Here is a 144179-nt window from a genome sequence, read left to right as displayed (position 1 = left end):
TTTTAAAAACAAGACAGTCATCCAGGTCCCAGTAAAAATGATTTGATGTACTCTTCTGTTGTATAAAGAGGATGCGTAGAGGCAGATTTTCTTCATTTTTTCATATACGTTATTTAATCCTTCTTCACAAAAAAACCTCAGTAATTCAGAACATCCTTCAGAATCTCTCACTGATGAAAATAAGAAGTGTGTTTCCTTGTGTGATAGTGTAGTGCCTAGCATTATAGTTAGACCACTATAATGAATAGACCTAATGTTTGCTTTATGTTAACAGGTATTAATTTTTTACCAATGCACCAGTATGTCTGTGGGTATGTATTTGCCAGTTTCTAAGCTATAGGTTGAATTTTTTTCCCCCCTTCTTTCTGTTTCATTTGTTTGGTCTCGGTTTTGATCTAAGATGCATTCTGGGTAGTGGAAATATTTTCATGTACTGTAACAAATAGCCTCACAAATATCTTCCAAATTAGTATCTTCTTTTTCACTAACCTGAGAAAACAGAGAAAACTTTAACAGGTCTGCCATTAGTAGATACACTTTAATATCCTGATATTTTGCAATACATATCATGTGGTACTATTTTCATAAAAGACTAAGCACTACAGTCTGCTAGACATTCAGGTGAGCTACTACAGAGCACAGAAATACACTTGCTGCTGTTTTACTGATCTTGTAACATTTTCCAGTTCCATTATATCTGTAACTGTGATATATATCTGTATAATGTCTTTCAATGTTCTTTATTTGATCATTTAGATCTATTTTTTTCTTCCTTTCTTTTTTTTCTTTTTTCCTAATCAAAAAAAAATCTCAAAGTACGTTTGATAATTTGATACTCTAGAATGCAGGTTAGCACCTACAAGCTGTAAAAGCATTATAAAATGAAAAATTGAGTGGAAAAAAAAAAACAAACAGCAGGTCAATTCAAGTCGTGTTGAAAACTTTACCAATGGCACTCTCAAATATAGTGATAACTTCAGAAGCTGATATAGAGACATTTATGTTATTGCTAATATAAATGCATAATTATTTGAATTAAACTAACTTTGGACTTGGATCTAACTTTACAATAGATCCTTCTTCACTTAGAGAGTTAGACCAGATGACCTCCAAATATCTCTTTCAATCTAAATTATTTTGTAATTCTATTCAACTTAGTCAGTGATGTGTTAGTCTTATTGTTCTTCCTCTTCCTTCTCTTCCTATTGTTCTTTCTCTTTTCTTGTAGTTATCTTGTTTTGTTGTTGTTGTTGTTGTTGTTGTTGTTGTGTGTGTGTGTGTGTAATCTCACAGTCTCTAAAACAAAGTAAGTGGAACTTGCTATCTTTGTTTTCCAAAGAAATTGAGACTTTAGAAAAAAAAGATACATGTTATGTGTCTTAACAAAAAAAAACCAAAGGACCAAAATTAGTTATTATGTTACAGTGAATTTAATGATTTAACACGCCACTTCTAGTGCAGAAGTACAGTAGCTTGCATAATTTAGCCATAATGATGATAAGCCTTAATTAAAACAGCCAGGTTGGAAAGGACTTTGAAACACTCTTGGATACTTCTGGATTGAAACTGAGTTGCACACAGTCAAAGTAATTCTGCCCTGTGTACTTCTAGTCTCATAGTGTTATGTACATGTTGGTGTTTATGAAAAAATAGTAGAACTTTGCTGAGATCATAATTCAATTTATCTAAGAAGAAAGTAATAATTTATGTTCATTACTTAGTTTGAATGATATACACATTGTAAAAAAAAATATGGAAAATATATTGGGAAGATAAATATTTACCTGTTGAAGGAGTCAGATACTTCACTGCAAAAGTACCATATTGAGAGTGGGTTGTAATGAAGATGCACAAGAGATGAGTTACAGTACATAAGAAGTTCTAAAGACAGGTTATGTGGGTCATGTAAATTAGCATAATAACACTGAAGTCCACAAGGTTATATGAGTTAATAGCAGCTTAGAATTATGAAGTTATAGCAATAGACAATAGGAGTGAAACATGCTTAAGTTTATCATTACAACAGCATTGTCAGTAGGCTAATGAAAAAGATTACTTGGTTAGTATCTAAGCAACTATTATTCTTTTTTTGTATTCGTATCTGCAAACAACTAGCAAAAGGTTGCCTAGTTTTTTATTAACTCAATTAAACAGATTTCTGGTCCAGATGCACCTCAGAATACTTGTTTTACACTATAATTCTTTCAATTGTAACTATTCTACAAGAAAAAAGTATTTTAGCATATAAATGTATGATATAATAAAATTCTCAATATGTTTCTAGATGACAGTTTATTTTTTCTTTACCCCGCCCACCCTTTCAGCTTTGATACATACTATTATTTAGAAATCCAAGAAAATATCCTTGTTGAACACATGGATATGAATATTTAAGAGAAACTTAAAGAAAGAAGAAGACTTATGGTTCAATTAGTGGAAATATTTCATTTGTTCCATGCTGCCTTTCTGTTCTCTACATTATTTTCCTTCTTTTCTACTTGTGCTTTAGCTATTATCCTATTTCCAATGTAATTTATTTTCTCTTATTCTGTATTGTATGTGTTATCACTGCTTAAAATGTATCTACTTCAATGTTTTAGTTCAGATCAGAATTGTTCTTGTGGAATATATGTCCTGATAACTTCACTTAGCTCTCTTTGGTTTATAGTTTGGTAGCTTAGAGTAGTCTTGGAGAGCACAAAGTGAATTTTTTTCAGATGGAACTGAATTGAAAAATATATTGCAGTAGTTCATAGGCATTTAGTTAATGAGATCAGACTAAAGTCTATCTAACTAAATGAGATCTGACTGAAGTCTGATCAGTCTAACACCCAAAATGTGTGTGATGTGGCCTAAACATCATCAGCAGTATCTGCTCCAATTTGGCCACACTTTTACTGAAGTAGACTTAGCCTTCCTTAGTCTCTTGAGAATTAATGTTATTCAGTAAAAAATGTCCTTCCCACTCCCTCTAAGTTTTGTCAGTTAAACCATGATTATAAGAATGGAGGAAGACTGAGGAATTGAAGGGGTATGATAAAAAGTAAAGTCCTGGGTTCTGCCCAGGTAGACATTTCCTTTTAAGGCTGTTATTTGTATTCAAGTTTCTACTAAATTAGATTCATATTTCTCAATGCTGCCTGCTCTAGAAGAGAGATTATGTGCTCTTGCTTTTATCCGAGTGCAACACGTGTTGTCTTGGGGTTTTTTTGTTTCTCTTTTTGGCTTTCTTATGTGCTGTTATGGATGATATTGCTTCAGCTTTTGGTCAACCCAAGCTCCTACAAAATGAAACTGGATCTTTTATAAAGCTGGTGACATATGCATGTGTATGCTTTTAGAAAAACTCTACATGGGGAAATCCAAGCATGTCTATGGAAAAAATGTTGAGGTGGCCAGCTTTAGGGTGACAGGAGTCTTAAATAATGGAAAGTGTTAGAAAAATTGTAAGACCTATTTATTCCAAAATAAAATATAATTATAGGATGTTAAATTTGAAATAAGTTATTAATTTGCCTATTCTTACAGAATTAGAGAGCATAAACTGAAAACTTCCTACCTGCTGCCCACTCAGTAGAAGAGGTGTTTTGTATTCATTTCAGCTCCAGCTCTGAGAGTAATGTTGATGTATGTGTCTTGATTTGTCATAGAACAAACATAAATTTATGGACAATTAAATCAAATTTATAATGCAGTTTCACTTTGTCTGTAGCATCCAAATATTATTATGAATTGATTTTTATATTTACTATACTAACCATACTGTAATGAATTATGTGCTGATTATTAGTTGTAATTCACACTATTTATCAAACAATAATATTTTAGCTTTCCTTCTTCCTCTATTGACTGTGCAAATTCATGCTTAGTGGCTATTAGATCTTTTTCTAGAAATACATTCATCTTCATCTAATTTCTTGCCTACTGAGTGACTGAGAACCTTTCTCTAATCCCAGTTCACAGAATCACAGAATCACAGAATGTTAGGGATTAGAAAAGACCTCAAAAGATCATCTAGTCCAATCTCCCTGCTGGAGCAGGAACGCCTAGGTGAGGTTACACAGGAAGGTGTCCAGGTGGGTTTTGAATGTCTCCAGAGTAAGAGATTCCACAACCTCCCTGGGCAGCCTGTTCCAGTGCTCTGTTACCCTCACTGAGAAGAAGTTTCTTCTCAAATTTAAGTGGAACCTCTTGTGTTCCAGTTTGAACCCATTACCCCTTGTCCTACCACTGGTGGTCACCGAGAAGAGCCTGGCTCCATCCTCATAACACTCACCCTTTATATATCTGTAAACATTAATGAGGTCACCCCTCAGTCTCCTCCAAGCTAAAGAGACCCAGCTCCCTCAGCCTTTCTTCATAAGGGAGATGCTCCACTCATCTTCCTTGCCCTGCGCTGGACTCTCTCCAGCAGTTCCCTGTCCTTCCTGAACTGAGGGACCCAGAAATGGACACAATATTCCAGGTGTGGTCTCACCAGGGCAGAATAGAGGGGGAGGAGAACCTCTCTCGACCTACTAACCACCCCACTTCTAATACACCTCAGGATGCCATTGGCCTTCCTGGCCACAAGGGCACAGTGCTGGCTCATGGTCATCCTGCTGTCCACCAGGCACCCCAGGTCCCTTTCCACTACACTGCTCTCTAATAGGTCATTCCCCAAAACTGTACTGGAGCCTGGGCTTGTTCCTACCCAGATGCAAGACCCTTGTTATATTTCATTATATTTCTTTATTTTGGTTAATTATAAGCAATGCCCACCTGAAAGGTTACAGGGATAAATAGCAAAGTGGAAGACAACAATGATACTGGCTTGTCAGATGGAGCAGGAATATCCAGGCAGCTCCACCTGTGGAGAGGGTGCCTCCACTGTTTTCCTGATAAAGCTATGCTAGACCCTAGGGCAGCTTTAGGATACAATCAGCAGCCAGTGGCCAAAAACAAGGCTTGGTCTGATGGAACAGTCAGCAAGCAAAGTCACATGTCATTTGACTCCTTTGGATGAACAGCCTTGAGGGATTGAAATCAGCCTGTCTGGAAGCAGCAGCTTGCTCTGTCTGAGGTTATAATTTCAGGTAAAATTATGATTTTTCTTCATTTGAAATACATTTGGTTGCATTTCTTCTATTTGAACTATGCACAAATCTGTTGTAACAGAGTAACATTCCAATATGTGGAAAGACCCTGGAGGAATTATGTGTGGAAACTGAACTGAAGATCACTGATCATGAAACGTAAGTTTTTTTATGGTGCAACCACTGTTCAGGTCCAAGTAGCATGTTTGCTGTTACCATCATATGCAGAGGCTATCTGCTAGTGGGAGACGACAAAGTTTCATGTTGTTTTGTGGAGCACACAGTTGCCCTTAAGCATATGGTCTTCGGTCAGTGTTCAAGGATCTCTGCTTGACAGATAATTAGAAACATTGTGATGAAGCCTCTGCTCTTTAGGCAAAACTATCATAAAAGTGGTGAATTAACTCCAGCAGCAAAATATCTGGGGAAAGATATATTCTGAAACAGTTTACTCTGCATTACAGTGAGTGTTAAAAGTGAAGTAATATATTCTTTGCTAAGGAAGACCATAATGCTACCATTTGTCATGGCATATACAAGGAGAAATATGTGTCTCTCCTTTGAAAAATAACAGTTCTCCACTTATTGAGATAATAATGTTTGGGGAAATTTGGTATCAGCAGTGCCAAGTAGCCAAAGATATGTCAAGTTTGTTTGTGATGCATGGTTTGTATAATAATTGCTGTCATTGACAGGATTGACTTCACATTCTTAAATCTTAGGCATATATATTTCTTTCTCTTCTTAAAAAGGGAATAAGAGAGAGTAAAATCCTGATTTTTTTAATGTGAATGACTGCTCTTCTCATCAATATTGTAATCTTGCTCTAATGCTCTGTGTGCACCACTGATAACTGAAGTTACTGATGTTTTCTAATGAAAAGTGTGGTCTTCACTCTCTTACACTGTCATAAAAAAGGAAGGAAATGTTGCAGCAGTATCTAATAATAAGAATTATCTCCTCTTTGCTGCAGAAGATAAATTTGGAATTTGTCAAACATTTACCTTTCTGCAGATGTACTTCTTCAGTTTCAGCTTGAATTTGTTTCTTAAATAGATGAAATAATACTCAGATGAAATTCTGAACACACTACTTGCAATTAGCTAGCCTCAGTCGTTTCTCTGGTTACAGTCTAGACCACCTTTTGTCTGAGCATGTTCCACTGTAAATGAAGCATCTATCTGCACATGATGGTTACACCAAGGCTTGTATATGAGGAACTTGGGTGTCTCTGGGTCATTGGTAACATTCCTCCCCCATAGTGCTTGAATGCAAAGAAGAGGGGAAACCATTTTCATAAAAATTGTGGTTAGAAAAAGTGAAACCTTAAAAGATGGATGTGGGATTGGATAGCAGGAGAGAAACCTTAATAGAATAATCTGAAAGTGAACAGAAAATTATGAGGAAGGGAGAATCTGCCCTTGCAGCTTTTAATAAGCTTATCCTCACTCAGTAAAGGATAGTTAACTGCTGAGCAATAGGAAGAACAGTAACTGTCAGTGACTTTGATGCTATGCTAATAAATACAAAGGAAAAGACCATAAGAAAACTGGCAAGTGTTTACTGTGCCTTGAATAAATAAGCCCTAGCCTATTTTTTTAAATAGCTGCTTATTAAGTGAATTTTGCCCATTTTATGACTTAAGTCAATTGGGATTCCTCCTGGCAAGGAGAGAAGAAATAGCACATTTAATTATGTAGTTTAAGGAGTAGGTCTTGTCTCCTTCACATTGGCATATTTTAAGTGCTAGATATGAAATGTTGCCTCAGCTCCTTCAGAGAAGAGTTAAAAAACCTGAGACTCAGAAAAAGATAGGACAGGCATTATAATTTGAGTTCACAGTGAACACATTTTTTTCTATTATTACAGGGTGATTGTTTAGGAAACCTACAGTGCTAAAATGGACTTGTATGTTGCTCCCTTTTCTGTCATATTTAGTGAGAGGTCAACAATATTTGTCTTTATATAACATCCCAAATAAACATTGATGTCTCTCTATCAAAATGTTTTATATTGATTCCTAGTAGGATGTAAGTTTCACTTTAATTTTCATTAAATATTCACTGATTTCAGAAATTCCTAGTATGGCCCACCTTAAAGTGCAATTTCCTGACTGTTTGCTTGTGTAATCTGACTAAAAAGTAGTATAGTTAAACCACAGTTTAAAATCTTAAAATTCAGTTCCCTGACTCAAATGTTGTATAACTCTGCAAAGAAATGTAATGAGTATTGGTACTTTTTAAGACAGTCTCCCCTGGTTTCCAACCAGTAAGACATCCCAGATCTAGCTTTGGCCCTGCCATCCATGTCTTTCCCTCTCCGCAGCATAGCTCACAGAGACCACATTATCCTGTCAACAATGCTGGCCCTCAAAGGGAAAGGTAGCCCTTTAAACTCACTATTAAAGTGAAACTAAATCTTTCTTAATAATTGCATTTTTAAGAGTCTTTGTAAGCCTTACTAGTGGTTTCAACCTTCAAACCTTCTGCTGAAAGAGTATGCACATGGAGTACTCTACTCAGAGGATGCAGGCTCCTCTGTACAGTCAAAAATGTGCTGTGGGAACACCTATAGAAAAGAGATGGGCTGTGCACTCACAGCCAGTGAGTGACTTCAGTTTGACAAGAGGCTAAAAGTGAGAAGAATAGAGGCCTTGGAGGGAAGAGGGTCACAAGAAAACTCATGAATATTTAAGTGTCACCTTCTCCAAGGTTGAAAGTGGTACATCCCAATGAGCAGAAAATCAGGCAAAAATGCCAAAAGGCCTGCATGGGTGAACAAGGAACTCCTGACCAAACTCAAACATAAGAAGCAAATGTACAGAACACGGAAGCAGGGACAGATAACCTGGGAGAAATGAAGAAATACTGTCTAAACATGGATTCACCAGTGAATTGACCAACTTGATAAACTTCTTTGACAAAGTGACTGGCTGGTTAGAAGCAGGGAGAGCAGTGAATGTTTTCTATCTAGACTTCAGTATGGCTTTCAGTGCTGCCTCCATAAGGAGTTTCACAGAGAAGCTGATAAGTATAGGCTGAATGATCAGACTGTGAGTGGGATTGAAAACCGACAGAAGAGCAGGCCCTGAGAGGTTATGGTAACTAGAGTCTAGTTGGAGGCCAGTAATCAGTAGTGTACACCTGTCAATACTGGATCCAGTCCTATTTAAAATTTTCATTAATGATCTGGCTGATGTGGCAGAGTGTACTCTCAGCACCACCTGGATTTCTGTGTCCAGTTCTCAGCTCCCCAGCACAAGAGCTATATAAATGGAGTTACAGGAGAGAGTCCAGTGAACAAGATGATGAATGGACTGGAGCATCTGTCATATGAGAACAGGGACTCCAGCTTGGAGAAGAGAAGGCTCAGGGGGAATCTCATCAATGTACACAAATACCTGAAGGGAGGATGTAAATGAGACAGAGCCAGGCTCTTTTCAGTGTTGGCCAGTGACAGGGCCAGAGGCAAACGGCACAAACTGAAACACAGAAGATTCCACCTGAACATCAGGAAACATATTTTTACTGTGAGGTTGACTGAGTACTGGCAGAGGTTTCCCAGAGATGTTGTGTAGTCTGTTTGAACATGTGAGTTGGAACAGATGACCTCCAGAAATTCCTTGCAAAGTCATGTATTCTGTGAGTCTGATTCTGTGATTATGTTCCAGGAAATCTGATAAGACAGAAGACCAGCAACAAAGGAGTTTACAAGTGTAGCTAAAACCAAGAGATGCTTCTACCTGTCTAGGGCAATTCCATCTAACTCACCTTAACCACACATTATATTTCCCCACTCTAGTCCCCTCTTGTCTGCTTCTGTCAGATCACTGGGCACACTGGAGAGAACAGAAGAGGACAGCAGCGCAAGTAACTTAATGACTAGTAATCCTCCTGTATTGGTCCTTTTTCCTTCAGAGATGTTGAGGTTCATGGAACTAATTCAGTGCTTACAAATGTAGGATAAAATTTTGACTTTTGAGTTTGTTGTCTCTGGAAATAATCCAACATCTGTGATTCTTGACTACTTGATAAAACTAGCTAATAACTTTTTTTTTTCTCTTCAGTTGTAAATGTCAAAAGATTAAGTACTCGCTATCCTTGTTTATTTTTCTATCGTTTTGGGCATTTTCTCTGTTTATTATGTGTTTTAAAAATATTCTCTTTTAACTGTATTTGTTGCTCAGATAACACCTTTTCAGCCACTTACGTTTTCCTCTGGTACTTTACTCCTCCCTCACACTCTCTCAAGGATTTTCTCTCCATTTCAGAGTTTTGCTTCCACTAATTCATAATGTCATTATTGCATAAAATGCCAGGGTTGCCATGTTAAAATTACTTACACAAGCAATCTTTTAAAGGAAAATTATTGTGAGTTTCAGGAAATGAAGGTCAGACCCAGGCTAGGGACTTCTGTGAAGAACTAAGAGAAGGGTCAGGACAGGGGGTAGGGAGAAGGAGACTGAGTTATTAGACAAGAGCAAGCTGAATTCTAGCTATTCTTAAAAATCCACTCAACTACTAAAAATCAGTAACAGGAAATGAACTATTATGAGTTAGAAATACACAATGAACCAAGCACACAGAATGGAGTGACTTTGAAGTAATTGCTCAGCAACTCTCTCAGGGAGTGAATCTACTCTTCATTGTCAATGGACGGCCTGTGGAGGAAGATGCTGCCAGTGCCTCTGGTGCTTGAAGACGCCGCTTCACTGCCCTCTGGTCCCCCTCTTCTCAGACCTTATGGATGCTGCATATATGTCTTCTTGAAAGCTGGCCTCGAGTCTGGCTTTTGTAAATCTCTATCTACATCCTACTCTGTTGCTGCACTACAGGTGTTTAAAGGGTGGGTAAGAGCTTCTGGTGAACAGCTTTGACTGAGAGGCAATCAGCAGCATTGCCAAACCATGCAGGTGGTGCTGGGCTGAACCCATCACACTTATAAAGAGCTGCGCTTGGCAGGACCAGGTGCTGAGCTGGCGGGGATGCTGTGTCAGATTTAATTTACCAGATGATCTAGCTCGGCAAACATTCAGCATAGATGCTTTTTCTGCTTAATGTTAAAAAGCTAAGTAAACACAAGAGATCCTCGCTAGTGTTAAATAGCTGCTAAAAAATACAAGTTCCTGAAATATCCAAGTCTAGGGAAAATACTTTTACTCATGTATCTACCAATGTGTCTAATTTGTACATGATGTCAAACCACCTTCTTTCTGGATTACTCAGAATCTTGAAAATTTCTTAAATGTCTCTCTATATATAATCCCCCAACTCGATTTGTACACAGAAGTTTAAGTGTGAGCTTACAAGCCACGAGTTTGAAGCAAGATTTCTCCTATCTTTTTAAAAATAATTCTACCCAGCCACTAAAAACTGCTGAGAATCCTTCAATCTGTGCAGCTCTTTGTAGATTATTTTTTACAAAATAAAAATAAACCAGGATTAGAATATCATTCATTGGAAGGAAAAAAAAAAAAAAAAAAAAAAAAAGAGGGAGATTTATTGATTTATTTAAGATAAAAAATTAAACCTTATCTGTACTTGTAAAGCCGCACCAGCACACTGCAAATATTCTGTCACTCAGCAATATATAGCTTAAATTTATCCCAGTGTAAGTTTATGTGTGTTTATTGCATACATAATTTGAAACGTTTAGGTTTAATCTATAGCACCGTGGTATCAAAGACTTCTTCAGCTTAATGTTTTCCAGTAGATATTTGGTCTTACTGAAGAGCAAAAATCTGCTTCCAAGTGGCTTATAAGTAAATTTTGTTGAGAGGTTGTCTTATTTTTTTCATTTCTAAATATCTCTTCCCATGTCCTGTTATATTTTCAGTAACATATGCATTAATATGAGAGATGAGAATCAAGTAGTATTATTAGATAATACCAATGCTTTGAAAATAACTTTAGGATAGTAAAGAAGATACAAAATTCCAAGAGTTCTGTTTTTAAATAGTAAATCTTGACAGTATTCTCCTTAATTATATCTTCTGACTCTCCTCCATCATTTTTAAAGAGTGAAATTTAAATGCGAAGTACCTGGACTGTTAGTTATTATTGATTTGAGTTTTAGCAGCCAGATGTAGTTGTTGCATATGAAGAGTATTCCATTTATTATATCAGTTGAGGAAAAGGTCTGTTATAAATGTGTTGTGATGCAACATTCCATGATTATCAAATGGTTGCAAAGATGATATTTAAAGTATATCACAATGCTAGTAAAACACACAGACTCTGTGTTACAATCAAAATAACAATTCTTCCTGTACCTGGATACTGTAAAACTTTTAAAAGTCATAGCCCTTTAATACTTGAAGTGTTTTTTCAGCCATTCCAAACTCCTCTTAAATAATAATAATAGTGATAGTGATAGTACCACTACTACTACTAGTAATAGTAGTAGTAATAATAACCATATTTTTACACACTTTTTCATACTTTCTTAATACTTATTTAACACCTTGAAAAGGAAATTTAGAGTGATACAGTTTAATATTGCAAATATTTTACATTAATAAGTCATGGTTAGCTATCTGTCATTCTTCTATGGATGATTGGAAAATTTAATGTTGTGGTTATCAGAATAAATGATTGGATGACATTTCTTTCCAGTTTAATGTAACGCTTCATCATGAGGTGTTCGAGAATCAAGTTCTTGTATCATGCTGGCATTCACTAGAAGAAAACAGATTAAGAGTTAAATTGTTTTAAGCCTGGCTTCTTTGTTTTTGTAAAAGTAGGTTCTCAGTTCATTGTCCATTACATTAATCTAATTTTTGCCTTCAGCACAACATGTTTAGTCCTATTATCCACTACACATCCATTTAACAATTAAGATGCTCCCAGTCAGGTATAATTGGCAAAATTATTTCTGTTGCTGTAGTCCTCTTTATGTTTATGCTTCTGATGGTCTGTAATAAATAGCTGTTGAAATTTTAATAGTCAAGTTATTAGCTTTTTCTGTGCATATGAAATTATTAGCACAGTTTGTATTAAGAAAAAAAGCTAATCTTTAGACTCACTATTAGTTTCACCTGCAGCATTATCAAGTTAAACATAGCTATAAGGCATTAAAAATTTTCAAAAATCAAATTTACTTTGCATGTCCACATAATTTCACATCACGTTTAGACGTTTTTTTCATTGTTAGATAAGATGCCAAACTGTTGCAGATTCCTACTTTGTCAGGAGAATATCTGGATAACTATTTAGAATGACATTCTAAGTAATGACAGAAACTCTTAATGTAACCATCTTCCAATATACTGCTTTTGTGTGTGTTGTCTTCTTTCCTCTCTTTTATTGTTTTCTTTTGCTTTGGAAAAATCACTTGGGACAATCTCTGGTGAAACATAAGACTCACTACTTGCAAATGTCTAGCAATTGACCCTCAGTAGAAAAATTGATTTGTGTCATTACGAGAAATAAATCTGAACATATCCTGCATGAATTCCTTACCAGAATATGTTTTGGTCACTGATGGGTAGCTACCTTTCCTTTTTTAAGTAAGTAACTCTTATAGGCTCAGATTCACTAGATATGAGTCCCTTCCAAGATCCTGACATTGGACCTTGCAACAGTTTTACGTGCAAAATCAATCAGTTAAGTCTGTCACTTAATGAAAATATCATTATGCTGGAAATAATCACTGGTGGGAGATATTGGTGAGGAAGCTGGCAATAAGCTTCCTATTGTTTTCAAAGGACAGAGAATACTTATTTTCAAGAGTTTAAAATTCACTGTGAAAAAGCTAGGTATATATTTCTGCCTTTACACAAAATAATTCAAGAAAATACTACTGTACTTTACAAGTTCATGATGGAGTTATAAAACAGTGATTTCTGTCTCTCATCAACAGAATTTGATTTGATTATCTTTTAAAAGACAAAATAAGTGTAGGGGTATTTTTCAGTGGTCTGAAAACATAAAATCATAGAATCGTGTGGTTGAAAGAGACCCTAAAGATCATTGTGTCCAACCATAATCTAACTTTGGCATTAAGCCATGTCCCTAAGAATCTCATCTACACATCTTTTAAACACCTTCAGGGATGGTGACTCCACCACTTCCCTGGGCAGCCAGTTCCAATGCCTGACAATCCTTTCAGTAAATAAATTTTTCCTAATATCCAATCTAAATCTCCCCTGGCACAACTTGAGGTCATTTCATCTTGTCCTATCACTTGCTACTTGGAAAAACAGACCAACACCCTCTATGCTAAAACCTCCTCTCAGGTAGCTGTAGAGAGTGACAAGGTCTTCCCTGACCCTGCTTTTCTCCAGGCTAAACAGCCCCTTTCACCTCAGCTGCTCCTCCTAAGACTTGTGCTCCAGACCCCTCATGAGCTTCATTGCCCTCCTCTGCACTTTCTCCAGCACCTCAATGTCTTTCCTGTAGTATTCAAGGTGGGGCCTCATCAGTGCTGAGTGCAAGGGGATGATCACTTTTCTACTGCTGTTTTCCACACTATTTTTTATGCATGCCAGGATGCTGTTGGTGTTTTTGGACACCTGGGCACACTGCTGGCTCATGTTCAGCCAGCTGTTGATCAATATCCCCAGATCCCTCTCTGCCAGGCAGGTTTCCAGCCACTCTTCCCCGAGACTGCAGTGTTGCCTGGGGTTGTTGTGACCCAAGTGCAGGATCTGGCACTTGAGCTAGTTAAACCTCATACCATTGGCCTCAGCCCATGGATCCAGCCAGTCCAGATTCCCTCTGTAGAGCCTTTCTACCCTCAAAGAGATCAACACTCCCACTCGGTGTCATCTGCAGACTTACTCAGAGTGTACTCAATCCCCTCATCCAGATCATTGATAAAGAGTTTAAACAAAACTGGCCCCAATACTGAGCTGTGGGGAACATCACTTGTGATCAGCCATCAAGTGGATTTGACTCCATGCTACCTTTTAGCCAATACTGGCAACCTTACTGGCAACCTCTGGTATCAATACAGTCTGGGAGATGAAGGGACAGAGAGTAGCCCTGCAGGGAAGGACCTGGTGATAACAGACTGGACATGAGCCAGCAATATGCACTTTCAGCCCAGAAAGTCAACCTTATTCTCAACTGCATCAAAAGAAGCATAGCTAGCAGGTCGAGAGGTGATTCTGCCCCTCTATTCCATCCTGGTGAGACTCCACCAGGAGTACTATGTCCAGCTCTGGAGCCCTCAGCAAAGGAGAGACATGGACCTGTTTGGGCTGGTCCAGAGGAGGCCACAAAAATGATCAGACTTCTAGAACACCTATGCTATGAAAAAAAGATTAAAAGCCTGGAGAAGAGAAGGCTCCAGGGAGACCTTATTGTGTCCTTTCAGTACTTAAAAGAGGCCTATGAGGAAGATGGGGACAGACTTTTTAGCAGGGTCTGTTGTGATAGGACAAGGGGTAGTGGTTTTAAACTAAGGGAAGGGAGATTCAGGCTAGACATGAGGTTGCCCAGAGAGGTGGTAGATACCCTATCCCTGGAAACATTCAAGGCCAGGCTGGAAGGGGCTCTGAGCAACCTGATCTAATTGAACATGTCACTGCTCATGGCAGAAGGGTTGGACTAGATAACCTTTGAAGGTTCCTTCCAGCCCAAATGATTCTATGATTCTATGATTGCATAGAACTAGCATACATACATACATACGTACACACACTAGCATTTCAAGTGTAAAATGATATTCACCTTATGATATAATTAAGATGCAGAAGAAACACAGAAATATTAATACTGTAGCTCTGAAATCTTAAACTTTGCTCTCCTGAGTCTTGAAGCAAATATTTCATCAGATAATTATTCAGATTAAATCTTGAGGTAATTCAGTGAGTCAGCTGTAACGGCTGACAGCTTATTCTAACCACTAATTTCTTGCAACAGGCTTCGAGAATGAAGGTCATTTAGAAATGTGAGTTCTCAGTACAACCCTACATATAAAAGCAAAGCCAATCTAAGGATGCACTCTGATGGACCACTACATATCATTTATCTTTGTGAGTCTGAACTTGGCATACAATACAGTGACAATATTATAGCAGTATTTATTGTGAAAACTACTTAGAAAAAAGAAAAAAAAAAATCTCTCACCTCTTATTCAGGCCAGTGTCTTGTTGCTTTCCTTATAAATACTGTACTACTCTATAATTCCACTGCTTTCTTGTTGTTGTTTTTTTTTCATTTCTCAAGCATTCTCCTTTTACAACATACTATACAAAAATTGTAGCTTGTTAGAAGCAAGTTATGTGTGAATAATATGAGGTTTTTTAAAAAACACCTGTAAACTGAAGATCTTGCCTGTACTAGGTAAACACTTGCAAAAATTCTCTTTGAAATATTTTGTAGCATATAGTTCCCCCTTTATCACACAGCTTGAGCCTCTTCCCTAAGGAAACTGACTTCAATTGTCAATGTGCTGCAGATATTCTTACACGTGACTACGCATGCTTCATAGACGCTTATCTCAAGACACTGAATTCTTCAAAATGTGATCTAAAATGTCAGAGGGATAAATAATCACCTTAAGCAACACCTTGCCTTCAGATGAGGGAGTATTCAGTCATAATTTGTTTTCTGTTTATTAAGCTGTTTATATCCCCTGAAATATTCTCACATTTTTATATTAATAGTGTGTGTAACCGTGACAGCAAAGATGTTAGTTAAAAAAAAGATTAGGGACTTCTGTAGGAACCTAACAGACCGAAGTCTGTGATGCTTGGTAATTTGTTTATTACCACTACATGTTATTAAGGGCTGATGTGTTTTTTGTTAAACTGTACTGAAACTTATTCTTGTGTTTGTATTAGATCTCCACTGTAATAGGTTCAGACAATTTTATGAAGTAATGGAGAGGGGGGATAACTGACATTTATACAGTCCTAAAATTATGTTCGGCCCTTTGAAGGCAACCGTAAGGCTGATGTGGCCCCTGATGAAAACGGTTTGACAGCCTTGATGTAAGAGGAGAATGCCAAGATGTCCTGCAAGAGGCACATTATAGTCAGTAGGAAGCACTTTCATTACAAGCATCTGTAACTCTGGCATGTGTGCCTTCAGTGAACATTCAATCTGGAGAAAAAAAAAAAAAAAAAAAAAAAAATTATGGTTTTTTTCCTTTTAATCTATTTATTTATTTAATTAATTATTTTCTGTTTTGACATGACCCATACTTATCTGAGATTAAAAGTGTATGCCACTCCTAGGGGATAAGGGATTTCTACTTGAGCCAAAACTTGAGTCCTATAAATCAGTGCCCTAGTCGTTTATGTTTTACAGACAACACAAAATAGATTCAGCCTTTCCTGTTTACCAAATATAGAGCTGCTAAATACTTACAAAGAAAAGCAAGTTGTAATTAAGGCTATTTCCCCAAATCAGGCTTTTTTCAAGTCATGGATTTGTTTCATGTTATTGGAATTAGTTTTTGCATAGCTGCACTTGCAATTTCCTTTCTAATTAATTTCCATTTTTAAAAAGCAATCACTTATGCTAAGAGAGAAAATCCTTGTTTTTATAAAATCCTTCTGTCAGTAGAGGTGACTTCCTGAGTGTAATGTATAGAGTCATTTCACTGCCTTTAATAACTGTTCTCATGGGAAATAATTGCATTGACACAGGAAATCCAAATAAAGTCTCCTAACTGTTGAAAAAGAAAATAACAGACATACTAAGCATAGGATGCAGGCATAGAATAGCAAAAAAAAGCACTAACATAAGAAGTCTGGATTTTTTTCTCAGTCTGGGCACATTTCTCTCATTATCTTTTTTTTTTTCTGCTCACTTGTGTAAACTTTAAGTTCTTAGGATGATGTAATACTTATTACTCAGAGGATTGCCTACAACATTCTCAATGACAACCTTTGGATACTTCCAATTGCCTCTTTTTCCCCTTCTACGTTAATAATAAAAAAAATAAAAAAAAATAAAAAAAAAGTTTTAATAAATGCATTGTATAACTAAACGTTAATGTTTTCTATTTTAGAAAATATTTAATTTCTTTACTTTGTTGCATTGTATTCACCACCTGGTGATTTTGCATATATTCTAGCAAGGTATTGTATGTAGCATGTATAATTTTCTAAAATATTCTTTCTGAGGAAAATAATATATGGATTTTCTGATAGATTTTGGCAGTAGGAAAGCTTGCTCTCATCTTTATAAATCTGCACTCACCTTATAAGAGTGAACATCAGTCTAACCTAAAAGCAGAGTTACTACATGAAAACAAGATGCTAGTGTATAACATTGTATGAAGAGATAATTCTTTCGGAAAAAAACATACAAACAAACAAAGAAACGTAGTAATATGAGCGGCATTACAATTACTGGTTGTATCAGTATTTGAATTGCTATTCAAGAACAGACTTATTACAGTACCTTAATATCATCTCCAGTTTGGGGACCCTGATACAAGAAAATCATCTATAAACTGGAGTAAGATTAGCAGAGAGCCCCCACAATGGTGTGAGGCTGGAGCACTTGCCCAGTGGGGAGAAGCTGAGGGCTGGTTCACCCTGGATCAGGGGTGGCTTCAGGGGCACCCAACAGCAGCCCTCAAGTGCCTGCAGAGAAGTTATCAAGGGGAGGGAACCAGGCTCTTTACAGCTATGCCTAATGGGAGGAAGAGGGACAATGAGCATAAACTGAGACAAGAGATGTTCAGGCTGGATATAAGGAAAACCTTTTCCTCCCTGAGGACAGCACAACAGTGGGACAGGCTGTTCATCATTGGAGCACAAAAAATCCACCACTGGAATATTTTCAAGATCCAGTTGGACAAAGCCCTGAGAAGCCAGAGGTCTGATCCCAGATGTGGTCCTGCTGTAAAGCTGGAGGTTGGACTAGAGACCCCCTGAGTTCCCTTCTCACCAAAGTTATTGTAGAGCTCTACAACATATTCCACATATTCTACTTACTACTTACTGTCTAGCAGATAATTTTAAGCTTTGACATATACTGTCTGCCTCAAATTGCTCGATTTGTAGGACAGATACAAACTGTAATCTCCTCAACACAAATTAATTAGTGAAGATCTTTTTTTTTTTTTTTTTTTTTTTAAGGGAATGAGAAAATAATCATAACTAAATAAGATTCAAAACTGTAAATGTTAGGATATTTTTCAAATGGTCTTGAGACACAGGACCACTGTCCTGCAATTTCTGTACTCTAAGTTGACAAGTACATTGCAACTTACGCTATTTTGAAAGTATTAAAACAAAAAAATCAGATTTAACATTAAAGTTTTTAATGAGTATTTTACCCTGTGAGGTAGAAAAAACAACTTTAAAACAAATAATATAAAATGTGTACTTTAAACTTTTCCACATTCTTTTGCTTAGGTTTTTACATTTTGTAATGCATCCATTGATATTTCAATATCTTTATAAAAGATACTCTTTCATAAGAATAAAATTCACCCTAGACAAGCATGTAAAATTAATTATTCTTTATGAGTAAGAAAATGTTTTGAAAGCTTTGAATGCAAATTCCCTTTAGTCCTCTTACTTGTCACGAAAAAATATTTGGAATTGGTATAATGTCTATTTTTTGTAATATGACCAGTAAATTAACTCTTTGAACTTTCTAATACGGATAGTATTCATAAACTAAGCCAGCAAGTGTACTAAGAATTAGTACCAGCTTTATAAAGACAATTTGGTAGAAGGTATTACAGTAAGTGCAAACACGCAGAGTTCCTAGCTGAGAAATTTTGGCTTGTCAGAACAAATAAAACTGGATCAAGAAAGGGATGAGAACACTCTGGACATTCAGCTGTTCATTATAACTATTTGATAGATATCTCTTAGATATTGCATACGCAATATTTTAGTGTTACAATATTTCTGTTTTGAAACAGGAATGTTTATAAAGTTCCAGAAAAATATGAACACATTCTTCCAATGCTTTGTGACAGGCCTTTTCTGCCAGAAAAAGTAAGAATAAATAAGCAATGGGATATTAAACTTTTTGTGCTACCATCTCTGTTCCCATCTAGGCTAACTGCTGCCAGTGCTGTCCAAAATGGGCATGAAGGACTGTCCTATGGTTTCTTCCTTTTTGAAAAAATGATGTGTGTCTTATATTTCACCTCTGTCGTGTCTCAGCTTCAGCTCAGTCATCCTCTTGCACAACCATATCTAGCACCCTACTCGTGTTGTCTGTTCTCTTGAGTTTCTCAGTTGGTCAACATCATCTTCGAAGTGCAGGATTAAAACTAGGTGAGGCTCTTTAAATGAGTATTTGAAGGTCTGCTGTGAACAGAAGAGTCACTTATAAATTTTATAAATCATGCTTCTATAGATAAATAAATACACACATCTATGTAAATATATTTATATACATAAGTATCTCCAAGTATGTATTTTCTTTTTGCAGAAGCATGATGTTATCAGAGCAATTCAATTAATGAACTGTAAAATCTCTTTCATATGAAGTCTGTCTTCTGATTATGAGAAACTTAGCTTGTTTGACACATTTTTTTCTGTACTATAAATGGTCAGGAAGAAAACAGCCATGGTTTTTTACTTATCCCTTCTCCAGCAACAGGTTAAGTACTTGGAGTTCATTAGAATCTGAATTCAAATGTTTGAGATGTGTTTTTATTTGTACTTTAAAGCACAATAATTTAACCAACAAAGAGGGAAGACATTTAAAAGCAAACAAAAATAATATTTATCCAATTTCTTTTTGGTAGAGGTGTGATTCAACCTTTGATACACATTTTTTAACCTTTCTCAGTTTGTTGTATTCAAGTTTTGTTTTCCTTCTTGAATCTTGCATCTTTGAGACCTATGTATTCTTATCTCTGTAGGACAGTATATCCGACTGTTTAACTAAAATGAAAGCAAAGTATTTTATTCCCATCAAAAAAAAAGCCATATATCCCTTCAATTTCCTAAATCTGCAGTAACTTCCTTTTGTATTGTAATACTTCTCCCACAGCAAATAAGTTGCTTTCATATCAATAAAAGGAGGAAGAGAGATGAAATAAGGAAGCGAGAAAATAAAGTTGTAGTTGAATATGTAGGTGTATATGTTATATTTATATGCTGATATTAATTTATCATAAGATCTTTGCTGGTTTAGCACACTAAATTATCACTTGAAGTATATAACTTCATTTTTAGTTTCAAGAAATACCCACTGTGAGTAATATTCTATAATAAAAGTATCATTAATGTCAGACATTTCATTCTTATATTACAAGGGTGGTTGACGATTCAAAATATGACACTTCAATAGACTAAATTCCTACCTGTAGCTGTGCTTCAGGATTTCTGTATGATTATATGTAAGCATTGCAACCTACCATGACTTCATTTTTTTCTGCATACAGCAGGGCGTTTTCAAGTGGTAGGGATTAAATCAAATTGCCACAGCTATACTACTCACAAAAGTTGTAGGAACCTATAATCTTTCCAGTCTGTCATAAAAATGGATCCACCTGGAATTCTCTACAAAAACTACAGGGTTAAGAGATGCTTCAAAGTCTGGTAAATTACATGTTATCCCTGCACTTACTGGGTATCTGTCCGCTTTGGTTTAAGTGTATGTAAAGAAAAGGAAGCTACACAAAGAAATGAGCACTATCAAATAGAAAATTTGGAACCAGTCTCAGCCTCAGGCAAGAATATTGAATTTAGAACATGATAATTGCCTTTTTCCTATTGTTGTTTATGTAGATATATGAACTTAAATATTTATACACTTACCTATGTTTATGAACAGATAGAATGCATACTTAGAGTGCAGATATAATACATTTAGGAGTGATACCAGTGTTAATAATTGTGATCAAATAAATGTTTTTATGAAGATTATATTAGTGTTCAGAGAAATATTTTACAATTTTGACAGCTTTATTTTTAATTATTCCATGAATTGTCCTCCAATATTTTCTGTTACTAAATGTGTGACTTGCATATTCCTAGGTTTGGTTTGGTTTGGTTTGTTTTCCACTGACTTCACATTTCTGGACCCTGACTTTAATTTTTAACAAAAGTATGAATAGTTGTCAGAATGAATATTTCCAGGGGAAATGAGAAGCTGAAGAATTTTAGAAGAGGCTTTAAATTTTATCCTCCTCTTGTCAATAGAAGTCTTTCCAAGGTCTTCCCAGAAGAATTAGGCACTTTTATAAAGTATCAACTGGCTGAAGAATTTTAAACTTGTTCAAGATGTCAGGGAAACAAAACAAAACAAAACAAAACAAAACAAAACAAAACAAAACAAAACAAAACAAAACAAAACAAAACAAAACCACTATTTCAATATAGTGTTGGTAGACCAAATCTTAAAAGTAAACAAATTTCTTTCAACATTTACTTCATCATGCCATATCCTTGTCTGTGTGCTTTTGGAGAAATCCTATCTCTCCAGAATATTAATTGTTAAAATCTCATCCATAGGATGGGTAGAAATTACTTTTCCTGAGCTTGAATTTTTATATCATGAATCTCACAAATGTCTTGTCAAAAAAACCCCCTGTTTATAAGGGTACATAATTATCTGTTCCAGTTTAAGTGCTCATAAATGTTTCAGGAGTTTGTTTTCTTATTCTGAAAAAAAGAAGAAAATTAACCCATTTTCAGTCAAACCAGCACAAAAGTGCATGTGCAACTATACGCACAGATTACTGTTTGTCCAATGGCAAGTACATCAAACAACAACAAAGAATCCTCTGTGCCCCCTCCCCAAATCATTATGATCAAATGGGAAAAACCAGACGTAAAGTTTGGTTATCTCAAATCATATATTTTTCTGTGAATACACTAAGATAACCCTGTTTCTAAACATTGCATGTAAATATGAAAACTGAAGTATGTAATCTGTAATTTTGCTTTTAGTCATACCTGTGAACAAGACTTTATGACAGAAGTAGTCAAAAAAACCTGATAATCAATTTGCTATAAACATCTTTCACTAAAATAATTTTTAAATTCCTATGAACTAGACGGGAAAGACAGGCCTATGTCAACTTTCTCAGTTCTGAACTGAATTTGAATTACAACCTCTTTCATGTCCAGTCTCCATTGTCTTATTTTACTTCATCTAGTGTTCCAGTCCCAAACACTATTTAAAATTCTGTTTAAAAAAATAGTTAAAATTCCTAGATTTTTGAGTGTCTTTAGAAAATGTTGTTGATGTATTTCTGTATTACATTAGATAATATTAGTCATTGACAATGGGTGTATGGTTTTGCACTTCGATATACGAACCCACAGTTGTGAAAGAACTTCTCTAAAGCTATTTTATTTCCTGTTTCATTGTTGTATGTTTTAAAACAACTCTTTACTCAGATGACTTCTTTATGAGAATTCCACTGTTCCTAACAATGACATTTTCTCCTTCTTAACTTAAAGCCAGGTGTGCTCATAAAAATCTCTTTAAAAGTTACTGTTAGCTGCCAGCACCCATGAAACCACTCATAACCTTCACGAGAAAACTATTGCAATGCATTTCTCCTCTAATTTGAAGAAAAAAAGGGTTATGTATAATTCTCTTTGTTCTGCTTGTAACCTCAGAAAATATGCCATTCTGCGTGTGTGTTTCCTGTCACACTGAAGTACCTTGGGGCTAAATTCACCTACTGAGAGGGAGTTGCAGGCTGAAGACCTGCTTAGCTGCTCACACTGAATAGCCAGATTTGTAGTACACATGTAAGAGCTTTTCATCGGACAAATGTATGCAGAATCTTTGGCCAAGTTTTTAAACCAACACTATCAATTATTAAAAGCCTTAACTGATATGAAGATACTACATCTGTTTGACAGGAGAGAACAGGAGTAAGCAAGTTTTACATGCATGTACAATGGGCTGCAGGAAGGACTTTGCCAGTATTTCTTAGAACCTGAAGTGTTGTTCAGTTTGTACTTTACATCTTAACACTTCATCTGTCAAAGTCAATTAGAGGAGAGGTAATAATCCACACTGTTAATAGTCTTAAAAGCAATTACCTAAGGGAAGGCAAAGAAAGTTAAGCTTACCTTTTGAGACCAAAGAATTCCCAAAATCATCAGTTTATATTCTTTTATTTCTTCTCCTCCTTTATTTGGTTGTTCATATATTTGAAAAACTCAGATAATAGTTTTTACTAACTATCTTACATAATTTTATTTCCTTGTTTGGTGCTAATGTATAAGACAGCTATTTTTCCACTTAATTAAAGAAGCCATGCCTGATTAAGTCTGCTGGTGCCTGTATGCAGTGTGCAGGCTTTTAACAGGCTTAAGAATGCCTGCAGAGCCCAGAATTCTTCTGCACCTGGGTAACAAAACAGCAACCTAGTTTTCAAATTGTTCACTATAGATAAAAGTAAAAACCAAAAGGTTTTCAAGAAAATTGAAAACAGAAAAGAGATTAGGCTGTGAGTGCAACTGAGGTGATATGAAGTAACTACTCATAATTGTGGTGCCATTTTGCAAAATAAATAGTTCAAACACCAGTGGGTTTGTCTTTGAAAAATGTCAGTGACAGAAGGAAGAAAAAACAATCTGAGAATATCTTTGCCAAGTTAAAACTGTAATTAATGTTCTTCCATTTATATATATATATATATAAAGGGACTGTTCCTGAACAATTCCTTGCTTTATAAAGGTACATGCGCAGAGCATTTTTGTTTTGCCACCTAAACCTCAGCTGTTCTTTGGTGTTATCAGTTCTGTGCTTTTAAAATAATTTGCATATATGTACTGTCCTGATATTTTTCCTTAACTTGTGCTACTGCATCATCTCTATTGGATTAATGGAATCCTGTCTTCATTTTTGGGCTTTTTCTTTCACATTACATGAGAGTGTGAACTCATTTTATTTGTATATTTCAGTGAGTGTATCGTCTGCATTGTGTTTGGAATGAGTCTTAGAGAAAATTTAATTGCAAGTTAATATAATTTAACTTTGATTAAAAGTTTTCATTTGTGTGAAATGGCTTTGGTGATCTGTAGACTTAAATAGTTAATTTTTGTTTTTCTTCTTAACTTCTGTTAAGAGATAATTTATTAAATTATTTAATGTATATATACTAGCAAATTCTTTTTTTATTCTCACTGTTTTCTAGATGTATAGACATGAAACTTGTTAGTGCTCAGTCTTTACTGGTAACTTCTACTATTTTACTACCCCAGATAAACTACTTATTTGAATTAGCATTTGTTTCACATTGTTGTAATTAATGGTGGCATTTGACAATGTCTGTACTCCTACTGGTTTCTCTTATACAAACCAAACAAAACTAGAGAAAGCAAAAAGAACTGTGCTTACTACATACATCAATTGTTAACATCAAGAAGGCTTACAAGGCACGTTTTACAACTTCTAAGTTCTGTTTTGCCAAACACTTTCCACAGTGGAACTGACTATCATGTCAAATGTCATAAGAATTTCCACCAATGTTGCAGATTCTGCAAAAAAATTATTTTTATTAAAAACTGGTTAATTTAATTTATTTCAAACTGATTAATTGCTAGATATATCAACACACCAGTTAGATCTTTGCTGCTGATGCAGAGATTTAGTTGCACACTTCTTCTCAGTGATATAGTGATAAATAGAGTCATAGAATGATTGACAATTATAATTTTCTGTTAATTTGATTCTAGTGTATTTAGGGATTGTCATATGATAAGTATGATGAGGATAATAATTCAATTTATTCTTATATATATTGATCTGTTTCTAAGCTGAGAAGGTTTAAATTCTATTCTATTAAAGATCAGATAAGAAGATTTTAAGAGTTGTGTCTGTTTTGTGAGTAATATCTGTGGTTCATCAACTACTTTACTGAAGTACTTCTTGTTTTCTGCTAGGTAGAAACATGAGTATTCAATGGTCCTTTTTTGTGTACTTTTGCCTTTGGTAGATCCTTAAGTGTGTGTAATCAAGCACAGATGTACTGTCTCAAGCTTCTGAGAGTTGTGGTTTGGGTAACAATCCACACTTATTTCTAGAGCTGTTTACCTGCTGTGCAAATCAAAGAGTCATTTCAAAATAGTATTATTTACTTCTATTCAGTTACTAAATACAGTCCTTATTTAATATGTCTGCTTTGTTTTATAAATATTAGCTACAGAAAGCATGAATGAATAACTTTCTCAAGGAGCTAATGGATGTGCTTGTCTTTTTTGAACATCCGTTGACATAATACTCAGGAGCTTATAATTTGAACCCTAGTTGAAATAAAAAAAAACAACAAGTAAACAGAATTAACTATCTTCAAGATTTTTTTTTTTAGATACGCAAAGCTTTTAATGCATTCAGTCCATAAATATCAATTACTTGTTAAGCACATCTTATGACACACGTTTGAACATCAGCTGCTCTAATGCATTTTAGCTGGTGGATATTTTCCTTCCTCTTACCCACTGAAAGCTACAGTGCAGGTAGAGGGTCTCCTTGTTCTCTTCTTCATGCTCAGGTGCATACTCCCTCTTTCAAGGTGCTGCTGACATTGGTACGTTGTCACCTCAGTGCAGCAGAGAAACAGCACCCAGAAAGATTTTGTTGATGTTATACAGTTCTGGATTTGGGTGGAAACGGGGCATAGGTTGCACTCCAGTGTCCCCAGTATGAGAGGCAACTTTGGAAAAATATGCGTGTTCTGTTGACAGCTCTTCTTTGGTGGTATAAATTAACAGATGACTAATAAATCAGGTAGTTTCTGGCAGTTGAAATATTATATTAATATCAAGGAAAAACACAGCAACACTGAATTTCTAAACCAATGCCTTTCTGTTCATCCAAGGGTAAAGGATTTTTCTTCTACACCACTTTTACTGATGGTCTATTTTAGTTTCATGTTTCCTGCTCTTGAATGTCTGTGTTTCAAGAAGCAATTCTACAGAGACAGCTTATTTTTAATAGATAGTCTGGTGATGTTTCTGACTAAAGTACTGCTTCTAGAAATATCTTTTTGCTTACAGTTCAAGCAAAGCTGGTACACAATACCCTGACTTCATTCTAAATCTGATTTCACACTCTCCAGTTCCTATTCATTTTTTTTTCTTATTAACTTTAGATGAGATAGGAACACAAGCTTGAGGCACAGTATTTTCCACAAGATTTTTCCCTCTGGATGTAATTTACTAAGTTTAATAAAAGCTAAACATGAGAACAAATTATTTTTCTGGTTTTCTGCTATTGGGTCATCAGAAGTTTCTTGGAATTTGGCTTTTCCCCATTGTGTGCTTCAAATGTACTTTTTCAAAATTTCTGTGCTCTCTTCATGATGCAGTATGAGTCTGAACAGAATAGTGAAACAGTGGAGATGGACCTGAAAGCTTTCCCTGAGGGTTATCAACATCAGGTAAGAAGATTAAGTGTGTCCCAGTGCCACCAAGGAACAGCATAACACCTATTGTGCAGGAGGTTGATGCATGTTTATGGCACTTCACAGAGAGGGAAGAATTTTGCTGCTTTACACAGGATGCTGCGGGCAAATTGGCACACTGTGAATTTATCCTATGTGGTGATTAAGGCAGTTCTCTGTTATGTAGTATTGCTCTTCTCCAAAGGAGCACTCTCACAGGAACACATCGAGCAAATGTCACCAAGATCCTTTCATTTCTTGTTCTCTGTTCTCTTGTTCATACTGACTAATTTTTCCTAAGCTTCCTCTCAGTGACAGACTGAAAGTCTGATTGGAAAGATACTGCGTGCGGTTGTGCTTTGGAATAGTATAGTTCAAAGACCATCCTCTTAATCATTTTTTTTATCTTCAAAAGTGAATCTAGGCCATCTCAGACACACGTTGCAAAAAGTACAGTCATGCAAAATGTTTATGTGAAAATACAGAAGAAAAAAGTAAACATCAGTTAATATTATATGCAGCTTATTCTCAGGGTAATGGTCTCTATTTGTGTTAGTCTCACAGTGCCTGGCTATCTGGGTATCTATCTTTAAAAAAAAGAAAAAAAAATGCTGCCATACTCATGTCCACCTTTGTCAAGACCACCTTTTCTACTTTCCAGTAAGAACCTGAGACTCATAAGGATCCTCTTTGTAGTACTCAGGAATCTTTCTATTTCACAGCCTCAGGTGGTCTCAACACAATTGGCCCAAGTACATGATCATCAGAAAGGGTTTTGTTTGTTGTCACTTTGAAGGGTACTAGTGCTTCTTTTCTAACACGGACTATTTTGTGTCTGTCAATACCTTAACAAAATGCAGACTTTCTTTTGGAGGATTTTTGCACAAGTGCTGTGAGAACCTTCATAGGAGTCATTTGTTTATTTATGCTAAGCACTTAGTTTAATGGCATCCTCTATATTCAAATCTGATTAAAAGACTAGTTTTGCGTGTTCCTGTTTTCATTGAATATCTATTTAAATCTGCCTTTTGCTCTTATTTACATTTGTGTTATATTTACAGCATGTATTTTTGTGGCTATTAGCTGAACGCTTTTGTGCTGGCAACCAAGGACTAGTGGATTATGGGAACACAGGAGTGGAGAAAACATTTTGATGAAGCCTTTAACAACCAAATTGTACACATATTTCATAAACTGAACAAATTCCAAATTAAAAATGGGCGTTTTAGACTCACTTTTTCTGATGGAAAGCTGATGCAAAATCCCCCTTGTCTGTTTTTAAACCGAACCTACCCATGCTCCTTTGTGACAATCCTGTCTTCAAGTATAGTTAAGTGTTTCATGCTCTTGTTTCCTGTCTCTTGATCTTCTTCATATGGAATTATCATATCTCCTTTGCTAAACTCTTAGTTTATCACCATGTGACAAATGCAGTTGTGTTTGAGCTAGCCTAATGGCAGACACCTGTACTAATTACCTCTTTTAGAGGTAATTAGCCTGACCATGAGAGAGGTTAACACAACTCCTCAGCTTCCATTACTGCAGAAGTCCATACAGAATTATTTGTGAGCATATGGCACATCTTCCTGCTAGTTGGATATCCCTTCAGACTGTAGTTCCAGTCATTTTCAGCTGGCAGCATCTCTGATTCCTGACTGCAATCCTGTTGCTGACTGCTCGTTCCCTGCCTTGTGTCAGCAGAAGAGTTCATGTGGACATTTCTTACCCTCATATGTTCAATAGACTCATTAAGTCTTTTGCGTCATTAAAGGAAGTGAGAGGAAGTAAGAAGGGATCAGTGAGAAGGGTTTATTTGAACTCATTGCCAATTTATACCAGGTTAAATGGACTGTGAAGCTATGACAGTAAGACTGAAATAAACTGAGACAGCTAAGATGGTCTGATAGAAAACTGCTGCCTTTTTTTTTTTTATTTTTATTACAGCCATCCAGTTTAAATGCTCCAAAGCTTTAGGCTGCAGCAATCTTCTTTTCGTAACTCTGTAGAAAGAGACAGCTGATGCCAATACTCAGTTTTTTCATTGGACAATAGCAAGGCAAGGGTGGCTTATTGTAGCCTCCCAAACAGGAAATATGTGTTTGTTGTTATCCTTTGTTTTCTGCAGTTGGAAAGAAAAAAAAAAAAAAAAAGATTTTAAGGTAATTTAGATGTATCTGATTTTACCAGTTAAAAGTAAAAATGAATAGCACAGAACTTTGTCATCTTTAAGACAGTTTACTATACTATATTGGTAGGGATTACAGGCTCAGGTGAGCCTAAAATCAGCAAAAATAAATGTGGATCTGGAAAATAAGATTGAAACACTTATGTGGAAAGAAATTCTGGTTGATTTTATTTCACTAGCTAGATGTTTTTCTTTTTTATTTCTGCCTGCATTAAAATAAGTTGAAAAATGAGTGTATTCCAGTCTGAGCTGTGTAAATGCTGACTACAATGTATTGATTCTAATTTTTTGGGACCAGGTGTTCTAAACAGTAGTAAAATATATAATAAAGATTCAAAAGGGAAAAGGGTCAGGACACTACTGATCTGTCAGATCTGTTACACACTTTCTGCAAGAGACTATCACCATTTTTCATTTCCTTACCTTAGCTTCCTACCTGTTATATAACAATATTAGGGACTTCTTATTCCAGTTGCTCATTCAGGGTCGACTCTCTAAAGAACTGTAGTTCTAAAGTTTTGAGTATCACAACTCATGAAATATGAAAAATCATACTTAAGAAAACTTTGTGTGGAAATAGAATTGCTCATTCAATCCCTGCCTGTCTGTCCAACAGAGAAGTGAAAAGAACAATTCCTTATTGAATAATTAAGACACTCATTTTCACACTGTTTCTCGACAAGCAGGTCTGTGACATTTCATAGCTGTCTTGATTTGGTAAGGAAAAAAATACATAAGTTGTATAATACTGATTGAAGCTAAATTTACCATTACCATGAAGAGGCGGTTTGCTGAAGTCATTATCTGAACAACAGCTAAAGTAACGCTACTTCTTTCCTTCCTGTTAGAAAGAGGACTGAAAGACACAACTGAAAACCTTGTTAGTTTTGGTGGTGTTTTTTGTTGTTGCTGTTGTTGTTTTTGATTGTTGTTGTTGATGATGTTTTTGTTGCTGTGGGGTGGTTTTTTTTGGGGGGGGTCTGGGAGGGTGGGAGCTAACCTTATTATGAAATATTCCTTCTCAACTAAAAAACAAAACCAAAAGGATTTTATAGAGCATTTCTCTGCTCTTTTCCACAAGAAGAATTATGTACATTGGATGGGTTCATTTAAACTGCTTAGGAATGACAGTTTATTACTTTTACTGATTATCTGGATTGTTCTCTATTTTCTTTGTGTCCATTTGGCCTTCTTGTAAAATTTGGTATGCTGGTGTTGCTTTTTACATTCTTATTACTGCCTTGTTTGGTTTTGTTTGTTTGTTTGTTTCAGTGTAGCTGTTGTATTATAATAAAGCTCTGTCATAAACTAATGTATCTATTCATTAGAATATCATCTTGAGCAATTCGTTGTCTTTCTTATTAAACTACAAATTCGATTTGTACAGAATGGCAATACTAAAATTATCAAGACAAAGTATGTAGAGATTGAAAATGAAAAGTAATGATAATATAATAATAATATATTTGCTGACTTTATAGTCCTTCACAGTATGAAGACTCTTTTGAAATTATAGGAGAAATTACCTGTCTTTACAGAATAACTAGTAAAGGAGAAACTTCAGGATAGGTTTCCTAAATAGTTATGTGCCACAACTACTTATGTGTACTTAGTTCTGGTTTTACTTTCAAGATACAATGAAAATCATTGAGCCCTATTAAAAACAAGAAAAAAAATATCTAAACTGCCAGCTGAACTCTAGATACTGAAGTCTTGTCCTCACCCTGCAATGTGTGCTCACAGTACTGTGCCAGAATGTCTTCTCATGAAACTAGAATTACCCATTCAAGAAGAAATTCATGTCATTGTCTTTATGTTTTTGCTCAATTATTTGTTTGGAAGAGCTGATCTTCTCATCACTTGTGGCAACTTTCCTCTAAGAGAGTGGGACTCAAGTGCCATTGTGTTTAATCCCTCTAAAGTTATACTGCAAGTGGAGTTTCACTGTGAAATACAAAACATTGTCCATTCAAGAAAAGAATTAATTTTAATAATAGATACAGTTCTAATGTTCTCACTCACAAAAACTTACTGTGTGAAAAAGAAACAAAAATCACCAAATGAGAAGATAAGACCTGGTTAACTAGATAGCAATGGATAAAATCATGACTCTTTTCAAGCATATATTTCTTCAATGGCATGGACAATATCTCAGTTTATGAACTTGTCATGCCTGCATAAATTATATCAAGAAAACTGAAGGCAAAACAAATAAACATACATTTTTAAAGTGTGAAGGATAATAAATCATACCGAGTAATGTTTTGATACTATGTGATCTAGATTGCTTGTACGAGCAGATTTGAACAGCTGTTGGATCTAAAAACTAGTTTAAGTGATAAAACACATTCATGGTGATATGTGCAATTTCTAAAGAAAACTCTATCAGAACAGATCTCAGCTATTTTAATAGTACCACTTTGACATGGAGGATACTTGTACAGAACTGAGATTTCTGATAAATTTTATAGTTTTTCAAATGTAGCAGTCATCTAGAAGCATTTAGGGCCAAATTTTCAGATGCAAATTTCCCTTTGTGTGTAACAACTTGTGATACATAACAGCTTATTTTTGATCAGAATATCTCCTGATGTGTGACTGAGGTACAGTATGCATTTCCAGGTCATCTGAAATGAATAGGACTAGATTCTATTGTGTAATCAATTTTAGTCTCTTCATATTCTGTTTTATTCACCATCATTCCATAATTATATTCCCTATATTGATGGAAACTATATCAGTATAATGTGTTGTCATTTCAAAATGTGGGTATATTGTGAGATGGAGGTAGACAGTCAACACTACATGTTGACTGTGAAACAGAGTTAGAAGAAGCTTTTATCATTAACACAAATGAAATTATTTGGTTTGCCATAACGTGCCAAAAGTAGACTATTGTAATGATCAGAAACCATGAGTTGAGATGCAACATTAAGGCAAGTGACTTTAACGTATAATTGTGTGTGACTTTTTAGTTATAAAGATTTTTCCTGTTTTCTCTGTATCTTTTCAGTAAGGTACATTTTTTTCTAGCCTCTGTTGTTGACTTAATGCTGCATCTGTGATATATTTTGTTTGCTAGTTTTAAGAGCTAAAGTCCAGATTCTCCCTTATGACTATGGGTGTCTGGTAGCACTTTGAGATTTAGGAACTCTCACTGCTCAAGAAACTGATTTTGTCTCCGTAATATCACACAGTTTTTATAGGAACAACAATTCAAAACGTACTGATTTTTCATTATTAGTGGTATGCCACATTCAAGACCACTGGCTTTTTACAGTTTGATCTTCTTCTAATACAATGGGAAATAAGATGCACTTGTTTGTTGTGAGTTTTTGTTGTGTGTATGCATTGCTTTCGTTGTTGGTTGTGGTGTTATTTTGTTTGTTTGTTTGTTTTGTAATGACACTTGTTAGAATACCTCATTAACAATCTGTGTTCTCACCTGCCATAGTATGTTCTGTCTCAGAGCGTTAGAGAATTGAAGCTGGAAGGACTAAGGTAGGTGGTAGAAAGCAGAGTTAGAAGGCAGAGTTTCTGTGGGGTATAGAGAGAAACCTAGAATTTTGGACTTGAAAGAAGTCTGAAAAAAAATCTAATCATTTTTTTTTGCTCTGAAGCACAAAAATGTGCCTATAACTTCAATAGTAAGGGTTTCTCAGTGTAATGTATGACAATGTGTTTCTTTTCCAAAGATTAATTTTTTTTTTCCACACTGCTCTTATTTTTTTTTTTAAACTGCTCTTAATTTTAATCCAATGTAATCTCATTGGTCATTAAGGGCATGACAATACTTCTACTTTATTTTCTTTGTAGCAACTTTATTTGAAGATTGTTCTGTGTACAGCCTCTATTTTCTCTCTCATTTTCTCCTTCTAAAACAAATCAGATTTTTTTTGGTAATCTTTCTCACAAGGTCTCTTTCCAAAACTTCTTAGAATTGTATTCCTTACTCTTATTTCCAAACATATATATTCTTATTAAAATGTAATGCCTCAAACTGGACACAGATATTTGCTGAAAACTTGTGCTTCATGAGTAAAGTGAAACAATTATTCCCTATGTATTTTAATGACAATTCTGAAAATCAATATCAACCACTGTTTTGAAAAATCATTCTATTATATTAATAGTTGCCATTCAGTAGTGATTTCCTATTCTACATTTGTACATTAATTTTTCAACTTCCCCTGTTCCCAAGGGTTCAATTTTATATGCATATTATGGTCTTGCTTGTTAATTTCTTCTTTTCTGACCATCGTTACCTCAGATAGTGCAGAGCAGCATGAAAAACTGAAACAGGCAGGATTGACTTTAATTCAAGGTGAAGTCCTCATCAGAAGCCCTCCCCATCAGAATCCCATACACCTTGCTAAAATCTTCCTTTATCATTCTTTCCCAATAGCAAAATGCAACAGTGACATAATGCAGAGCTAATATGTTGAAAAACATTGCTCTGTGTATCATTTTTCCATAGCTTTCTGTTTGCTTGCTTGCTTTTATAATGAATGTTGAAATGCATTACTGTTTACCACCATTTTATGTCAAATCTTGGCTATCAAACATCCTGACTGCCTGACATATCTTACTGTATCAGTGATACATCCTAAAGAGAAAATGGTTTTCATTTTGTGAGAAAGAGGAAAAGCCAAAAAAAGTAAGAATGTGTTGCAGGTATCATCTAGAGAACATTTAAGCATTTTTCTTATGTCAGGCATGGCCTCTAAGGCCATTAAAAAGCAAAGCCAAAATGTCAATATATATGTATATATATGTAGAAAGGGCAAAAGTAATCACTACAAAAAACATAGTCAAATGAAAAGTGACCAAATGAACTTCACACAAGAGAGAGGACTAAAACCTTCTTAATAAATATTTGCTTGTCATAGTAATTACGTAATTTTTTTTAAAGGCTAGACCTAAATGTATCACTTGGCTGGACACCTAACAAAAAAAAAAAAAAAAAAAAAAAGCTTTGAATTTCTTTATTCAAATTCAAAACGAAAGTGTATATGAACTTACTAAAGTATTAATAATATCTATTTATTATGGTAATAAGTATTTTCTTCCTTATTGAAAAAATCACTTATATTTAAAGCCTTATTAGTAGGCCAATTATTGGTAATAAATTATAACATTTGAAATAAACAGCATCATAATACATTAATTCTTCTTAAACTTCAGCAGTCTTAGTTGTTCCCTTAATGTGATGCTTTCTAAACATTTAAATGTTATGAGACTAGTGTTTTTTAAGTGAATTGTAAAGTAAAAGGAACTGAAAAGCCATGTTTTATGATAATCTTATGTAATATTTTCTTTCTAATTGGACTTCTTTTTTAATTGCATATCATCAAAACACTTTCTGTGAGGTATAGGTAAGCTTTTGAACCAGCTGTTGCACTATTTTTGGTTTTACATCCTTCTCTTAGTTCCTGGTTTACAGGAATATAAAGGGGAGTGTTTTTTTCTTTGCATTAACCATGTATTTCTCTTCTGTGGAGAGTGGCCTTGAAAAGGGATGTCTTTTTCCCCAATGCATTACAGATTACAATATCAGGATTCTCTAAAAACCTCATATGGAGAACCATGTGAATGGTATTGACAGCCCTACTATGTTATTGGACTGCCAGCTGCTCTTCGTGCCTTTCTTGCTGTTATGCTGTTTTCCTCTCAGCAGGAAAGGACTTGAAGCAAGAAGCAAAGAAGTGTTTCAGCCATGTTTTTTGAATTCATTCTAATTGCTTCTTTTTTTTGTTCCTCATGTTAGATTTTTTTACTAGCTCACTTCTGGGAGAACACTATAATTAGTGGCAATGGTCATCTGACTTTGTTCATACTGCTGATATTATACTTTTTTAATACCTGCTATTAAGCCACACTCAGTGCAGTGTAGGAGGGTACAAATAGCCTTGATAAGATATTTGTGATTTTATTGACTTTAAATTTCTTTATGGGATATGTTTTGATTATTTTTTTTCATAGACAAATTCAGTTTATCTTTCCCCCTTTTTCTGTTGTGTGGGGGTTTTTTTGTGTTTGTTTGTTGGTTTGGTTTGGTTTGGTTTGGGTTTTGGTTTGGGTTTTTTTTCAGATAAATTTGAGCTTTCATGGCAAAAAAAAAAAAAAAAAAAAAAAAGTATCTGGCAACCAGTGATAGGACCCAAGGAAATGGCAGAAAAATGTGCAAGGGAAGGTTTAGTTTGGATATTAGGGAAAGGTTCTTCACCCAGAGGGTGGTGGAGCACTGGAACAGGCTCTTCAGGGAGATAGTCACAGCCCCAAGCCTGACAGTGTTCGAGATGCATTTGGACAACACCCTCAGACATATGGTGTGAACTTTGGAGTTGTCCTATGCAGGGACAAGAGTTGGACTTGGTCCTTGTGGGTCCCTTTCAACTCAGAACATTTTATGATACCATGAAACTGAAGCTTGAAAGTTGCAAAATTGGAGATTTCCAAACAACTGGTCATTCTTATGTAGAATTTCACATGAAATTTAACCTCTATTTTTTCCATAGCTTTAGTTATAAATCATGAGGTGTTCTTGTATGAAACAAATACAATTAAAAGGTCATATCATCACTATGTCACCAAAAAAGACTTTATCCATTATTAATTTATATTATCAGTTTACACCAGAAAGTAGATTTACAGTCACTAATAACACCATGACACACCAAGAGAGGAAAAGTTTGATCAGTATTATAAAAATTTCTAAAGCCACTTAATAGAAAAAAAAAAAATCTTTGTGGAAAGCAGATTCTGATATAAAATGCCTACTATAATCAGAAAAATACTAAGCATAGATATACATGAAGGCTAAAACCCCTTTGTTAGCTGTTTATAAGTGAATTCATTCCAACAATATATCTCTCTTCTTTAACATCCAGAAGCCCAGAATAGTTTGAAGGAAAGTGTGACAAGAAAGTAAGAACTTGCTCACCAGTTACAAAAACACTTTCTCATTTTGTCATCCTTCTCTTGACATCCAAGGAGTCCCCATCTGTTGTGATAATTTGAGTCAGCTGTGCAGGTCTGACTTACAAATTTGGGTATGCACTTTGGAATCTGAGAGAAAAGTTTTGGAGATGCCCATATAATGTCTCTTCTGGCACTTATTGCAAGGCTGAGTGCCAGATCTTTGTGCTACTGTGTGAGCTGGCTCAGGCCAAGAGGGAGATGGTGCCTTTGGTTCCAGAGAACATAGCATCATGTTGCTGCAAGAGCATGCAAGACATCTGCTTCAGCTGAGCCCCTTCTGCTCATGCGACATTTCTGAGCACACTTGAATCAGCATTATGAGATTTGTATTGGTAAAGAGCATTGTGTCATGTAGCAGTGGCTAAAATACAAGCTTGTTTTTTCCAGGACTCCTATAAGTCATTAGAAACCACAGAATGTGTAATGTTAGTGATGTGAAAATATTCTTATCTGTGTATTTCTGTTCAGCTGTAAACTATTTTTTTTCAGGAAACTCAGGGCAAGTGTTTATTAAATAGTCTGATAGTTTAAAATAACTATGTGTCTTTGCCAAATATTTTAGGCAGAGATTTCAGACAAATCATAAAACAGAGTAAAGCAAACCTCAATATACAGAATAGAGAAGGATAGATAAATGCCTTTAACTAAATTGTGTGTTTTCTATGTTGGTAAAACTGGTTGGTTTTGAGAAAACGTTTTAAAACTTGACTACCTTGTATTTTACCTATGATAGCTCTCTGTTTTTTTTGGTTTTTTTTTTCTTTCTTTAAAGCAGTGTGTATTTAATCCCCAATAGCTTTTTTTTTTTTTTTTTTTTTTTTCCCCTTAATCCCTAATGGCTACTCATATATTCCTGACTCATAATCATTGGCTTATCCTAGGATTTAAAATTATTGTAAACTGCAGTTAAATTATTTTATGCTTATGTGAAAAATGATTACCTTGAACACTTTGTGCTCTTTCTCTAACTTAAAAATTTTGAATCAGAAAAGATAAAATCTTTATCTCACATTCAATGTATAAATACTGAGGAGAAAACACTTAAGAAAAGTTGAAAAACTTTTTACTGTCCTTTTTAAGATAAATGGAAGCCACAACTGAAGGTTGTGAATACAGACCAAATTGTCTTTGAAGTTATTTCCCAAATTAGGCAACACAGGAAGCTAGAAGTACATCAGTTGAGCATACACTCCCAATGTGAGTGTAGTTCTGAGGATATAGCAATATGTGTTGAGGAAACAGGGCAAGACTTTTGAAGGTCAAATGGTGAAGGAGTGAGACAAGGTTTAAGCTAGTCCATGACCTGTCATTTCTTCTACCTGTTCTTTCAGTATTTATTATGTTGGGGGTGACAGTCAGTGCAGATCATCACTGGTGTATTTGTGTTTAAAGACCATAATACTAGTCACCATAGCCCTCAAGTTTATAGTATGAAGTACTCTATATCAATATATAATATTGTTTTTATATGAAACCTACTGTAATGTGATTATGTACAGGTACATTAATGTTATAAGGAATTAATATTATAATGAAAGTCCCACCAATAATTTATCATAGTGTTAAGGACATAAGAAGGAAAATAAATGTGGAAGATGTAAGGATATACTAGAAGGAAAAGAGAGAAAAGTTCAAAACTTAAGAACCTTGTGGACAAATATAGTCCACTGTAGCTGGTATAGGTTTCATTGCTTCTATATTTGACTGACGACTTTTTATCCTTCTTGACCTTTAGGTTTAAATGTTGTAAATAATATTTAGACTTCTATGCTAAGAAATACATTAACTTGAAAAATCAGCTCTTTCTCATCAGTATCTAGTAGATGGTTTAAATTTTGCTCCTGAACAGCAATTTGAGATGTCTGAAGTGCTTAACTTTTTTCTTTTTTTTTTTTTTTTCTAGTATTTCAAATTAAATTGATTTTAATATGGCATGGCTGGCTTCCTTTAGTAAATGGAAATGGATGACTGAGAGAGAAATATTTATCATCAGTTACAAAATCTGAGTGGTATAACCAGTAACCCACACAGCTAGTGAAGTCCCCAAAGTAGGAGAATATTATATTAAAATTGGCATTTGTCTGGACTGGATTTGTTCTACCCTTCACATTAAAAATACAAAAGCACAGATGAATCCAATGAATTAAAAATGAGCTGTTCATTTGGAGTCAGGATGCAGATCCAATAAGTAATAAATTTCAAGAATAATTAAATGAAATTTTGTTCCAGTTCAAAACCTTAAGAAAATATTTCATGTTTATGTTTATATGGCATCTTAACTCTACCTGCTGTCAGATTAATCCACAAAACAAATTTTCAGAGAGAAAACAAAAAACCTAGTTGGTTATAGAAATGCTTTTCATTTTTCTATTAATTTTTCCTACTTATTGTTTTATTTGTGTCAGTGGTATTACCATAGTGAATAATTTGTCCTCAGCAATGAAACCTTATGCATAAACAAAATCTGATTGTCAGCTACAGGAAAGAAAAACATCTTTCGATAGTTTAAGTATTTTTTCTAGATTTGGATTAAATCTTAGTCACAAATTTGGGAACTTATAAAATGGGAGTAATACCAATTTTGCCACAAAAAAGTAGCCCCACCTCCCAAAAAAAACAAAAGCAAAAAGCAACCAACACCGCTAACAACCACCTCCCAAAGAAACAGATCCTGTCTTGATTTCTGAGATTAAGACAGTGACAGTTCCATTTACTTCTTTCATTCTCTCTGGTCCTAAGAGACAAGAAATCAGTATGAAAATGTTAATTAGTGGGATGCAGTCAAAAGGTTTGCAGATTCAGCTTGCCAGTGCATAGGTGCTGAGGTGTATTCTTGAGCAAAAAATCTGCACAGCACTCGACACATCTGATCAATCCAGATCAAGTAGGAGCAAACTATGCCTTATAAATTAAGAGACAGCCTTATTAGTAACACTAAACCTAGCACTGAACAATCTACATAGTTTTGTCAGATGTTCTATTAATATTTCTGGGGCTTAAGCACAGGTAATTAAGATATAATGGAAAGATAGTACCATAGTAGAATATTCTAAGAATAAGAGCTATTGAAAATTAGATTGTAGTTGGAGTAATAGTATTTACAAATCCAAAACTGCTGACATTTGAGTACAAAGCTGGGCAAAGACTAAACTTCAATTTTTGTGTGGCTGAAATAAAAATTCAGGAACTATTTTTAAAACAAGAGGAATTCTATGGGTTTATTGGATTGCTCCTGTGCTTTCCACTTGAAACTAGAAAATAAACTTTCAAAAGCTGAATGTAATTTGAGATCAAATCTATACTATAAAGGGCATTTCAAACATAGCCCATCTTCTCTCCTTGAAATTGTATTATTTCAACACGTGATGCTTTCTCTGGAATGAAAGCAAAACTTAAACTTTCTAGTTATTTTATCTATATCTACTTTGTTTTTTTCTTAATGTATTTGTGTAAAGGTCAACTGCTTCATTAAAGGAGGCATGGAAGTAGGAAATGTGCCAGCATTACAGGTAAGATTTTGAAATCCTAAGCCAAGATAATAAAGTTAGGTAGCATCTATAAAGAGAAGGAAATACTTTGGAGTTTTGTCACTGAGTTTGACACTGATTTCCTGGTTTTGGAAGCTTTGTTTGTATATTAAAACTCAGATATTTTTGGCTGAGTATTTTCACTTAATATATTATGCAGAGTTTGATAAGATGGAAATAAGCAGTATTTAGAGATACTCTAATTATGTATTTGCCGGTTAACACCTGAGAAGAACTCTTCTTGTTTTTATTTTTAAATTTTGATGTTACATCTTGCACATTAAAATAAGTTCTTTTGAATTATGTTCCCTTTGACTTGGAAAAGTCAAAAGTTAAAGAGAGAAATACCCATTGATAAATTCTAACAGAATCAATTGCAAAGTTGAATTCAAGCAAACACAGAGACTGTGGAACAATAAACAATTTGTAGATATTTTATTGATTTGGAACCTTAATGTTGCAAGGGAAAAAACTGAAACTTACATTTTTGAGTTCTGTAGACAAAATCCTCCCAGGAATATCATAAAATATATGGCAGTGGAAGGAAGCAGACAAATAAATGAGGAACACAATAATTGCCTTTAGAATACTGAATGGGAAATGAAAGCTAGACTGAAACTAGTAACTCAAGGATCGGGAAGTATGGTGAATTCTTTGTCTCTGGAGATTTTTTTAATTAAGACTGATTTAAAAGATGTTATTATTCAAAAAAAAAAAGAAGCTATGCAATATTACTATGGTCTTCATAGCTGCATAAAGTCTAGATGATTATAATGGTCCCTCCTGGCTTTAAAATTTGTGCTTGTGAACAAAGAAAAGCATTTTCAAAGGTGCAAGACTCATTTATTGTCATTTATCTGTATAAAAAATGCCAAAGGGATTCATTGAGGCGAAGAATTTAGATTAAAATTAAAAAAAATAAAATGTAACATTTATATGAATCTCAGAAACATGAAGAATTACACTGAAAGTTACTAATAAGAAGGAAAGCCTTAGAAACACATTTACATCTTGAAAAGTAAGTCTTTGTGTTCAGGATATGAATAAATTTAGACAGCTAAAAATATATTCTTTGCCTTGAAGAGTAGCCATAGAACAGTGAATGGTGAGCACATATATATGCATCTATGTGCTCAGGGAAGAAGAGACAACAGTTCAAGGACATAGCAGAATTCTTAAAGATATTTCTTTTCAATTTTTTTAAATAAATGTAGAGCCAGACACTACGGATGACAAAATCCTAACTTTGATTAACCTTGAACCTTTTCCAGCTGATTCATATTTTCTTATTACAAAGTTTTTCCATTCATCAAATTACAAATGCAGCAACTGTTGCCTAACCCAAACTACTATTATTTTACTTAAACTTACTAGAGTCTAACAATAAATCAGTCTGATTTGTTGAAATATTAAATTAGCAAAAAACCACATTTATTCAGTAAAGTTTGTGAACCTCTTTAGCCCAGCTTACATGGCAACAAATTTAAAGTCCAGTCAAAACCAGAACAAGGAATGAAGAAGTTCATATTAAAAAATAAAATAGCACAAGTATATTACAGTCATTTATACTCTTGTTTCCAAAATAATCCCTAACAAATAAAAAAAAAAAAATTAAAATGTTACGTGTCAAAGCAATTCAGATATGTTTACTTTTTACTTGAAAGAGTGACGGCAATGAAAAACAAGTAACAAGTAGAAAGCTCTATGGTGTTGCTGCAGTAGTCTAAGTGAGCCAGAGCTTTGATATATGTCTACCTTGTTGAGGGCGAACTGTAAAAAAGAACAGTGACCTTTAGGAAATATGGAAGAAAAAGAAAAAGATTTCAAACCACATCTATTCCCTCCACAGTGTGCTCTCCCAGGGTGGGGTCCTTCCATCATTCTTGCTGTCATTCCATGAAGTTTTATTGGCCTTGTGGGTTACAATAAACTTTAAAAAGCCCTTCTGGAAACAGCCTCCTGACAAAAGTCACCCAGAGGTTTTGACAGTGTTGCTCTGGAAAGCAGGATGGGCAAAGCAGCAAGACAGCTCTTCTCTTGCCACTCTTTCAGGACCCAGCCTGCAGCAAAACATTGCAAACAGGGTGCACAAAACCAGACTGGTAAACATTTGTCTCTATCACACAGATCGCATGGAAGGAAAGCATTGATATTTCTTGTTTTCATTCCTCAGTTCCTTAATATTGACTGATCCAGCAGATCAATGTCTCTACTATCCTGCTCAGTTTGCAGCTAGATAGATCTACATTTAAAAGTAGTGTCCTTGTGGACTGAAACAACAAATTGATTTATCTGGATATTGACAGTTTACAATGCAGATAGAAACATTTTGAATGATGACTAAGTTTCTTCACACATGTGTATAAAATGTAGATGTAGGTGCCATTGTCTGACATCGTAGAGTGTAACATTAAAGAAAGCCAATATTGTTTTTGGTTGGCTGGGGTTTTTGTTTGTTTGTTTGATAGTTGTTTGTTTTTCCAGAGCTTAAAATAACTTGGACCAAACACTTTCTCCTATGTCTTTTATGACAAAACACTGTGGAAGTCATTGGCCTCTCTAGCACCATTACCACCATCTTTTCCTGTTTATGTTGTGGTAATAACTCTGTCTCAATAACAGTGACTGCCATAACTTCCCTTTGCCCTGCTCCACAACAGAAGGTTACCTGTACATAGCAGGAGTAGGAAACAACTGTGCTCTCAGTCTGAGAAAGCAGAAGACATGAGTGGTAAAACTAGAGTGTTTCTGCTAAAATCAGGCAGAGATGGGGAGCAGATTTGGGCTGGGCGTGACCAGAAGTAAGATTAAGAATCTTGGTCTGTGCCCCAGAGTTGACAGGCCACTTGGAGGTGAGGCTGGGATCCCCTCGATCTCTCCTCTGACTGCAAGGAATGAGTAAGAAATCATCAGTTCCAATGCCATGTGTTATACCATAGAGCTACTGAAATACTAAGGGAGATATCCCTTTCCTGCAGCAATTCTTTGTTCAGCCTCCCTGCACGAAAGTGTTTAACTGGATAAGGCATAACCTCTCATTCAGACTGAAAAAAATAACTAAAGATGGGTATTTCATGAATAAGTGAGGCAGTTGCTGGGCTCTTTGATGCCAAAACACTGCAAATATTGTGTATTGAGTCTGACATGGAAGATATGACACCATAAAGCATCACCTCGCAGCTTTTTTAAGTAGAGGATGACCAGGTTCATGATTCCTCCTAGGGCATAAGGACCTAGTTGCTTGTCAGGGATGACATCTTTTGCCTTCGGATACACTCAGAAGCTGACACCTAAAATTTCTCAGGCTTTTTGCAGTGATGTGAAGGAAAATGGAGTTTTCTTTCCTGGAAGAATTCAGAATTTTAAATTAAAACAAACAAACAAAAAAAAACCAACAACAAAAAACAACCAAGCAAAAATCAGGTACTTCAAGAATTATTGTAAATACAAAGATGAGATTAGTGTAAATAAGGTAATTATTTTATTATTTTTGATAAGCACAAATAAGTAAGATAGTGGTTAAAAGACAATACAAAAAAAAAAACAAAACCAAAGCCAGCAGTGTTTGCAATAAAACTTAGTTAATATATTGTGTTTTAACTATTAATTTCTTTGAACTTAATAAATGCCACTGTTTTAAAAATAAAGATGTGTATAAATTGTCACAATTTAAAATGGTTTAGTTCATTTTAGCCGAAAAAAAGGCTTGTTACATACTCTTTTCTTTTTTAGACTTAGATTCATTTTTATTTCAAAATTATTTGGGCAATAATGATGGAGCTACATTTTCACAAAGCAGGCAACACTTTGAAAAGGTTATTTTAGAGAACACCATAGTTATTGCTAAAAAATATGTGTGCTTATTAAAATTGTTCATGCTTCTTCTCAAAATTAGTAGCTCCATATAGACTGGCAAGAGTACAAGTAGCAAGCAGATTAACATTTCTGGGAACTGTTTGTATAAATGGATGGAAGGAGGCTGTGAAGGCAGTTGGGTAGAAGTCTATTAGCACTTTGGGCATTGAAAACACAAAAAATAATATTTAGATTTTGTTATCTGGATAGTAACTTGTTAAGTGTTTAAACACTAATTTGTCTGACATGTTTACATTTCATGATGATGTATGAATGTGACAGGCTTTTACAAGTTGTTTCTGAGTCTAAGCTGCTATGATTTAGGTAAGACACTTCTACTGTAGCTGTGATGGTGCAACAGTATAGAAGTTATAGAACAAGATGCTCCATCTGTGCTGTGGAAGAAGTCAGCTTCCGAATTTTCCCCAAAATGTCTAGCTTTTCACAATTTTGATCATCTTGTTTTTCAAAGATAATACTGTGAGTGTAAGAGAGATTATAAAAATCACAACAAGTTATATCAGGAATGGTTCTATAATAATAATAATATATAAAAAAAAAGAATATACTCTTTGCCCCTTGATTTCTACTTAATAATCCAGTGAACGTGGTGGTGGTTTATGAGCACTTCAGTTGCTTCTTATTTGATCACACTGTGAACCAGTTCAGGAGGCTAAACAGCAAAATCCAAAATGAAAAAGTGAATAATTTTCTGCTGTGACAGTTTCTTTAACAGCAATCAGATGTGTACCAGTGCAAGAGAGAGCATGAGACCATATCTTTTCCATAATAATTCTAATGTGACTGCTCAGTCAAACACAGTTGAAGCAACAAGCATTAAGTGGACCTTAAGTATTCTGATAGCCAAATGCCTAAAGAGTTTTTGAGCTAGGGTGATAGATGAGTTTTTAAAAAGGAACTGTTGCCCATTTAACATAAAGAAAAATATATATGTTGCCTATTTTATTTACCTATAGTTTAAATTACTGCACTGTTATTGGGTCAATATTAAACAAAGTATAATTCAGTATGGATTCCTAGTACAGTAAAAGAAAATCTAGTATAAGAATAAAAGAAATCTTCAGGACTGAAAGTCTAGGTGAAAAGTACAAAAATCAATATGGAAAACATGTTCAAATGTTAATTCAAAAAGTAATAATTGTGGTTTCACAGCAGTAACCATATGTCATGTTTACATTTTTTCTAAGTTGTTGTTTGTTTTACTTTTTGTTTTGTTTTGTTTTTTTCCCTTTCTCTGAGATCAAGTTAACCATTATTGGAAGAAGGCATGTTCAGGTTCTCTGTTTTACTTGGCTGATATTCTTTCATTACAGGAACTTTGAAATACATTTTAGATTAATGGCTTTTCTATGTGTCTGGATTTTAAAAGTGCAATTTAAAAAAATATTGTCAGAATAAGAAATCACTAATTTAACTGGTTGCTGAACTTATATTGGTATTATGTCTCATCATAAAACGAACTGGACATATAGAATTGTGTATTAGAGTCTACTACTTCTTCGTGATGCATTATGTCAAATGGAAGGACTCTGCCCTATATTAGATGAAATTGCATTGGTGTCTTGTCCTTGAACAATTCACTATTGAAGGCTCACTGGCTTTGATATACTTGGGCTGGTGGACTGATGATAGTCTGCTTCAGAATTCCCTGATTTTTATGTGTGGAATATAAGAGTAAATTAAACCTGTCCATAGGGTTATTCTTAAAACAAATAAATAAACAACAACAACAAAGATGCATTTTTTTTAAATAGCGTAACTAAATTTTAAGTTACCGCTACATATGACACTTCAGCATTGCAAAATAAATCTTGAAATACTGTCTGACAAGTTGTGCATATCTTTAAAAGGGATGAGGACTGAAAAGAAGTGGTTATTGCGCTTTAGATATTCAGATTTTTTAATAGTTGTATGCACTTTGCTTCCACATAAGAGAATGCCAACTGACATTCATTTTTGTTTCAATTTGATGGGGAGGGTAAAAGATCAGTTATACAATTCTAGGTTACTCATATTCTTGGCATACAGGCATACATTTAGGGATAATCAGAGGAAAAAAAAAAATCACAGTTTCCTACAATAAATACACTAATGGTATAGATTTCTCATCTGTCAGAGATGACAGTGATTAAGATCCCAAGTCATTTTAGCTAGAGTTTTTCTTCCTACTTACCATTCTCCCTGCCCTGACAAATAAATATACATATGAAAAGGCTGAAAATGTTATTGCATGAGTAATTATTTCTTATCAGGGCTACTTTTTCCTAGCAGATTTTTTTAATAGGAATTTTATAGTCAGTTTCTGACTTAGACATAGAAGTAACTTGCTTACAGTAACACCAAAACCTATTGGGATATCAAATGGAATGACAGAGAGGTGAGATAAAAGGTGACACAGCTGCATTAGTCCCTTTATACAAAATCTCATCTAACTTGTTCATGCTCAGCTGTGGAACGAGAAGCATAATTTTCATGGTTTGCAGCAACTGAAGGGTGAAATACATGTATTAAATTAGAGGCAGACCTGTACATTCAAGATTCCTACATTATTTCAAAAAATGCAAGAGAACTGTGTGAACTTTTTCATTCTTGCTTGTTAAATTCAGGAAACCCTCAATATCCAGGAATTTGAAACTGCACCAAGATACTGGAGGTTGTCAGGTGAAATGTTTTATATATGCCTACTTAATTCACTTCCACTATCTGGAAGCAGCAAAGGATTTCCATTTCTCAGCATGTTATCTGAGTCAATACAAGTTAATTGTATTGCCTTGTTACAGGTATCATAGGATGGTACCAAACAAATTATAAATAGCAAAACTGAGATATTTGTGTACTCCTCATCTCTATTTTCTTCCTGAACAGAATAATATAACCCAACCAGAACAAGAGTTTGCAGATCAGTAGCACATTGTGTAGCTGCCATGAGAAGAACCTTCCCTGGACAACAACAATATTTAACAGTCTTCTGCTGTGGCTTTCCTTTCGACATAGATTTACAGGGGTTTTTTTCTTTATCTCTTCACAGTATTTTTGAGAGACTCAGGTCCCTTTAATGTTTTAAAGTCATTTACTGTGCCTTCGTTCAGATATCACCAGTCATGTTGTTAAAGCACTTTCTTCAGTTTCAGGAGACTTTCTTTTCCTATAATTTATAAATGCAATATATCCCCACAAATTACGATCTTAGATGCTTTTAATGTTACTATTTCATTAAACTCCATTTTTGAAGCTGGGCAGATGCTAAGAAATAAATAGAAAGTGCCAAATTTCCTGTGACATCTCTAAGGCCTGCCAAGGCCATTTTAAAATCAAATGGAAGGACAGGTAAAGGTTTTTGCTGTTGTTGTTGTTTTTAATTTATTTTTCAGAAATACCACTTTTCTTCATCTTTCTTTCATGTATTCTTAATTCTCAACAGCATATACCAACCAAAGTTTTGAGTCATTTTTCTTTGGGTTTCTTTGTTTGGTTGATTGGTTTGTTGTGATTTTTTTGTTTGTTTTTGGCTTGGTTTGGTTTGGGATTTTTTGTTGGTTTTGTTTGTTTGTGTGTTTGTTTTTGTTTTGTTTTGTTTTTGTCATTGTTTTGTTTTGTTTATTTTTCCTCTCCACAGGACAATATTTAAATAGTTATCTTCAAAAGCTTTACACAAATAATTTTCTAGACATAAAGTTTGTATAATATTCTGGCTACCATTTATTAAATGTTCTGTCTGTCTTTCTGTCTATACAAACACATATGTAAACCTGTTATCAACACCTGTGAGTCCTACTTCATTCCAGTTTCTTTTTCAGTTACTCACATGAGTTCCAGCTAGGACAGGTATATGCCGTTCATCTGTTTTATGTTGCTTACTAAGGCATGCTTTTTGACTTTAATATTACTTCAGCTGCATATTTTAGTGCTTTACAGGATTTAATTCCACTGAAATAAAATAGAAGATTTTAGTCATTGCTCAGGTATGGATTTGCAATGTTCTTAACTGTGGTGCTGTTGTGAGCTGCACTTTTTATTTGAGGTTCTATTTTGACTTTTCTCCTTTTACTGCAAGCAAACTCTGAGTATAAAGGCAACCCACATAAAATCAAAGAATAAATATATTTAATTAAAGGTGGCATTGAAAGAAGATTATGTCAGTTCAGCAGAGTATTTAATATACTATACTTTGTACACAATGCTCCACACACACTATTAAAAGAAACAACCTTCCTTTTTCACTAGATGAGGTCTATTGTTCCTAGCTTTTAACAATTAAAATATTTTAACTAGAAAGATGATAAATAGATTATTTTCTGCTTAAATAATCATTTATAGGAATGACGGGGAAACCATATATACTGCCTGAACCGAGAATGATTTTACACACTAGAATTAATACTATGTTTGTAATTTAGGGTATATGTATTTTTGCTGCATAAAGCCATATTACTCAAACTTTTCTTATCCTAGATAAGGGCAAAATATTTGCACTTCACAGATTTAGAAGAATTTGCAAGTCCTATTAAAATAATCTTTTCTACATGACTTCTGGCAGAGGTTTCTGGGTTTAACTCAACTTGCTACTGGGACTGAAGATTCACATGATACATGGGGCAGCAAAAGAAAAAATATGGTTACCAATTTGCATCTAAAAATGTTTGGAAGTTTAAAGGGTCCTTAACTTCAATTTTTTTTTTTTTAATTGGTTCTATTTAAATATGTTACTATTTCTTTTTAAGTAAGGTAGAGAGAGAAAATAGAAAATGCAACATGCCTTACATCCTAAAGGCAAGCTGTCATGCAGAGCACTGTATCTTTCTCATTTTAAGACCTTTCACTAGAGTAGTATTAGTCTTAACAGGATTTTCCCTTCTATCTCATTAGAGACAGAGCAAACCTGCTGAGATGCAGAATTTCATATCTTATAATTCTCTCCTATAGGGAGGGAATGAAAAAGATCTCAGCAAAACTAAGATTCCCTGAAAATCAGTTATGTGAAACAGGTCTCCCTGCTGTTAACAGGCAGCCCTAGCAGCAATGCCATGTTTCTGTATTTGCTTTTCTTTAAATGAAAGACCTCTGGTATTCCCTAGGGAGGCAGCAGTTTTAGAAAGCTCCACCTACGCCAATGCTTCTCAGACTGCCCTGCTACCAAGGTAGAGCTATGATCTTCTCTGTCCGCATGTTTGCATTCCCTCTCCCTCCCCCTGTTTTAGTCTGTTCCTTCATTCATCTTTCTCAGGTATCTGAAGCTTAAGTCTATTCTTGGTGAACACATAGCACTTAACCCAATTAAAAATTAAATATGTTGACTCCAGTGTTTTCTTGGACATTTGCTAGACAGTACAACAATATTTGCTCATACTGAGAAACTGTCATTGATCTGTAAAATCTTCTGGGACCGAATGTGTGCCATAAAACTACAGGAAAAAAAAAATAAATTAAACTTCTGTGTGAGCTGCATATCCTGATCTGTTGTCCCAGGAAGTAGCTGAACTTCTTTTCTAGGGGTGACAGAGCAGATGGAGAACACTTTAATATGTGCATATACATGTATGTCTGAGTGTTTATATATGTATGTGCATGTATATGTATCAATATATGTAAAAGTAAATAGAAAATAAATGAAGATTGAAGAAAATATTAAAGTTTAGGGAAAAAAAAATAAAAAAGAAACTGTGTTTAGTTGAGCATGAAAAGACTGTTTCTTATTCCTTTGCATTCAAAGGACTCTATGTTTTTTTCCAGTCTTCCATTTTACATTAAAATGTTCATACTAGTACATGTCTGGGTGTTACTTCACGCTACAAGAATAGGGAGGTTGTTTTAGGGATCCTTGGTAGAATAAGGATTGGCCACAGGGTTGTAGCCTTGTTATTACATAAAAAATATATTAATTATAACAATATAATAACTATAATAATAATAATAGAATAATTATAATAATAATAAAATATAACAATAATAATTGTTATATACAATTCCTAGCAGTTAGCATAGCTTACTGTTACACAGAACTTTTAGCAATTATCATAGCTGTCAGTTAAACAGAATTTGTAGTAAATAGTGTCATTTTCTTATTAGCTAGGGTTTTTAGTTACCTAGACTTTTAGACACTTGGACCCTCTGCAGATTGGCTCAAATTCTTATTAATTGGCATGTGAAACAATAATCATAACCTAGACTCAAAATTTACCTAACAGAACTTGAGAACTCAGTCCTTGGAGACTTCCAGTGTGGTACCAGCCATCCAAGTGAACTTTGGGTATTAAGATTTGCTGGTGGGAAACCAGGAAATTTTCCTTGAACAAATGCATTTTACAATGTTGCCATGGAATTTTAGGAGTTCCTAATTGTAATGACTTCCAGCAGAATATCATGACCTCTTGGACCAAGCATGACTATAACACCTTAACGTTCTGTGGCCTATCTGTATGCAAACATCTCTGTTCTCATAAAAGTTACTGGTTTTGTGGTAGGTGCTAGTGGTGTTCAGTAAGTGGTAATATGGGAGGTGTTTCTGGATCACTTGACAATATATACACGTAATTTTTTGTTATGCTTCTTGGATGGTAAAGTGATAGTTGAAGTATTTGAATGCATGTCTTTTGTAGAGATGTTTCATAATGTGCCTTTTGTCTTTACATTATTTTTCTTGTGACAAATCAATGATGAAAATATAGAGATTGTTTCCAGAAAAATAAGTGTTTGTGCCAATGAATCATAGCAGCTTCAAACATATTTTGGGTTGTGTGCATGTTCTGAAATTGTTCCATTATCTATGTGTATTTTTCTCCCTGATACATTAGGGTGTGGGTTTGTTTGTTTGTTTTTTTTCACATTTTAATTTGTATTGTGTTCTTTCAAGATATTGGAGATCAGATTTTTTTTTTAATGTTTTAAAGGAACCACTGTCATTTACTAGAGTAATCTGAAAAATATCAGTATAAATTTTTCATTATCTTAGATATTTTTACTCTTTTTTTTCACTAACATTTTGTTTCATTTCATAACATAGTTGTTTTTTTCTTTAAAAGAGAAACAGTATAGTAGAAGGGGAAAAAAAAATAAAGCTCAGAAAATTTAGAGTTCATATCTGGAGCTTTTCAATTATTTGAATTAGCCTGTCTTGGGAAATGGAGGGACTGGTGTCACTGGGAAATGCCTATACATGTCAGGTCTAACTAGCAGAGTGGCCGACTCTAATGAAGTTACCTGGTGCAGTGGAAGGAATGGAACCAAGGTGTTCAAATGGCAGTACAGTGGAAACAATGTATAGCATCAAGTTTTGGAATTGACTCTTGAAGTGACCTTATCATTAAACTTGTACTCAGCTTCTATAATGTGAACTGCACACACACACCTTCACTTCAAGATCTGGGGACGTATACAGGACTAAGCACTGATAATTATCATTGAGTTTATTTGTTATTAAATAAAATTCTTTATGAAAGATTTTAGGCAAATGCATTGTTTCTGTGTAGTTATGCATGTATTATTATCTATTTATTATTGACAGAACTTTGTATTCTGTTAACAATCATATGAACCGCTCATTTACTGAGCTTTCAGTAAATTAATCTGAATTTCTAGACATGCGAACAGGTGTTACAATTGTCTGTTTCAGCATGATGCAGAATCCAGAATATTTCCCAGGATTAAAAATATCCTTAGTATTTTTAATCGATGTTTACTTGAAACCTTTCATTGTGGTCATTAACATTTTATACAAGTTCAGTGTTTATGAGAGGATCAATACAAAACTGAGATAAAAATAAACCATTTTTAGGATTAATAAACAGAATAAATTGTGTTTATTTGGAAGAAGTTTCTTATCCATGCTTTTTCAAGTATATAATCATAGCTTTGGGCTGCAGTGGAGGATCATGTGTTTGTTTTTTCCAATTAAAATCCTAGTGTAGTAATCAAGTGTCCCTGTGCAAGCTAAGTAGCTCTTAGTTGCAATCTATTTAATACAAATACATGATAGTACTGCACTATATTTTACTTTTAGCACTAGTAAGTACTTTTCTAAAGAGTAAAGATCCTTGGTCTAAAAAGATAACCTGAAATAAATTCATCCCTTGGATGTGATCATGATGATTATCTGGGGCATTGGTTGATATTGAAAAAAAAAATCTTATTAGTTTCTTCATGTAAATGCAACCAACAATGCTTCTGAAAGTGGTTTGTCTCCTAAATCAGACACATTGCTTCAGTATCAGGGACATCACCTGGACCATACATTTCCCAAAAGAAAAAAATTACTGTAAGACCTGTAGATTAATGTTGGTATGCAAGTTGGGATTTTTTAATCTTTTTGCTACAACAAAATAATTCCCAAAAATACAGTTCTTAAAATTTTAATGTATTCTATAATTGGCAAAATGAAAATTCCCCTTTTCTGTTCATTCAATTTCACCCACTTCCATTGGGGAATATTTGAAGTGGTTCAGGTTGTAAAGTTTATGGAGAGAGAGCAGCTGAATCCTATTCAAAAACTGACAAGCTATTTGTCCAGACAGGATGCCTGTCAAACAAAATTTGTCTAATCACTGACATTCAGTCTGGGGAATGTGATGGGAGGTGACTGATGCATGGTCTCCACATTTGCTTCTCATTCTGCATGGTGAATCAACAACTTTTCGGCGTGAGAAAATAAGCATGTTATAGGATAAGATGCTGGTCCTAGAGATAAGCAGGAAGGATTTGGCTGTCACCTATGGCAAATTTGGTCTTTAGGTTGGTAAGTAAGATATTCAGAGCTGGCATGATTTGCTGCACATTTCAGTGTAGAAATGGACCCATCTAAGAAAAGGGCTTAACCTGACTTCATATTAACAGTCATCTTCATTTTTAGCTATAATTTCTTCAGGTAATTTAGAACTTCAGATGTGTTGGAAATGAGATGTACACTGCTGAATTAGAAAGGTTTTAGAGCAAATTGGCTGAATAACGATGTTAACTGAATTTGACTCTGGAATTTATATTTGAAAAACCTTTTATACCAGGAGAGTTTGTTAGCAAAGATGAAGTTATTTAGAAGAACAAGTAAACAAGTAAGTCATTAGTAAAAAAGAATGAGAACTGGATGGTGAGCAGCACAGTTTGCAGCTTCTGTGCATTTTGTAAAAAAATATGCGAAGTATAAATACAATGTTTCAGCATTTGAATATATACTTAAACTAGGTCTCTCCCTCTCTAAGATTAGATTGAGCCTATATGGACTGAGAGGCTGCAAGGAGTCTTTCACCTCACTTGTAAGGCTAGGTATGATTGCTGAAATTGATCCCAAGCTCAATTTCTTCTCTTTTGCCCATTGAAAAGGCATCTAGTTGCTAAAGAAGGTGATGTTCTAGCTTGCAAAAGAGACATTAGTAAATGGAGACTTGTCAATAGCTGTAATGATAAATACTGTTATACTAAAGTATTTTGCTCCATATTACAGCACATGAAGAAATTTAACTCTTCCTTGCAAGTTGTGGATGGGGGAGGGACACAGTATCCTGAGCTAGGAGAGCACCAGATGACATGCATTGCTACTTCCATGACATTTGTCATTTTGGTCTAGCCAAACATCTTTCAAATACTCATTATACATAAATACCTATAAAGTAGGTATTATTCTATAGCAATGTAAATAAAATCACTTAATTAATTTCCTGAAATTATATATTGGATGTTGGTCAGAAGATCTCCCAGAAATATTGATCTTTAATCTCCTGTATAAACTGTTCGACTGTTCATGTATTTTACAGAAAATATATTACCTCTGTTGAAATACATTCATTCACCATTTTAACAGTTTATGAAATCATACTTTTTTTTTAAATTGTTCTTCTTTTCCAGAGAGTATCAAAAATCTAAAATTTGTTGTAGTTAATATATGTAAGTCTCTTTTGTCTTCCTCATCATATAAATTTTTAAACTAAGGGAAAATCAGATTCTTTTTTGTTGCTGTCCTGCTATGAACATACAAATTCAGATTTAGATGATAATGGTTTCTTGGATGATTTCTTAAGTGTGAGAATGAAAACAATGCACTCAGATTACTCGATCAGTTTAGCATCACAGGTAGACATTGAATCAGTTTGCTTGGCTGACACTCCAGTCCTTTGACCACTGCATGAGGTAATTTTAAACCTTCCAGCTGGAAATAATAATTTAATTTGGGGGTCCTCAGCTCCTACTTAGAGGGAGAAGGTGAATTCATAATTTTACAGCCTTTATTTCAGATAAAAATTCAACATGGGTATAACAACTGATGACTCTTGGGCCTGATTATCTACCTTCTAACGGAAAGTCATTCTTCCCATAGGTTCTTGCCATTTTTCTCTGTGTCTTTGAAATAATACTTAATTTTCTGGTAGAAGAATTAAAAACAAAACAAAAAAAACTAACCAACCAAACAAAAAACCACCACAACCACCACCAAAACCGCACAGCTGTTTCCAAAGGGGAAGGTACTTAAAACACCAAAAAAAGTATGAAAAAATTTACAATAGTGTTAAAAATGTGCATGATTAGCATAGAATGAAGTTTGTCTAGGGATAACTATTGAAGAAAGAAACATCGGAAGTATGATTTCTATAATGATATTTAACACTATTTGAATTAAGTGTTTGTTTGGAGGTAGGAAAAATGTATGTTGCTAAGAAGCCATCCCTTAGGGAGTATGCATACAGTTGGTATCTAAGCAATTAATTCTGTTTTCTTTCTTTCTTTTTTTACACTTGCTGCAGTCTATTTCTGAAAAGCTGTCCTGAGTAACATGTAATACAAAATATTATTTATCTTTGGAATAATAATGACAAGGTTTGACTTCTTACAACAGTCCATAAACAAGGATTTAATAATTTGAAGTGTTGTGTATCCTACCTGTTAAATGACAAGAGGAAGTGATTTTTTTTTTTCTCACAACCAGAAAAAATACATTCTTTACTTAGTTATTCACTTTCTTAAGTAGTGAATGCTCAGACCAGAGCATATGCACCACTGCTCATATAAAATTTCATCAAATCTTCATATCTGGTGAGACAGAAGAAGTAAAACTCAAAGTGATTTTGAAAGACAGCACTTCAATTTTAGGCCTGTTGTGACATCTTTAGTGGAAGTTTCTATTGAAAATATACTCCCATTGGTGTCTTGACTAAGATTGGATAAACTTCCATTGATATGAGGATTTAAATACCAGTAAGTTGCATAACACACTTATCTCATTTTCTAATAATTTTGGTATGGTTGAATCCTAGTCCTGCAGTAAACAAAACTCCCACTTGCGAGGACAAAAACTCATAGACTCCACACAATCCAATATGAATTCAAGCAAAGCCATTTATTACAGAAAGAAGCCTCCCTATATATGCAGTTATTTCCTGATCATGCGTCCACGCTCCAAGCATCCATTTGCTGATTGGATATTGTCTATGTTCATGAGCTGTCCATGTGCCCAAGTCTCACTGCTAATAAGTCTGTTGATTTATATCACGTTTTCAGCTTTCTGAGGTGGCCTTGAAATTCTTTTGGGCATGGCTAGTTTAATAACACATCTCCATCTAATAGAAACCCACGCACACATTAACTTCAAGAAAATCCCTCAAATTTCCCACACCTACTGACTCTTTTGAAAGCACAAACTCTGCCAGGACAACCAGTAAGAGTTCCTTGATGACTGCACTGATGATTCCTTGACTTTCACCTGCAGTCAAAGGCCAAGGGATGAGGCAACACCTACAGTCCAAATGCAGTCATGTTGTGATAATCTCTGAGGGACAGAAGACAGGTTACATTGTATTAAATAAGCTTGAGAAGTAGAGGTCTAGAAGATTCACTACTCACAAGTGGTAGTACCACATCTTCAAGGCAAGTGAGAAAAGTCTGAAATATGGTACCATGATTACTATTTGGCTATTGCAGAGTTCCTTGAAACATTCTTTCCCAAAGTCAGCTATATAATCTCAGTGTTTAAGTGAAATTTATTTCATTTCACATGCAGCATTGTAACTGAAGAAATTATTTTAGGAAGCAGAGTATTGTTACTGATTCTTGTTTTAAGATAAGGAAGTGCCTGAGAGAAGTAGAATATAAAACCTCATTCAATAAATAGCTTAAATCTTGTTTGCTCCCAAAATACGATTTTGTCTAATCTTTAGTAAAAACAGTCAAAAAAGCAAGTACTAAAGGTATAAGATTAAGTTAAGGTCTAGGACGCAATACTTTATTATGAAAAAAACCAATATTTTAAGAATGCTTCAATCCAGTATACTCAGTAGAAGATAAATATATTTTCTTTTACTTTATGTGCACCAAAAATGCATACCAATACAATATACATTTTTTTTTTAATTTTATATAATAATATACTAAATAATTTATCCTGGAAAGATGAAGCAAGTACATTACATACTAAGATCTCTTAGTTTTTATTTGTTATATATGTACTCCTTTTAGGTCGAGCATGGCCAAGAGCTTTACAATGACAAAGCTCTTGTGTGACTAATATTTAAATTTACATGAAAATTGCTAGGTACAATCATTTTTTGTTTCATGGAAATGTTCAGCATAACATTCAGCTGAAAGTTTTTAATTTGGCATATTTTTCATAGAAGCACGAAAAAATGTCTAAAAGTAGAATGGTTCCCTCACTCTTATCATCACTTTTTTTTTTTTTTTCCTAAGGGAGATAGAACATGCTATCTAAAGAAAGTTAGTTAAGAGGTATGTCTGCAGCTTGATTTTTGCAGAGCTAGTGAACGGAAAATGCGTAAGTCAGTTTTTTGAATAATAATTTAAAAATACACACTAATGAAGAACTTGAAGAATACCCTCAGCTGAAAGGGACCCACAAGGATCATCGAGTCAACTTCTTGACTCCATATAGGGCAATCTAGAAGTTAAATCAACTGTCTAAGAGCATTTTCCAAATACTTCTTGGACACTGGCAGGCTTGGGGCCATGACCAGTTCCCTGGAGAGTGTATTCCAGTGCTTCTCAGTAAAAAACCTTTTCCTAATATCCCATCTGAACTTCCATGATCCAGCTTTAAGCCATTCCTGCGTGTCCCTCATGTCCTACTACCAGACAACTCCCTCTCTGCTTCCCTTCATGAGGAAGGTGTAGACAGCAATGAGGTCACCCCTCAGTCTCCTCTTCTGTAATCTCAACAAATTTAGTATCTTCAGCTACTCCTCATATGTCTTACCCTCTACCCTTTTCACAATTTTTGTTGTCCGCCTTTGGAAATGTTCTAACCTTTTTATATCCTGTTTATATTGTGGACCCCAACACTGCACACAGTACTCAAGACGGGGCCAAGTGCTGTGTGCAAAAGAAAAATTGACAACAAACTTGAAGGAAAAGGCAAAGAAGATATCCTCCCAACATTAAATGTACCTATTATGTTAACATTTTTATTTTATGAAATTTAAATATATTTTCAAAAACCTATGGGTTTTGAAGACATTTGTTTGAATTTTGTTTTGGTGAATACTTGTAATTATACTATTTCATATATTTAGCATTTGTCAGTTTTTCTTTCCAGATCTTGTAGCTTAAAATAGTATATCAACTTTACCATATACCTTCTATATAAGCCAAAAAACTGGTATACTTTTTCCCAGTATTTGCCTTAAAATAAGGTAGTATATTTCATTTGAAAACTCAAAACTGTTTACCTTTCTCCTTTTTGAGTAGAAAAAATCCTTTTTTTCTTTTTCCTTTTTTTTTTTTTTTTAACTTTATCTGACTTCCATGATGCATTTTGCATTTTGAATTCTGTTTGCTGCCAGCTGACAGAGACACTGGAAGTTCAAAGACTGTTCCTCATAATTGCAGTAGGATGAATTCTCATACTAATATTTCCCACTGAGCTGCTTCTGAAGAAAACTGTGTGTCAGAAGGTAAAAGGCGACAATGTCACCTGGAATGTTTCCCATCATCCTGACAAAGGGTTCCTCTGCTTGTGAAAGCTTATTTGGCTAAGTTTGAGTGCAGGAGAGGACCTGTCACTGCTGGTATGCAAGGTCAGAGAAGATCTCATCTTTGCTCACCAGCAGGGTCCTCTGCCTTCCAGGCACCTCACTCAACTCTCTAGATCAGGATGTTTCTCATTCTTGGTTTACTCTAAAAATATTTTTATAGCACTTGAAATTGATTTAATTTGTGAAATATGAGGCTCACATTTTTTAAAAGTTATATAAAGAAGACCTCTGAGAATCTTCCAAGGTCCTGATTTAGAGTTTGTGTTCCCTGGCAGACACTTCTCTTCAGGCTGCAAGAACTACTGCCTTGCCAAGACTGTTTTCCACTTCCTCCCCTTCTTAATGCTTTGCTAAATATGGATAAACAGTAAATTCATATAAGATGGTTCTCTGAGGACACTAAACTCCTGCCAGTAGCACAGCACTTCTTCATCAGAACAGTTACATTTTTTAATAACAAATGCTGATACATCCTTGTCCAGAGGAACTGAAAATGACAGAGTGAACTGTCTGCATCTGTTTAAAGTTTCACTCATTTTCACTTGCAGTGCTAATTTAGTTACCCCCCCTAATGCCTTGACATTTTTTCATGTTGGGCTTTTTGGGTGGGATAATTAAAAAAAAAAAAATCACTTAAAAATGTGATTCTCCCACAACTTCCCATTTGATATCCTTCCTGCAACTTGGGTTCAGGACTGTGTGAGGATTACCTGGTATCAACCTAATATGAGGTGTCTTGTCTAGGAAAGGGGATCCAGTACTTCATTATGACATCACCCACCCTGTTTTACCCATGTACCCACCACATGTCTTCCTGCATCCTCTTTTGTACAGTGGACACATTTCAACTTGGTTGAGTTGCACTTGGGATCATCAGGGCTGTAGCAAATGCAGCTTGTAGAGGAAAGTATTGATGTGTTATCAGGATTGCAGCTCTTTTGTTTTAATTATTATTATTTGAGGATTTTTTTTTCATTCCTACTTTACATTACAAGACTTTTTAATACAAAAAGTAGAAGCTTAAGTTGTGCCATTGCTCCCCTTTTTATTTTATTTTATTTTTTTTTTTACAAAAGGGAATTTGTTATATAAGAACTAGAATATCACACTGTTTAATCAGTCTGGATAAGCAAAGTTTCCCATCAAAATTCCTGTTAGATTTACTTGTCCAGATCATGTAATTTATGATGCCATGTTATTCTTAAAAAGAAAGAAAATAAAATGATAAAGAAAATAAAGAAAAAAGCAAATTTGAATGTCAACATTTTTAGCAGGATTATTATTATTATATATATAATGATAATATATAATAATAATTTCAGTTTCAAGATAAGAACAGGACTTATTTAAAATACTGTCTCAAAAAGATCTAAAATAAAATTAGATACTTCAAAACAGTAAAACAATGTTTTAATTGTGAAGAAGGAATTTCTTTTTGATGTTGATCCAAGATAAAAACAAACAAAAACAAAAACAAAAACAAAACAAAACAAAACACAAACTAAAAACTAAAGAAAAAGAAATTTTATTTTAAAAATCTAGATTTTGTTTTAACTTGCACAGATTGACAATTTTACTTTGTAATTCTCAGCTTTAAGTTCAGATACATTACGTGACTTTAAAGTGATTATTGTCTCAGGAATTTTTTTATGGTGATAAAAGCAAATTGCATGTATGGCTATAAACATTAATAAAATGTGCTTGCTCCTTGTGATATTTAAATGATAGCAAAAGAGGATTGTTTTTCCTGTGTTAAAAATACTTCGTATCCTTGTAATGCTTTCCAGCACAGCAAATCAGGCTGGAGTCAGTTGGATTTCCTATTTAAAGTATTGAAAGGAGTTGATGGCAGAGCATAAATTGTTGGAATATTTTGGTACTAGGAAAATTTATTTCCTGTCTGCATGAGTAAATGATTTCACCCTCCAAACATTGTCGACAAACTTTAAGTTTGATTTACAATCACTGTAGAGGTCTGCATTAGGTAACCTGAAACCTTAAGGCTTTTCTTTCTTTCATCATGAGTTAGTATTTGTTAAAGCTTTTTTGTTCTTCAGTCTTCTTCCATCTCTGTTACCTTGACTGTTTAAATGAATGTCTTTTGAAAACTATTTCTGCAGTGTGTTGCATCACAGCATTATCCTATTTGTACACATCACATAATACATAACATTCCTGAGAATCAGTTCACTTGTTACCTCTGTTTCACAGGTCAAGAAATTCAGAGATGTTAGTTGAGAAGAATCTTTAAAAGTAGCTCTGTCACTTGGACCCCTTTTACACAAAACCAAATTCATCTTGAACACGATGCCTCAGTCCCATCTGTCACCTTTTAATGCCTCTAGGTTCATGTGGACTGATCTTAAAACTTCCATGCTGAAGTAACTTGAAGTAACTGTTCATCAGGTAGTAGAGCAGTAATCAAGCTGAAATATAACATGTAATGTTTTTCTGGCCAAATGATTTGGAAGTATTCATTTCAGCTGCTGCAACTTAAAGCAGGTCCGTGGCTGCTATATCTACCCTTGCTTTGCTCCTCTTACTCCTTGCCAGACACTAGGAGAGAAAAAACACAGAAGTGCATCTCTAAAAGACTGCTTAGAATTTGTATTCAGCCCATGATGTGCTCATGAATAGCTATTTTCCTTTCATTGTTTCATCAGAAAAATATTAATGAATAAAGTCCCCCTGCATAACAAGGTCCAATGCCTGTTTTTAACGTTTTCCTACATTTGTTGAATTTTAATGGAAGTGCCAATATGCATAAGGCTAATATATGTTTGCTGAGTCAGGAGCTAATTGAACATTATTTTGACCAGTGCAGTGAATAAATGTAGGCTTTAACTATTTTACTAGAATTAATCTGTTCTGTAGATAAGTCTGTGGTTTTGATTATCTGTAAGTTAATTTATGTAGGTTCTCACTGTATTTAGAAATATTTCACAGTAATAATATCACTGGAAAGCTTTTAGATTTTAAAATAAAAACCCTAGTAACTGAAATAGAAAGAGAATTAATATAGATCACACAAGTAAATTTTAGATATAACCTTATTTTATAATTAAGAAGCTTTCTAGTCATACTATGGATGCATAACCTTTCTATAATTAATGCAACACTCATAACTAGGTCTAATTAGCATGCTTCCAAAGTAATTTGTTGCTTAAACCAAAAATAATCAGATTTAGCAGTAAAGTCAAATATTTTTTGTTATTGTGTATTTTTCAACATTAAAATAAACAGTATTAAAAGCCATAATATATACTTTTGCTTAAAACTGAAAAAGACCAATCTTTCTTTTTTTCTTTGAGAAACATTTAAAGACAAAATTCCAATCAAAAATATGATTTTGTGTTTCCTTTAGCAGTCTAGATGTTGTTCTGGAAGGATGGATCTGTGACCACAGCAGAACCTAAACTGTGAAATTCACTCTGTTAAGGCTGGAAGGACCAAAGACCTGCTTTCTCAAGGCTAAAAGCAAAGCTGATTTTTCAGTGTGGCAGTTCTCTCTCAGTAATTCCCAGAAATGTACATTAGCATTCCAGCACCTTACCTGCTCTCCCCATGAGCGAATCAAGCTCACTCTCTCCAGCAGGCTGAGAAAAATAAAAGTGTACACTTCCAGATAATAGAAATGTGCATGGATTGATGGTGCTGTATGCATAATCAAGCACCAAGTATTTGCCAGAAAGTCCTTGACTGTAAATTTTTCTTCAGGATTGTCTGGAAAGCTTTTTGTGATTTGTTGGCGTAAAACACATTTGTAGGTGTCTGACCTCATGGATACTTCAATGCCTGGAACACAGAGAATGTTTGTATTGTCAGATAAAACATGGAGAAGTACTTAACCAGAGATGCTAGGGTCTAGATTGCACACAATGGCAGAGAGAAGGAAGAAAAAATTAGGTGTCAGATTTGGCAGTAATGGCTACATTCTACTATTCATTAGTTTTGATTGACTGAGAGAGATTTATTTCTGTAGAGAAAAGAGGTTTGAAATAGTCTGTTTCCTAGTCTAGTATCTGATTTTAATGTGTTATTTGTGTTCCATGTATCAACAAAATGAGGAAAGACTACTGAAAACAAAATTTTTTTCTTGTCCCCTCTGGATCCAAGTGTATATGGACTCTCCAGCTTTTCCTCCTGTATCTTGGAAGGTTTTTACATTGAAAGTTGCTCCAAAATGGGGTCTCTCCCACAAGAGACAGTCTTTCATGAACATCACCAATGTTGACCCTTTCCACAGGATACAGCTCTTCAAGAACTGCTCCAGCAAGGGACCTTTCCATGAGGTACAGTCCTCCAAGAAATAGCAAAGAGCTTGAGAGCCATAAACTTGTGTCCTCATTCTCTACCTGCTTGGAAAATCCACCAAGTGTTTGTATAATGGATTTTGATCATCCAAGTGCTAGCAAAATTGCACATACAGCTCTGTGTTTAATATCTGGGTAGTTCAGAAAAAGTCTTCATTTTATTAAAACAAAAGAAAAACAATTAAAAAACCCACAAGGATTAGTTCTCCTGCTCAGTTACTAGCAGATTGGTTAGGAAACTGAGTGGACTTTGAAGAAAGCAAGAGGAGGTGGTAACTGAGCAAATGCTTCTTTGCCTGTGCTGTGTAGTGTAAACCAACAGAGAGGAATAGGCATCAGCAAGGAAATCCTTGTGTCATTTGAAGAGATCAAATAAACATCTCGCTTCTTGGTATCTACAAATGAAAGAATCACTTCAGTGATTATTACATTAGCTATTTAAAGGAGTGTTCCTCTGGTTACCACAAAGTTTGGAGGTTTCAAAGTCCATGCTGGTGGGGATTATAATTTGAATAATTTACAATATTAATGCTTGTTATCTCAGACAAAAATATCATGCTAGTAGTTAACTTGTTTCGGGTTATAACAGTATTTTGCAAGGGCAATATGTAGGCATGGCAGGAATCTCCTTCCTGCTCTACACTGGTTGCAGTATTTCAGCCCAGAGAACCACAGGGCCCTGGAGCAATGGCATGAAGCTCACAGAAAGATGTGTTGCAGACAGGAAAATAGAGCACAATGACATCTAGCAATTTGGTGATCTGGCTGCTTGGAGTGTTGATGTTACACATCAGTATTATGTAGCTAGTCACTGCTCTGCAGGCTCTTCTGTGGTGGGAGTATCTCCTCTTCTTAGGAAAGATAAAGTTTTTCCGTGCTTGAAAAGGAAAGGAGGGAACATAAAATCAAAACTGGTTCACTGCCACAATTTAGGCCTTCCAGATACTATTTCACAAAAGAAATTTGTTGGTTTTGCCTTGTCCACATTGCTGACAGCCTCATAACTCTTAGTTGAGATTGGGAGGAGTTTTTCTGTGGACTGTCATGAAAGGAGATGCTTTACAAGAAACCTGCTGGTTCTTGTCTTGGAGGAGCAGCTTACGTCCCTTTCTTTGATAAACTATTTCATGCTTATTCAAAACTTCTCTGCCTCTGGAAGTGCTAGCATACTTATGTTTTTAATTGCATTAAAAATGCTACTAAAAACTAGTTTAAAAAGCTCTGTAGTGCTATATATGCTGGAAAAAGAGAAATTAGACAAAATGCAGGGCCAGCTTCCCTGTGAAAATCATAATGAGATTAAAATGAGATAGAATGGCGGTTTATTATGTTTGTTCGTATATTGTGGCTTTTGTTCTGGGTTTTTTGGAGTGCTTCTGTTTGTTTGTGGTTTCGGTTTTTTGGTGGTTTTTTTGGTTTGTTTGTTTGTTTGTTTTGTTTTTTTTCCAAATCACTGTATGATCAGCAAAAGAGAACCTGCTTTATCTTCTTTTAAAAAAAAAAAAAAAAATAACAACACAAAAGAATTTCTAAAAAGCACAGCCACCTACGAAGTTTTCCTGTACTAAACAATTCCTTCATTCCATAACTCTTTTTTCTATTTTTCTCATGAGAGTAGGCTATAAAACTGAAATACTGTATGTTTACAATTTCCTAATATTAAAATGTCAGAAGAGAAAATGTGATAGTACTGGGTATTTTGCTGTAAGAAGCACAAGTTTTCCTGCTGCGTTCTATAGGAGCTTTTCTGATTTTGTTGGTTTTATCTGTCTTTTTTAACTTTGAGATAAATTTCCCTTCAATATTGTAAGTATGACAAAGCTAATAGAAATAAATTCACAGTCAATTACTAAACATATTTTTGAAAAAATATGTATCTATTTTTAATTTAAAAGATTGCTCATTTATCTTAGCTTTTTCAAATATGTTATCTTTTGGCAAAATTGTTGAAAATTTGGCGACAAATTTTTTGCAAAAAACAGTTACTTATAAAAAGTATGCATACATGTTGAGGCTTTTCAGTAGCAGAGTTGCAGCAATTGACTCTTTCATGTTTTCATTTATTGCAAATACAAAGTATGTATAATTTTAGCTGGCTGACAAAGTTGTTTCAGGTAGCACTTTTCAGCTGAGGGGTACTATTTTGTTAATCTGTGGAAATTAGGTCACATGTAATTGTATAGATGTATCTTGCTGTTTATTCATAAAACAGGATTTTTCTTTTTTTGATAAGCGTCAAAGTTCAACTTGCTGCCAGATGTTTAGGAAAAGAGGACACATGACTTCACATAAACATTTGTGGTTCTGAAATACCAATAGCTTCCCAGTTCCCAGATCAAGTTTCTTGTAGGATCTCATCCTTACATTATTGGCTTCTAATGACATCAGTATAAAAACAAAACAAAACAAAACAAAACAAAACAAAACAAAACAAAACAAAACAAAATAACCCATGGATCTCAAATCCCAAACTATGAAACAAAATACTGTTACTAAGGAGTAGTTACACTTAGGCTATGCTTGAAATCTAACATTCCTCGTCTCAACAACACTTTTCACTCCATAGAGAAAGATGTATGGAATCCAATCCTTACATATGGAAAAAATCTATATTTTTTTTGTTATGGCAAAAGTAGTTTATTGGTCAATAGTCTAACAAACTACAGAATCTCGCACTGGGTTGTAACTCACTTAAAAATGCTGTCATACAAGACACTGGGAAAAGACAGCTAGTAAAAGAAAATATTTATCAATTAAAAAAACCCCCAAACAAACAGACGAATAAAAGCAGATTTCATACCTATGCATGTTTATATACACACTGTCTAAACGGGAGTATGAATGCCATGTGAAAAGGCTGTGAAATTAATATGCTCCCAAGGCAGGAGGTGAATTTCAGAGAAAATGCTGGAGGTAAAATCCTGTCAGAATTCACTTTGACTTAAACAGATTGGCATTTTACATTCATCATGTGCTTAGATTGTACTTTGAAATACTTTTTCATCTATTATTGTTAAAGATATGCTTAGGTTGCCATGTTTCAGTTAGGGAGGATTTCAATCACAGTGCCTGACCTTTTCACTGGTCAAACCAAAATGACCTCTGTAATTTCTTTAGTCTTTTCTATTACATTGACTACATTTTTCTTGGTCATTTGTGAAAGAGTGAAAAATACCTTCTCACTTCTTGTCTTTCTTTTAGTGCTTCAAGAGAATAAAATACAAAGCATGATAACAGCACCTTCTCTTCTACAAAATGCACATCACAGAGGCAAAAAGTTACAGAACCCCAAAACTGGTGGAATCCAATAGTCAGTTGGACTCTGTGTTACTCTGAGGCTAGATTTCTACATGCTCCAATATGCAATTTTTCTTTATTCATAAGCAGTTGTTCTGGTTTTGTTAAAAACAAGTTTCTCTTTCGGTGAATTTTGCCTATCAGCTAAAGCCTTCATATTAACTGCATTTTCCTGGAGAACCAGACACATGTTTTGGTAAACCTAGCAATGGAATGCAAACTTATTGATAAGCATGGCTGGACATCTCGCGAGAGGGGCGACGAGAAACAAGTGACCAAGAAACTGACCAACTGTGTATAACATTCCATTCACATGAATACTTCATATAAAATGGGAGATCACAAAGATCTCGTCCCTTTTTCACTTTTTTCCCTATGGCCGACATTAGGAGAGGACCTTGCTAGTCGTCCCTGTGAACTGAGGCCTAGTGAGAGACTGAATCCAGCTCTGGTTGGCTGTGGAGTCTAATCCAGGACTTGGGTGCCAGCTCTGCAGTTGCTGAGACTTTCAAGATTGGTTTTGTATATTTTGTATTATTTTCTCTATTCTTATTAGTAGCATTAGTAAAACATCTTTAATTTTTTCCAACTCTCTTCTCTCTGTTCTTCTTTTCCTCCCAATCGCCTCTCTTTAGTGGAAAGGGGGGAGAGGGAGGGGCAAAAGGGGGAAGTGGAGGGGGGGAAGAGGGGGTTAACAATATATCTGCCAGGGTTTTATTGTCACCCCGCAATCTTAACCCTCGACAGCAGTAAATTGCTCCTCGAATTTTACATACAGAGAAAATGTTCATTCAGCTTCATGAAATTGTAAGTATGTTTTTTGCTGGTCCTGAGATGTTTGCTTTCATATACGAACTACCTTTAATGAACTAAATTAGTTCATTTACTTCAAATTTATAAGATCTGCCATGAGATTTAAGACAGGAGCTATGACATGATTTACTGAAGATAGTTTACCTTTTTTATGTCATGTAAATTAGTTTACTGCCATTGAAGAATTTGTACATCCCATAGCTGGTTTGCTCAAAAGCTCATCTTGCTTCCAGTGCATGAGAACAGGAGGGAGGAAGAGGAGGAACGAATCACCTGTCAGTTCAGTGATGCAATTACAAACTGTAGTCTCATGTGTTTGTTGCTACATCTATAATGAACCTTAAATGATACAAATACACTTGGACCATGTTTGTGTTTCATTGTTGTTGTTGTTTTTGAGCTTGGTCGGTTGGTTGTTTTTTTGTTTTTTGGTTTGTTTGTTTGTGTTTGTTTGTTTTTGTTTTTGTTTTTTTAGAAAAGGAAAATAGATTTTCACAAAACCACACACTTCTCATCTAAGAAACTTGTCAAATCTTGTAGATCAGGTAACTAGTTCTTCTAGCACCACACCGAGCTCTAAGGGTAGCTTGAGTCCTGCTCTTCAGTTGTTATGCTTTCATCAGTGCTGTAACCTTAATTTTTCAGGGTTATTTGTCAGATATCTTTGACAAGCATCGAGTTCATTTGCATAACTAAAATCAATCAGAGGAGTAACATTTCAAAATAAACAATATTTTTTTCCTTTACATATCAGTATAATTCAGGCTTAGTGCAATTAAGGTCAGTTGTAGTTGCAATAGAACTAATCTCCATGAAAGTGTAATCAAGTCTTTCTTTTGATTTGTCTGCTGGATGATAAAGTATAGATCTTTAACGTCTGGATTTGATTTAGTTGATGAACATTATAAAATCAACCTTAATATATATATATTGTGTTTCAGATTTGACTTAAGAACAGTAAAGGGATTCATAAAACTTTTGGCTTAATCATAATTATTAAAATACTTGGCATATTTTTTGTTAGGATTTTATGCTATGGAGAGCTCTGGTGCATTTGTTTTTCTTTAAAAATACCAAAAACCTGAAATCACTAAGCATTCAGTATCATTTTTTATATCAGAAATTCTAATTTCTTTCTCCACTGAAAAAAAGCAGTCCAGATCTCTCTGATACTATATCCTATACATCCATAAACACTGATTTTTAAAATAGAAAGCCCCTCTAAATTCCTGCCAGTTATATTAGGTGTTTCATGCAACTAGGTCCTAACATTTACTCTGACTCTCTTTTCAGTACAGAGGTTTTAAGAAATTAAATATAAGCTACTCAACCATTTTTATTCATTTGGATTTTTTCAGTGATCATTCTGTCTTTTCACTTATCGGAGGGTGATTCTTCCTTTTACTTTTTAAGTACATCAGGGTCAATCTCACTAACATCAAATACTAGACAACCAAACTATGAGCTTTATTCTTTATTATAATGAGAGAAATCTGTATTTCTGAGTTTACTTCAGCTTTCCAAAATATAATATTTATTTTACTGGAGAGGAAGAAATTAACTTTCTTTGTAGGTCTTGTCCATTTAACATGCAGTAATAAACCCTAAACTGGTTATTATACTGGAAAATCTGTGTCCATAGTGTACACTTCCTCGCATGAAATACATCCCAGCTCTTTTCTAACTAACTTATCTGGCCAATTTGACAGTGCATGCTACTTTAATAATTGTGAGGCATTAAGTAATGCTTTGGGGACTCAAAAACCATTGTAAATTATTTAACATGAGATATTATTGGGACATCAATTAAAGTTAATCCAGCAAGCTGAAGGGTAATTTAAAAATGGTCTAATTGCCACTTATCCTGCAGTGTCATAGTTTTTCAGTTTTGACTAACTATCCATTTATTATTCAACAAAGTGCAGAAGAGGCTTAGCAATTCAAAATTTAATTGGTTTTCATAGAGAACAAAAGAGGGGGAAGAACTGGGTAAAGTTTAGTATACACATGTTAATGTGTTGTCCTCTGTGTACGCAGATGCACAGCTTAGTATGGCTTGATTCCAGAAAGCTCATAACCCTTGCATTAATGTGTTAATAAATATTTATGTTTCCATATATTAGACTATATCCCATGGTAAACATGATTTATTCTGTTTGGCTTAGAGATGCACACTTTCTGCTGAAAAGACCAAAATAAAAAATAAATAAATAAATAAATAAGCTTAAAGAGCTGTGTCTAAAAATTTAAGAACAATTTGTTTCCAAACAGCTGTTCACAGAAGAGTTTGGACTCTGCATTTTCCCCTCATATTTTTCTAAATTGCTTTTATACCTAATAATCTTGCACCAACTACTAAACTTCTTCAAACTGTTGGCTATTCTGGGATTTCCTTTGATGTCCTCATTGAAACTTGATCATAATGAAGTTTTTTTAAGAAAAAAAAAAATACATAAAGAAAAACTCTTGGTTTGGATTTGTTTTTATCCTGGTAGTCTCTTGCATGTGAACATTTTTAATGTCTGGAATATTACATGTACTCACCATGCATAAAGTCCTTGAGGATTTGAAGTCTTTCAGTCCATCACAATGACTTTACTCAAGAAGTGTCTTGTCCACATATGCTGGGGTGTTTTTTAAGACCCAGTTCAACACATCAGAGGACAGATAATATTTTTAGTTCAACACTGTAATAGTCCAAAGGACTGTTAATCATGGACTTCTTTATCTATACTTTAACAATTTAGAGCTTAATCTCTGATCAAGTTCTGACAAAAATTGGCTGCCATTGCAGTGTGACCCTTATTTCTGGAAAATAACTTGAAATTCTAACCCTAATGAAATTAGGTAGAGTTTGCTACTCATTTATTTGATGAGGCATGGTATAATCAGCTGGATCTGAAAAAAAAAAAAATATATAGAATCATAAAATCATGTAATCATTTGGATTGGAAAAGACCTTTCAGATCATCAAGTATGAACACAAACTTAACACTGCTAAGTGCACCAAAAAACTATGTCTCTAAACACCATGTCTACACATCTTTTAAATATCTTCAGGGTTGGTGACTCAACCACTTCCCTGGGCAGCCTGTTCCAATGCTTAACAACCCTTTCCATGAAGAATTTTTTCCTAACATCCAATCTAAACCTCCCCTGGCACAACTTGAGGCCATTTCCTCTTGTCCTGTTTCTTGCTACATGGGAGAAGAGACCAACCCCCTCCATGCTACAACCTCCTTTCAGATAGTTGTAGACAGCGATAAGATCTCCCCTCAGCCTCCTTTTCTCCAGTCCAAACAACCACAGTTCCCTCAGCTGCTCCTCATAAAACTTGTGATCCACACCTCTCGTCAGCTTCATTGCTCTTCTTCTGATATGCTCCAGCACCTCAATGTCTTTCTTGTCATGAGGAGCCCAAAACCAAACACAGTATTCAAGGTGGGGCCTCATCAGTGGGGGACAATCACTTGCCTAGTCCTGCTGGCCACACTATTTCTCATATAGGCCAGGATGCTCTTGGCCTTCTTGGCCACCTGGGCATGCTGTTGACTCATCTTCTGCCAGCTGTTGACCAACACCTTCCAGGTCCTTTTCTGCCAGGCAGTTTTCCAGCCACCCTTCCCTGAGCCTGTAAAGTTTCATGGGGTTGTTGTGACCAAAGTGCAGGATCTGGTACCTGGCCATGTTGAACCTCATACAGTAGGCCTCAGCCCATTCTTCTGGTCTGTCCAGGATCCCTCTGTAGAGTCTTTCTATGCTCAAGTAGATCAACACTTCCACTCAACTTGGTGTAGTCTGAAAACTGACTGAGGGTCCTTTTGATCATCTAATCCAGGTCTTTGATAAAGATGTTAACCAAATGTATTTGGTTTTCTCATGTAATATCTGGTCACAAATTTCTCTTAGAATATCAACTTGCAATAATGGATGTTGGTATTCTTAAAGAGTTAACTTCTAGGAACAGTATTCTTCCCATTTTTTTTCTTAAAATGGCTGGTTTTGATGTTTAGTCCAACTTTAATGTCTGTTTACTTTATAAGCATACCCACAGATTGAAGTGGATGCTTACAAATGACATAGTTATTTTTATTCACATTTATGTTTTTGAGTTATAAAGAATTTAGTGTGAATATCAGATAAAAACTTCATTTTCCATGTGCATTTCTCCCTTTACAGGCTCATTTCTCTTAAAATTATTTGAGCAGAATATATCCAGATGTTTCTTTGTGAAACTAAAATGTACTGTTTCAGTCCACAGACAGATTGTCATACGTTGAGTAACAGAGCTTTGTTTCTATACTTTGGACCTGAAAGGTCAGGAAGCATAGAGAGGAGATAATGAGAAATATCATGGCTAGGAGGGTTTGGTTTCAGGAGTATTGTTTTTCTTTTTAAATGTGAGAACTAGAAAGAGATGTTAATAGATCCTGAGGCAGCAGTGAAAGTGACCCAAAAAATAGAGGAGAAAAATGGATTGTGGGATGCCAAAAATGCTGGAAGTACATTGTTTGTGAGTAGCTACCTGACAGATGTTATTTATGAATGAAATATTGACAGGTGGAATTCATGGAGAAATAGATCTGAGAACTGAAAATGCACCAAGGAGAGATGACGGAATTCAGAAAAGGTTTCTAACACATGATAGGAAGATGAGTTATTTGTCCAGTCTCTACTCTTAAAATTTACTGAGAAAGAGTGGCTAGAGGGCAAACTTAGATAAGAAGGGGCGATGCACAGAAGATTGTGATCACATGAATAAGTCAGGAGGAAAAAAGAGCAAATTAAGGGGGAAAAAGTTGCAAAAAGAGAAGAAAGAGACTTATCTGAAGAGTGTGTAGGCAAAATTGTCAATCAGAAAGTGGAGTGCTAAGGAACAAGAATAAATTAGCTAAACCCATGGGGAGGTGATGACAGTAACAGCAGATTGTGGAAGAAGAGGGAAAGATAACCAGGAGGTTTCAAAAAAATCAGTTAAGATTCTTCTCAGACTTGAGAAGATTTAAATGCCTTACATCAGCCCTGAGAGATACAGCTGTAATTGAGGATTTCTCTTTTAAGAATAGTCACTAAGATTTTACCAGGAAGTCTGGGAAACACAAAGTGTTGCCAGTTGAGATGAACCACACAAAGTATAAAATTTAGGCTGAAAATATATATACTAAATGAGATTACTCATGTACACTATAAAATGTGTTCTAAAGTAATTGAAGAACAGTCCTGAACAGAGCACAAGGCATTACACGGAAGGAACTGAAATGCTAGTACAATGAATAAGGTAACAGTATATATCGATAAGTTACTCAAAATAAAACAAAAAACAAAACAAATAAGCCATAATATAATATAATAAACCAAGCTTGATACAGGTCAAATTATTTTGAGGAAAAAGTTAAAATTGTTACTGCAAGGTTATATAAAGATTCCATTCAAAGGCTTCAGACAGATCAGGATGTGAACAAAGATCTTGTTACCTGTTTTTCCAAGGGAGTAAAAATGAGACAAAACTGTCTAATGAAAAAATCATAATAAGATAGTGCTCTTAAATATGAAACCTACAAGTTTGTTGTTTTTTTTTTTTTTCTATCAGGGACTGGTTTTTTTAGACTTTGTTTTGACATACTGTAGAAAATTAAAAAAACAAACCAAAACAAAACAAACAAACCAACCCCCACAGTTTTAGAAAATTCTGGGAAGGTCATGATGTCTTTCATATTAAAATAGATATAGAAACAGACAAAAATAGCCCTTTGTGCATGCACAATACCAAAGTCATCTTCAGTGCACAAATTCTATATTTTCTATTTGATGATGATCTCATGGTGTCAAAGAAGATGAAGGGGATAAAAATTATGAAGATTATTTCTCATGATCTACAATTTTTTTTTTTAAATCGAATCTTGCAATCATGCATGCTTATAAGGCTTACAAGGCTATTGAGATAAAAATCAAATAGAGAAAAAGGAAGGAAGGAGGGAAGGAGGGAAGGAGGGAAGGAGGGAAGGAGGGAAGGAGGGAAGGAAGGAAGGAAGGAAGGAAGGAAGGAAGGAAGGAAGGAAGGAAACGAAATTAAAAAAGAAAAAAAGGAACACCAAAGAAAAAAGATAAAATGAGTGGAAAGGAAGATGAAAGGAAAAATCCTCAGAAGATAAAAACAGCTTTAAGATTGTTACAACTGTATTTCATTCCAATAAGCACTGACATTATGAACTGTATTTCATTTTTTGATACATTCCTGTCAACCTTTCCAGATGGGAAGTGTCTTCTCCATAAATCCTTTAACCACTTTCTGTGATGTTTAACACATTGCTCTAGAAATTAAAAAATAATAAAAACATTAAAAAGTCAAGACTTCTCTTAAAATGGTGATTTCTGATCTTTCAAAGAAAAAAAAATGACTGTATGTACCTTAAGGAGAGGACTCAGGTTAATGAATGACAGTGGCATTCAGTCAGGAGTGTGCAGGACAGGAGGACTAAGCAGGAAAACACTTGCTATGCTCACTGTTTGCATCCGATTCTGAGGCATGTATTTTTCATTACAAAGCCTTTGTTGGGGTCTAGATTCCACAAAGGGGTCAATGTCTAGTACTCCATATAGATCCTCCTCACAAGAACTGAATGTGAAACCTTTTTTTTCCCTCTTGTTGGCTAGAGTATTAGGTTTGTGTGGCAAAGTTTTGATAGCTGGAGTGCTACAGGAGTGGCTTCTGTGAGAAGCTGCTAGAAGCTTCTTCCATGTCCGACTGAGCCAATGCCGGCTGCCTCCAAGACAAACTCTCCGCTGGTCAAAACTGAGCCCATCAACAATGGTGGTAGTGCTTCTGACACAGCATATTTAAGAGGGGAAAAAAAAAGCTGTGCAATAGTAGCTGGAGCAGAGGAGTGAGAATATGTGGGAGAAACAGCCCTGCAGACACCAAGGTCAGTGCAGAAAGAGGAGCAGGAGGTGCTCCAGATGCTGGAGCAGAGATTCCTCTGCAGTCCAAGGTGAAGACCATGGTGAGGCGGGCTGTCCCCTTGCACCCCATGGAGCTTAATGGTGGAACAGAGTGTATGGGAATGTAGTGCAAGATTGGCGAGGAGGTTAGTTAAATGTAAATACACTCAAATGACTGGCACCTGTCTGTAGAAAAAGCACATATGTCACACTAATTGTTTTACTGACTTTGTGTGCTTGATGAGTAGAACCTCTGTGTTAGATAACATAGGCCTGTGAGAAACTCTAGCCACCTTATCATTATGTCTGAGATTCCTGCTCTGTTGTGAGAAAGAATGGGAGGTTGTGCCTGCCTGAAGCCTTGAAATACAGGTGAGCTCAGCAGGCCCAGTGATCTTCCAGCAGGGCTGAACTGACCAACACCTGCGTCCCCGCTTGTGTCACCTCTGCCTGAGAGCTTAGGTGTGGCTTCAGAGATCCCCCACTAGAGAGGTAACTAAAATAGAACATGCTCTTTACAAATGCAATTGTAACCTCTGGCTCTTCTTGCGATGTGCCTGTGTATGTGTACACACAGAGATACACCTGCAGCCCATGGAGGGCCCCACACCAGACCAGGTGGTTGCTTGAAAGAGCCTGTGAAAAGAGCCTTTGGAAAGCTGATGCTGGTGCAGGTTCCTGGCAGGATCTGTCGCCCCATGGAGAGAGGAACCCATGCTGGATCAAGTTTTCTGGCAGGACGTGTGACCCCATGGGGGACTCATGCTGCAGCCATCTATTCCTGAAAGGACTGAACCCCATGGAAGTGGCCCACGCTGGAGCAGTTTGTGAAGAAAAAAGTTTGTGGGAAGGACACACCTTAGAGAATATAATGGAGGACTGTCTCCTGTGAGAGGGACCCCACACTAGAGCAAAGGATCAGTGAGAAAGGAGCAGCAGAAATGTGTGCTGAACTGACCACAACCTCCCTTCCCCATCCATCTCTGCCGCTGGGGGGAGGACATACAGAAATTGGAAGTTGAGCCCAGGAAGAAGGGAAGGGTGGGGGAAAAGTGCTTTAGGATCTGGGTTTATTTTCTCATTAACCTATTGTGGTCTGTTTGGCAACGAATTAAACTAATTTCCCCAAGTCAAGTCTGTTTTGATGATGATAATACTTGGTGATTGATCTCTCCCTGTTCTTATCTCAGTCCATGAACCTTTCACTATTTTTTTTTTCCCACTGCCCATCTGAGGAGGGGAGTGATAGAGCAACTTGATGGGCAGCTGGTGTCCAGCCAAGGTGAACCCACCACAACAAGAAGGAATAGCTGTATGACATGGGACTATTGCTCTACTTCCTGAGATCTGAATATGACTTGAAAAATTGGACATGATATCTTTGTCTACTGTTTCAAAATTGAGTAAAAAAAAAAAAAAAACAGCTTTCCTTTGTTTCATGTGTCGGTTTTTAACTCAGATTGTATTTTTAATACAAATTATCTGTTTGGTATATATAGATATTTAAAAATTAATCTAAAACGGTTGGTTAGATTCAGGAAGAAATTCTGTACATAGGACTTGAGTGATATGAACCATTATACACATAGATATTTCTACTTTCAGACTCTGAAATGAAAAGCATATGTATTTGTGTGTGAGAGTGTGTGCATAACAACTAATAAATTTGTAGAATTCTTTGGGTATTTAAAGAGGAATAAGTATCCTCAGTTCAGATACTTTCGGTAACTTTAGGTTGTTCAGATTTTTTTTAAAATACTGAAGTATTATTTTTGTATGATGTAACACAAATAAATGGTCTGTGTTTATTTTTTTACTATAATATGTTAATTTACTTTCTAGTTCATGTACATGTTCCTGTTGTACAAACACTATTGCTTTTAATGATTTTGGATCAGCTATGTGGGATGTTTGCTGACTCAATATTCTGTTCTTAAGTGCAACAGATTTGTTAAGCAGTCTCTTATTTTGGTCACATATTTTATCACAAATTATGTGAACTCTGTGGTTTAATATTTCAACAGTATCATCCTAATCTTTGATTTTAAGATTTTTATATTTGTGTTGTGGAGATTTGGGGGTGGGGAGGGGAGGGCAAAGACTTTACCTTTTATGTTTCCTTCTTTCTTACTGTTACGCATTTTAAAGACATCAGATTTTATATTAGTTAGAACTAAGGATTATCTTCACTGTGAATGGCTTTTGTGCCCTTTCATTTCATTGGTTCATACAGAAATCACCAAGAGGCTGCAGTGAATCACTCTGACTCATTGTATTCAAGTAATAGGTTAGACATTTTGCAATTTCATCTGGCTGCAAATGTGATTTGAAACATTTTTATATTATCTTATAAACATGAATTTATGAGACTTTAAATTCAGAATAAAAATCTCTTTTCTTGATGTGGCTAATATTTCCTTCAACAAAATTAGGATTGCGGGTTTCAGGTTTCATTTTTTAATTTTTTTTTTTTTTTAGATTTTTAACTTGATGGGAAGTTTCTATTAGAAAGAAATGTTATCGTAAAAATAAAGAACCAAAGCATAAAAATGAGATTTCTCTGCTCTATATATACTAACCTGACAAGTCTTGTTATGTATGTGGTGTAACAGATTCAACATGCTTTAATTATCCATCAGTGAACTGGAAAATACGCATTATAATATTATTTGCTATAAAAGTATTATTCTGCTGTCAATCGGTTTTACAGAAATGGTTAACTGCAAGTAACATAGTGGTTGTAGAAGTTAAAACTCCAGTCTGGAGGTTCTCTGGAAGTCATCCTCTGTGTGAATGTTTATGCTCTTGTGTAACTTTTAGCATTTATTTGTAAGTTGTTAGACATGAAAGTTTAGGCCTTCAATGTTTGACATTCAAATAAAACATCTGGCCCTAAAGTGATTAACCATGTTAATCTGTTAAAGCAGTAGCAGATCTAGAATTAAAACCCAAGCTTCACTGAACTACAGACAAGTGTAGAGAGGCTTTAAAATTCATGCACCCCATATAATTGATTAAATGAGTGATAGTTACCTGCCTGAATTGAATGAAATAAACGCAATTTAATAAACACAACAGGTTATTAGTTTATATATTTTTTTTCATCCATATATAATTTAATGACCTGTATAATCATTCACCTTTAAAGGAAATTCAATTAACTTTTTTTTTTTTTTTGGTATAGGTTTTCTTATGCAATATGGAAAGTACATTATACTTGAAGTATACTTAACTTACGGTATACTCCAAGCACACTTAAACTATAGTATACTTAATGTAGGATACTTCTTCCTAAATCCAATTCAGGATAAACCTTTTCCTTGAAGTGTGAGAAATAATAATAGTCTTTCTAAATTTATGATAATTAGTGCTGCTTAATGTGCAACTTTTATCCATATAACATTTAATTTATTTTGAAATATGTTTGACTAGAATCTTATAGAAGTTAATTTCACACATTAGTTATACAATGCATCATATAAAAAATATATTTTCTTATTTGATTTAAAACTTATTTCTTTTATGCTGAGACTACCAAATTGAAAGAATTTTACTCTGAGTAGCTTCTCAAATTGCTTTCAAAAATCAACACTAGAACACTGAAAGACTGTACTGGAAGATTTTTAAACACCCAGGTTTTCAAGCATTTAAGTTTACTTGTTTAGTTGGTTATCAATAGTACTGAAGAGGTGGTTGGATAGCAAATTGTTTTCCCCGCTGAAAATGTTGCAAACACCATGGATACTCTCAAGATACTTTCAGATCAAAGTAGTGTGAATTATATCAGAGAAAATATAAATTCATATTAATGCCTGTGGTAGCCACAGTGACAGAAGCAGGAACTAACTGAAATAAATTCATGGGAGAGAAAAGTAGAACAAAATTAGATAAAGATCCTCTCTGTCCCAATGGAAACAGGAACCTGACTCTATTTATATCAATGGATATCTGGAAAAAATGAGAGAGGTTTTACTGCAAATTATTTTCACTGGAAGACTGAGCATATACTCAGATAATTCGATTTTCTTATAAGAATCTGCTGTAGAATAGCATATCATAAAGTCTTCAGATTAACAAATTGAGAAAGCAGAAAGGATAAGAGATGTCTAAGTGCAAAAATGGGCTAACATTTGTGCTGAGGGAATGCTACTATAGAGTAGCTACAAAACTGTATTTTTAGTATGGAAAAGATATGTGTCACTAGGAAAAAAAAACAACAGAGGACTTAAGAAAAGCAGTCTCTCTTTTTGTTTTAATCTCTGTCATATAGATTTCTTAAATGATCCCTGAAAATTTCTTGAGCTATTCAATGTTTTTATTGCTTAACTGTCATTGTGGTTTAACCCTAGTGCAACAACTAAGAACCACACAGCTGCTTGCTTACTCCCCCCAAGTGGGATGGGGTAGAGAATGGGAAGAGTAAAAGTGGGAAAATACAGGGGTTGAGGTATAGACAGTTTAATAAGTAAGGGGAAAGCTGTACACACAAACAAAGCAAAACAAGGAATGAATTCACCACTTCCCACCAGCAAGTAGGTGTTTAACCATCTCCAGGAAAGCCAGGCTCCATCATGTGTAATGGTTACTTGGGAAGACCATCACTCTCAGTGTCCCCACACTTCCTTCTTCTTCTCTGAGCTTTATATGATGAACATGATATCATGTGGTGTGAAATATCCTTTTAGAATCATAGAATCCTTTCAGTTGGAAGAGACTCTCAGGATCAACAAGTTCAAACATAACTCTAGCATCACACCATGTTTCTAAGAACCTTGTCAAAATACCTTTCAAACACCTCCAGGAATGGTGACTCAACCACTTCCCTGGGCAGCCAGTTCCAATGCCTGACAACCTTTTCCATGCAGAAGTTTTTCCTTAATATCCAATCTAAACCTCTCCTGGCACAACTTGAGGCCATTTTCACTCATCCTATCACTTACTACTTAGGAGAAGAGACTAACACCCTCCATAGTACAATCTCCTTTCAGGTAGTTGTAGAGAGTGATAAGGTCTCCCCTCAGCCTCCTTTTCTCCAGGCTAAACAGCCCCACCTCTCTCAACCGCTCCTCATAAGACTTGTGCTCCAGGCCTCTTACCAGCTTCATTGCCCCCCTCTGCACTTTTCTAGTACCTCAATGTCTTTCTTGTCATGAGGCACCCAAAACTGAACACAGTATTCAAGGTGCGGCCTCACCAGTACTGAATACAGGGGCACAATCCTGCTGGCCACATTATTATTGATGTGTGCCAGGATGCTGTTGGCCTTTTAGGCCACCTGGACACACTGCTGGCTCATGTCCAGACAGCTGTCAGTCAACACACCCAGATCCTTTTCCACCAGGCAGCTTTCCAGCCACTCTTCTCTGAGCCTGTAGAGCTCTACAGGGTTGTTGTGACCCAAGTGCAGGACCAATACTTGGCCTTACTAAACCTCAAATAATTGATCTCAGCCCAATCATCCAGATCTATTTGGTCAGTTGGGATCAGGTGTCCCAGCTGTATCCCTTCTTATGCATCCCCAGCACACTTGCTGGTGGGGTGGTGTGAGGAGGACAAAAGGCTTTGATACTGTTAAAACACTGCTCAGCAATAACTAAACAATGCCTGTAATATCAGCTTCCTCCCATACCAAATCCAAAACAAAACACTACACCAGCCAGCAGCAAGAAAATCAACTTTACCCCAGCCAAAACCAGAACACCTCTGACATAAGGATGATACTTACCTGCAGACACAGAGAGGTCAGATATTGTTGCAAAACAAGTTTGAATAAAAAGTACATCCCCAGTATTAACTCAATATCCTAGACACAACACTGTCAGCAAGCTATGTTGTATGCATTCAAGTATATTCCTTTATTGTCACACTTTACATTTCTTTCTGCACCTGTAGGCCTTCCTAACAAATATTTGGCTGAAACTGATCGATCCCTGAAAACATTCTGTTTAAATAAATCATCATTTCCCTGCAAAAACTTTCCTCTAGAGGTCCTTAGATGCACATAATCATGTGTATCGAAAACCGTGTATTGATCGAAATATGATATGTAGCCCAATATAAGTGCTAAAATTTCCCCTCAGTATTTTCTACACAGAAATAACCTGACCTCCAACACTTCTGCCACTGTAGTAAGAGTTTTATTCTGAATCAGGATAGATAGTTGCAATAAAACAAGCCACAATCTTATGACATGTGGAAACATGCCAAACAGACAAGTTTCAGACAACTAAATATATTTTCACTTCTGAAATGGCAGGTATCATCCTGCATTGTCTCACAAGTGAAAAATCAGAGTAGTAAACTACTACATCGTCTAGTTCTCTGGAAAAGATATTTTAAAAATTGGTTTGAAGATAAAGTGAATAAAACAGGAGAATTTACCCTTTCCTATTGTTTTCCATAGTCTTCCCATTCTGATGCACAGCAGTTTTACAGTGGAATTGTAAATTTACACTTCCTGCAGCCCATATGAACCAGACCTTTAAGTATAACTATTGTTATTTTCAAATACTTAAGTGACATGTTGCAGCTGAATATTTTGAAATGCAGCAATTCCAAAAAAAATATTTAATGTCATGCAAATTGATAGGCAATTCCCAAGGCTTTTATAATATCTCTGAAGCAGGTGGGACAAAAAAAGCATTGCTACCAGATAAAGTTGATGGGTTGCCTTGAATTCAGTTTTAGACAATGTGCCTCAGTACTGATATTAAATCTTGATGTGGAGGAAGAGATAAATTTAATGTCTACAATGGTTATGTTTGAAGCAATGTTTACCTAATGTATTGACATAAAGAATTTCTTCTGACAAAAGAGATGGAGGACTAATTCAGGCTTTTTATTTTCTAGTGGTTGAATAGTTCTTTCTGTGTAATTGGAAAAAAAACAAACTAAACCAAACCAAAACTAAAACTACCTTTTTTTGTTTGCTTGTTTGTTTGTTTTGTTTTTTGTATAAGAAAGCTTGCATGTCTGTAGGTGATACTTAAACCTTTAATTACTTCCTGAGGTTTTAATCATTTGCTTCATGAAGCCCATTCTGACCACATGAAAAGTGCACATTTTTCATGCCAGCTTCTTAATTCACCCATTCACAATGTGTCTTCGTTCATTTTTTTTCTTTTTTTTCCCAGGGGTATCCTTTATATCCAGAAACATCACTCCTAATCCCTCCCCTACCTCTCTTAGTGTGGACCTCTGATTATAACTACTTTTTGCACAAATAATTTATTGAAGATTACACTTGCCTTTTCACCTGCAAAAGAAATCAGAAAAATCGACCTGATAATGAAGAGCCTTCCTTGCAGGCTGGCATCCAGAAACCTAGTCATTTGCATTGCTTATTGAGGTACACACTCATTTTTGTGATTTTAAAGTGTTAAATTGCTGATAATTCCTTAATTGATCATAATTTAAGCAGGAGATTCTCTGGTTTAACAACTACAAATACTGAAGAAAAGAAGTTCCCTGGTGGAACAAATATGTGTTGGAACTTCAAGGATAGCCTGTGAAAAGACAACAAAATATCTGTTCATGTTTCTCCAGATATCTGTGCTCCAGCTCAACAAGTTTTTCCTAAATAATCTATCACCGATCAAATTTGATGAACTGTTTCTGTGTCTGAGCTCCTTACTTGCAATATTTCTATAATCGATGAAATAAAAAAAAATAGTCTAAAAGGAATAAATTCTGTTTCTCAGCACTGAGACAAATAATTTGAAATAAACAGCTTTCAAGGGCCTTGGCATGACTACAGCTTTATTTTAAAATTGTTTTTCTACACTGCCAGGTGACTGTGCTGGCTACATTATTCTTCAGGAAGTGATCTGAAAAGCAAATGAACCCAATATCCAAGTAGGATGAAGTAAGTAAGAATGGTTACCTCTGTGCTGCAGAATAGATTAAGAAAGCAGGAAGATACTTGTCTTTCTGCAAAATGTTAGACAATGGGAGTAAGGTCACACCTAATGGTTTGGATTGATTTACCTTGATGTGACCTGATGTTCATTTACTTAATCCTGTTTCTCACTATCTTTGAATGTATCTAGATTAAATAAACAGGAGGATTTCAGAGTATTTAAAAAAAAAAAAAAAAAAAAATAAATCTTTATTTCAATTGTTGTTGCTTTTGCTGATAAAAGCAGTCTCAACAAGAACTACTATGTATTTTTTAGCACCAGAAAGTTCACTTAACCTTTTAAAAATAACAGAAATTGCACAACCCAATGAGTTCTTTTCTGACTCAGGTTAGAGGAGGTCCTACAGGCTATAATACAAGTTATGAAAATATTCTCCTACCTCTTAATATGTTTGTTTCAAAAAGGAAGGCAAAGACTCCAAGAAGTCACCCATTCTGTGGAGTGAGAACACAAGATCAAGATAATTGTATTGAACTAAATGATAGAAAAGTTGAAAATGGAGTATTTTTTTCAAGAACCTGAAAATTCCTTCCTTTTGTCTGATTTTTTTTTTTTATTAACAGCTTTTACTAAATGCAGAAGAACAACTACTGAAGTTTGTAACTTCATCTACTAATGCATTGCTTTTATGCAAGAGTGCAGAATTATACTTGCATTTATTTTGCCTGGATAATCCAGTGCTAGACAAGTCCACTTTCCACAGGCAAATATTGCAGCAACTTTCAAATAATGTTGACATATTTCATAACATCCTTAAGAAACTGGAACTCTAAATAACTTTCCTTGAGTTTAAAACAATGGGATTGGTATGAGATTAAATCTAGATCACCCCCTGTTTATTTCTGGTAAAAAATGGAGACAAGGAGAGAATTTTTGCCTTTTCATTCAATTCCTTGCTGGGCTAGAACGGCAATCCTAAACAGCTTGGAAAACAGATTGTCTTCCTTTTTGTTTATCATTTCTTATAATCAAAAGTAGCAGTAATGCATCTTCAACCTGGATAATAGAAGCTGGGGGACTTTAATCTTCTTAGGCTAATTTGCATTATGATCCTTATGAACATTAACAACCATTCAGTTTTTCATCGGTTGTTGTTTTTTATGAATAACAGTTTCTCTTAAATAATATTCAGCTGTTTTTCTGAAAATATAAAGCGTAGGAAACAAAATAGAAAGGAAAAGGAAATACTGTTTTCTCTAAGCTTTTAAATTTGTTGTGCTGTTTTGGTATGTTATGATCGCATCTCAGAGATATCTAATTAAGGTCATTTGAATTTCTCATAGGGATAAAATAGTGCCATCTATCTTGACGTGAGGTTTTCATATTCCTTTTAGTTTAAATGTCACCGCACTATTTTTTAGAGAGCCTTCCTAGTCTGGAACAGGGAGGAAATAAAGACTGATTTTGCCTTTGTAAATCCAGCTTGCTACCCAGATTGAATGAGAAGGTAGTACTTGAACAGCAGAGAGAAAGAACACTCATTTCTATTTTCCTTGCTTAACTTGAAAATATTAGAGCTCATCTTTGTCAATGAAGAAATGTCTTGAGTTTATATTATTAATATCTCCTGTAAGACTGTCTTGGTTGTCATATTAAGTTAAGGGTTCTGTCTAACTGGAAATCCACCATATTCCAGGGAAGAAAAAAAAAAAAAAAAAAAAAAAGGCATCTCTCAAAGTACCATCCATACAGAAAAAAAGATGAAAAGGCTTTAGTGACTGTTCTATAATTTGACATACGGATTTGGTTTTCCTGATGAGGTGTTCAGTTACCAGGCAGGTTAAACTGGACTCAGAATCTGCACTAACTTCTCCATTAGTGAAAGTGTCACAACTGGAGAGTTTCAGTAGTGCAATGCACAAACAGTGTCAAATGTAGTGTGTCATCAGTCTTTCTTGTCCCAGAAAAAATGTGAAAGTAGAATATTCTTTTGTGACTGAGGACCATGAGGTTAATAAATCTAATTTTAATCTGATTTCCTCCACTGTTCCAATTATTGCTGTTGGCTGTGTAGCATACAAGTTTATTCTGACTTTCGGCTATTGTATTAACCACCTTGATATATGGGAAGTTTGGAGCAAAAAGCACATGCATACAACCTACTTTTTAGGATTCTAATTTACTTAAGATATCCATTTTGTCAGAAATACAGCTTTACATGTGCTTCCTTAGTTTTGGTAGCAGAATGTAGTCAATGATGAATCAAAAACCAGTACTCTGAAGGAGGATTTAATGTAGATATGTGATGGTGTTACTGAAACACAGCGTAATTAGAAGTAGGAGGAAAGCTACTCCGTGGTCTTAATTTGTTTACCATTTATAGAGGCTGCAACTGGTTTTTATGCCTTCTTGCTTTTTCTCTCACATTTCTTTCAGCTGAGTTGTTTTGCATATACTGTTAAGATCTTTTATGCCCTGAAACCAACTTTATCTGGCTCTGAAGGCTGAGAAGATATTCTCTGTGATTTGTGTTTATACCAGTTTAGCTTCTGGTGTCACCTAGTGCCAGTACTCTCAAGGCCTCTACTACTATTCTATGCTACTCCCAGATACGATTAGAATAGGTGCTAACTTTTGAAGCTTCATTACCTGCCTTTCCAGCCTCTCTAGAGTTCCAGTCTTTGGGTTGTCTTCATACTATGCCTTGAAAGTGTCTCAATCTGCACACTTAATGCTTGTGCCCTGCTAGTGATTTCTTCTTCAAGCTGTTTAACCCTCTCTGCATTGCACATATTGTCCCACAGATGAGTGTGTTCTGTTCTTAAAAAAAGAAAATCACCCCTTTGTCAAGAAAGCCTTACCTGGCCTATGCTTCAGCCATCTACTTGGCCACACATTTAGCTAAAATTTATTGTGCATTATGACTAAGCAAATCAAACTGTATTATCATTAATCACAATAGCAAAACCCTGTGCTAGGCGCGGGTTGGAGACAAAAATGCTTTTTTTTTTTTTTTCTTTGTCAAATAGGCGATCGTTCATACTGAATATGTGCATCCTGCTGTCTGTTTGCTTCAGTTTAAATTTTAATGAGAATTTTCTCCAGAATATATCCTTGCTGTCTTGGTAGGGAATGCCTTTGCTGAAGCTATGATATGTAAATTAATTTTTTGTTACTCTGGTCAAACTTTTTTGGAGTAAAGAAGAAGACTGTAACAGCAGCATGAGTAACATTTTTCAAGGAAAAGTGTTTTTTGAAACTGTTGTTGGGTCCTATTCTTCTCCTATGGAGAAAGATTGAAATGACCAGAGTAAATTTATTACAGCCATGATTCTGATGGATTTGGTTTGTTTGTTCTTTGTTTCTATAGCTTATCTGGATCCTGCTGTGTTACATATTTATTTGCATGTTTAGCTAGTCAGAACAAGTAGTAATATGAAGGATAAAGGATATTGCTGTATGGCTTGTCACAATTTCATTAAATGAGAAAAAACAAAACAAAACAAAACAACAGAGTTAGAACTTCTATTTAATTTTTTTTATTTATTTTTTTTTTAAATAATGCTAAATTACTTTAAAATACCGATAGTTTTTTTCCATATTGACATTGAGGAAATTCAGAGATACGTAAGCACTTTATGCATATTGCTAGCTGCACATAGGCATGTGACAATACCTCTACTTATTCTTAAGTTTTAAAGTGCTAAACAAATAAAAATATCATGTGCACTTAGAGATAAGGTAAGAAGTAGTTAAAGAAGTGATTAACTGCCTTTGAATGAGGTCATTCCTAGAGTTGAATGAGATTCCCTATATTTTAGTGTGCTCTTTCATCGACCTTCCTCAACAACCTCGATTACTTTTGTATCAGAGGAGTCACTGTGTGAGTCAGTATTAGCAATTTAGTAGGTAGCACTTGAGTGCTGTAGAGTGCACTGTGTGCATGACTACTGAGCAAAAAATGCTTCTGTGAAATCTACAGTTGACATCAAATGATAGTTTTGAACTTCTTTCTATGCACAGTGTTAGACTTTTGGCAGCTGTATGTATAAAATCGTGAAACATAATTCTATGCTACTTGCCTAAAGTGTCTCAGTTGATCATATTAAGAACTTACTAATTTTGATAAATTCAGGGAACTGCCAATGTTCTTTGGTGTCTTCTTCCCATTTTCGATGTCTATTCCTTTTTTCATCCAATCTCCTTTTTATTTTTTTTTCTCTACCTTTTTACTTTTCTATAAAGTGCACTGGATTATTATAATTAATGTTGTTGTTATTATTATCTTTTTTTGATTTTTTTTTAATTATTCCTTCTCTATTAGACCTTCCATTTAATAGCCAATTTAATTCCTCTAGCTTCCCTTTCTTTTTTACTCACCTTTACTGTCTGCCTACCAAAGGTCTGGATATATGAGAGAAACAGAAACACCTGACACTTCTAGACAGACATCTAAAAATGTTTCTCAATCTTTTAATAGATGGATACTCTTCTTACCATGATCTTCTTAAAATCTGAAATTAAATGGGTCACTCTGGAAGAAAGGATGGAATTTAAGGTGCTAGTATAGTAACTGAGTAATGTGTGATGAACGTTACCACATACCTGTAACGGTCTGGTTCACAAAACTTAATTTGTTATGAAAATTATTTTTCTGTTGTAGCTGACAAATATTTGAAGAGAAACTTGCCTTAGGATATAAGTCTCGAACTTTCACAGGTCCTTCCTGACTCTTTTTCAGATTGGGGGAGATAAGAGTTCAGATTTTGCTTCATTTTTGATATTTCGAAAATTCTTTTTCTTTCCCTAAGCTTTAGCAGAAAAATCCTTCCTCAGTTCTGTCTTCACAATGAGTCAAAAGATGAGGCCAGCTTTGTCCTCCTGCTTTTGAGCTTTTCCACAGCATGCTTCTGGATTATTGTAATATATCATCACTTTTGATAGATACGAGTTCAAGTCTGGGTCAAATGTTCTTTCAATAGGACATCAAGAAATTGCTAATAGAACATGCTGGCAGAACGTTTCTATTAGTGCTTATGCATATTTCATTGCTAACCTTTTTTCCTGCTGCTATTTCAAAAAAATAAAAAGTGAAATAAATATGTTTGCTTTCAAGTGTTATATTTAAAAGAAATCATATTTGCAGAGTCATGCATTTCAAAATTGCTAGCATAAGTTAGCTTACAGAATATGACTAATTCCAGTACTGTATAAATCTTTGTAGTGGAACTACTAGATCTCATGTAAATGTCTTTCATTCTTTTTTTTATTTTTCATAGGGAAGATGAATGAGCATTTGAATATTTCAAATTGATCAGGGTCTTTCAAACCTAAGACACATGATCCAACAAGTCTTGTTTGTTTTGTTTTGGTTTGGGTTTGGGGGGGGGTCGATTTAGGTTTTTTAGGTGTTTTTTTTTTGTTTGCAGGTTTTTTTGTTTTGGTTTGGTTTAATCTATTCAATTTTTTGTTTATTTTATGCTGCTTTAACATTCCAGCTACAGGGAAATGCAAGGACTTGGCATCACTATAAATTGTAAGTTTATTGATTTATATTTAAGATTTATCTATCCATATAGTGTAAGGGTTTTCACCATTTAAAAACTATTTTACACTTGTTTGAGCTACTGGTAATACACAGAGCCCTCAATATCCTTTTATAAAACCTTAAATACCAAACCTTCTCAAACACTGGTGAGATCCTTTATTTCTTTCAAGATGTCAAGATCTTTTGAGAAGAACCAGGGACTGCTGATGTATTAGGAACCAACAACTTGTGTAATGCCTCAAAGGAATTAGGTCATGTTCCTCTAAAAAAGTGACACAGTTGATAGCCTAGCTGAAGTGCCTCTGTACCAATGTTCACACTGTGAGTAACAAGCAGGAGGAGCTGGAAGCTATCATGCAGCTAGAAAGCTACAATTTAATCACTATCACTGAAATGTGGTGGGATGAAATGCACAAACAGAGCATTTCAGTTGATAGCTGTAAACTGTTCAAAAGGTACAGGCAAGGATGAAGAGGTAAGAATATTGCTTTATATATTAAAAATGGATTGATGCCATAGAGGTGTCTTTCAAAAGTAACTATGAACAGGTTGAGAGCTTATGGGTAAGAATTAGAGGTCAAGCCAACAAAGGAAACCTCATGGTTGGTGTTTACTACAAGCCACCTGACCAAGGAGAGGATGTTGACAAAATGTTCTTACTTCAACTACAGGACGCATCATGTTTGCAGGCTTTGATACTGCTGGAGGACTTAAATCACCCTGATATCTGCTGGAAACATAGCACATAAAACTGTAAGCAGCCCAGCAGACTCTTGGAGAGAGTCAAAGATTGTTTTTAATCCAGTTGATAGAGAGGCTGACCAGAGAAATGTTACTCCACCTATTGCTCACCAACATGGAATATCTAATTAGGTATGTCAAGATTGGTGGCAGCCTGGGCTGCAGTGATCATGACCTGGTGGAATTCACAGCCTTGAAGGGTATGGATCATGCAAACAGTCTGGATGCTGAATTTTAGGAGAGTGAACTTTGAGTTGTTTAAGGAATTATTGGATGAGACCTCCTGGGAAACTGTCCTTAGGAATAAAGGAGTTGGACAGAACTGGCAGCTTTTTAAAGACATTTTTCTTAGAGCACAAGAGGTCTTCTTTGAGACCTATAATTATTCAGGCAAGGAAGGCCTAAGACCACAATGGTTCAGTAAGGACATCTTGGTCAAATTAAAGTATAAGAAGAAAATGCACGGGCAGTGGAACTAGGGTTGTGTACCTTGGGAAGAATATAGGAACACTGCCTAGATGTGTGGTGATGTGACTAGGAAAGCTAATGCACAGTTGGAGCTGAATTTGGCAAGGCATGCAAAGAATAATAAGGGCTTTAAGAGGTATGTTGGCCAGAAGAGAAAGATTGAGTACACCCTTAGCAAATTTGTGGATGACACCACGGTGAGTAGTGAAGATTATATGCTAGAGGGAAAGGGATGTCATCCAGAAGGACCTTGATACGCTTGAGGAGTGGGCCCAGGAAAATCTCATGAAATTCAACACAACCAAGCACAAGGTTTTGCACTTGGGTTGGGGCAATCTCCAGTATCAGGATGAAGGGATTGAAAGCGGCCCTGCAGAGAAGGGCCTGGGTATACTGGTGGACAAAAAACCGGGCATGAGCTGGCAATGTGCACTTGCAGCAAAGAAAGCCAATTGAATCCTGTGCTCCATACAAAGAAGACTGGCCAACAGGTGGAAGGAGGTGGTCCTGCCCCTCTACTCCTCTCTGGTGAGACCTCACCTGGAGTACTGAGTTCAGCTGTGGATTCTCAAGCACAAGAAAGACATGGATTTGTCAGAGCAGTTCCAGAGGATGGCCACAAAAATGATTATATGGCTGGAACACTTCTGCTATGGAAAAAAAGGCTGAGAGGGTTGTGCTTGTTTAGCCTGGAGAAGAGAATGCTCCAGGGAGAACTTATTGTGACCTTTCAATATATAAAGAATGCTTATAAGACAGAGAAAGACTTTTTGCCAATAGTTTCAGTGCAAGGGGCAGTGGTTTTAAACCAAAAAAAAAGTAGATTTAGATTGCATAGGAGGAAGAATTTTTTATCATGAGGATAGTGGGACACTGGAACAGACTACCCAGAAAAGTGGTGCCTCATTGTTGGAATTGTTCAAGGTCAGGTTGGATGGGGCTTTGAATGACCTGATCTAGTGAAAGATATCCCTGCCCATAGCAGGGGAGTGGATTAGATGGTCTTTAAAGGTCCCCTTAAACCCAAACCCTTCTGTGATTCTATGGCTCATTTCTCCTCATCCTTTTTTGGTAATTGACTCAGTCAGTTTGGAGGGAAGGAGAAAGGGAAGGGAAGGGAAGGAGAAAGGGAAGGGAAGGGAAGGAGAAAGGGAAGGGAAGGGAAGGAGAAAGGGAAGTGAAGGGAAGGGAAGGAGAAAGGGAAGGGAAGGGAAGGAGAAAGGGAAGGGAAGGGAAGGAGAAAGGGAAGGGAAGGGAAGGGAAGGGAAGGGAAGGGAAGGGAAGGGAAGGGAAGGGAAGGGAAGGGAAGGGAAGGGAAGGGAAGGGAAGGGAAGGGAAGGGAAGGGAAGGGAAGGGAAGGGAAGGGAAGGGAAGGGAAGAAGAGAAGAGAAGAGAAGAGAAGAGAAGAGAAGAGAAGAGAAGAGAAGAGAAGAGAAGAGAAGAGAAGAGAAGAGAAGAGAAGAGAAGAGAGAAAGGAGAAATATACCTGAGAAAGCGTTGTGTTATATGTTTCCTGGGAGAGGCTGTTGTGCTTAAATGGCTTGGTGGATTCATAAGAAAAGTTTCTATGACTTTATGTTCATAAGTCTAACAATTCAGGTTAAACATCGACCCAAAAAGCAAATTTTTTTTGTATTTTTTATTTATGATAAAAGCTCAAGAGTTGATTTTTATGTGGTTTAGAGTTTTATCATGAAAACTATATAACAGAGTTGCTGTCACCTTGACCTGTTCTCCAAATCTCCTGTGGAAATCTGTAAAATTATACATAAGCCCACACAAAAGTTAATAGCATATGAAAGGCAAAAAAAGCTATTGTTTTTCATATTGAACAGACTTTTAAGGACATTTAAAAAAATCAAATGTTTAAAACATCTGAGTCTTCTCTTTTCTGTGATTCATCCTATGAACTAGATTTATCATCCACTAAAGAGCTGTCTATATTCAGAGCACACAAAAATCCTGTTATGCTAAGTTGCTTTCAGTGTCTCTTTTTTTTGCAGGTGATAATAGTAGGGGTAAGTGACAAAATACATATGAGATAGAGAGAGAAAAGTGAACCTACAATACAACACAGGAAAAAATGGAACATTACTACTAATATCTCCTTCACTATTAAAATAAAAAATGAAGTAGAAAAACATATAACCATAAAACATATATTCTGATATTGATAATAAAATATTATTATTATTTTAAAATATTAATATGGGCCACTAACTGAACTAAAAAATGCATTAAGTGTCATTTAAAAAATAATAATTTTTTAGGTAGATTTCACAAAAAAAAAAAAATATATGAACTATTTGTATCACAGTTTCTGAATTTTTGACAGATATATGCATCATGGCTCAGCAGTTGCTGGAGATTTATGCTGCCTTTTCAATGGCAGCCAAAAAATGTACTGTATTCAAAGCCCCTGCAAGGATGGGGAGTGGAAGAATGCTTTTTGTAGAGCAATGGCTGAGCTGCTAAATTACTTGTTCAATTGAGAAGGAGGAAAAAAATCAGTTCTTGGGGTTTAAAAAACTATTTATGGATCAGTGTGAAAATGTTCTGGCCAAAAAAAAATAGATTTTTTTTTTTCCCTTGGCAGTTGAAAAGAAAAAAAAGGGGCTTATTCACAGTGTGCAAACCATTTCAGAGAGTGCTACTCAGTATGCAATTGTTTTTCAATGTCTGCAGCCTCAATCCCCACTCCATGTGGGCTTATATTAGTGGTAAGTTGGCAGTATGTTATGCTGTCTATTACTATAGGGTCTTTGATGTCTGAAATTAGCCTGTTGCCTGCTTTTAGCCTGAGCTCTTCCAGCATGTTTTACATATGTGTTATCAATTGCTCTGATCCTGTTAGATGCTCTGAGGTACTCAAGGATTTTAAAATTTATGGCCATCTCTAATTCCCAGATCAGATACACAGGCCCACAAAATGTACAACTGCAGATAAAACCAGTTCTGATTCAGCAGCAAAGCACAAGAAAGAAAATACCTCAATGCCTGTAATATATATAGCTTGGAGGTAGGAAGCATAGAGTTATGAAATAGTAGAAAAGGAAACGCTACCTGCAACATCTAACTGCTTTTAGCCTGTCATTGACCATCCACACCATTTTCAATTGTTACAGAATTTTTAAATAATTATATAATGTGAATAACTATTAAATTAAGAGTCTTCTCAGTAGAACGAATCATAAAAAGTATTCTATTTATTTGCATTGAAGACTCTAGTAGATAAAGGAGGAGAGGGAAAGATTTCTGGAGACTGTCTTACTCCACTCTTAGTCAACTTAGAACATGTATTTGAAATTCAATTCAAATATATGGTAAAGCAATGGGTTTTGAAGTATTCTCTGTTATTCCCTATTTCAATTTTCTCTCTGCCTTAGTTATTTTGATCAGTATTGGTCTTCCTAAGATATAAAATCAGACGTTAAATTTAATAGAGGTGGGACAGACTTAGAAGAAAAAATTTAAAGAATTTCTCTTTCAGCATACCCCATCCTACATGATTACAACTAGTTCAGTGGCACCAACATTTCCACAGAGTAGAAACTTCCTGTGCACCCTTTGGCAGACTTTAGGCACTTATTGATTGTTTTGTCCATGTACTAGGATAGCAAGACCAAATTGGACAGTTGGATTGTGTGTTTATAAATTTTTGTCTACTTAGACTAAAAAAGTTTACATTTCAGTCCCTCCTCTCCTACTAATTGAAAGCTGTACTTCTCTTATCAACTGAAAAGCATACCAGCTTTTACTTACAAACAAATTTGATTTCATAAACTTTTACTATTATATGAAATACAAATAGAATTAAACATCTGGGGGTTACTTGCCTTGCAACAAAGATATTTGACCTGTATTTGTGTGGCAGATAATTAAAACAACAACAACAATAAACAACAACAAAATTAAGGCACTGATTTTTTTTTTTTTTCAGACAATGATTTATTTTTTAGGTCCAGACATGGGAATGCTAGTGAGTATATTTGAATTGCCCTACTCTTTTTATTAGCTTTATTACATTATAATTTAGTTTTAGTTTTAGTTTTGTTTTGTTTGTTTAAAAGAAACAAACATACTTACAACACCTATCTATATCAGTTCAGTTTATAGCTTTGAAACAATTTCTGCAAACCCTTTCAGAACTTCAAAATCTACCACAACTTGTCACCCTTCACATGATCATTTTCTAACATGGATAAACATGTAAGTTTTTTAATGCAAACTTTCCTAAATTATTTTAGCCCTTCCTGTTACACCTATATTAACCATTACTTTTGTATGTATTCTGGGGGGAATAAAAAAAAAAAAGACAGAGTTAATAAAAATGCATATTTAGGAAAATGTTTGAATTCTGGAATTTGAATCTTCTTAAGACTGTAATCTGAAAATTGTGTGTCCCTATTCTTTATGGCCTGTCTTGCTTAGCTTGGTCACATCTTCATGAGATACATCATTTATGCAGCAATCCTACAATATACAGTTTCCTCTAACCAAGAGGCTTAGGTAATGGTGCATTTTAGGAGAAATTATTCAGATGGTAGCTATGCCTGTAAATGAGAAAAACATCTGGAGTCTAAATCTTCATAACAAGAATCACAAAAGTTGCATTTGAGATATTTGGTTGTGGATAAGGGGGAGGAGATGATGAAAAGTAGTTGGATATTTTGGTTTTTCATTGGAAAATAAAAAATTTGTAAAGAAGAACATATTCTAAATGTATATTTGATTGAGAAATAATTTTTCTTTATTAAAATAAACTTAGAGTTTTCCACAAAGCCTAGTGTTTGCCTATTTTGAAAAGACAGATTTAAATATTTAGGAAGCATTTTCCAATAGTAGTTAGGAAGACTTAATAGACATTTTTCTTTTAGGTGATATCTTTAATCAGTTTATGAATAATACTATGAAATCCTAGGAAGCCCAGTACATTGTCAAGTGCATATCTTTAAGAAAACTGTATTTTTCTGTGCTAATAGAGGAGGAGGACATTAGTAAAAAAAATTTTCTTGAAAGAGCATATAATTCTAAAAGCTATTTAATTTCTGTCTAAAATGTTCTTTGCTATTGCTTTGTCTTAATAGACAACATTAACCACAATGCTTTCAGCACGTTCAGACTTTCATATTACATCTCATATAGGGCCCAGACTGGTAGGTCCTCATCTTTGCCATTGTGTATGACAGTTCCAGAGGCTGCCAGGCTGTGCTGTACCTTGATCACATCTGGTCCATGCTTTGTGCCACAGTACGGACAGTATGTACATGAGCGCATCTTAGCCTAGGAAAATAAAGACTTAGACATACCTCTGTGAATATAATGATGTGAGAAAACTGAATGTGTAATAAGTTGTGTTTTATAGTTACACTGGTGTAAGAGCAAATAAGGACAGCCTGTTGCAAATAAATGTACCCTGGAAATTCCAAGATCATTTCCAAACACCAGAATAGTCTGGAGTAAACATCTGAAAGGGTTACATTCAGAAATTAGAGTGAAGTAAGTAGTCCCTTGGAAACTTCTAGCACAATGTTAAATTTGAGGATAAGCACACTTAAAACGTTGATAAGCCACTAGAGGAACAGGACAAGTTAGAGAAATTTTCATTATTTTATGGTGTATTTCAATGTCTTCTGAAACTTGAACTCATACTAAGTAAATTTTAAACCAGCTTTTAAGTTCCAAAAATGTAATAGAAAGAAGATTCAAAGTACACAAATAATTTAAATACTAGTCTAATATATGCCTGGACTTCTGTTATGATATCCACAATGTTAGAACTTCAAATCTAAACTGAAGACTTGGAAATTGTGAATACTCAGTAGGGTATGAATTGGGAAGATCTAATACATTTTTGCAGAACTGTGCATTCAGTCAAATTCTAAATAAGGTTGTTTCATTTTTTTCAGTATGGTGCATCTCAGTTTAGACTTTATTTACCTGTTTTATTGAAAACATTAAGAGGGAAAATAAAGCCTCTGTTTAAATAAAGTGGTTTTAAATTGCAGCAAAATTGATATCTATAAATGCTTTCTTAATCTGTAACTATATGTATTCTGATGGCAAATATTGCAACATCTTAGGCTGTTAGATGAATTTTAACAACAACCGCCCCAATTTTATATCATTATGTAAGCTTAATACTTCAGTGTTTTTCCAAGGTGTTGCAAAACCAATCTGATCAACATCAAAAGATAGTGATTTTTTCAATTGGAATCTCTGAGAAAAAAAAATTAGTCTTAGAACTCTAAAAGCTGAACAGCACCAGTGTGAAATTCTCTACTTAGTCTCAATAGGTATGCATTTATTATATTTCAGAACTGAAACATTTTGCAATTTCTCTTCCATGAAAACTTCCTGTTTCAAAACATCATGAATAATGGAATCTGTGTTTGTCTCAGCTAAGATGGAATTGCACCAGCAGAGAAAGTGTTTTCTGATAAACTCTATTTTTAAGTAGTTGTTTTAGCTAACTGAACATTGACCTTTAAATTACCTAGCTAAAGATTATAGGAAGAATAAGAGGTAATATAAGCTGTTAAACTATTATAATAGACTAGCAATGTGTATTAGAAAAATAAAAAAAATTAGAATATTGTCTTAGATTGTCTTACCTTCAGTAATTATAACACAATAGAAAAAAAAAATCAAATCCAACTATGAATAGGGGTGTCAGGCTGTGGATAGGCATGACATCACTCATTCAAAATTAAGTGTTGTCCTTTTGTTTATGCTTTTTGGTTCTTAAATCATATAATAGCAAACAGGCTGAAACACTGCATTTTAAATATAAGAATCTCAATCTGTTCTAACTTTTTACATTTGTGAATTACTTTGAGTTTCATATTCTTCAGCTAGTAAAATAGCTCAATATGCAACATACTTGCTGAAAAATGTGGGTTTTATTTCCAAATAAATTTTTAATACTGATATACAGATGTTCTGTGGCATGTAGTGGCTAAATTTTTTCTTGTGGTAATGTTACCATCATATTCCTACTGATGCCTAGTTATACCTCTCCTGTAAGTATTCAGAGAGAAATAGGTTTCTTGAGGTGTAGCATAAAAAAAAAATCTTTTACTTGGTGTACATAATGAATTATTCCAGCAGTTTTGGGAATGGAAAGCAGAGGTAGATGATGCTATGTATGAACAAACTAGTTTTTGGTTTAACACAAACCCAACTGCAGAGTTCCTGGGGCTTCCATGACTACAGCAGCTGAAACCCTGTTCAACCCCAGTGTAGTACCTGAATGCCTCTTCCTTGCTTTCAGGCATGACAAGTGTACACAGAGCGGGATTGTGTATGTAAGAATGATTACATATATGCTCAGATGATCCCAAGGGATCCTCCTTTGCAAGTTCATGTATCATAAAGATATTAGCATGCAAACTCTCTGCTCTTTTATATTCGGTTTTTGCTGTTGTGTTGCTTGATGTGCTCTGTCCTGGAGAGAAGCTCTTTTGTCTTCTGTTGGAAATTAGAGTAACTATTATGGAAGAAATTGTAAAAATATTATTTAGATACCTTTAATCCAAGCTTTCAAATTCAGCCAGCCCAGTTTACTGACTAGCATTGTCTTCCCTGGTAAATAAAGCTTGCAACTATTACAGCCTTATGTCTTTACTGAGAGATTTTTTCTTTGCTGCCAGATCATATCCAGAAAACTTTTACTTCCCACTCCTCCAGAGAATCATTTTATTTTCTAAAATTAGTGGGAAGGGGAGATTGACACTTAAAACTAAAACAAAAGATACAGGTTAAAAAAAATCAGAATAAATCAACTGAAGCCTCATATACAATGCTTAGATTTGCCAGTCTGCAGAATGTCCATATTCCCTGTTTCAGTCAACAGCTCTTTGTTTGAAACATTATCAAAGGTAACAGATTATGGGATTTTGTATTTCTTTACCTGACTATAAATCTCTCACATTTAGAAGACTTCTCTAACTATTGTTCTATAACATATAATTTACGGAATTCTCTCAGTCTGTGCTGTTGACATGGCTTGATTTTGAAGGTTTGCTTAAATGCTGTTCACACAGGAGAGTTTTATCCTGGTGTTTGGGACACTCTCCTGACCATTCAAGAGCTCAGTTTGATTTAAGTAGTGAGCAGAAATGTAATATTTGATCTTCTCACACAAAGGAGAATTTGTAATCTGAGCTTTGCACAGTCTAAATGTCAGGAGCAACATAGCTCACATTCCAGCAATACAAAACTTAAACTTTCAATTTCTCCTCTCTATATTTCTACATGACTTGCTGCATTATATTTTTCTGCACTTTTCCTCAAAATTCTTCTTTCAAGAAGTCTCTCTAGAAGTTATTCTGTTGTTTCCTAAGGTTTTGGCAGCTATACCTTTCACCCTACCCCATCTGTTTCTTCCCAGAGGTATTTAAAACAAATAAACACAAAATTTAATATCCTTGCCAAATTTTCTAATGATGTTCCTGGCCCCGTCTGCCCCTCTGTCCTCACCAGATGCCCAGCCCTAGTCTATTCCTTGTTTTCTGAGCCATCCCAATAATAAACTAAGATTTCCATTTTACAACAAATACCCATTGTTAAAGAGTTTCAGTAATTTGATTTCTTTTTGATATCAAGTTATATAGGCAAAGGCTAAGAGAACTTGTTCTGTCTCTCAGTGTTTCTCCTCTATGGGGGCTAAGATACCTGAAAAAAAATGAAACAGAATAGTGGACCTTCTGTCTTTTTACCAAAAATACTCTTGTCTGATTACTACCTAACGTAAATTAATTACCTGACATACATCTAGCTAGTACTAGTAGCTAGTCACCTAGCTACTCTTAAGCATAAGAAATAAAAATTAATAATGGAAGATTGAGTTCCTAGTGTTATTTTGTGTGCATTAGAGCATTACGTGAACTGTGATATGTTCTTTAGCCAGTTTCTCAACTCCAAAATGAAATAACACTTGGTAGGAGATTTCTTTGTCTATATGGTGAAGTATTTATAGATGAGGTACACTAATAAACAAACACCTTCCTCAAAAACCACATTGATTAAATCTAACACAGTGCTTACTAACCTTCAGAATTAATATTGTATAATACTCCCAAAACAATATAGAATTTCAGTACAAAACAGGTGCCAAGGCATGTAAAAGATGCAGTGGATAATTGTGGTTGACAAGCTTCAGAAATTTAACACTTGCTTTGTAAATCAGCTTTAAGTTACCAGTTTTTTTTAAAAATGTTCCTTGTATTAAGAATAAGGCAGATTGCTTCTGAAGTGAAACTGTCAAAGAAAGTCAAACACGGCTCCGCAGTTGTTGATTTCAGAGAAACTTTGTTAATATAAGGAATGTGTTTATAATAAATTATATCTTAATGCACTTAATTATGAAAGTGTAATAAGTACACCTATGAATATAGGATTAGCTGTTCTAAGTCATTATTTGTAAACGTTTAGCAAAGAGTAAGACAAAGCAAGTTTTTTTTTCTAATGTTCTGATCCGAGCACATATATTTCTTAAAAATCCATGGATACTATTTCCCTGATACCAGTTTCTTGGAGGAGTAAAAGAAGAAAGGAGCCATGAAGGCAGATATCTCCTAGATGCATAGTCATGTTTCTTCTTTATCTAGTGCAATAAGGTTTCAAAAGTTGAATGCAGAGATTATCTTTAAACATTTACTTCAGAAGAGGGACAGGATGAGCTAATTAGACACACTTTTGGACACCTTGTATAATTTTTTCTCTTTTTCCTAAGTTTAATAAAAATACAATTTAGTAATCATTTGGGGAATTATTTGGAAGGATGCCAGCATGAGTTACTTAAAATACCTTTGTGTCTCAAAAAAGGTAAAACCTAAACTTTATTACTTCCTCCTAGTCTTTCTCCAACAGGACACATTCCTAATGATGCTTCTGTTGCTGGTCTGCTTGGCACATTTTACTAAATCTGGGGAATCATGCTATTAGTCATAGACTGAAAAAATAGTGTCACAAAAGACTGTTATGGTTTAAAATTAAAATAAAAATGTATTTTATTTTTACACATAGGAGAGCTTTTGCAGGAACAATAACATTTCATGTATTATTTTTCTGGCTGTAACAGATTATCCCAGTAGGGAACAGTTGGCACATCTTTGTTATTTTGTTGTTGGATCTCATGAGAATAGCAATAAAGAAAGTTGCTGTAATGGCTATTTGCATTAATATATGGGCACTGGATTTCTGCCAAGCAAGCTTTTTCACTTAGATGTCTAATTATGAAAGGCCTTTCTGTTGCTGTTTTCTCAGCCATTCCAGCAACCATTCTAGAATGCTAATCCTTACTATTAGCTGCCAAATGCTGAAGGTCTTCCACATATTTGACAAACAAATAAGATTTAGTATCATCAGTAAAATGATGCAAGAAATTTTCTCCTTTATGAAGGGTGGTTAGAAGCATTGTGTCTTGATAGTATCACTAGCTAGAATTATTATTTGATGTCAGAAATCTTAAAGACCTATTATAAAATATATTACTCACTCATCCTCATTAATGTTTTGTCATCACCTTGTGTTGCACTTTGCCATAGCTATAAAAAATCAGATGTCACTATATATTAGAAGTTTCTCTTAAGTTCAACGTCCTTGGTAAAAATTCAAAATGACACTCCTTATGATATTAGTAAACAGACCAGAATAAGTCTTTCACAGAGTTGGCAGTAACTATCTCTATCATTATTATTTCTCCCCAGTCCAGCAATTCAACTTCTGAACAATTTTCAACTACCAGACCAGGGCCAGCTGTGTCAGGCTTAGTCCTGAACAGAATGTTGGTGCCAGGTTGCTCGCGTGTGATAACCTGCCAATCAGTTCCCACAGTAGCAGTGGAGGTCATTCTGCAAGTACAGGGCTGAGATTCAACCTGTCATAAGAGGTTAGGGCAAATAGATGTGGAGAAATAAACATGTCATAAAAGGGACATTAACAAGGCTGAAGAATTTGTTTGGAATCTTAGTATTCACAGGGCAAAATCAGTTCTGTCTGCTTTGCTGGTGATGAGCTTCTAAGATAACAGAGCCTCAGTGATTTGGCAGTGATATTTAAATGACAACATTCATTAAAATACACCCTTTATGAAAAATATTCCTGTTTTGAACATAATATAAATGTGCTGTATATTGCATGCAGCACATTAATATTTAAGTACAATGTCTTTTCTGTTAGTGTCCTGGTAAAGTACTGTACAGCTCAGCTTATGCAAATGATGTTATTGTGTTCATGAAATTTATACCTACAAAGCAGTCTAATATTCTACTTTTAGAAGTAATTTTTCTTCCTCACTGTTTTGATGTGACTACTTCATTCACTAGTTTATGTGGCAAAATTACTGCCTGCTATTCTAAACAAGATCTTCAGCTACTTTTTATGAAATCCACGTGTAGTAGTGCTAATTTATGGTTCTATTATGAGAGTTATATAGACCTATGTCTGTAGCAGCAAAAGAAAGTTAGAATAAGGTACACTTATAAGGAAATTAATATCTTACATGGACTGAAACAGAAAGGATATGAACTGCCTTGGCAATACACATGAGCTACAGCTTGAGAAAAGCCTACAGGAAAACTCAAAGCTCCAGAACATTAGAGAATTCTGAGATGTGAAGCAGAAGTTATTTAGACATAAACCTTAGCTACCTGAACTGGACTGGACTGGAATACATGGCAGGGCAGAGGCCTGCATTCCATTCCATACAATTATTTCCATTTTAACTGCCAAGAACTAATGAGCTGTAGTAGTGCAAGATCTCGCGTCTGGATGCAAGGACCAGAAAGCTTTGGATTTAATTCAAAGTTTGTGTTACACTTGGGAGAAGTAAACCCTAACCGTCCAAAAAGAAAATTGAGGTAGCAGCAGAAGGCCATGGTCTACATCACAAAGGGATACTTTGATGGTTAGCTAAGCTTTGAACAGAAGTCTTATGTAAAATGATCAGGATTAGTAGCTGATGCAATATAAGAGTTTGGTATAAAATTATCTTTCTAGTGCTTCAGAGAAAGCAATGGTGCAACTTTTGATGTTGTCTGATTGTTGCTAGTGAGTGTCAAACCAGGAACTGACAGATACATGGCATACTTGTTATTCCTCTTCTCATAAAATAATTTTATTTGCTCTATACAAAAGGAAAGCAATACTCTAAGAAGTTAAAGTTAATACCTTAGACAAATATAAACTATGCAATTTATTGGTAGCAATCATCTGAATATTGTGCAATCTACAGTCATAGACAAATTATTCACTGAATTATTCAAGACATACAGAACTTTTTCTTTGTGACAAGAATTTCAGAAGGAATTATGCCTAATAATTTATTTCTTTGAACGTTAACTTCTAGTTTGTTAAACAATGCATCTTTTGCTCTTAACTAATATAATTGATCCACCATCCTTCATTGATAATCCAAGCATCCACACATTGTGAAATTGAATTAATTCCCAGACACCAAAAGTTGTCACATACCTTTATCATTTTTCAAATACACTTTGGATTGTGTTGTGTACTGATAGGCTCAGAGATTGAGAGCGTTTTAGGACAGTGAAGGATATATTAGTTCAACTTGATAGCTACAGTTACTGTTGGTGATGTTTCTATTTAAAACATACAAACAAACAAACAAACAAACAAACAAACAAACCCAAACTGTTCCATAGGCTTAAAAAACTTAAACCAACACAAGGGAATAGGGACAGTGATGCTTAATGTGATTGACCTGCATAATAATGTTAAATTTAATTACAGATTTGACTTATTAAAATCCATATCACCAGATAGAGCCATAGAGCAACAGTACCAGTTAACAGCTGGGTCCTACTACCAAACTATAGTGCAAAATCACACCACCTCAATGTTCTTGCCTATTTATCACATGGGATGTTCTGCTTACCACAAAAAAGAAGACAAAAATAGAACCATCTGGATTTATTACTGTATTTGTTTACAAGTATTTTATCTCACTTGATATAGAGTAAAGAAAACTTTCCCAGGAACAGCTGGTGTTTGTAAGATATTCAAAACATTACAAAATGTTCTAGTGTGTTTGCTTGCTGTGTTTTATGCTCTTTGCCCAAAAGGAGAAATAGGTTATAATTAAAAATGAAAATAATGCTTTAGAAACTATGTAATCAGCTTCTTTTAGGCGCATAGTAAGTAACACAGATATTTCAGTCAGTTCACGAAGTTTAATCACTGCTGTTCAGTGGAACAACAGAGAGGAATACCATATATTCCTTCAGGTCTTAGTCCTTGACCACACGTTGGTTCACCCGAGACATAATTAATCAGTTACATAAGCATTTTTCAACTCTAACATTTCTTACATCGACATCAAAGGCAATTTACTTTAATGTCTCTCATTTTTCAAAGTTTAGTAGTATCTGAGAATTAGCATATCGAGCTTTGATGCTTTTGAACACGGTGGGTTGCTGATTTAATCCTATAGCTCTGAGTAAAAAGCAAAATAATGAATATTTCACTTACTGAGGAAGAGAGCAAACCAGGAACATGACAACTTAGAGTGCTAAATTTTATGTTCTTCAGTAACAACTGAGCACAAAATCCACTTAAATCTCTTCCCAAAAATCTTGTAATAACTTGGGGCCTATAGTGACTCGTATTATGCTATTTTTTAATCAAAAGAAAAATATCAATAGAGAGTTGACAATAGTTACTCTTATGTTCCTGATGCCAAATGCTTCTCACTCACATTAATACACTGCTTTAGGATGCTATAGAAACTTTTTTATGTTTTTATATTCATCCTTTTACCACATTTTATTAGACGAAAAGGAAAAAGTAGTAGTGATTACTTTTTACATTACAGTGGTCAGTAATTTAGTTAATGCAGAAGTCTGTACTGTTTTTTAAGATCAGTTGATTGAACTCAGTCAGGTACTGTAATTTTTACTCTGTCTTTGTTACCTGATCAGCACTTGGAACCAATATATAGCATGATGTAAGTACCTTAGTTATATTTTTATATTTTTACTATCACGTCTGACACACAGTACTTACTTATTTTAAATCCTTCTTAGTAGTCCTTGAAATATCAATTGTATTAAACAATACGTCTTTGAGTTCAAACCTGGAAAATTTAGTTAGCACAAAAATTAAAGATGCAATACAATTGAAGGTGTATTTTTGCCTAGATAAACCACTTTATATTTTTGGCAAAGGAATCAAATAAGCTCTGTCTTGTCTGTTTGTCCACATATCAAAAATAACTGAAACCCCATTACTTGAATAAATACTTTAGCTTCGTCTTCAGTATAGAAGCAAACCTTTGTTTTGCCTGTCACTTTTTTTTTTTCACTGCGAGTACCTACAAAGTAAAGCTGAAAAAGCTGAACTTTACCTTAAAGAGTTTAACAAAACAAAAAAAAGTGTAATTTTCTTCTTAAAAGTTTACTAGTCAGGCAATGATTTATAGGCACAACTATGCCCTTTTGTGATGTTGGCATTACATACTGTGCCAGTGCTTCAAACAGAAACATTGTATTTATCTGTAAGATCTGTGAAGGTAGAAAAACTAATGGACAAAAGAGTTTCAGCTTTCAAAAATGTTGGCTATTCACCAGAAAGCCAGATTTTTAAAGCAAGTTATGTAATTGAAACTCTAGAATGGCACTTGTATGCAAATAAAGTTTAAGATCAGCTCTATCATATATGATAATGAAACTACTGAGATCAGAGATAAAAAATGTACTGGCAAGGTCTTACCCAAGGGTCCAGAGAGAGAAGTTTTTGAAAAGTTATATACTTTCTTAGCTTACTTCACCAACATTTGCATTCTCTTTTTTTCTTTTTTCTTTTTTTTTCTCTTTTTCTTTTTTTTTCCTTTTTTTTTCTTTTTTTTTTTTTCTTCTTTTTTAGGAAAAAAAAATAGCTGCATATTTAAAAAGCAAAAAAGAAAGGAAAAAATCAAAAAATCATTTAATCTAAGAAAATATTATTTTGGTTATTTTCTTATAATGCAAGACTGTGAAAAGTCATTATAATATCTGCATTATATAATGATTTTCACACAGCAGATGGGTATTCTCCTCCATTTTGTAATCACTGTTTTTCCTTGTGATTTTAGGTTTTTGCTCAGGTAGAATAGGAAGACCATTTCTTGCCTGCTGTTGCTGAGGAAAATCTCTCAACTTTGACACACTTCTGTAGTATAAAAATTAAATTATCTTTTTAAGAAAGTTATCTGTTTTTACTCTATGTCTGTGCATGTATTCTTCATCTTTCTTGTCACCTGTACAGGACACAATAAAAAAGGGCCTACTGAAAAACTATTCAACGTATCATTGGAAAACAGAAACAAATTATGAGAGACATTAAAATGTGCCTTTAGCAGGAACATTCCTGATAACATTATAAAGATAGTAGTTCTCAAGGGAACTTCCAAAACTATTATGAATCACTTTGTATAGCCCAAATCATTCCAAATGATTCAAAATTGTCAGTAAAATAGAGAGAGACTCATTGAAAATGAATGAAACTTGGCAGGTCTAGGAATTTCATTCTTTCTAGCTTCTTGACAGCGTTTTGAATATGCCCAATCACAATCCATCATGTAAAGCAAATGTTTTATAATTCTGGAGAAGATTCTTCTACGTATTTTAGACAGGACAGAGGTGAAAATAAATTCTTCCTAATACTGAATACAGATGTGTACTTTATACAGAAAAGCCTGAAAGTAAGAGTGGATGTGTGTCTCAATGGACAAGCAGAAAGTGAAGTAGACTCTACATGTCCACATGCTCTCCTTTTGCTGTCATCTCTACTTTTCTAACTTTGTATTCTGTGGGAAGGACCTGCCAATTGTACCAGGCTTCTATGTGTATAATAAATGATTTTGAAGGACTCACCTAACAGGTACAAACAAATTATAAAACTTGGTTTCCATTGCTACGTACATCACAACTTGAATTTACTTCTCTATATGCAGAAAGTAAGAGTTTTAACTTATTACATCTCTAAAAAGAGTAGAAGAAAAATGTCCACAAACACCACAGAAAATCCCCTTGTGAGTCTTTCCTTCCAATGGCAAAAAAAAGTCTTTTTGTATGTATAACTTGTCATTCAGTAAAAAAGTGACAGAGGAAGCAGGACTGACTCCACTTGGCAGATTAATCCTTGAGCGAGGGCTTTGAATCATGGGTTTGTCTTCATAAGATATAGTCCCATGCTTTTGATAATGGTGGTAGAATCAATAAGCCATCTGGCTAGTTTTATATATTGATTGCCACAATTTCTTTTGGTAGGACAGCAGGGAGAGAAGGCTGCATTTGAAATGCCCATAGGAACTCAATGGCAGCTGTAGTCTTTACAGAGACAGAAGTCATCTTGAAAGATCTGCTTTTTTTACATTATTTATGTTTTAATTCCTTCACCCAAATACTTGGGATCCATTTAAACAACATAGGTTCACATCAAAACCTTCAGACTGATAAAGCTCTCCTGAAAGAATGTTTATGTTATACTAGGAATTAAAAGAACTGATGAAGGCATTTCTTCGGCTTGTGTCAAAAGTCCTCTGTTCATTTCAGGTCTGTTACACTGTGATTTTTGCTTGGAGCACTCTCTTATATCCTAGATAAATCTGGCCAATGTACTTCACTCAGTAAGTCAAATTCCAATTTCATTTAGAGGCCAAGAGAAAGTGCTTAGCTTCTACATACAAACAAAGAAACAGGACTCTCCTCCGTTAAAAGGACAAATCAGGTATTGCATGGTGAGTGTAGGATTTTCTGCTTTGCTTTCTGCCTTGATGTGTATGGTGTAGTGCATACAAGTCATCGACAAATGAGCGTTGAGCATTTTAAGCAACAGTGTGTGTATGCACATGGGTGTGTACATTTGTTCCAGTTTGATTGCATCCACAGTGCAGCGTTTCTCCCTGTGCTATGAAGCAGAAAATTTCTGTAAGAAACATTAATGGAAGTAAGCAATTTTGTAAATAGTATAGCTCTTTGAGAGAGGTTTCTTTAAGAAGAAGGGGCAATAAAGTATTACAACCTAAAGGTTAAAATCCATTCTGCATTTTATCATGTTTTATTGCTTACTTCAGGAAGAAACTTGCTGTAAAACTTAGGGTAGGAAATGGCAATGAAAAGTTGCTTTTTCAATATTACAAATGAAAGATCACCAGCAAATTGCTTGTGTTAATGTCCTGATGGATAATCACAGTTACTGTAACACTAGCCTTTTATTACAGATCTATCTGTATATAGATGTAGTTATAAAATACAGTTGCAGCCACACTAATTGTGTGAGTGAGTGTGTGTGTTTGTGTTTTAAAAGAACAACTTACCAAAACTAAAATATTTAAAATCCTGAACAGTAACATAAACTACACAACATATAGTCAGGTTGATTAACCCTCTTCAAGATAATATATCCTTTAATTTTTTGTCTAATATTTAGTCTAATTAAGCACAAGCACACATTTTTGCCATAAATTATATGAACATCTGTTTTGCCCTGAATGACTCTGTGGGATATTTCCTACAGCTTTGACTGATAACCATTGTGTATTTTAAGACAGCAAGGACAAATAAAGTGCATGAAAGAGGTTCATGATGACAATGTAATTTATAAACATGCTGCATGAGTAATGTGGAGTACATGCTGCATGATGACAAAGTTATATTCACTTATCAGACATAATTAACAAATCATTGTGTGTTCCATTGCCTTTAATTTCACAAAAGTTTATGGGAAAAAGTGCTGACATTGCGGATGGGCTGCTTAGGGAGGGGTAAATAGAATATGGCATTCAAAGACAACCCAGCTCAGCAGTGAGTGAAAGTCATAGTGGATTGCAGGTTGTTCGCTTGCCTAAATAGGTAAACTTAATGCATTGTACTGAGGTCTTAATAAACTAATCCAATCAAGACTGATATTAAAGAGCCATTTTATCTGTACCTTACCATCATTTAAGACAACATATAAAGGAATTATCTAATTCATTCTTTGTCACTGTTTGCACTTGTCTCATCTTAAGAAAGCATATTGTCAAGTTTTGACTGTCAACTTATCCATATTTTGATGCACTTCAACCATCAGTCCAAAGTTGTCTAAGGGAAAGGAAAATGTTTGCAACATTCTTTTTAAGCTTATTTTAAGAAATACAGGTATAATTCCTGTCAACACTGACAGGTATAATAAAATTATGCTTTTCAAAATCAAAATTACATATCTGTGTTGCCCTACCTCTGTCTTTTGCCATCAGTAATGTTTTATTTGGGAGGAGGGTGAGTACAGGATGGAAATATTTCAAATATTTAATTAATAAGAAAAGTTTAATACATTTTCTTCTGGTTTGGTTTGGTTTGGTTTGGTTTGATTTTTTTAGGAAACAAAGAAACAAAAAAATCCCTTTGGGGATTCAGACTGCTTCAGGGCTAAAGCAGTATTTTGTTCTTAATAAGAAGAAATTAAATCAAGAGGTGTTGCTTACTGAAGTTATGGGCTAGGTGAGTTAATACTAAGGTCTATAAGTATATCTTTTACTACACACATGTGTGAAGGTATTTGGATACCAAGATAAATGTGGAGCTCAGTCTTGCCTGCAGTTTTCATTATGTTTTTGGAAGCATATGTACCTGGAGGAAAGTACTGAATCAAGAAGTTAGTTTACCTCTGAGTTTGCCTCAGTAGCTTACCTGTTGAACAGGTGGTTGTCTGGATAAAAATGCTAGAAGTCTTCAGCACTACTGAATGATTTATTTTTTTTTTCATTTGTATGTTGTGCTGTTTTACTATTTAGCAAGTGTTCAGTCATTACTAGACAACATAGTGGTTTTGTTCTTATCTGTGAGAAGTCAAAAGCTGCTGAGTTGAGTGAACTTCTTATGTCCAGCAAATCCTTTTCTAAAAGGCATCCCATGGACCCATGTTGTCTTCCTCCCAGTGTATTGAGCAAGGGCTTGCTCTCAAACACTGCACGCAAACCTTTATGTTACCAGTGAAACCCAGACTTTTTTGATTCCTTATCTATAATCAGGTGGGAACAATGATGCATGTAGCCAGTGGTTATACATGTTCAAAACCTTAGGAATCCAGATAACCAGAAATTAATCTGGAATGGACAAACACAATAGGTTGAAGCAATGACAACATGTATTGGAGAAAGTGACAAAGTAGCTTTTATTTCTGTATCTGTCATTGAAACAGCAGCTCCTCTTTCAGGACTTAGAACCTGTAATGCGTTACTCCCTTTGTTCTTGGACTGCTTCTGTAAAGACAAACATGCTTTTTTACTTTTTTCTTAATATAAATGTGAATAATTAGTATAGTGGGCTAAGATCACCCTGAACAATCTCATGTAAAAACATTTAAATATGCAATTTCATTTAGTTCATCATGCCTAATTACACAGCTTTTCACAGACAACTTCTTAAAAAAAGTAGATGATCAAATATGGTGGAGAGGAGAGGGAAAAAATCTGTTTCTGCTTTACTATTAGTAATTAAAAAAATTACTAACCATAAATTAAAGTGTGTCTTTAAGATTATATGTATCTGTGCTAAAATCAGGAAAGAGACTAATATGCTAGAACTCCCAAATAAGGAATGATAGTATCCAGAATTCTGAGAGATAGGATCAGTTTAACTTAGCAAAGTAAATATTGTTTCCTCCCCTGAATTGTCCATGTTAATTTTCAGTGTCAATAGTCGACCCATGAAGATCAGCAGAAGTAAATCTCTTCACATAAAGTAATGAAAATAACTTAGAAACTGTGTTTCGTAACTGGTACATGGCTGTGGCAATATTCTGTTGTAAATATTTACCAATGAAACATTGTTAGTACTTTCAAATAAAGTAAAATTTTGATGAGTGGTTTACAATAAGTTCAGAAGCAGTTTTCCTTCTTCTAGAAATACTATTTCACTTTCGGAATATCTTTGTATTACTTTTAATGAGGTCTCTGAAAAGAAGTAGAACACATTTACATAAATATCAACAAATATTTTCTGGTCATTTTAACATGATGTCTGCTCCAGAAAATCTTCTTCAATAAAGGGGACTGCAAAGCCATGATACATGTTTGTGGAAACATAGATCAGACTCATAAATGTGGTGAAAACACCACAGTCTGTGCTGATGATAATTGGCTTCCACTTCAGTAAAAATAGACACTAATGGCACTAGAAAACACGTGACATTTAACCAAAATACATGCAATACAAAATATACCAAAATACAGCATTCATAGTCTCAATTCTCAACTCTATCAAAATGTTTAATATTGAATAAAAAAGCACTACACACATATTTTTCACATATCATACTTTTAATTGTACCATAGACAAGAAATATCTAGTAATTTGTTTTGAAAATTTGAAGTTTGCAGTTCTTTTATTTCCTTCCATCTTCCCTTTCTCCCTAAGAATAAAAGAAGGAAGCTGCTTGCCAATGAACACTGCTTTCGTCATCATACATAGGACTAGGGAACAGCAAAAGTTAAGGAATAATATCATTAAAGCTCATTTTAAATAAGTTTCTGAGTAGTAGCAGACAAAAAGACTTAAGAGTTTTCAAACAATGTAATGTCATTGATCTCCTATTCTCTTCCCTGGATGACACACAAGATGATGTTTTTCTTGTGTTTCATCACTTCTTGCATTTCATGTTATCTTTTCTTTCTCACTTCCATCTTGAACGACCATGAAAAAGCATTATTTCTCAGTCATATGTGTGCATATAATTATACATACATAAGTCTGGATGTATACAATATTATTAACTAATTATGCTACACATAATTAGTTATTTGTGTATAAACACATATCAATCTACGTAAATGTTCTTAAGAACTATTTAGTTGCTAGAAATCGACATTTTCTATAAGGCAACAGAGCAAGTGCTCAGCAGTGCAATGAACATGGGTTGTCACAGTGACCAATTAACCTCTCTCCCTTGTCGTTGGTCTGGAGGCTATATTTCCCATGCTGCCAAGATTCTTTCCTTGAAATTTCATGCAGTTCCTGTTTTACCATATGTTAAGGCAATGAGGCATGTGATATCTCCTAGCTTTTCAGATGTTATCGCACGGCAAATAAAATTTTGTTGTAAAAAAGAGAGACCTGTGATAAAAATACTGCTATTTATATTAAATCTACATGGCTTTTCTGTTAAAAAAGTATTGAGGCATTTAAGACACTTGATTAAACTGACAATATAATGTCAAGTTTGACTGAAGTAATTGCAAAAGTTTACCTGTTTTCTGATGTAGCATGAGCCATATGAAATTTGTCTTTGTAATGCTGAAATTATTTGATCAGTGAGGATAAGAAATGGCAGACATTTGTTGAAGTGACACGCAAACATACTGCTATACAAAAATAGCCATACCAGCTGGGAATCCCACTTACAGACATTGTCTTAAACTCATTTGTTTTTTTGTTTATTTGTTTGTTTGTTTGTTTGTGTTAAATGCATTGAAACATTATATCCTCCATTTCAGAGTAATATTTTTGAATAAAACCTATTTTAATAGCTTAATTGTTTTTTTCCCCCCCCACAAAATTACTTTTATTAGTCTGCATCTCAGTGTTGAACTTTTTTTTTCATGTTATGTGTACTCTTTTTTACCTGAGTCTGCTGTAGTTTATAGAAATGCTTTATTGTTTTTCAGACTCTATTACATTCTTCTTAGCATAGTTCAATCAACAGTAGGTATATTTGAAATAATTAGGAAAATATGGAATACTTTTTGAATAGTTCCTCTGGGCTTTTAGATAGACAGATATATATATGTGTATGTTAAATCCAGAGATTGCATATCCAAATTCCTGTAATAAATTTTCTAAAATAATTATATGTGTATTACAGACTGAAATATACAGAGAAACTATAAGATATAACTACAAAAGAGAGTCCTCAAAAAGAGCATACTTTTCCCATAATAAATAAACTATTACAGTTTAGGCAAAGAAACCTGAGTAATATAATGCTCAGGAGCTGAAGATTAAATTATATTTGAAGTTAAATTATCTGTATTTTACTGTAGCTGATGATTTCTGAGATGTGTAAACCTGCATGTTTCAGTATGCCCCAAATAGCTTTGGGATTACTCCAAGATAGTTATACTTCTGTGGAATCAAGATTTCACCTTTATTTGAAAAATAGTTCAATAAATGGAAATATAATGGTGTTTTGTAAGTAGCAGTTATGACCTGTAAAGTACTCAAGAAGCGTCTGAAGTGTAGATAACAGAAAATAGCATATCTCATGCTCAAACTGTAATGTATTTCACTCTCTGATTTGACTGTTCCAAAATGTAGACATTCTGTATGTATTTCATACTGTAATTCTAATTGTGCCATTAGCACTGTGAAGACCACATCCTTACAGCTGTACATAGTAAATTATCACTTAACACTGAAGTTTGAAACTGCTATAGACCAATTGTCCTCAGGTTCTCCATTCTTTACTCTGACCCTAAAATAAAAAACAGAAAGAGGACAATTCTGAGGTAAAAAGCCTGAGGAGACCAGTTCCTGCTTCATATTACATTAGATCAGATGATACTCATGGTGTGCCTGGTGTGTTCATGCAGGTGTTTGGTAATGTTGGACACTTCAGAGGGAGCCAAACTGGTGTGGAATAGCTACCTGCTGGCTTTCCAAAAGGGATCACGTGCTGGTAGGCTGTATGGATCATATGGACTGCACCAGGGTATTGGAGGGAGCTAGCTTGACTGCTCCAAAAGCTGGAACAATTGTGTATGTTTTCATTGTGGTTATTCTGGGACCATGGCTATGGAGCAAAGCAAGAACAAACCTAGATGACTCTTTAGAGATAGCTACAATACAGCTCAGCAAGATCAAGGATTTCTGCCTCCAGTAGTGCTTCAGACTGAAATATATTTTATAGCTTCAAAAATGCAAAATTTTAAGTAAGTTTTGACTAGAATGATGAAGTTATAGAAGATCGATTAAATAAATAACTTGAAATAAAGGGGTTTCCTCATTATTTTATAATATGTGTATTTGAGTATATTGCATTGTTGAAATGCATATTTGACTGTGCTTTGTAATGAATATACTCCTCTATAAACCTTTCCCCTCCTCATCTTTCCCAGTGCCGAATATTTCATATTTTCAGCCTTCTAGGGATTTTGCTTTATTTACTGAAATCTGTAGTGTGATTGCCAGTGTCTCACAAATACCTCATGTTTTCAATTCTGAAATAAATAATTTTTGCTTCTGGAGGTTTATTAGCTTTTGGCTTCATAGCTTCATTTATTAGCTTTGCCTCACTAACCCTGCAGTTAGCAAGGATAGAGACTTATTGTTAGTATCAAATAGTATGCTGTTATCATCCTTCTCCTAATCTTATTTATAAGGAGTTTATATAATTAAACCTCATATAGGTACTGAGATTTTAGACTATGACAGATCAAAAAAACATCCTTACCAAAAACTACAAGAATAAAGTAAAATTACATCTAAAAAGCATTTTATTGTATCTACAGGTCTAGAGTATATAATGTGAAAACCCTTATTCATATATAATACGAAAACTCTTATTTCCAGATTTAAGATACCATCTCATAACTGTGTTTGTTAAGAAAACCTAATTAACATTTGGAAGAAAACTAGAATATGAGTTGGAAAGATCCACATTTAACATCAGCATCAAGGAACCCATGTTTTTGAACAATTACATTGAACATATCTTTGTGATCCTAAAACAAATTTGGTTAGTCCTCACTTTTCGAAACATTTAAGTGTATGTCTAGTCTAAATAAAAAGTCTTCATTGAAATGAAGGCAAATACTTATCTTCTTTGATGAACTATGAGTTCATTGTCCAACTGATTTTCTTTATTTCTACTAAGAAATCTTGTGTTTTCCCCATGATTAAACTGTTTTTTATGTATTTTGCAAAAAAAAAAAAAAAATCCCAAAATGCTATTTAAGGTATGTGGACAGAAATTGAAAGTCTGTGATAACCTCTAACTAAATAGAAATTATTTTGCTGATTTCTAAATGCATATGGCATTTTCCTTATGTAATTATGTAATCCCTAATGTGAGTTTATAATTTGCGTAGACTTCTCTTGTTCTGGTTAACAGTACTTCGGTTTTGTAACACCGACATCAGGCTCAACATGAGCCAGCAGTGTGAGTCCTGGAAACCAAGAACTGCAAACTGCATCCTGGGGTGCATCAAGTGCAGCACAACCAGTTGGTCAAAAGAGGTGATGATCCCACTGTGTTCAGTGCTGGTGCAGCCTCATTTTGAGTACTGTGTGCAGTTCTGTGCCCCACAGTTTAAGAACCATGTGAAGGTCCTCAAATGCTTCCAGAGAAGGGCAACAAAACTGGTGAAAGTGCTGGAAGAAATGGAGTAGCAAAGGACTTCGGACTTGTCTGACATGGAGAAGAGGAGGCTGAGAGGCGACTTCATTTCCCTCTATAGCTTCCTGAAGAGGGGATGTAGAGAGGGAGATGCTGAGCTCTTCTCCCGGGTACCCAGTGACAGGACACATGGGAATGGTTCAAAACTGCACCAGAGGAGGTTCAGACTGGACATTAGGAAGCACTTCTTCACCAAGAGGGTGGTCAAACACTGGAATAGGCTTCCTAGAGAGGTGGCCAATGTCCCCAGCCTGTCAGTGTTTAATAGGCATTTGCACAATGTCCTTAGTAACATGTTTTAAATTTTGGTCAGCTGTGAAGTGGTCAGTCAGTTGGATTAGATGATTGGTTTAGGCCCCTTCCAACTGGGACATTTTATTTTATTTTATTTTGTTTTATTTTATTTTATTTTAGTCTAGCCTAGTCTAGTCTAATCTAATCTAATTCTAATCTAGTTTACTCTACTCTACTCTACTCTGCTCTACTCTACTCTACTCTACTCTACTCTACTCTACTCTACTCTACTCTACTCTACTCTATTCTACTCTACTCATTAGGATATGCTAAGAGTCTCTTAAGTAAAATTGAAGCATTTGTGACATGGTTTCATATAATATATGATAAATGATGATTGTTGTACTGGGCACCTTTCTTAGCTTTTTTGTGGGATGTTATTATGTTTTTAGTATTATTATTTTGTATTTTGTCTCTTTTAAAGAGTTTAAACCAGAAGGGACAAGGTATCATCTCATATGCTCCACTTCCCCCCCCCCAAAAAAAAAGATGACTGGTCAAAGGAAACCATCATGTATGTTGGTTCCCACAATTTGACATTCTCTTTCATATGTTAAAATAACTATACTTTCTATCACAAGGAATAATTTTAAGATTATAATACCTGATATAGTTTATCAATTTAACAGCTTGTTGCTTTGTTTGTTTGTTTGTTTGTTTTTAATGCATTGGTCTGCTTCTGATTATCTTAAACTCCTTTAAATTAAAACTCTATATGCCCAGTGATAACTCCCTTCTACTACTGTAAAGTAAGCAACATATCGGGATGATAGTCTATCAAAATACACCACTCATTAAAATTCAGGGAAAATTCCTATCTATTTTACATGCATTGTAAGCCTTATTATTATCAAAATGGCATGATTCATTCACTGTTACAATAACTATTACAGGGAGTGTACAGTTTGTGATTAAAAATGACAGATAGGGCAGCATATATCATTGAATATTGACTTTGTGTGATTACAAGATAGATGTGCAGAGGGTTTCAAAATAGTCTATAAATAATACAGGAATTTTTTCTCCTATGGCAGAGCCATAGGAAAGCAGGAGACAAGAAGGTCAACATGACATTGACAATCATTGTAAGAGGAAGTCTACTGAAATAAAATACAACATGATGCTGGGATTAAATAAGAAGCCTTGATTTAGAAGTCTTGTACAGCAGTTGAGTGGAGTGATGATTACAGACTTTATCTTTTACTGAAGAATTCTGTGTGGTGTGTTTGTTATTCACAAGTGAAATCCATTAAAAAAATAAATAAATAAAAAAAAAAGAAAAAAAAATGTAAACCGTTCTACATTAGTAGAAAGGGCTTTTTTTTTTAAAAAAAAAAAAAAAAGAACTAGTCAAGGATGTCTAAAATGCACACTGTGACTTATAACTAGGAAAGAAATCCATTTGTAAGCCTTTTTTATTTTTAATTTTTTAAATTTGTAGAAGAATACACTTTCTATTAGGAAGTGGAAAAAGTTCCCCTAATCTTAACTGAAGTATGGCAAGAGGCTCCAGTGTACAGTATGTTTCCATCAATCAAAATGAAAATGTCTAGCTATCTCTTGGCAAGAGAGATTATATATATCAAGAAAATGTTATTACCTCTGATTATATTGAAATCACTAGGTTGGTGTTTACTTTCTGTTTGGTAGCTATTTAATTAAGTGCTTGTACTATTCATCAATTTAGAGTAGCACTTAGGTTTAGCAAAATGGTTTCCTTTGTCTGTGGTATTTTGAGGTTTTTTTCACACAATTATAAAAAAGCAAGTAGGTGGTCTAGTGGTTTCAGAACTAAATTGCCCGCAGATGGTTTGATGACTTGTGCATCTGAAGTCAGAACACTGATAAGTGTTCAGGATCAAAGTTCTGATGAGTGGCTGCATGAGCTGTAGAACAGGGAACAAATGGAAAATAAAAGCACAGCCTGCTGTGAGTAATATTGGTTAGATATTGCACAAAAACCCCTTACCAAAGATACTTTGAAAGCCAGATGTAGAATTGTTGTCTTTCACAATACTTCCAATACATCCAAGCATCTAATGGGGAAATTACTTCAGGCATTTGTTATTTAAGGGTTTATTTACTCCTTCAGTGCTCTGATCCTTTTTTCATGTGACTATGCTTTAATTTGCTTAGTTAAATGGTCTGGATTAGAGGAAACAAACAAAAGACACACTATCTCTGACAACATCCAACCAAGACTTGGGCTATGGAACAAGTTGCCCGGAGAAGTTGTTGTTGCCCCATCCCTGGCAGTGTTCAAGGCCAGGGCAGATGATCTTTAAGGTCCCTTCCAGTCCAAACCATTCTATGATTCTATGCCTTTTCCATGTCCAGGCTATGTAGACTCCCCTTTATTAGCTCTTAGGTGATGGTTGAGAACGTGGTATTTTTTTCAGGAATTGTTTTGGTGCTCCGTTTTTTTTTTCTTCAGATTTTCTGAAGATAAAGCTGGTTTTTATCCTAAGCAACTATAGGTACTTGTTTAAGGATTTCTACTATCTTATTATTTTATCATCCACTTAAAGCTTACGGCATTCTTTAGTCAGGAATTAAGCAAGGGATTAGTTAGATTTAAACCCAGCTGTATCTGTAATTTAATCTGCAGTCTTTGTCATCCCTAGAAGGTCATATATTCAGAATCTGTTAGTGACATTTTCTCTTATTTTCTGAAATTGTATGTTAAATTGAAATGAATTTGCAAACATCCAATTTTGACTGCTATGCTATTGAAGAAGAGAAGAAGAAATGATCAACATTTTAAAAATTAGAAATCATAACATCCTTCCTTATCTGCTGATAGTAGTAATGAAACAATATTGGGGACTATATCAGCCAAATACAGAAAATTGCTCATATTTAACTTTTCTTTCCTCTTTAGAGGTTTCATTAGTAGTATTAAATTTACATTAAATTTCTTGTCTTCTCATGCAGTAACACATGAGATATTAGGTAAGGAACTTCATCCTCATTGCTAATAGGAGACACAACTCTTGATATTAGATAGGGATATAGTCTTAAGTACAAGCAGTACAAATATTGTATAAATAATGCATTTTCCTTATCTAGAATCAAATGATGGCATTTTCTTCTTTGAGAGATTTTATTTCTTTCCTCTTTTTTGTAAACTCTGTGGCATATTAATGTGAATAAAACAGATGGTATTATACATACACAGTACCATGTGGATGCTTTATAAATACTATGTTGGAGGGTTTATTTTTTCTTTGCTAGGGATTTATATTCTGGTTTTCAAGGTCTAGAATTATGGAACTTCTGTGTTTTCATTTGATTGCTGAGTGGCTTCTGTTGGTTGTCTACATGGTACAAACTCTGACTTATGCGTTAAAATTCCCATTTGCATGCCCAATTATCTACGAAAAAAAAAAAAAAAGTATGTTGAGTTTAGACTCCTTCTGTGGCTATCAAATATAATAGAATCTAAAATAGACTAGAAACATCAAGCATGACTGAAACAAAACCACTAGTTATCCTGAACTTCTAAAGTAATACATTTTACAAGGTCTTTAAGCATATAATTACTTGTTGATTTTGCTCTTCCTCAGGAGTTCTAATGAAAGTGGCTGCAAAACTTTTGAAATATCACTTACTGTAGCTACTCTTTTTAAAGTCACCCACAATTTAGTGGCCTCCAAACCTTTTATATGGCAGAGCTGAAAATGGTAAGTTTCTCTAAGGAGAAAGCTAATTCAATGTGATAGCACTATGCAAAAGTAAACTAAACTGACACAGTGATTATCAACTAAAAGATCAGAGGGTGAGCTTGTTGACAGACTTGTTCCATCAGATGAAGAAGGAAGTAAGCAGGAAAAATCTCTGAACCAGCTATAATAATCAGTTTGAGGTGCAAAAAGAAAAAGTAATTTGCATTGTCAGTGTGGAGCAGAGCTGTCAAGAAAAAGTTGACACTAACCATATCCAAAAATAGCCTGGGCCATTGTTTCTACAGTGATGAAATTCCGGTTACAGGCAGCATACCCTTAAGCAAGTCTGCATCTCTGCTCCTCAGAGGAAGGTTTTGAAAGAAAACCAGCCAGGACTGAGTCAGTCAGACAAATGTGAAAAAGATTGCAAACAAATGCAAGATGTTGGTGTGTAGCTTGGGTTGCTGCTTCCAGATCTCAACAAAGCCATTAGCAGGAACCTAAGGTTTATGCAAGTATGTTGAGAGTAAGTTGGGAGTGGTGAGAAAAGCTTCCCTAAAAGTAAATACTTGTTACTCAACAGAAAACCATTGTTCAGCTTTGATTTATTAATTGTGTTATTGCTAACTGTACAATCTTCATGTCATTTAGTATGTTCAATAAAAATGGAGTGGTACTGGATGTGATTGTGTTATTCCATAGTTACAAATCAAGAGCAAGTTTATTAAGAAAAATTATGGGGCTCCATTACCTTCCCAGCATTTTTGCTTAAAGTGTTTTTTCTTAATGATAAAATGAAGGTTGCTTGCAGAAAACCAGAAAGAAAGCATTGTAGGAATATTTGTCTTGAAAGTGATGTCACTAGTAACTGGACATTTTCCAAATATTATCAATGATTCCTCTGATCACATCTCCATATATCACAGTGAGCGATAACCAGTAGTATGCAGTTTCAGAAGATGTTGTCATGCAGATTTATGTTATCTGGTAGATTGTATCTGAGATTTCTAGCCTATAATCCACTGTGCTGATACACCCATATTGCACAGAGAAGCCTTTCATGCAATCTTAATTTCAGGATATAATAAAAAGCCCTGGAAGTATGTAATTTGAATAGTCCTTGATGAATGGGTAAACACTGCTGTAAATATAAGTTTTATGAACATTTAGCTGATCTTCAAAGAATGCTTATTTACCAAGGAAAGGATGCTTATTGCATTGTTATTGATGCATTGTGAATTAAAACAAAGCTCTAAGCATTGCACCAGCTATTAAAAGGTAATGACAGAATGTCAACCGATGTATTATTATTGTATGTTGATATTCATGCAGGAAACAAAGATTAAAAAATGAAAGATATATTGGATTTTTTTTTTTTGTCTCTGTTGTTAAAACAAGATATATGAAGTCAATGCAAGTACATAGATATGCAAGTTTTTTATGTGGGTGAATATTATGTCTGCTTTTTAATGAAAGAATTACTTGTAGTCAAACCAGCTGGTGAATTTGTTTTATACAGTATGCTGGCATTCACATGATAATGAACATACAATGTTTTTTCTGTTGGGTTAAGTATTGAAACTGATTATATTTGTTAGGAAAGCATGAGTTCTAAAATCATTTTAATTCTATCAGAAAGCAGCATAAACTAGAAGTTGAAAAGGGAAATAAAGTCAACAAAAAAATCTGGTTAGAAAATGCTGTGAAATTTAAAAGTGCTGAAACAACCCAATAGGAAATATAAGCTCTGTCTCATTCTCTAATACTGAGGAAACAGTAAAATATCAGGTCTATCCAGGACTAAATTTGACGAGGACAGTGAAATGACCCTAAAATATGATGGTGGTATGAACATGGTTATTTTTTTCCAATTCTGATACTTGTACCTGTTGCTTATTTCTCTATTCCTGAAGGTATTAATGTGCATACATTTTCCCTCTCTCTTTCATCATAACCCCTCAACAATTTCAAACAGAATAAATTCAAGGAGTTAATAATCTGTTTTGCATGCAAATGCAAGACTGTTGTGATTATATTTGCTAATAATGGCAGTACTTTTCTGAGCTGTCCATGGAGCAACCATTGAACAAGTTCAACTTGTAGCTTATCTAGCAAGCCTACTGTGTATATGCCCTCTCAAAATTTTTCAGCTGTACCTTATAGTTATCACAGGTGCAATGCAATTTTACTGAATTCTGCATTGTTATTGATTCAGGAGATCATCTGAAAAGTTTTTTAAGGAGATTTTTAGACAGGTCCTGGGTGTATGACATAGTTCAATAAATGAGTATTGCGGCGAGTTAACAGATGTATGACAACTTCCATTGCACCTGAAAAGAACTTCCATCACTGTGCTGTTTGGTTGCGTTAATTCGATTAAAGAAGTATAAAAACAAGCTGCATTCTATGAGACATTGAAACATTGAGTCCACCTAGAAAGTAGAACAGTTGAATTATACTGGAGATTACTATCAGAAATAAATGTATTAGCTTAAGAAACTGGGCTTTCAAATGCCAAGAACATCCTCAAGATATAATAGAATTTGCAGCCAGTGGGAACTGTGATGGGTTTTTTTGTGAAGAAAAAAGAAATGCAGCTAAAGAAAACAAACAGACAAACAAAAACAACAAAAAAATCAATCAAACACCGAGCATAAATCACATATATAAAGCCCAGAAAGCATCCTTTCTCACTGTTCTCAGAAGGTAGTAATAATAGTCATAGAAGGATGAGTATGATCTCAGAACTAAGATGACTCCAGCAATATCAGAGAAACAGATCCTCACAATGCATTTAGAGGAAAAGCATAAGAACTGGATGCTTTGCCTTCACAGATGCCTGTGCGTCTCTGTACATCCACCAAACTGCTTACATTGGAAGGCTCTAGGACTGTCACAACCTATAGAACAGATGTCTTTACAGGGCCACGTATGTCATTGTGTTTCCCTTCTAAAGCCAGGAAAATCTAAGTCAGTCTTTGTATCAACTTTGTTAGTCAGTTATGTACCTAAGACTGGAATTGCATGGTTTTTAGTTGCTGCCTTGTTTTTTTTTTCTCATTGATGTTGTGTGGTTTGCTGAATTCTCTTCTGCCTTTTTACTCAGGACTTGCAGACTACATTATTGTGTAGTTCAGATCATCAAGTAGCATACATTTTTCACTGCCATTTGTCCTGATATTGTGCAATGAAAGCATGTTGCAGAAAGGTATTGCACTTGCTTTGAAGAAACTCTGTTTTAAAAAAATGAAATTCATGGTATTTCCCAAGCAGTTTACTTTCTATAGATAAATTGCTCAGTTTAAAAGAAATGTACATTTATTTCCTATTTGAGTTGGCCTGGTTTTTATGTTCCAGCCATTGGTTCTTGCTATGCCTTATTGTGCTAGATCAAAAAGCTCTCTTTTGTTTGGTATTTTCTCCTCATGAAGGCATTTACAAACTGTGATGAAGTCACTTCTTGCTCTTATTTTTCATAAACTAAATCTACTTAGCACTCATGAAAAGAAAAAGAAATAATCCTAAAGCAGATATTCAAGCTGGCAATCTAAACCAGCTTCTTCTAATGGGAAGTGTCAAACTGCCTTATCGCTTCTGCTTATAATTTGACAAATAGCAAAGTACAATTTATAACCTCTAGAAATCACTTTTCCATACATGATCACAAGTGAATTAGGTTAATACTGAACTTGAACACTGAGAATTTAATTTCCTGACTTTTGTGTGTTTAATTTCCGAAACAACTCTAGTTGGTTGTATACTTCTATTTGTACATGTCTTTTCATTCTAGTACCAAGGAATAAATTTTATAACAAAATATAACCAAATCTATGAAAGCTGGAGTAGCAATATATATTTATTGTCTCCATTTGAATGGTTACTAACAACATGAGGGTAGGATTACAATTCTTATCACAGACTGAGAAATGCTGCAATATAGTGTTTCTGTAACCGAAGCAACTGAATGCCTGAGGTATATTCAAGTAACTTATAGTGAGAAAAATAAGTCATTTTGCAGAGGTGGTTGCAATCACAGCATAAATAATGGTAGAGAAGGAATGGATTACTACTACACCATGGGGTCAAATGAATGCTTTGCAGTTTTTCTGGAGGTAAGTCAGAAATGTTTAGGGCCTCTGTTCTGATAGCTTAAAACTTCCATTTTCTACCAGAATGTAGGACATGAATGTTAGCATCAGCACTAATTTGATCCCTTGGCCTGCAACTATTTATAGATGTATTCCACTTCTTCTTTACTCTGTAAAACTAAATGTGTTCAAAGGTAATTAATTTGATTCACCATTACAAAAAAAAAAAAAAAAAATCCCCTTGTCATTAAGTCATGGCTAAGAAATGATTACTACTATCTCAAACTGATTGTTGTTTCCATATTCTTTGGGTTTGTTTTGTTTTCAGTTGTGGTGCTTGCACCTATGCAACAAGCCAGGCCTTGATATTCTGGTTTATAAGTACAAATCATGACTATTGCACAATCACTACATCCAGTACACGTTTTTAAAACAAACGAGGCAAAACTTACTCAGAAAGAAAATGGTATTTTTTTACAGTTACAGATGAATGAGTTGATTGAGTAGATCTTAGAAGTGCTTAAAAATTATACCTACAGGCAGAAAGCAGGCCACCTACACACTGTGGCCAATTCTCTTGGCTCATTTTAAATTTCTGCAATGCTCTGGGGAGAATATGTCTTTCAGAATGGGCTTACAATTATTTAATTGGGCCAGGCAGATTCCAAGTGACTCACAATGGGAACTGATTATGATATTTCTCATTGGGTATGGATGTAATTTTACAGTAAAACCACAAGCAGCACTGATTGCAAAATCTCAAGTCCCTATTCTTTGATGCAAAATCAAGTAGTTATAAATAGTGCTAGTTTTGAAGATGATATTTCATGCTACAGTATCTGGGGGACAGGTGTTTTAATGATTCTCATTTGTTTATTGTTTATGTTTATTATTATTAAATCTTTAATAGGTATTTTTAATGTGACTGACAATACGCAAGCACAGGTTAGAGTTTATAGTTGTGTGTCTTATTGAAAAAAAAATAATAATGCAAGCTTAATTTTGCATTATTTGGAAAGTCAAAGCTTCCTTTTAGCCCTGTGTGACCTACCAAGCAGTTTTCAAGGGTAAATCAAACTTGATGAAAATGGGGCACTGTCTTTTTGCGGCTTTTTGGGTTTTGACTGTGTTTTGTTTCAAAGTGCTATGAAAAAAGAATGTGCAAAACCTCTCATAGCCCTCCATAGCATGTCAGAGTTTCAGATGAGTAATCACTAAATGCATGTTATCAGGTAGGTGCTCCAAGTCTGTTGTCCTGGATACTTTTATCCTTCAGTTCCCTGCAGTACTCTAGCCTTTTCTGACTTAGAAGGACACTTGCCAGGGAATTGTATGGGATATTCTTCTTCTTTGATCTCATCCTGATAAATGCTCCATAGAATCATAGAATCATTTTGTTTGGAAGAGACCCTCAGGATCATTGAGTCCAACCATAACTTAACCTGACTCCAGCACTAAATCATGTCCCTAAGAACCTCGTCTAAAAGCCTTTTAAATACCTCCAGGGATGGTGACTCCACCACTTCCTTGGGCAGTCTGTTCCAATGCCTGACAACCCTTTCCGTGAATAATTTTTTCCTAATGTCCAATCTGAACCTCCCCTGGCAGAACTTGAGGCCATTTCCTCTTGTCTTATCACTTGCTACTTGAGAGAAGAGGCCAACACTCTCCATGCTACAATCTCCTTTCAAGTAGTTGTAGACAGAGCCTTTTCACTGACCCTGTTGTAGGACCTGGCACTTGACCTTATTAAACCTCATACAATTGGCCTCAGCCCAAGGATCCAGCCAGTCCAGATCACTCTGTGTGGCCACCCTACCCTCCAGCAGATCAACACTCACTCCCAATTTGGTGTCATCTGCAAACTTACTAAGGGTGCATTCAATCCCCTCATCCAGATCATTGATAAAGAGATTAAACAGAACTGGTCCCAACACAGAGCCATGGGGAACACCACTCATGACCAGCCGCCAACTGGTTTTGATTCCATCCACCACAACTCTTTGGGCCCAGACCTCCAGCCAGTTCTTTATCCATCGCAGAGTACACCCATTCAGGCCATGAGCTGCCAGTTTCTGCAGGAGAATGCTGTGGGATATGGTGTCAAAGGCCTTACTAAAGTCTAAGTACACAGTATCTGCAGCCTTTCCCTCATCTACTAGTTGGATCACCTTGTCATAGAAGGAGATCAGGTTGGTTAAATAAGACCTGTCTTTCATAAACCCATGTTGACTGGGTCTGATCATATGGTTCTCTTGTAAGTGTCACATGATGTTACTCATGATCATCTGTTCCATGACCTTGCCCAGCACTGAGGTTAGACTGACAGGTCTGTAATTCCCCACCTCCTTTCAGCACCTCTTGTAGATGGGCATCATGTTAGCCAACTTCCATGTAAAAAGAGGTAATTATCCTAAAAGGATTTCCCTGCCCAGAGTCTTTCATTTATGTGTAGTTGATAAGTCAGACTATTTTTCCTGGTTTTTACTGTTTGTTTTTAGTTTTGGTTGGCTGCTCATATTAGCTATCATGTAACAGGGCTTTTTGAAATACCCATTTAGCTGGTTTAAAAATTTTTCTTCATTGCATCTTGCTCTGGTCTGTGGCTTTAGTGAAACCTGTATTTCTTAAAAATGCTGTGAAAGAAACCTTCCTAAAACTGCCTGGCTTATGGATTTATTTTTGTTGTCATCAATGCAGAAGGCACCAGGTTATTAAGGCTTGTACCCTCTGATTGATATGATTGTGTTTGGTTTAAAGTTCCATCCTGTTGAGTCTTGTAATACTAGTTGCTGCCAGCCAGTAGCTTGTGCAGAGTTTAGATAAGATATATTGCTGCTTCAGTATTATTTTTTTTCCAAAAAAAGTTAGGTGGGGTAATACTGTAAAGGCAAAATCTTATTGAAGTTGATATGAATCCAAATTTCAATGAAGCCTAAGACTTTTACTTTGTGTATCATTATGTTCAGTGATATTTTAAGATATTTCCCATAGTCACATTATGTGTCATTATGTTCAGTGATATTTTAAGATATTTTCCATAGTCACATTCAGATTATTTTTTCTTTATAATTTGTTTCCATTTTCTGTTTTAAAACTGTCTTTTCTGCTACATAACTGTGAAATCTTTTACTGTGAAGTCTGTATGTCATTTACCAACCATGTATACATAATTTACACAACTGATCCTCTACACAAGCTGTATATAGGTGGTCATGCTTCTTGTTGAAGTGCAATAGGTTTAACATTTTTAGGAAAATGTATGGGAATCATGATCTGTACTTTGTATGATCTTTTCCTTTAGCTAGTGTATACAGGATTGTAAAAGAATGTATTCTATATTTGAGAGGGAAAAAAGAAACTTCACAAGCATAAGCAGTTTTCTGAATCAGAGAATGAAAATGTTCCACCTAAGTTCCAACTCTCCTGACTGTTTATTAGCAAAATAGGTAGAAGTATCTGTTCATCTAGCCAAGTAACTCTTAGGTGCAGAGATTGCTATTCATTTAAAAGATACACAAAGCATATCATATATCAAATCTATTTTCTCTTTCTTCATCGAAGTAATGTTGGTCTCTATAAAGGTAAAATAGCTAGAGAATACTTGGAGGAATAATTGAGTTAATGAAAATCCTTCATTAAAGGAAAGACTTTAACTCGTTCTACTTCTAAAGATTGGAGGAAGTGTTAAGAGCTCTAAACACTCTCATTTTGGATGGAAAAGCTTCTTCCAGTTTCCACACTAAAAAGTCCTAAAATGTAAGGTCCATGAGAAAAGTCTAGATGCAGCATGAACTAGAAGCATAGCTTTTGCAGTTACTCATAGGCATATCCAAAAGGCAGGAATAACTAAAAACTTCTGGAACATTCAGTCCCAGGGCCTTGGGAAGCAAGAGAAAAACAGTATGGTATCTTAAATCAAATGTTGCCACTACTTGTTCATGTTCCTATTCTTAGGGCTTGTGATTGCCAAAAAAAATTATTTGTATTACATTTGTGTGGAAATCATTTCCAATAGTTTTGCAAAATAATGTAATAAAGCATTTACTGTACTTTATACTGCTAATAATCCTATGGTATTGAATTGCAGTTTCCATCTGAAACAAACAAACAAACAAAAAAACTTCTGTCTTATGATATCCATTGGAAATTACAGATCAGTGAAAATAATAATTAAAAATAAATTCTCTCATTACAGAATTGTAGTCATTTATATTAAGATATGCAACCATAACTGTTAAAATTATGAAATTACATGACAATTGAAGTTGGAAGGGACCTCTGGAGATCATCTAGTTCAACCCACCTGCTCACAGAATGATCAATAAGAGCAAGCTGCCCAGAGCTATGTCCAGTCAGATTTGGACATCTTCACAGATTGTGGAGATGCCACATCTTCTCAAGACAACCTGTTCCACTGTTTGTTCACCCTCAAAGTGAGAAAGTTACTTCTTTTGTTGAAATGAAATTTCCTGTGTTTTGATTTGTGCCCATTGCCTCTTGTTCTGTCTCAGGATACTATGGAGGTGCTCTCTCATCCTCTCCTTCTATAGTGGATGCTCCAGAGATTTAATCCTCTTCATGACCTTGTGGACCTCTTCCAGTAAGTCCATGTCTCTTGTACTAGAGAGCCCAGAACTGGACTCAATACTCCAGACATTACTCACCTATACTGAGTAGGTAGAGGGGAAGGATCATCTCCCTCAGTCTTCTGCCCACGATCTCGCTAGTGCAGCCCAGAGTGTTGCTTCAAGTGCTTCAAGGCCATGTTCAAATCATGTTAAACTTGGTGCTCACTAGGACCCCTAGGCCCATTTCTGCCAAGGTGCTTTCTAGTTGTTTGGTGTGCAGTCTGTCCTGGTGTATGTCATTGTTCCTGTCCAGAACTTGACATTTCTGTTTATTGAACTTCATGAGATTCTTCTCTGTTCATTTTCCCAACAAGTTGAGGTCCTTTAGAGTGGTAACACTAACATCAGGTCTATTAACCCTACCTCCTGACTTGGTATCATCTGCAAACTGTACTCTGTGTCACTGTTTAGGTCATTAACTAAAATGTTAAATAGTATTGGCATCAGTATTGATCCATGGGGTACACCGCTAGTGACTGGACTCCAGCTATGCTTTGTGCTTCTAATCACAACCCTCTGAGCCTGTTTTTTTTGGACTGTGTTCAATCCATTTATCTAGTCTGTACTTCCTTAGACTGTCTTTCAGGATGTTGTGATAAAAAGAGTTGAAAACTGCTCATCTTTCTTCCACCAAGCTAGCAATGTCATTGTAGAAAGCTACCAGGTTTGTCAGGCAAGATTTCCCCTTCATAGATCCATGCTTACTACTCCTAGTTACATTCTTGTCTCTATACGATTGGAAATGGCTTGCAGGTGGATTCATGCCATCACCTTCCCAGGGACTGAGATAAATCTGCCTGGCCTTTAGTTCCTCAGATATTTCTTCTTGTCCTTCTTGAAAATAAGAAAGATATTTGCTTTCCTCCAGCCTTGAGGAACTTCTCCCATTTTCCATGACATTTCAAAGATAATCAAGTGGCCTTACGGTGGCATCAGTCAGCTCTCTCAGCATTCATTAGTACAACCCATCAGGTCCCATGGATCTGTGTATGTCCAATTTCTTTAAATGCTGTCTATCTTGATTCTCCATCACCAAGGAAACTTTTTATCTGGTCTCACATGCTTAACATTCTTGAAGATAAATCTCACTAATAAATACAGAAACAAATAAAACATTGAGTATCTTATCTTTTTCCATGTCCTTTACCATCAGGTCCTTTGCCTCACTCAGCAGTGGACCCACATCTTCCCCTGTCCTCTTTTTACAGCTGGAATATGTATGGAAGCTCTTCTTGTTGCCCTGCTCATCCATTACCAGATTTAACACCACATGGACTTTGGTTTCCTAATTGGATATCTGCATGCTCAGACGGTGTCTCTATAATTCTGCTGGGTTATCTGCCACTGATTCCATCTCTTGTACACTTCCTTTTTATGTTTGCAATTAGTCAGGAACTCCCTATTCTTCCATGCATGCCTCCTTCCACTTTTGTTTGATTTCATGCTTTTTAAGGTGGATCTTTCTTGAGGCTGGAGAAGGTCATCCTTGAGTATCAACTAGATGTCCTAGATGTCCTTTTTCCAGAAGTGCATCCCATGGGAATCTCACAAGCAGGTTCCTGAACAGGGCAAAGCTTCCTTTCTCAAAGCTCTGTGATCCTGCCTTTTGCCTTGCTCCCACCTCTTGAGATCTTGAACTCTACCATCTCATAGTCATCACAGCAAAGGCTGCCCCCAACCATCATAGCCTTGACCAGTTCTTCCGTGTTTTTATATGACATCCAGCAGATCACATCCTCTTGTAGCTCCCCCACTCATCTTATTCAGCAAATTATCACCATCATATTCCAGGAACCTTCTGGATTGCTTGTGTCCAGTTCTGTTGTTCCTCCACAGGTGCCAGGCGATTGAGGTAACCCGTGAGAACAAATATCTGCAAATATGGCCTCTGAAGAAGGACTTATTTCCTTCTTCCTGATCAGGCAGTTGGTTAGACACCAACCACAATGCTGCACATTTTAGTCTGTCTACTAATCCTTACCCATACGCCCTCAGCTAGCTCACCATCCATTCCAGGGCAGATATTCTCACATGCCCACTGCTGTCTCACATAAAAGGTAACTCCCCGTTCCTACTGTCCCTGCCTGCCATGTTTTTTTTTTGATGCCAATAAGATCATAACGCTGCAACTGCATACCAAACTCTGATTCCTCCTATTGTTCTCAGTACTGCACACATTGGAGTACAGGTGCTTTATTTGGGCACCAGTCATGCCCATTTCCCAGAAGCAGCATGTGCTCTGCATAACAGCTTCCCCTATAATACTCTCTTCTTAGCATTTCCTTATTTGTGTGCATACAGTCATGCTGGGCACCATTCTACCTTATTTTGTTATTAAGAAAACCATCTAGTAATACACAAATGAGCACAAAAATCCAATGAGTTACAGTCTTCTGAAGTACTAACTAAATATTTTTTGCTTAAATATTAGCATCTAGGTCCAGCAAAAATATTTGTTTTGGCTGACATGAATTGTAGAATGTAAAGCATATGTAGCTGAATATTGCAATTCAGAGTTTGAAGTAATCTCTACTAATGAAAAGCAAATTATTCTAGCCAGGCTATGAAATAATGCAGAAGTAGATCAAGATTTAAGTGTATTATATGTGTATAAAATTATATAGAGGTATATAAATATATGCATGTACATACAAGTGCAGAATGAGAGTTTTAGATTGTCAAGCTGCATTAAGCAGTTACTCTCTGCTGAATAATTCATAAAATTCAGACACAGCAGACACACTCCATCACAGAAATCAGACAAAACTAACCAGAGTGACATGATGATCCTCTTCCTAACAACATATGTCACCATGAGACAGTTCTTTTCTATGATCTCTTGACTAGAAGCTTTCAAAGCTTTTGTTCTCCTGGTGGACCAGCAATGCCACCAACACACAGATTATTATATCATTTCAATATCCACATACTCTACAAGTTCTTTCTTTGTCTACAGCATAAGGTTTTGTGAAGTCATTGAATTAGATTGTGCAAATGAAATATAAGACCTTTTAGACCTTTACCTAATAGGTTTTAGTGCCACTTAAGGCTATGTCTGTTTTTCCATCCCTTTAAAATTGAATGGTCAATTCAAAAAAAGAGGAGAAAGGAAATTATATTAAACTACATAATCTGGTGACACCAGGCTTATTACAAAAGAAGGATTTCTACAGAAATAAAGAACACTTTCTTAAAAGATCCGTTTTGCAACTGTCCAGACACTATCTAACAGAAAATTGTTGTAAAGAAATAATTCTAAAATAAGCTATGCAACAACATTTTTTGTTGTTGTTGGCTTGCCATATCATTTGGTATAGGTTTAAATCTGTTAAAGGACATTCTGCAAGGAAGACAATTATATTTCTGATATATTAATGACCACTTTAATTGTTTTGATCTTTTAGAATAGATAGCCATAAATAAAACATTCCTTCCCTCTGCTTCTGAAAGAAAATTTTGGGGGCAAAGATAAAATAATTTTTTGTCTTAATACAAATGCTTTAGAACTATTGTCATGTAGCTTAAGGCAATGAGCTCATGCTCTGTTAATGGAGTTGGACAGTCTCAGATAAACAGCTACTTTAGAGTGTGCCTGGTGCAGAGGACATTATACTGTTGACTACACCAGGAAGAGACTGTGAAGTCTTTATCTGCTCTTTCTCCATTCTTATTCAATAATTTATACTGTAGCACACTTACAGTATATTTACTGTGCTCATTTGTGGAATTAATGGCAGTGAAAGGGGAAGGGTCTTTGGGCCTGCCTTAATTCTCATTTGCTCTTCCATTCCATCCTGTCAACACGATCTGCATTCTTCACAGTGGAAATGCAAGCTACGCTAGAGCAATGGCAGAAGGTTAAGAGCTAAGACCTAAAGCCTGCCTCTGTGGCAAGTGCCCCAGGTCTTTTGTGCATTAAGGACTGCCTACAGTTGTAATAGCCGTGCAGTGGCTTCACTTGCAATGAGGAATTTGGCACCTATGACGTACTATGCTTGCTGGAACGAAATGGGATAAGTTCTTGCTGCTGAAGAAAATCTTTTCCTTTCCCATGACTTGCTTTTTCATGTGGAGGGGACAATCTTCACACTTACATTAGTGCTGTATCAGTCCTTAACTAGTCTGTCATGCAAGGACAAATGGAGGGAGGAACTTTTGCATAATCCCTCCCAGTTTTACCTAACAGTCTGTTATGAAGGTGTAATGGCTCTGAAATACCTGGATTCCTTTCTTTTAAAATAGGCTGTGAAACAGAAATCTGCACTACAAGTGAGGAGGGACTCTTACAGATGTTCATTGCTGTGCACAGAATGTTGAGAATAATGATCGTATTTACCACACCTGGATTTTTTTTGCATTGTGGTTTTGTTTATTTTCCCACCATTACCACTACCACCATAGAGTATTTCTCTGTGGTATTTTTTGGCTTATGAAAAGGTGAATATTTTTCCATAGAAAAGGTATCAGATTAAAAAGAACCCACACGCTATTCCGCATTCTTTAGTTGAAATTGTAGTAGTTTAGTGAGAGAAAACTGAACATATAAATCTTCAATTATATGAAACCATGTAGTTTACATTATTTTCTTCAGTAACAAAGAAATCTAGCTGTGTTTAAAGCCTATGGAGGTCAAATACGTTAGATTTTTAAGAGATGAAATTTGAAAAAGCAAACAGCTGAAGTTGTGAAAACAAATTTCTTGCAATTATATGAGATACAAGATGTCTATGTCTTATACAGGCAAGAAAAGTGCATAGAACATTGCAGTGTAACTAAGTTGTTTTGAAGCTGCCTTGCCTATTGTTTCATCATTATTAATGAGAGTCTTCAATGGTGTTTTTCACTGAAAAGCCTTCCGTAGTAAAAAAAGCTGGTTTAAAAGTACAGAGGAAAGAATATTTCTATCCAGAGCAGAATCCTACTTTATAGTCAGGGTAGTGATAGCAATTAGTTCAGACTGCAAATTGTCTGTACCACAATCTTTCATTTGCTTGTACAATGCCATACAAGCCTCTTCAGACTCACTTTTGTTGATAAGGTACACATTCACTTTTGTTAATAAAAATGAGAAATTGCTAAATTGTATCAAGGATGCTTGGAGAAATTAATTTCAGCAACAAAAAAACATAGATCAGATTATACATGTTAATTTTCAAGGACAAAGCAACTTTTTCCAGTCTCAGTGAAATACATCAACCCGTACAACAGGGTCTGGAAACTGAATATCAACAGGTGGCTGCCATTACAATCAAGTTGGAGTTTCCTATCCACTATAAGCTATCTGCATTAAAGTCTCACTTACGGGCTCTGCCTAGTCTAAAAAATATTTTATTCCTTCCTTCAAAACGGCACATCTCTATCAGAAAGGGTCACAGCAGGTCAGAGAACTAGGTGTAGTTAAATGCTTTTAATGGAGAAATATGTTCAACAACTCTGAGACAGAGAACTGAACATCGAGGAGAGGTCTGAATGGAGCTGGTGAATGGACAGAAGAACAACAAACTGTGCTTTCAGAAGAAAGTGATAATTACTACAGCATTTTAAACAGGTATTAAACTAATTGGTATGATTTGAGAGTGCCTACCAAAGCATGTCTGTGCAAGAAATTAGAGAAGTAGAAAAGGCTACTCCACAGCCTTGAGAAAAATGTGGCACTGTCAGCACATTCAGATCTCCTAGATACAGAATGGAGAATGTCAGGAGATGTTTTATGTAAAAAATATATGGTGCCTACAAGTTTCCAGAAGAGGAACTTCAAAGTTGACAATTTTGAGTTTAGGTGATGAATTAGTCATTTTTCTGGATAGGGCTCTAAAAATCAAGAACTTCATTGGCAATGAGAAAAAGAAAAAAAAAATAGCCACACTACAGACTGTAGTATATTTCCTCAAGTTTTGTTTGTTTTCAGCCAGTCCTATAGTCTTCTACAGTTTTTAAGAAGTAAATTTTCATTACCTGAAATAAAAGGTTTTCTAATTTTTAAAAATTCCCACAGTTTTGTTCTTGCCCAGGAAATATTCTTAATTGTGTTCAAAAGTACCATTAAACTAAATTTTAATTATTTTTTTTTTCTGTCAGATTTAGCATAGGTTAAAATCAACAATAAAGATGCTATTTTAGATTAGTCAGCAACTGAAATAGCTTGTAAGGTCAATTAGAGGTGTTCAACTGTAAACACTGATTTAATCATCTTTTTAATGTCTCAAAGTCTTGAACATAGGAGGAGACAATGGGACTGGTATCACTGAAGTTTCAGTTCAACTGCAGATTATTTTTTATTTCTCTTTTAATGTTGTATTAAGTGATTTATGTGACAAGTCATAACTATCAATGTGATTTTCTATATGTTGAGAATTTCTGTGGAAGAAACTAATAGTGCTTTTTATATCAGTGCGATAGTCTTAGTAATAACAATGCAAGTTAACTAATTGTTAGTCCAACTGACAAAACATCTTTTATTTGAGAGCAAATGGGCCTTTAAGCTTGCCAGAAAATATTTTGTAGGGATTTATTCCAGAGTACTTTGCTTCTCAGAAGTGCCTAAACCCATCTTTACCTGAAAACTGAATAAGAATATTGAGGCATGAGGACCTTGACTTGGACCAGGAAGGGAACACCAAAGAACAAATGTTATTGAGTAACTTTCTTCCTCTTGGATTGGAGTGAAATAAATAAACACAATGTGGAAGAAATGTAGAAATGTATCTGAAATTAAGTTCAGTAGTAATAAGCAAATTAATTTGACAGATTCAACAAGTGGAAGATCAGAGCTTACATTAAAATTCTTAGCACCTTTTTTTTTTCTCTACTGCTTCTTAAGTGTTAAATTGTTATTTCAGTGTTCCAGGTATGCATGTGTCAAGCTGAGATGCAAACTGGTAACAAGAACCTATACAAAATGGAATGTCTGGAAGTGAACTGGTTGTACCTGCTAATAACAATAGAAAATTGACGCCTCAGATGTATGATTCATTTCATTAAAAAATAGTCATAAAAATACATTCGCTCCATAAATGATTGCTTTTTCTGAGAAATTATTAGTTTAAGGCACAGTATTTGCTTTGTTTAACAATATATTTTCCTGTAAGAAGTGAAAAATTGCTGAGTTTTTCCCACTACATTTAATTGTGAGAAGGGTTAAAGATTATTTTTAATCATTAAGATGAATAGATGTATTTGGCAGATACATTGATTCTAAATATCTCTACCTCTGGCTTTCCTATTGCAATAAATCAAGATCTTTGAATTTGGAAAACCTTTACAAAATCCTCCAGATTTTGGGTAGCGCTCCCAGTTCTCATGATCAACCAAAGATTATAAAAAATGACCTCTCAATGACATTAGCCAGCTCCCTCAGCACTCACGGGTGCACCCCATCAGGGCCCATGGATTTATGTATGTCCACTTTGCTCGCATATCCCCTGTCCTGATCTTTTTCCACTAAGGGTATGTTTTCCTTGCTCCACTCTTCCCTCCCAGGTCTCTGTGGCCTGTGATTCCTGAAGGTCAGTCTTGCTAGTAAAGACAGGGATAAAAAGGCATTCAGGACCTCAGTCTTTCCCATGCCCTGGATAACCAGGTGCCACATCTCATTCAGCAATGGTCCCACATTTTCTCTAGCCTTCCTTTTCCCTGTATGTTCAAACAATATTTCTGTGTTACTCTCGTGTTATCTGTCCTTGTTTCTGCCCTCTGTAGACTTATTTTTTCTGTTTGAGTATGGCCAGGAACTTCTTGTTCATCCTCACAGCCTCCTGAGATGTTTGTCTGACTTCCACTTTGCTGGGATGGACCACTCTTGAGCTTGGAGGACGTGAAGCTTGGGCCCCTCTTTCCTCTAGGGCCCTATAACAAGCACATGGTCTCCTGAAGTCCAGAATTGTGAATCTCTACTCTCCCCTCAAGATCCTGAACTCCATCATCTCACAGTCACTGTAGTCAAGGTTGCTTTTTCCCTTCACATCCCAAACAATTCCCTCATTGGTGAATATGATGTCCAACAGAGCAACTCTCCTTGTTGGCTCCTCTGTCATTTGGATGAGCTGTCGGCAATGCCTTTCAGCAGCCTCCTGTATTGCTTATGTCGTGTTGTGTTGTTCCTTCAACAAATATCAGTGTGGTTTAAGTATCACATGAGGACCAGGGCCTTCAAATGACAAGTTGCTTCTTTTCGTCTGCAGAGGTCCTAATGTGCTTCTCCTTCCAGGACAGGTGGCCTATAGGAGACACCCACTATAAAGTCATACTTACCTGTATTAATTTTAATCATATTGTTGAATTAGAAAACCATGTAATAAATTTAATCCTAAAATAAATTAAATGCAATTCAGTTTTGTGTGGTCAATGTTGTTTGTGTATCTCAAGGAGCCTGATTGATATACTCAGTTTTTCATCTCTAAAGTATAGGTCTTGTTTTTTATCAGTTTCCCTTCCTTTTAAATTTCAGTTAGCCTGGTTCTGGGAAGTAATTATGACTAGAAGAGAACACATTATTCATCTTCACTTGGCAGTCTCCTGATGATCTATAATATAACATGCAATAATAACAGATGATGGGAGAAACTTCTGTACAAGTTTATTTTTCAATAATATCAAGCAACATTTTGTCAGAGATCTTGTAGATGTCTTAAAAGTATTACCTCAAGCATTATATAGACTGAAAGTAGAACTTACATTGATAAATATTGGTAAATACATATACATATCTATGATATAATGTTTTAATAGGTCCACATTGGAAGTCACATAAAAAGTTTTAAACTAGGAAAATATACAAAATTTACTTGTAGTGTATTCTCTGTGTTTTACATGGCTAAGTACTTTTTCAATACAAACCATATTAATTTTATCCTATATTAAACAAGAGGAATAAATTCCCAGCTCTTTTTTTTTTTTTTTTTAATCTACAGATGCCTGATACAAGAGTTTCAGTTGCATACAAGCTCAGAGCTCATTTGTTTGAATTGCTTTTTTATTTACTTATTGCATGCCCAGAAATCATAGATGAGTACTGTGAACCTCACATGTATGCCGATGCAGAAAAGTATGGAGGAAAGATATTTGAAGCCTGAGGACTGTTAGAAATGACACAGGGTAAAAATTTATCATCTATTAAGTTGTCTTCCAACTTTACGTGTGCGAGTTCTCTAGCTGTTACTTCTGAGAACAAAAGGAATATACTTAAGCAAGAGATTTTAGCTTATTAGCTTTACATATAATACTTTACAATATTTAGTGATAAAAAAAAAATATTATTGACTAGGTCTAATACATTTTTAATAGGAAATTAGAGGAAAAAAAAAATACAGTGATAGAATTTGAGAAGGTTGAATTCCTGTACTTTCCCGCTGCTACTTATATTGCAGTTTTTTTACCATGACAGACAAAGGCTCTTTCTTATTCAGATCATTTTCTAAGATTTAATAAATACATGTGGATTCAGCCAGCAATACAGGATACATCTCTTCATAAAGATATATGCAATAAATGCAATGCCTCTGTAAAGCATGTACTGACTTTACTCAAACATTTTTAAAGAAAGAGAATTATTGCAGATGTATTTAGATGTCTCATAAATTAATATCATCTCTAACCTGAAATCTTATCTGAGAGCCATGGAATTTCTTTGCAGATTAATCTCTGGGACTCTAGATTTTCTGATTAAAATGTGTGTTCCAGATTCTTATATTAGTCTAAATCTATGTTTCTCTGCTGGAGCTATTTTAGGACTATTTCTGTTCAATCTCTGATTCTTCTTCTTCTGCGGTCGTGAATTTTAGTTGGTTCTGCAAATCTAATTTCTGAAACAGTGAGTGTCCCTTTCCCACTGCCATCCAGCAAGACCTGGACAGGCTAGACAGTTGGGCAGGGAAAAAAATTAAATTTAATGAAATATAACAAGGGCAAGTGTAGAGTCTTACATCTGGGTAGGAACAACCCCCGGTTCCAGTATAAGTTGGGGAATGACCTATTAGAAAGCAGTGTAGGGGAAAGGGACCTGGGGGTCCTGGTGGACGGCAGGATGACCATGAGCCAGCACTGTGCCCTTGTGGCCAGGAAGGCCAATGGCATCCTGGGGTGTATGAGAAGGGGGGTGGTTAGTAGGCTGAGAGAGATTCTCCTCCCCCTCTACTCTACCCTGGTGAGACCACATCTGGAATATTGTGTCCAGTTGTAGGCCCCTCAGTTCAAGAAGGACAGGGAACTGCTGGAGAGGGTCCAGCGCAGAACCACAAAGATGATCAAAGGAGTCGAGCATCTCATTTATGAGAAAAGGCTGAGGGAGCTTGGTCTCTTTAGCTTGGAGAAGAGAGGACTGAGGGGTGAGCTCATTAATGTTTACAAATACGTAAATGGTGAGTGTCACGAGGATGGAGCCAGGCTCTTCTCAGTGACAACCAATGGTAAGACAAAGGGTAATGGGTTCAAACTGGAACACAAGAGGTTCCACTGAAATTTGAGAAGAAACTTCTTCTCAGTGAGGATAACAGAACACTGGAACAGGCTGCCCAGGGAGGTTGTGGAGTTTCCTTCTCTAGAGACATTCAAAACCTGCCTAGATGCCTTCCTGTGTAGCCTCATCTGGGTGTTCCTGCTCCAGCAGGGGGATTGGACTAGATAATCTTTTGAGGTCCCTTCCAATCCCTAACATTCTGTGATTCTGTGACTCTGTGAAATGAAAGAGTTTAGTCTGCTCATATTTGGTCTTAAGTGTATTCCTTGACAAAAAAAAAATCAGATGTTTTGTTTCACTGTAGTGGTTCTATTGCAGATAAATCTTGGGGCAGGGGTGAAGGAAGGAGTGGAGGAAAATGCAAGGCAATTATTGTTTGTTTGGCTATAGGCATACGAACTGGAGGATAAAGTAAAGTTATTAATCACAAAGAGATATACTATAGTCAAAGGCATGTACGTCAGTAGTTCACTGTGCTAAGGGGGTATTCCTGACACTTCTTGCACACACATGGTAGAACCTCCCTATAAAGAAACAATGATCCCCTTTCTTACTTTCTTGGTCAGGAGGGGCCTGTGGAAAACATTGCATTAACAATACTGAAAATCAGAAGTATGGAAGAAATCTACACAATCCCCTGTGCTTCTCCTTCCCTCCCAGTCTGTCTCAGCCTCTGCAGAAACAAAACCGGGTCCATTATATCTGCAGGACACTTCCACATTCCTATCCACAGCAACCCTTTGTGTACCAATTCCCTATGCAGTATTCAAGTTTCTGTCACTTGGAGTTCTGCAGGTGGACAGTAAGAGCAGAATCTTTAAGAGGCCTGTAATGCAGATCAGAGTAAAAAATGTAATTATCTACAGAGTTAATTAAAATATTGCACCTGGACTCTTCAGGGGTAGTTTCATGGAAAAGTAATGCCAAGACTTTGGCAGTACAATTTTTTAATTTCAAGAAATTTGAAACCTGGATGACATGTACAGAATTAATATTATACCCCACATGCTATTGATCATATATCTTTCGCTCAAGAACAGGTCACTGATCAGAAGGAAGCTAAAACAGTATCCTACGTAAGATAGTCTGTCCATCTATCATGAACTGAAACAAAGAGAGGGGCATCTCTACGAAGTGATTCAGATCTGAGAACTTTTTAAGGCTTCATGGATGTAAAATAATCCTTAACATGGTAAATCGAGTTTGTAAATATGTTTCAATATAGCACAGAGGAACTACTGCAAATCACAGCCAATGTAGGAGGAAATTTACTGTGTCACATAATTTGAAGGGACTGTATTGGAGGTTTATACTATAGTTTGATTGTTTTGATTGTATTTCCACCATTGAAAAGAAGGTTAAAGTACACTAAAAAGCATATTGATAATTACTTTACTATTTTAAAATATTATTTAACATCACAATGTAACAATGTGTAAATTGATATCTCTGCAATGAGGTATTAACACATTGGATGAAATTCAACATTTCAGAAGTAACAAAATTAAGAATTAAATGATATTTTATGGAATCAGATTTTTTCTTAAAAAATTATTATCCTTTTCCACTTTTAAATTTGGAAACTTATCCAAAATGTCAAACTCATTTTCAACAAATAAATATTTACAGTGGAAAATATGTTAATTATACAATTTCTAATTATCCCTGTTTGTTTTCACCTCATTAGCTGCCAGCAGACTACTTTGCTGCTTGAGGGGAATGAGAACCTTGACCAAATAACATGAAGGCTGGAGCAATTCCATAATAGAGTGTTTGTGCTCACATACAAATCTATTTGTTCTGGCTTGATTTGGTTGCTTTCCTTTAAAGTATGTTAGATAAACAAAAATATCTTCTTTTTTAATTAATGGCTATCAAAATTGAGCTTTGTTTAAATTCTAAAATAAATCCTTGGCATTAGCTTCAGGCTGCAGAAATACATTTTCATTTACTGGGCTGAACACAAAATTAATGCAGTTCCAGTCCTATGGAATTTACTACATGCAGTCTGAGCTCCTAGATCCATCCTGGAAACAGAATATTGTTGTATGGTTTACTAAGAATCATTAATAATCATTCAAATTAATACATAGGGACATTTCAGAATTCTTTATAGACTTCACTTAAGTCATCTGACCCAGAAAAATAATGGTTGCTTAGACTTGGGAGGCAAGTTCTAGTTTTAAACAGGTTTCTGATTTAGAAAATCCATTTATAATTAACAGATGGATTTGGGATAAAATGAGACCTCCTTAAAGACATGCTGACTTATCCCTAGCAAAAGATACTGAAAGACACAGAAGAAGGTTCTTGAGGAGTGGATTGGACAGTAAAGCTGCAGTAAATACAGTAATAATAATACTAATAATACTAATAATACTAATACTACTACTAATAATAATAACAATAAATAAGTATGAATAGAAACACAAACTAAGAGGACTATTAAATTTAGCTAATAGGAGGTAGGCTTTGGAAAATACAGCTAGTGTAACTGAAATGCATAGCTTTGAATCTATAGAAAATAGAGGGACTAAATTGTTTTTCCATAATTCTGCATGAACTGGCGTGTGAAAAACGCTTCCACTTTTTATAAATTGTCAAGTCACAACTAATGACATCAGATTAGAGAATAATAAATACCTGGATAGTAAGGCAGATATAGATTTATTAGTCTAACCTTATTTGTACAAAGGCATTTAGAGAAAAAAAATCTGAGGGTAAGAATAATTAAAATGACAAAGTTAATGGAAGCTGAAATAAAATGCACTACAACTTAATGCAAAATAATTTTACTGGACTTATCTGCTATATTTCTTTGACAAGATAATTTATTGGTTTTAGGTAGATAAGATGGTCTCTTCAGATGTGGATTAAAGTAGTGCCTTTGATGCAGTGTCATAGAAGTTACCTGTAGACCTGGAAAAGAAGACGTAGGTGCACAGGAATTTGCTAAATGAGAGTTCTCCTAGCAACACGAAAATACTAAGTGGGAAACTAGTAATGGAAATTTTCAAGTATCTGTATTGGACTTGTTATATATACTATTTTGAGATTAATGAGACCCTAGATAGTAAAGATGTAATGATTAATAGTGCTGATACAAAACTAGGGTGTTCCATCGCTGTGGAATAATTTTTTATTTTTTTATTTTTTTATTTAATGACAGGTTTAACTTCAAGATGAGTGTTCGATAGAAGAGGGAAAGGTATGAAATCCTAAGGAAATGCTAAATGAGAGGAAAGTTGTGGATAAACTAGATGATTACATCACAACTCTTATCTATTGAAACAATTTAGTAATAAAAAGAGCTAATATGATCACAGGATGAAGGAAGAAACCTGTTTCCTCCTAGATGGGGAAATACTCATGGTCTATATTGGTCACAGACAGAATTTTATTTGCAAGATTATCTATACTGTATCTTGTTCCTTTGAAGAAGGTAAACTAAAATAAGTGCTAGTAGGATGCTCAGAGTAAGTAAGAATCCATCGTAAAAGGACAACAGACTAGAAAAGTGTGGCTTGATCTGTATGTCAGAACGAAGCAGAAAACAGCGATGATTGCTCTTCTTGAATGCATAGGAAAGCTAAATTGCAGGAGGGTCCTTTTCCACCAAGCAGCTTTCGAGCCACTCTTCCCTGAGTCTGTAGCATTTCGTGGGGTTGTCCAAGTTCAGTTTCATGTCCACCAGGACCCCCAGTTTGGTGAACCCCAGCATGTACTGGTATCTGCGGCTTTTCCTCCCCAGATGAAAGACTTTGCATTTCCCCTTGTTGAACTTCACAAGGCTCCTGACAGCCTGTTGAGGTTTGACCCTCTGCTGTATCAGCCTCTCCACCCAGCTTTGTGCCACCTGCAAACTTGCTAAGCATACTCTCTGTCCCATCATTCCAATCATTAATGAAGATGTTGAACAGGACTGGAACCAGTACTGACCCTTGAGTTGCATCTCTAGTTACTGGCCCCCAATTAGACTTCATACCACTGATTACTCTCTGAGCCCAGTCATTCAGACAGTTTAGTTTTCAATCCTCACTGTCTTCTCTTTTAGATCATACTTCATCAGTTTCTCCATGAGGAGCTTATGGAAACTTAGTGGAAAATTCAGTCAAGTGGAAGGTTATTGGCTGATCTCAGCTAAACAAAGTTAAGATTTGATACATTTGCAGATTGTTGTATGGATGAATCTCACAAAATTTCCATTTGTCTATATTTGAAGTATGTCTTTAAATTAAATAATGTTTTTAAAATATTTCAGCTATTTTGAACTACCATCACATAAAACATGGAAATATATTCACCTGGGACCACGCAGCACATGTTGAACCTTGCCTTATTCACATAGATGCAGTTAAGGAAGTTGGGAATTAATTCCCTAGGCATGTTAATGTGCTTTTTTTGACAACTGTTATTAACTGTAACAAGGTATTTAAATTGCAGATATTCTGCTGACTGAATATTCAAAGGTACTTGACAGCCAATCACCAGTGTCCCAGACACGTTTCCTGTTGCAAGTGTATCTTGCGACTTCAGCTTCAGAATAGATTATTCAGTCTATAGAGCCTTGATGTCAGAAGTGGTTTAAGTCTTTGTAGTAAACTTTTGCTTTTCATCATCCTGAATTCAGCATTTGTATCAGGGAAAAGATTGTCACTAGTTACTGTTCTTTATAGATTTATGTTGAAAGCCATAGGTCTCAGCATAGATCCCTTTGGAGTCCTTGGTAACATACATTGACCATTTTTACAGTATACATAAATACATATTCTTGGTTTCTTATTTCCTAATTAGTTTGCAATTCACAAAAGAACCTTCCTAGAACAGCTAAGGGTATATTAAGAACCATTGATTGGAAAGGTTATTAAAAGTTGTTTAAAAATACAAATACACTTGCAGCCACCTTTATCTACTTAAGTGACAGTTCATGTCAAAGACAGCTACTATCTTATGGGGAATTTTTATCCTTTACAAAACCAATACAGATGCTTCCCTATTAGACAATTAGTCTATTTTTTTTTTTTTATTCTTGTTTGTTTCTTTTTTAAATATATTTTCAACTAATTGGCTTTATACTGAAATCTGAACCCTAAATTTGTGGTTTCTTGAATTCTTCCTGAATGTCTTTTTGATAAATGTTAACAAACAATTAATCTTTAATTTTTCCAGTAGAAATTAATTTTAGTGATAGCTGGAGGATAGTCTCTACTTGAGTTTGTAGTCCAGGAAATTTGAAATTTAAACTTCTTTGGAACTTATTGCACAGATCTGTGTTAGATTTGCTAGGTCACCTCTTTCAGGAATGTATGCAGATAAGCACGTAAGTGAGAACAGATGCCTGCTAGTTATGTGTGTGTGTGTCTATAATTAGAGAAGAGATAATGAGTTTTCAGCCTGAGATGTCCCTTGGTAATTTGTTCATCCTAGGTGAAGAGAACAAGAGAATTGAGGAAAGCAAGGGGAAGGGCTGGGAGTCTTTTGGGGCATCAACAATGATTTACTGATTATGTACAAAGAGCTCTCCACTACTGCACTGAAATTATAAACATGGTGTGAAAGAAATACATAGGGTTAATATTCACTCTACTATTGAAATTATTTTAGTTAGGACCTATCACTTAAGTCCATCTCTAGAGATGATTTTTAACTGCATGTTTGGGGGAATTCACTTTGAAGAATAACTTTTCTATTTATTTTAAAGGTAGTGATACGTTTGTACCTAGGTAATGATAATCTAAGCTTGAAAAGTGAAGAAATAAAAAAAAAAAAATTCAAGGTAGTAAAAGATTGTCTGTAAGTGCAATAATAAAAAGGTGGTGCAGAATGAAGTCTTGATAACTACTGCCTTTATTTTGTCTTAAAGCAGAAATGCCCCTTTATGATCTTCTTACCTGGGTTTCCCTAATATTTAGAGCACTCTTCTTGTGTCCCAGGCACAGACTGACTTTTTACATAAAAATTCCTTTCATCTTTTTTTCTGTATCCTGATATGCAAAATTAGAAATCAAGATATGAAATACGATTTTAAAAATGTTATTAATAGCTACAATTATATTTGTCATCGGCAGAAACTTTTTTCCTGTTTTTTTAAATCGTGGAAATACTATCAATTATTATTATAGCATGCAAGCTATATGACTATTGTGCACAGTCCCACAGATCTTGCTTACCTTAATTTAACCAATGGTATTAAAATGATGGATGGTACAAACTCTACACCTTTCCTAACATGAAAATCTTGTTCAAGCTTGATACTCTTTTATTTACTAAGCGTGCAAAATCAGTCATACTCTTTCTGCTGCAGACCTTTTTTAAGAAAATAATGAAGACCTGGCATGTCAATGCCACTTGAAATTGATTTTAGACATATACACATGAGAGCTTAAGGACCTAGTGAAAATGTCTTGCAGTTTGCTCTATAGAAAACCAGCACATTGTAATTTAAATTATTATCATATGCACTGAGTAGTTTGACAGAACCACAGATAAAAGCAAATACGTTGAAAACAGACATCAATTTTTCAGTTACTTGTCATTCACATTTCTACTCATGACAGAATCATTACTGAAAAATCGTAGAATCAAATCCAAGTCATGTTAAAATCTGTCATGGTGAATATCAGGATATTAGGTAGGTGACCTATAAAACAAACTCCTTGGATTCAGATGCTTGTAATGATTGCACAAGGCTGAGCACTACTGAGGTCACAAATTCTTGTACATGAACTGCTGGATCTGCTCATGTATCCAACTTCCTCTAAACAGAGTGAGACAGAATTTGCCAACAGTAATGTTTATTTGTTTTAATGACTGAAAAATGGAGTTCCAGACTCTAAAATGAATCCTCATTACGTTGTGCCAGGCAATGTTAATGATGTGATTAACTGTGTTCATTACATCATGTCACATTTCCTGGCTTTCTATGAAATGAAAGAAACAGAAATATGAATAGCTAGGCTCTAATAAAAGATTGATATTTACTGATCCAAACCTCCTTAGTCTTCTTGACAGGATATCCATTTTATTGCAATTCAGCTTTTCTGATCAGCTTCTCCAAATGCTATATTTAAAATATATTCAAACTTGATCCGTAAAATAACCAGGAAAAGGGATTAGAAAGTAGTTGGTAGCATGAAAGAGGTGAATGTTTTCACTATTCTTGTGAAGCAACTACTGCCCAAAGTTCCCAGAGGTTCCCATTCCTCTCTATGAGTATTCATTACTGAGCTGAAGTATGAAAAGATGAAATCCAGTTCCTGGCAATTTTGCTGAGCAAGTTGAACTCTAACATTCTTGTGAAAGGTGACCCTACAGCAAAACTCCCAACAAAACATCTATTTTATTGGTCTTCCAGCTTATTAATTTGTAGGAGGGAGAAAGCTTTTGAAACCAAACCGTTGCTAATGAAGCCTCGTTGATTCATCTATAAATATCATTATTTCTGCAGTACTACTTTGGGAGGTATGTTTGATTGTCATTCCAATAAATTAGTACTGGACTGAATGATTACATTCTCAGGGAAAAGACTCAAAAAAATTACTAGGCCATTTTGCCAGAGGAAGAATATTGTTTATTTCATTTGAGAAGTGACCTGCATACAGAAACATCCCTAGTCCACTTTCAATAACTATAGTCTGGTGGAAGACAGGAAAAGAAGGCACATTGAAACATCACATCCCATTTTGGCACTTCAGGTAACAAAGCCAGCATTTTTTTTTATCTAGTTAGTTATCATTGTCTCCTTCTTGAATTTTAGGAGGAGACAGAGATCAAGAAATGGTTTCTGTACAACAGATAAATAGTTTTCTCTTCACTACCATCCTCCACAAAGCTTTCCTGCTCTGCACCTTGTAGCAAATAAAAACTTGGCTGTTGCAAGTAACAGCTGGTAGAATGTCCATCTAAATGAACAACACCAACACTTCTATCCTCCATTTCTTTCCTGTATTTTAAGCACCTGGGCTAGATATGTCCATCAAAGAGACCAGGACGATCAGGAGCGCTTGTCCTCCTTTTGCCTTCAACTGTATGGAGCTGCCAAGCATTAGTGTATATCAAACAGATCTGTCGGTGGTCATTGCCTCTATATTCAAGTAGTTCAACGCTCGAAGAAGGTGTCTCAATGGACCACAAAGAAGTCACAGAGTGCCTTGATGATTCTGTTGGTGAATGCTTGTACCTGTTCTCTTCTGTTACATACACACACTGTAGAAGTAGTGGAGATTGTTATAAGCCATACATTTTTGGCCATATAAATAATAAATTATTAATATAATTATGTTTGAACTGTTTGGACAGAACAATAATATATTGACTAGAACTGACAGTGTAAAAGCACTGCATTATATACATAAATGTCAGTGCATGATATTTATGGCGTAGCTTCTGGTTTTTATTTTGCTCTGTTTCTACCCCACAAACAGCTAAATATGGTACCCTAAAATAATAAACTTTCCATGAACATGATAAAAAGAAGTTGCGAGTAATGTGACATTACAGTGACTCTGCAGTTGCATCCCTAGGTTTGAAACAATCAGGTCAGGGCTACAGAGTTCTTTAAACCAATAGAACAACTCCTTCATCCTACTAGAAAATTTTACAAAAGTAAAAATTAGAAGGAAAAAAAAGAGTGGCTTCAAAACTGGTGTGTCTAAAAAGGCATAATTAAGAGCTGTCTGTGTGATATTGTATTTATATAGCTGTAATTCGAAATTCTAGGTTACTCCCAAGTTTAACACAAAGGTCCATTCTTCTGGTTTTATAAAGCATTTGCTTGTTTTGAAGTGCAATGGTCTTTCAAGCCTTTTTTTTCCTTTCTCAGTTTCTGTGTGCATACTCTAGGTATTTCCAATAAAATGTCGAGAGATATATATGTTGCATAATTTTTAGTACGACATAACTTACAAAATGTTATCATAGACCATTGTATTAATGTTGGGTTTGTGGTTCATGGCATTCATGCTTCATCATAGAAAGCTCAAGTCTCTAAGTCTCTCTGTCCCATTCTAATGACCTACAAAGATACAGACTTTTCATAAACTCATTCTTCTTGTTATTTCATTTGTTGGCTTAGAGTTGACTCCTCTAACTAGTCTGGCTTCTTGGTGAAAAGCTACAGATTATTTTTTAAATAAATGTGGCAACTACTATTTCAGATGGTAATTGGAAAATCTGAAAGAACACAATTTCTATATGTAAACATAATTTACAAGAGGACAATTGTTGTCCATCTTACAAAACTGTTTCACAAATACTAGCTGTGAATGTTCCTTCCCTCTTGAACAGAAAAATAAAAGAGTGTATTTCATAGATATTTGTACTCATAAAACATTATACAGCAGCAATGCAAAGACTGTTTTCTATCTCATGATGACCCAGAAGCGTATTTATTTCATATACTATAGCTATGATGTACCATTATTTCAAGACTGCATGATGTTTGACTGCTTTCAAAGAAGAACCGCTGACCTGTAGAGGTCAGCTATGTTTATGTACATGAATAAGCCAAGTAATTTGTGCTGCTGCAATAAACTAAAATTATGTTTTACACTTGTTTGTTTTTGGTTTTGTTGTTTTTTTGGTTTTTTTCAGCAGTATCTACACAATGAATTCTTCTCTCCATGTTGGCCATTTGTTTGTGTTAGCAAATACCATATAGCTTATCCATTTTTCTTGATATCTGGAGTACTGGGTTACTGTATGATATAACTAGGAAAGTTCAGTCGGATGACCAGCCATAGAAAGAATTCCTGTCTTTCAGAATCCTAAAGCCATCCTATATATAATTCTTCTATACTTATTT

Source organism: Nesoenas mayeri (assembly GCF_963082525.1).
Source record: "Nesoenas mayeri genome assembly, chromosome: 2".
Classification (NCBI taxonomy): domain Eukaryota; kingdom Metazoa; phylum Chordata; class Aves; order Columbiformes; family Columbidae; genus Nesoenas; species Nesoenas mayeri.
This window is presented reverse-complemented; position numbering follows the sequence as displayed.